This window comes from Salmo salar, chromosome 19, assembly GCF_965601325.2.
Source record: "Salmo salar chromosome 19, fSalSal1, whole genome shotgun sequence".
NCBI lineage: Eukaryota > Metazoa > Chordata > Actinopteri > Salmoniformes > Salmonidae > Salmo > Salmo salar.
Window position 1 is genome coordinate 43,741,017 of NC_138309.1, and position 144,179 is coordinate 43,885,195.

Below are 144,179 nucleotides of genomic sequence, written 5' to 3' on the forward strand. Positions count from 1 at the left end.
CCTCCATTCTGAGGAGGGCAATGTGGGGCAGTCTTATTTTTCTTCCACTGATGATGATATCCAATCTGTTTATTCTTACTTTTGTGAGTCAGTACCCAAGGACAACACAGTCATTTTTCAGAACACAATGAGAATTACTCAGAATGACAGTTTGTTTTACACCTCCGTGCTAGTACAGGATAAAGTTGAGCTGAGGGGGATGTTAGATAGTGGGTCCATGGCTACTACTCTGCGCGCAGATATTGTACCTCAGTTGAGGGAGGCAGGAGTGGTAGAGGGGAACTTTCTAGCTCCTTCAGATATCATCCTGGTGGGTTGTGGTGGGAAGCAAACCAGCCCAGTGGGCATGTGTGATTTAAAAATTCAACTTTATGGCTTCAGCTATGTAGTCCCAGTGCTTATTGTAGATGGGCAGGTTGATGAACTCATTGTGGGCACTAATGTGTTGAAGTCTTTGATTAGACAGTTCAAATCAAATGACAGCTACTGGCGGGTGGTGGGAACACCAGGTTCCTCTAGCCAGTGCGATGACAGCCACTTCCTGCGTCTCCTGTCAAATCTGGAGAGATGGAGAGGAGACTCCATCCCAGATAAAGTAGGCACCATTAAGTTGAAGAGAGCAGTAACGCTCCAACCCATGAGTGAGCATCTGGTGTGGGGCCGCCTACACCCAAAGACAAAACTCTCTGTGGGCAGTACTGTTGTTGTCGAGCCCAGCACGTCTCGTTGTGTGAATCGACACATACTAGTGGGGAGAGTAGTTACGCCTCTGTGGGGGGATGGATGGCTACCTGTGAAGATAGTGAATCCAACAACATCGCCAGTTACCCTGAGACGAAATGCTAAAGTGGTGGATGTGTATCCTTGCATTGCATTAGAGGATTTTGATGATGTCAAGCAGCAAGCAGCTTACCAGAACGTGACTAAAGTTCAATGTGACAGCTCACACGGCAGTCTGACAGCTAAGAGTTCAGTTGGTGGCAGTGTAGTTCATGGCAACAGTACACTGAGCAATCTTGGACTTCAAGGCCTGTCTGTTGAGGAGTGTCCAGTTTCACAGTTCTGGAAAGATAAACTTGTCAATTTAATTGGGAGGTATGACACAGTGTTCTCTAGACATAGCCTAGATTGTGGTGAGGCAAAGGGGTTCTGCCATCGCATACGGCTGACTGATGACGGCCCATTTCGATTACCTTATCGTAGGCTTTCTCCAGCTCATTACCAAAAACTCAGGGAAACACTGGATGATATGGCGGAAAAGGAAATCGTCAGAAAATCCAGCAGTGAGTATGCCTCACCATTGGTGCTGGTATGGAAAAAGAATGGGGACTTGCGCCTATGTACTGACTTTAGGTGGTTAAATGCCCGCACTGTAAAGGACGCTCATCCCCTGCCTCATCAGGCTGATGTACTGGCCGCGCTGGGAGGTAATGCCTTCTTCAGCACAATGGACTTGACGTCAGGGTATTATAACGTGCCACTGTATGAAGAGGATAAGAAATACACTGCCTTTTCCTCTCCTTTAGGTCTGCACGAGTACAATCGGTTGCCTCAGGGCCTCTGCAACAGCCCGGCTACGTTTATGAGAATGATGCTGACCATCTTTGGTGACCAAAACTTTCTAAGTCTCCTTTGTTATTTGGATGATCTGTTGGTTTTTGCTAAGACTGAGGAAGAGAGTCTGCAGAGACTTGAGATGGTTTTTCAGCGGTTGCACGAGCACAATCTTAAACTGTCTCCGTCTAAGTGCAAGTTTTTGAGGAGGTCTGTTAAGTTTTTGGGCCACATCATTTCTCAGGAGGGTGTAGCCACTGACCCTGCTAAAGTTCAAACTATTTTGAATGTGACTGAGAGCGAGATGATGGAAGCTGATGGTGTCACTCCGTCTCCTAGCAAAATCCGTTCTTTTCTTGGTATGGTAGTATACTATCAGCACTACATTGAGAATTGTTCCATGGTTGCTAGGCCATTGTTTCAGCTAACTACAGGTCAGAAGAAGCCTAGGAGAGGCAAGGGTCCCTCTCGCAGGCTCACTGATGCAGACTGGACTGCCGAATGTCAACTCGCTTTTGAAGCTTTGAAATCAGCACTAGTTGACCAGGCACTGCTGGCTCATCCAGATTTTTTGTCAGCCATTTTTACTTTCTGTGGATGCATCTACTAGTGGTTTGGGAGCTGTACTATCCCAGGTGCAAGATGGGACGGCAATAGCCAGGCCAATAGCTTTTGCTAGTAAATCTCTTAATCATGCACAATCCAAGTATCCTGCTCACGGGCTGGAATTTCTAGCCATGAAATGGGCCATTCATGATAAATTCAGCCATTGGCTGCTAGGGCATAAGTTTACTGTGTGGACCGACAACAATCCACTGAAATATATTCTTACAAAGCCGAGACTTGATGCATGCGAGCAGAGATGGGTTGCAAAGCTGGCACCCTTTGACTTTGATATCCAGTACATACCAGGTCCCAAGAATGTCGTTGCTGATGCCTTGAGCAGAGAGCCATTTGTCCGCTCCACAATTCTGCACCGACTGACAAGAATCCCATATGATGTCCTGCTGGAGGAAGCCAGAGGTCTTCGAGTGGGTGATGTTCAAGACATGTTCCGCCTCTCCTGTGAACAGCCCGAGGCTGGCTGTGGAACGTCTATGGCTCCTGGGAGTGAGTTGAGTAGAGCTGGAGACGATGTCAGTGGGTTGGTTTCCTGTGAAGAGGTGTCTGCTGTCCTCCATGCTCACCGCCGATGGGATGATGGTGCCACAGTGAGGGCCATTTCACATGCGCAGCACCTTGAGAAGTTGATGTCCATGGGTCAGAGCCCTTTACCTGTCTTTACACACAAGGAGCTGTATGATAACCAGTCACTGGATCCTGTCATCAGCAGAGTCATGTTCTTTGTAGATAGAGGCCGGCGCCCATCTAGGAGAGAGCGAGTCCTTGAAGCTAATGAAACAATTTATACTCTAAGACAGTGGGGAAAACTCACCACGCGGTTAGGGATTCTGTATCGTGTCTCAAAACACCCAGTGAGTAAGAAGAAAATATTCCAGTATGTTGTACCTGTGTCTTTGAGAGGCCTTGTGTTGAAGGGAGTTCATGATGATGCTGGTCATCAGGGTCAGCAGCGCACATTGTGGCTTACGAGACAGCGGTTTTACTGGGACTCTATGGAAAAGGATGTCAAGGAATACGTGGCCCACTGTAAGAGATGCATGTTGAGTAAAGCACCTGAGCCTGAAGCAAGAGCTCCACTTGTCTCCATTGTGACAACGGCACCTTTGGAACTTGTGTGTATTGATTTCTGGACTGCAGAAGATTCAAACAACAAGTCTATTGATGTGTTAGTAGTGACTGATCACTTTACTAAGCTGGCATGTGCGTATCCGTGTCCAAACCAGTCTGCTAAGACTGTGGCTCGTGTTCTCTGGAATAATTTATTCTGCATTAACCTCTATGGGCTAATGCAGAATAAATGGTGCACTCCATCAACAGCAGGTGCATTTCAAGAGCGGAAAATTTGAATCCAAATAAATGTCAAAATTCAAATTTTTCAAACATACAACTATTTTACACCCTTTGAAAGATAAACATCTCCTTAATCTAACCACGTTTTACGATTTCAAAAAGGTTTTACGGCGAAAGCATAAATTTAGAGTATGTTAGGACAGTACATTTACAAGAGTTGTGTGTAATGTTGTGCGAATTCAAAGACAGGCGTCACCAAAACCATAAAATCAGCTAAAATTATGCACTAACCTTTTAAATCTCCAACAGATGACACTCCTAGGACATTATGTTAGACAATGCATGCATTTTTAGTTCTATCAAGTTCATATTTATATCCAAAAACAGCGTTTTACTGTGGCGTTGATGTTCAGGAAATCGTTTCCCTCCAATAACCGGCATTCAAGTCAGCACCACAAATTAAATAATTAAAATTAGAAAACATTGGTAAAATATTATATTGTCATTTAAAGAATTATAGATTTACATCTCTTGAACGCAATCAACTTGCCAGATTTAAAAATAACCTTACTGGGAAATCACACTTTGCAATAATCTGAGCACTGCGCCCAGAAAAATACGCGTTGCGATACAGACTAGCCGCCATGTTGGGGAGATCTAAAATCGAAAATACTATGTAAATAATCCATTACCTTTGATTCTCTTCATCAGATGTCACTTCCAGGTATCACAGGTCCATAACGAATGTAGTTTTGTTCAAAAAAGCTCATCATTTATGTCCAAAAATCTCCGTCTTGTTAGCACATGATCTAAGCCCGCCGGACTTCACTTCATGAACGAGGGGAAAAAATATATTTACGTTCGTTCAAACATGTCAAACGTTGTATAGCATAAATCATTAGGGCCTTTTTTAACCAGAACATGAATAATATTCAAGGTGGACGAATGCATTCTCTTTTATAACGTATTGGAACGAGGGTACCCAACATGAACTCGCGCGCCAGGTGTCTAATGGGCCATCATCGTTCCATGGCTCTTGTTCGGTCAGATCTCCCTCCAGAAGACTCAAAACACTTTGTAAAGGCTGGTGACATCTAGTGGAAGCAATAGGAAGTGCCAAAATATTCCTCAGCCCCTGTGTTTTTCAATGGCATAGGTTTAAAGGTAATACAACACATCAGGTATCCACTTCCTGTCAGAATCTGTCTCAGGGTTTTGCCTGCCAAATGAGTTCTGTTATACTCACAGACACCATTCAAACAGTTTTAGAAACTTTAGGGTGTTTTCTATCCATATATAATAAGTATATGCATATTCTAGTTACTGGGTAGGATTAGTAACCAGATTAAATCGGGTACAAAAAAATTATCCAGCCGTGCAAATACTGCCCCCTAACCCTAACAGGTTAATGGGTTCGCTGATTGTATCCATTCTGACAGGGGTGCTAACTTTGAAAGTTCACTTATTGCAGAATTACTTCAGTTATCTGGTGTTGGAAAGTCCCACACCACACCTTATCATCCCATGGGGAACGGTCAAGCAGAACGTCTAATTCGCACGCTGGGTGGGATGATTAGAGCTCTGCCAGCTAGGTCCAAGGCTAAATTGCCTCAGATGTTGAACACATTGACATTCTCCTATAACTGCACTGTTCATGAGACTACTGGGTTTCCGCCCTTCTTCTTGATGTTTGGACGCACCCCTAGGTTGCCAGTAGATGTTATGTTTGAAAGTGTGCTTTTGGATGGGGACACAGTCGATGTGGATAAGTATGTCCAGTCTTTGGGTGAGGATCTGAGAGAAGCCATGACATTGGCTCAGCAGCATGCAAGTAAGCAACAAAAGAGACAAGCCGAGGTCTACAACAGACGGTCGAAGGGTCATTCGGTAGAGAAGGGAGACAGAGTTCTACTTGCTAACAAGGGAGAGAGGGGCAAGAAGAAACTGGCTGATCGCTGGGACAGTGCGGTGTACATAGTTGTTGCGAAGAACAGCTCACTGAACACATATCGTATACAGCACCCTACCACTGGACGCATCAAGACGGTGCATAGGAACCTGATTATGCCAGTCAACTTTCTGCCTTTGCCTTCTTGGGAGGAACCTGAGAGTCACGGATCTCTATCGAGTGGTGACGTGTTCTCTGAGATGTCTGCAGCGTACAGCAAAATGGATGGGAGTGACGCAAGGACTGTCCACTGGGTAGCAAGCCTTCCTGAGTCTTCTGGGAGGATATTCCAAGAGGATGGTGAAGTCCCAGTTGATGGAAGTGAAGTGGAACAGCCATATGACGTCCCCTTGAGTGAGGTGTGCTCAGTAGAAGTGGACCAGAGAGAGATCCCCAAAGTCTACAAGAGTTCTGATGGCGAAACTCCATTCAGTGGGGATGGTGCTGTGACAGATGTTGTTAACCTCTCTAGGGTCGGTGGGACGATCGTCCCACCTACGTAACAGCCAGTGGAATCCTGTGGCGCGTTATTCAAATACCTTAGAAATGCTATTACTTCAATTTCTCAAACATATGACTATTTTACACCAATTTAAAGCCAAGACTCTCGTTAATCTAACCACACTGTCCGATTTCAAAAAGGCCTCAAAAGGCCTCAGATCCTCACCAACGAAAGCAAAACATTAGATTATGTTAGCAGAGTACCCAGCCAGAAATAATCAGACACCCATTTTTCAAGCTAGCATATAATGTCACATAAACCCAGAAGACAGCTAAATGCAGCACTAACCTTTGATGATCTCCATCAGATGACAATCCTAGGACATTATGTTATACAATACATGCATGTTTTGTTCAATCAAGTTCACAGGGCTAGCTATTTAGACACCCAGCAAGTTTAGCACTCACCAAAGTCCGATTTACTTTAAGAAAAATGTTATTACCTTTGGTGTTCTTCGTCAGAATGCACTCCCAGGACTTCTACTTCAATAACAAATGTTGGTTTGGTTCAAAATAATCCATAGTTATATCCAAATAGCGGCGTTTTGTTCGTGTGTTCAAGACACTATCCGAATGGTAAAGAAGGGTGACGAGCACGACGCATTTCGTGACAAAAAAATTCTAAATATTCCATTACCGTACTTCGAAGCATGCCAACCGCTGTTTAAAATCAATTTTTATGCCATTTTTCTCGTAAAAAAGCGATAATATTCCGACCGGGAATCTGCGTTTAGGTAAAAAGACGAAAGAAAATAAAGCATGGGGTAGACTCGTGCATGTGCCTAAGCCCATTGTCCTCTGATCGGCCACTTGCCAAAAGCGCTAATGTGTTTCAGCCTGGGGCTGGAATTACATCATTCAGCTTTTTCCCGGGCTCTGAGAGCCTATGGGAGCCGTAGGAAGTGTCACGTTACAGCAAAGATCCTCAGTCTTCAATAAACAGAGACAAGAAGCTCAAGGAATGGGCAGAGAGGGCACTTCCTGTAAGGAATCTTCTCAGGTTTTTGCCTGCCATATGAGTTCTGTTATACTCACAGACACCATTCAAACAGTTTTAGAAACTTCAGGGTGTTTTCTATCCAAAGCCAATAATTATATGCATATTCTAGTTTCTGGGCAGTGGTAATAACCAGATTAAATCGGGTACGTTTTTTATCCGGCCGTGTAAATACTGCCCCCTACCCCCAACAGGTTAACTTGGTTGAAGATGCTTTGTCAGTGTGTTCTGTGGCAATCTACCAGGATTCTGATCAGTCGTCTGACACTACTAGTGTTGAGTCTGTAACTGAAAGTGTGCTGGCTCCGGATAGGCCGAGTTGTAGTATTCCCCAACCTGAGGTTAGACCTCTGAGCACGGTTAGTGCTGTCCGTGACATTCCTGCTAGGTTTTTGGGTGAGGGTGTTCGGACTAGACTAGGTAGATTTATTAAGCCAGTGAATAGGCTAATCCAAACTATGTCTACACAGGAAATGAAACCGTTCTTGGTGTCTCAGTGACGGTAGGATATTGCCTACCTTTTCTTTTTTTGTGTGTATGTGGTAATCTAAGTGGGTCTTAGAGTGATTTGTGGGTTGGTCTAATATTTTTGACAATTCATGTAACTTTGTGTGTAGTTCATCAGCATAAAATGTGTTTGGCATTTTTTTGTATACAGTTCAATAAGGGATTAGCTACCTCTTATTTTTCCTAATCCTTCGCGGGATAGCTTTCCAGCTGATCGACCATTTGTGGGTCTAGAATTAAGGGACTACACTGGGTTACTCCGTCGCTCTGTGGGTGTAAAAAAAATGTTTTCTTTCTTTGCTTTGTTACCTTCGAGGTAAGGTGTTTTGTTTTGTGCCTATAATCTAGTGTAAAACAGTGGGGGTGAATGTAGTAGAGGGATGTTGTTCCCCTAGATTATGCACCAAGTTGCCCACAAGGACAGTTCAAGTAGGCCAGGTCAAGAGGGGATGTTAATAAGTTAATAACAATTATAATAATTCAATGTATTTTCTTTATTTAATTACAGCAGCATAGTTAATGTTATTTTTCGGTGTACAAACATTTTTTGATATCTATATTGTAAATACACCTAATTGTAAAAGTTTGTATATTTTGGTTTGGTTATCGTACTTACGTACCCTCTTATTGTTCTCTTTTGCCTGACCTTCAACTAGCAAGGTATGTTGTCCTTGGCGCGTAATTTGTCAATATAAAACTGTGGTAAAGTTACATAAAGTGCTGTTACGCAACTATAGGTTTTGTTTCAATGTGGACAATTATAAAGATTTATGTTAACAACTTTCACCGAGCTCGCTAATTAGGGTACCTTTTGTAACTCGGGAGTATTTGGGACCGTGTTTGAGTGAGTTGCTATGTGCTCACGCAGGTTCCCGAAAGCTGTGACTGCACCGACGTCTAACATAATGTGTGTTGTCTCTTCGTGTGCAGGTATGTCTTTTATTTTGTCCGAATATGTTGTATATAATTTTACTTGTATTGTATAGTGTGCTGTTGGGCACTGAATGTATGTATGCAGTTCCCGCTCTTTTACCTGACCTTCAACTAGCAAGGTGCCCGAGAGCTGTGACTGCACCGAGGGCTAACATATTGTGTGTTGTCTCTTCGTGTGCAGGTCGAATAAAAATGATTCAACCATCAGAATTCCAGTTGTGGCAGTGTCCTAAATAAAAGTACACAACGCAGAATGAACCACGCTACACAGGCGTTGGTATGACGACGTGTTAGTTACACACAACCGTCACGCAGGCGTTGGTATGACGACGTGTTAGTTACACACAGCCGTCACGCAGGCGTTGGTATGACGACGTGTTAGTCACACACAACCGTCACGCAGGCGTTAGTAAGGCGTTCAATGGTAGGCAACAGCCACACAGTGGTATGGTTGCCTTGGCTTAATTCTGTCACTTATCACCCCCCATACTCCCATCTTTCGGGTAGATTTCTATGGAACTCTGTTTGGGTCTTTGCATGTCAAAAAAGAAACACGTCAAATAACATTATATGATGCATCAAATCAGCTTTTAAATTTACACACGTCAAATGACAAAATTCTATTTTAGAATGTTGTGTGTGCTGAATTTGTGTTTACAATACTGTGTTGGTAATAAGACATTATTTGATCAACCAAATGGGAAAACGTCTGTGCTGAGCATTTGAAATAAGAGCAGGATCAAAAATGTTTGCAAATATTTTTGATACAGATGTTGTTAGAAACTTTAGCTTGGTACCTAGCTAGCACCAATACAACCAGCCTGAACACAATGACCAGTAGAAATTGCAGTCATTTTCAATATTCTTAGCAATGATTTAGGAATACATGTGAGTAAGTGTTAGCTAGTTAGCCACTTGTTGTTCTCCTTATTGAAATCGAACTTCATTTCATGAAAATAACTACATTAGCTAGCCATCTACTCTGTTGCCCAAAGCTAACATCATAAGCAGCCAGCTATCTCCAGTTGGCTAGTGAGTCTTGACTGGGCCGGGTAATGTGTTATGAAGCTAGCCACAATAGTGGAATTTGCAGTTTGCCTTTAAAATCAAACTCAAGTCTGCTCAATAAAAGAGAAGGGGATTCAGCCCATTCTCTGTGGACACACCACACATTAAATGTACACACTTGCATATGACATCACTAACAGGCAAGTCATGACACACAGTGGTACTCCACTTGATTCAGTTCTCACTTTTTATTATGTGAAATATTTTTTATATATAATCATATAAAACAAATCTTTAAAGATCCATTAAATACAGCATATCTGTACATAATATTATTTTTATTTATTTTTCTGCAGTGATTAGAGTGTTTAGATTAAATCCACAAGCGCTACTATCTTGGCTTTGGAAGAGGATGGTGGAGGGCATCACCCAGACTAGCTTGGCTCAGTCTGCTCAGTATCCAAAGTCCTCCTCAGAGTTATCAGACTCCAAAACATCCACGTTACATTGTTTTTCCTATGGAAGTGTTCAATACACCATAGTAGGTTGATTGTAACAATAAATGAGGACTGTACAGTATTCATTCACAATACACGGGTATAACTATTTCGAAACCATCTCTAACAAAATATGCGGTCCCACATCGCCGTCTGCTGCTCAATATGAGTACTGCACGATTAATCCATGCACTCGTGGATCTGTTGTGAATACTTGCGACGACTTCTCTGAATTCTGCTGTCCAGGCTGCATCACATCCGGCAGTGATTGGGAGTCGCATAGGGCGGCGCACAGTTGGCCCAGCTTCGTCCGGGTTAGGAGAGGGTTTGTCCGGGGTAGGCCGTCATTGTAAATAACAATTTGTTCTTAACTGACTTGCCTAGTTAAATAAAGATTAAATAAAAGAAAAACAAAACATTTAGAACAGTACTCTGGTCTCTGTAGTCAGGAACTTGATAGAAACACACCGGGAGTGGTTTGGTGTCCACTAGTTACCACAACCACAAAGTGTAAAAAAAGAAAAATCGTCAAAATGTATATTAAACAAAAAATTGCTTTTTGGTCTTAATTTAAGGTTAGGGTTGAGCATAAGGTTAACATTGTGCATAAGGTTAGGTTTAAACACTAATTGGAAGAAGATACATTTAAGAAAAGGGCGGAGTTTCTAACTGTGGTAACAGGACGACGGAGCAGTTCGAGCCGAGACTGAGACAATAAATAACACAAAGTCACTTTCATCTCACTTTTACATCGGATCCAACATATTCTGACACGCCAAAGCCAACAACATCAGCGAATGTGTGCTTTCTTTCTCGTCATGCTGATGGGTGACACGCGTCGAATAGTAGGTGAGTATCTGATGGCACATGAATATCGATAAGGGATATTTGTTTTCTTGAGTACACACACACACACACACACACCGCCCATTGGTTGGTGACTGACGGTGTATTCTGAACGTTCATAGAAATCTGTTCCATACGGTGTTATCAGTTTGATACGTTGTACCATGGATTCAATCAAACGAATAATGCAGGGAGTGTATAAAGGTTACTAGATTGTTGCTGCAGTGTGGAAAGGCAGGTGAACGAACCGGTTAAATAATTACTAGTGTGTTTGAGGATAGACGCGGTATTAACAAATCTAGCCACTAAACTCGTGATCACAGTTTCAGACTAGTCAGTCAGGCTGGTGTGGTCGTGAATTAGCCTGGTCGATGCATCATCTTTCCGCAGCAGTTGTGCAAAACACAGAACTAGAATTAAAGTCGTGATTCTATTTCCATGCCTGCCAACACGTGATACTTATATGGACGCAAGATCAGCACTTTACAATTCTATAGTCCTCTCTGGTTGACTGGCTCACCGAAAAGAGGTTGCAAAACTCTTGTTTTGCAAGTAAATAGCAGAACGGACGACCGCATCATTTAATCACATCACACCTATAAGCTATATGAGTGACATTGGTTCACTGGAACAAGTATTGTGCCTTCATGTGATCTGTCTGGTCATGTTTTCATTCAAATCGGTTAACCCAGAACTAAAAGCTTGCATAATTTCGTCAGATGCTTAGTTATGTTTACGTCGTCTGTCAACGAGAGAGAACGTTTTCATAAACTCCCCCCACTGTAGGCTGGCTACATTCATTTAAATGGACTGGTGTCGTCCTAGCTGGTCTGTCACAGTCAAGGAGACATGGGGACAGACTCACAGTCAAGGAGACACGGGGACAGACTCACAGTCAAGGAGACACGGGGACAGACTCACAGTCAAGGAGACACGGGGACGGACTCACAGTCAAGGAGACACGGGGACAGACTCACAGTCAAGGAGACACGGGGACAGACTCACAGTCAAGGAGACACGGGGACAGACTCACAGTCAAGGAGACACGGGGACAGACTCACAGTCAAGGAGACACGGGGACAGACTCACAGTCAAGGAGACACGGGGACAGACTCACAGTCAAGGAGACACGGGGACAGACTCACAGTCAAAGACACGGGGACAGACTCACAGTCAAAGACACGGGGACAGACTCACAGTCAAGGACACGGGGACAGACTCACAGTCAAGGACACGGGGACAGACTCACAGTCAAAGACACGGGGACAGACTCACAGTCAAAGACACGGGGACACACTCACAGTCAAGGAGACACGGGGACAGACTCACAGTCAAAGACACGGGGACAGACTCACAGTCAAGGAGACACGGGGACAGACTCACAGTCAAGGAGACACGGGGACAGACTCACAGTCAAGGAGACACGGGGACAGACTCACAGTCAAGGAGACACGGGGACAGACTCACAGTCAAGGAGACACGGGGACAGACTCACAGTCAAGGAGACACGGGGACAGACTCACAGTCAAGGAGACACGGGGACAGACTCACAGTCAAGGAGACACGGGGACAGACTCACAGTCAAGGAGACACGGGGACAGACTCACAGTCAAGGAGACACGGGGACAGACTCACAGTCAAGGAGACACGGGGACAGACTCACAGTCAAGGAGACACGGGGACAGACTCACAGTCAAGGAGACACGGGGACAGACTCACAGTCAAGGAGACACGGGGACAGACTCACAGTCAAGGAGACACGGGGACAGACTCACAGTCAAGGAGACACGGGGACAGACTCACAGTCAAGGAGACACGGGGACAGACTCACAGTCAAGGAGACACGGGGACAGACTCACAGTCAAGGAGACACGGGGACAGACTCACAGTCAAGGAGACACGGGGACAGACTCACAGTCAAGGAGACACGGGGACAGACTCACAGTCAAGGAGACACGGGGACAGACTCACAGTCAAGGAGACACGGGGACAGACTCACGGTCAAGGAGACACGGGGACAGACTCACGGTCAAGGAGACACGGGGACAGACTCACGGTCAAGGAGACACGGGGACAGACTCACGGTCAAGGAGACACGGGGACATACTCACGGTCAAGGAGACACGGGGACAGACTCACGGTCAAGGAGACACGGGGACAGACTCACGGTCAAGGAGACACGGGGACAGACTCACAGTCAAGGACACGGGGACAGACTCACAGTCAAGGAGACACGGGGACAGACTCACGGTCAAGGAGACACGGGGACAGACTCACAGTCAAGGACACGGGGACAGACTCACAGTCAAGGCATAGCCACGGGAAGTAGGGGTGCTGCAGCAACCCCCTGCATGCCAAACCATTGGTTAGGTTTACCCCATAAAATTGTTGGTTGCATTTATGGAGTCGCCACTGAGAACAGGGTCTCTTTCACAAGGCAGTCATATATATATTACTTGTATATTATATTTGAAAATTGTGTGTATATATATATGAAAATACAATATACAAGTAAAATACAGTACAACACAAATATTCAAGACAAACAGTTACATTCCTCAATATGAAGGTCCCCAATGAATATTTTAAATTGTAGAGCGGCACCAGAACATCCAACTGTAATGTATTTTGTAGTTGGTTCCAGCAATGAGGTGCTTTCAAGCTTAAAGTGGATTTACCTTATCTTTGTCCAGTGTGGCTCAGTTGGTAGAGCATGGCACTTGTGGGTTCAATTCCCACGGGGGACCAGTATGGAAATGTACGCACTCACTACTGTAAGTCACTCTGGATAAGAGCGTCTGCTAAACTAACATGTAAATCCAAATGCTCAGATATTTATAGGCGGGAACCCGTTTGATGGGACAACCATTCAATTAATAAATATGTAGTCCATCTGAAACATTTTCGTGAGAATTTGAGAACATATTTTTAGTCTTCGCCCACATTAAGTACAAGTTCTAAACCAACCAGGGCTTCTGTAAGGCAACAAAGTCAGATTGCAGCTATAGCAATGCCTGGTCTACAGTTGGGGCAATGGCATACATAACGGTGTCATCTGCATACAGATGAATATTACAGGTTATAACAGACCATTTATTATTTATAGAAATAGTAAAGAGAACAGGTCCCAATACAGCGGTACACCCTTTTAAGTCCGATATGACAGATAATTCTCAAACCACTTGCAGAAGCCTGATCCAGGCCCTAATTCCTTCAGCCTGAATGAGAATGTAATGGTCGAAAGTACTGAAGGCCCTGGAATGGTCTAGAAATACTGTAGGATAATGTTTTTATCTTCTAAGCAATTTAACACATCATTTAAAACATAAGTGGTTCCCAAACTTGTTATAGTCCCTTACCCCTTCAAGCATTCAACCTCCAGCCGTACCCCCTCTAGCACCAGGGTCAGCGCACTCGCTATTTTTTTTTTTTTTTGCCATCATTGTAAGCCTGCCACACACACACTATACAATACATTTATTAAACATAAGAATAAGTGTGAGTTTTTGTCACAACCCGGCTCGTGGGAAGTGACAAAGAGCTCTTATAGGACCGGGGCACAAATAATAATAATAATCAATCATTTTGCTCTTTATTTAACCATCTTACATATAAAACCTTTATTTGTTCATTGAAAATGGTGAATAACTCACCACAAGTTAATGAGAAGGGTGTGCTTGAAAGGATGCACATAACTCTGCAATGTTGGGTTGTATTGGAGAGTCTCAGTCTTAAATCATTTCCCACACATAGTCTGTGCCTGTATTTAGTTTTCATGCTAGTGAGGGCCGAGAATCCACTCTCACATAGGTACGAGGTTGCAAAGAGCATCAGTGACTTAACAGCGCGATTTGTCAAGGCAGGATACTCTGAGCGCAGCCCAATCCAGAAATCTGGCAGTGGCTTCTGATTAAATTACATTTTCACAGAACCGCTTGTTGCAATTTCGATGAGGCTCTCTTGTTCAGATATCGGTAAGTGGACTGGAAGCAGGGCATGAAAGGGACAACGAATCCAGTTGTTTGTGTCATCCGTTTCGGGAAAGTACCTGGGAAATTGCTCACCCAACTCACTCAGGAGCTTCGCTATATCACATTGTCCGTGAGCTTGAGTTCATTTGCACACAAATCATACAATGATGGAAAGACCTGTGTGTTGTGCTTGTAAATGCAGACAGAGAAGAGCTCCAACTTCTTAATCATAGCCTCAATTTTGTCCCGCACATTGAATATACACTGCTCAAAAAAATAAAGGGAACACTAAACAACACAATGTAACTCCAAGTCAATCACACTTCTGTGAAATCAAACTGTCCACTTAGGAAGAAACACTGATTGACAATACATTTCACATGCTGTTGTGCAAATGGAATAGACAACAGGTGGAAATTATAGGCAATAGCAAGACACCCCCAATAAAGGAGTGGTTCTGCAGGTGGGGACCACAGACCACTTCTCAGTTCCTATGCTTCCTGGCTGATGTTTTGGTCACTTTTGAATGCTGGCGGTGCTTTCACTCTAGTGGTAGCATGAGACGGAGTCTACAACCCACACAAGTGGCTCAGGTAGTGCAGCTCATCCAGGATGGCACATCAATGCGAGCTGTGGCAAGAAGGTTTGCTGTGTCTCAGCGTAGTGTCCAGAGCATGGAGGCGCTACCAGGAGACAGGCCAGTACATCAGGAGACGTGGAGGAGGCCGTAGGAGGGCAACAACCCAGCAGCAGGACCGCTACCTTCGCCTTTGTGCAAGGAGGAGCAGGAGAAGCACTGCCAGAGCCCTGCAAAATGACCTCCAGCAGGCCACAAATGTGCATGTGTCTGCTCAAACGGTCAGAAACAGACTCCATGAGGATGGTATGAGGGCCCGACATCCACAGGTGGGGGTTGTGCTTACAGCCCAACACCGTGCAGGACGTTTGGCATTTGCCAGAGAACACCAAGATTGGCAAATTCGCCACTGGCGCCCTGTGCTCTTCACAGATGAAAGCAGGTTCACACTGAGCACATGTGACAGAGTCTGGAGACGCCGTGGAGAACGTTCTGCTGCCTTTAACATCCTCCAGCATGACCGGTTTGGCGGTGGGTCAGTCATGGTGTGGGGTGGCATTTCTTTGGGGGGCCGCACAGCCCTCCATGTGCTCGCCAGAGGTAGCCTGACTGCCATTAGGTACCGAGATGAGATCCTCAGACCCCTTGTGAGACCATATGCTGGTGCGGTTGGCCCTGGGTTCCTCCTAATGCAAGACAATGCTATACCTCATGTGGCTGGAGTGTGTCAGCAGTTCCTGCAAGAGGAAGGCATTGATGCTATGGACTGGCCCGCCCGTTCCCCAGACCTGAATCCAATTGAGCACATCTGGGACATCATGTCTCGCTCCATCCACCAACGCCACGTTGCACCACAGACTGTCCAGGAGTTGGCGGATGCTTTAGCCCAGGTCTGGGAGGAGATCCCTCAGGAGACCATCCGCCACCTCATCAGGAGCATGCCCAGGCGTTGTAGGGAGGTCATACAGGCACATGGAGGCCACACACACTACTGAGCCTCATTTTGACTTGTTTTAAGGACATTACATTTACATTTAAGTCATTTAGCAGACGCTCTTATCCAGAGCGACTTACAAATTGGTGCATTCACCTTATAATATCCAGTGGAACAACCACTTTACAATAGTGCATCTAAATCTTTTAAGGGGGGGTTAGAAGGATTACTTTATCCTATCCTAGGTATTCCTTATAGAGGTGGGGTTTCAGGTGTGTCCGGAAGGTGGTGATTGACTCCGCTGTCCTGGCGGCGTGAGGGAGCTTGTTCCACCATTGGGGTGCCAGAGCAGCGAACAGTTTTGACTGGGCTGAGCGGGAACTGTGCTTCCTCAGAGGTAGGGAGGCGAGCAGGCCAGAGGTGGATGAACGCAGTGCCCTTGTTTGGGTGTAGGGCCTGATCAGAGCCTGAAGGTACGGAGGTGCCGTTCCCCTCACAGCTCCATAGGCAAGCACCATGGTCTTGTAGCGGATGCGAGTTTCGACTGGAAGCCAGTGGAGAGAGCGGAGGAGCGGGGTGACGTGAGAGAACTTGGGAAGGTTGAACACCAGACGGGCTGCGGCGTTCTGGATGAGTTGTAGGGGTTTAATGGCACAAGCAGGGAGCCCAGCCAACAACGAGTTGCAGTAATCCAGACGGGAGATGACAAGTGCCTGGATTAGGACCTGCGCCGCTTCCTGTGTGAGGAAGTTGGATCAGCCTGTAGTGTGGTTTTCCACTTTAATTTTGAGTGTGACTCCAAATCCAGACCTCCATGGGTTGATAAATTGGATTTCCATTGATTATTTTTGTGTGATTTTGTTGTCAGCACGTTCAGCTATGTAAAGAAAAAAGTATTTAATAAGATTATTTATTTCATTCAGATCTAGGTTGTGTTGTTTAAGTGTTCCCTTTATTTTTTTGAGCAGTATAGTTGCGGAGAGTCCCTGTAATCCTAGATTCAGATCATTCAGGCGAGAAAAAACATCACCCAGATAGGCCAGTTGTGTGAGAAACTCATCATCATGCAAGCGGTCAGACAAGTGAAAATTATGGTCAGTAAAGAAAACTTTAAGCTCGTCTCACAATAAAAAAAAGAAACGTGTAAATACTTTCCCGTTGATAACCAGCGGACTTCTGTATGTTGTAAAAGCGTTACATGGTCATTGCCCATATTGCATAGTGCAGAAAATACATGAGAGTTCAGGGGCCTTGCTCTAACAAAGTTAACCATTTTCACTGTGGTGTCCAAAACGTCTTTCAAGCTGTCAGGCATTCCCTTGGCAGCAAGAGTCTCTCAGTGGATGCTGCAGTGTACCCAAGTGGCGTCGGGAGCAACTGCTTGCACGCGCGTTACCACTCCACTATGTCTCCCTGTCATGGCTTTTGTGCCATCAGTACAGATACCAACACATCTTGACCACCAAAGTCCATTTGATGTCATAAAGTTGTCACAAAAATATCCTCTCCTGTTGTGCTATTGTTCCAGTCGTTTGCAGAAGAGGATGTCTTCCTTAATTGACCCCCCATAAATGTAACAGACATTTACCAGGAGCTGTGCCAGGCCTGCCACGTCTGTTGACTCATCCAGCTGTAACACATAGAATTCACTGGCTTGTATGCAAAGCAGTAATTGTTTCAGAACATCTCCTGCCATGTCACTGATGCGTTGTGAAACAGTGTTGTTTAATGAAGGCATTGTCTGTATAGTTTTTTGGGCCTTTCCCCCAGCATTGTCCCATCCACCGCAGCAGGAAGAATTAAGTCCTCCACAATAGCTTGGAGCTTGCCTGTCCTAGCCACTCAGTAGCTCACCATATAAGACGCTTCTAGCCCCTTCTTATTAATGGTATATGTTGCTTTTATACATGTCTTACTACTCAAAAGTCATCTTTATTCTCGCTAAAAAAAACTCCCGTGGCTTATTTTTCAAATGGTCATTTTTCGTTTCTAAATATCTGAGTAAGAGTGAAGGTTTCCCGCGAGAGAGTAACGGTTAATGTGATTGGATGTTATTATTTGACTAGCCTACCTGTATTTGACATTGTGTTGTTATTTCGCTGAACACTAAACGGTTTAATTTTATTTTTGGCAGTGAAACGAGGCTCCTCCATTCATTATTAATCATTTAAAAAAATGAATCACATTTTTATTTTGGCGTACCCCCCGACAGCATTGCGCGTACCTCTGGGGGTCCAGGTCAAAACCCTTTGGGGAGGGGGGGGGTTTCAGAGATTGAACTACTTTCCAGATCTTAGGGGGGGTTTCAGAGATTGAACTACTTTCCAGATCTTAGGGGGGGATTCAGAGATTGAACTACTTTCCAGATCTTAGGGGGGGTTTCAGAGATTGAACTACTTTCCAGATCTTAGGGGGGGATTCAGAGATTGAACTACTTTCCAGATCTTAGGGGGGGATTCAGAGATTGAACTACTTTCCAGATCTTAGGGGGGGGGGGGGGGGTGTTTCAGAGATTGAACTACTTTCCAGAAGTTAGCTGGATTCCCACCATTCTCCTACATAGTTTGATACTTTCTTTCTTGTTTTATCCAGTCAAGGACAGATGAAACATTCCAACTATGGTAGAAGTTAGGACTGTCTTTAACAGTTAACTGTGGTGTTAGTCTACCTCTGTGTCTATATAGACCTGTCTTTAACAGTTAACTGTGGTGTTAGTCTACCTCTGTGTCTATATAGACCTGTCTTTAACAGTTAACTGTGGTGTTAGTCTACCTCTGTGTCTATATAGACCTGTCTTTAACAGTTAACTGTGGTGTTAGTCTACCTCTGTGTCTATATAGACCTGTCTTTAACAGTTAACTGTGGTGTTAGTCTACCTCTGTGTCTATATAGACCTGTCTTTAACAGTTAACTGTGGTGTTAGTCTACCTCTGTGTCTATATAGACCTGTCTTTAACAGTTAACTGTGGTGTTAGTCTACCTCTGTGTCTATATAGACCTGTCTTTAACAGTTAACTGTGGTGTTAGTCTACCTCTGTGTCTATATAGACCTGTCTTTAACAGTTAACTGTGGTGTTAGTCTACCTCTGTGTCTATATAGACCTGTCTTTAACAGTTAACTGTGGTGTTAGTCTACCTCTGTGTCTATATAGACCTGTCTTTAACAGTTAACTGTGGTGTTAGTCTACCTCTGTGTCTATATAGACCTGTCTTTAACAGTTAACTGTGGTGTTAGGTCTATATAGACACAGAGGTAGACTGTCTCAACTAGGGAGGAGAGGAAGTTTTCACATTCCACTTTTAAGTGGAACACAAGCAGCTATGTCTAATGCTCTCTCACCTCTAACCTAACTGTCCGTGACATCCTTTTACCATGGTGTTACACACACACACACACACACACACACGTATGTCTATAAGTATCTGAGTGGTAGTGTTGTGGGTCATGTGCTGATGTCATGGGTCACGGTCATCCTGAACTTCCTGTTTTATAAGCGTGGAGGATGTGTGTGCTCCTGTTACATGGTACAGATAACTGCATTCAGTTATCTATATTCAGTACTATAACTGTCATGGTCGTTGGTCAAATGCATTCATGTGAGCTCTCCTTCCTCTCTCTTCCCCCTCCCCTGTCTCTGTCCTTCTCTCTCTTCCCCCTCCCCTGTCTCTGTCCTTCTCTCTCCTTCCTCTCTCTTCCCCCTCCCTTGTCTCTGTCCTTCTCTATACTTCCTCTCTCTTCCCCCTCCCTTGTCTCTGTCCTTCTCTCTCCTTCCTCTCTCTTCCCCCTCCCTTGTCTCTGTCCTTCTCTCTCTTCCCCCTCCCTTGTCTCTGTCCTTCTCTCTCCTTCCTCTCTCTTCCCCCTCCCTTGTCTCTGTCCTTCTCTATACTTCCTCTCTCTTCCCCCTCCCTTGTCTCTGTCCTTCTCTCTCCTTCCTCTCTCTTCCCCCTCCCTTGTCTCTGTCCTTCTCTCTCCTTCCTCTCTCTTCCCCCTCCCTTGTCTCTGTCCTTCTCTCTCCTTCCTCTCTCTTCCCCCTCCCTTGTCTCTGTCCTTCTCTATACTTCCTCTCTCTTCCCCCTCCCTTGTCTCTGTCCTTCTCTATACTTCCTCTCTCTTCCCCCTCCCTTGTCTCTGTCCTTCTCTATACTTCCTCTCTCTTCCCCCTCCCTTGTCTCTGTCCTTCTCTATACTTCCTCTCTCTTCCCCCTCCCTTGTCTCTGTCCTTCTCTCTCCTTCCTCTCTCTTCCCCCTCCCTTGTCTCTGTCCTTCTCTCTCCTTCCTCTCTCTTCCCCCTCCCTCTGTCTCTGTCCTTCTCTCTCCTTCCTCTCTCTTCCCCCTCCCTTGTCTCTGTCCTTCTCTCTCCTTCCTCTCTCTTCCCCCTCCCTTGTCTCTGTCCTTCTCTCTCCTTCCTCTCTCTTCCCCCTCCCTTGTCTCTGTCCTTCTCTCTCCTTCCTCTCTCTTCCCCCCCCCTGTCTCTGTCCTTCTCTATACTTCCTCTCTCTTCCCCCTCCCTTGTCTCTGTCCTTCTCTGTCCTTCCTCTCTCCTTCCTCCCTCTGTCTGTAGGTGCTGCAGCCTGACTGCCCGTACTGCCCTGGTCCCCAGTGTCAGCCTGACTGCCCGTACTGCCCTGGTCCCCAGTGTCAGCCTGACTGCCCGTACTGCCCTGGTCCCCAGTGTCAGCCTGACTGCCCGTACTGCCCTGGTCCCCAGTGTCAGCCTGACTGCCCGTACTGCCCTGGTCCCCAGTGTCAGCCTGGCTGCCCATACTGCCCTGGCCCCCAGTGTCAGCCTGACTGCCCGTACTGCCCTGGTCCCCAGTGTCAGCCTGACTGCCCGTACTGCCCTGGTCCCCAGTGTCAGCCTGGCTGCCCGTACTGCCCTGGTCCCCAGTGTCAGCCTGGCTGCCCGTACTGCCCTGGTCCCCAGTGTCAGCCTGACTGCCCGTACTGCCCTGGCCCCCAGTGTCAGCCTGACTGCCCGTACTGCCCTGGCCCCCAGTGTCAGCCTGACTGCCCGTACTGCCCTGGTCCCCAGTGTCAGCCTGACTGCCCGTACTGCCCTGGTCCCCAGTGTCAGCCTGGCTGCCCGTACTGCCCTGGTCCCCAGTGTCAGCCTGGCTGCCCGTACTGCCCTGGTCCCCAGTGTCAGCCTGGCTGCCCGTACTGCCCTGGTCCCCAGTGTCAGCCTGGCTGCCCGTACTGCCCTGGTCCCCAGTGTCAGCCTGACTGCCCGTACTGCCCTGGCCCCCAGTGTCAGCCTGACTGCCCGTACTGCCCTGGCCCCCAGTGTCAGCCTGACTGCCCGTACTGCCCTGGTCCCCAGTGTCAGCCTGACTGCCCGTACTGCCCTGGTCCCCAGTGTCGCCTGAGTCTTTCCCCCACACTATGGACCTCAACCTTGGGTAGAGCAGTCTTACACACCCCTGGAGAAACTCTCCACCCTCTCTCCTTTCCTCCCTCTTCCCCCTCCCCTGTCTCTGTCCTTCTCTCTCCTTGTCTCCTCCTGTCCCTCTCCATCCCTCTCTCCTCCATCCATCCCTCTCTCCTCTCTGTCTCCCTCTTATTGTCCATTCCCCATCCCCCTGTGTGTGATGATGGCTGATGGTACAGAGTCTCTACAGGCCAGTGTAAACTCCTACTGGCCAGCTTCTCCCATCCACGCTTCCTCTATGTCTGACGAGGAGATGGAGGGACAGGTTCCTGATGAGGTAAACGACATCAACAAGTTTGAAGATGTATTAGCTGTGTGTGTGTGTGTGTGTGTGTGTGTGTGTGTGTGTGTGGTGTGTGTGTGTGTGTGTGTGTGTGTGTGTGTGTGTGTGTGTGTGTGTGTGTGTGTGTGTGTGTGTGTGTGTGTGTGTGTGTGTGTGTGTGTGTGTGTGTGTGTATATACACACAGCTAATACATCTTCAAACTTGTTGATGTTTTATATATATATATATATATATATATATATATATATATATATATATATATATATATATATATATATACACACACACACACACACAGGATATTCATGGTATTACACCACACAACTAAATGCTGACTGCAGGTTCCTTCAGGACCGTGCAACAAGACATGATACAAGAGAAGAATACCGACATCAAGTAAATGTCTCAGTAGAATAGAATAAAAATTTTAGCATCAGTATAAAACAGGAAAGAACAATTTATAGTCCAATATTTACAGGTGTTTTGGGGAAAGTGGGAATAAATTGTGCAGTATTTAGCAATCATAAAAGAGTCTGCTAGCGGTGTGTGTGTGTGTGTGTGTGTACACATCACACCATGTCATTTAGAAAGGCAGAAATCTAAAGGCGCTGGACATTATAGTGTTTATAGTCTATATCAAACTGCTTTATTTTCAACGGTACTCTAACCCAATGCTAACTTTTATAACCTTTCCCCACATTTACCCGTAACATATCCACTTCCTTACATTGTAGATAGACAGGGCCCCTCTCCTGCCCAAGCAGCACCATGCAGGACCCCCGGGGGCCACCGGGAGGCCCCTAGCCTCCCGCCACTGTCCAGAAGACTCGTACTGTATGGTGTACATGATCTTCTTCCTGTTGGGTATCGGCTCCCTGCTGCCCTGGAACTTCTTCATTACAGCTAAACACTACTGGACCTACAAGCTGAGCAATAATACTGACGATCACGGAGAGGAGCCTCGCTCAGACCTTAGTGTGAGTCAGTGAAGTTGTGTGTGTCTACTGCATTAAATCACTTTGACAGCTGTAGGAATTGAAGTGCTCTTTCACTTGCAACACAATTATAAATCGCAATCGGGGCAGCAGGTAGCCTAGTGGGTAGAGCGTTGGACTTGTAACCGAAAGGTTGCAAGATCAAATCCCCGAGCTGACAAGGTACAAATCTGTCGTTCTGCCCCTGAACAAGGCAGTTAACCCACTGTTCCTAGGCCGTCATTGTAAATAAGAATTTGTTCTTAACTGACTTGCCTAGTTAAATAAAGATTACATAGATAATAATCTGTAACAGGTGGGTGTAATTTTAAAGATGATTCTATTGCCAACATGGCTAGCTAAGGTATAAAATATGATACTACAGTGTTAGCCGTTCCAAAAGCCACTTCAGACAAACAGATTGTAATTTTGGTGCCTGTAGAAAGGAGTCATGACGGCAGGTTGTGTTCACAGGGTATAACGTCATGTCATCCTTGGTACTGTGGATCAAATGGAGAACCTGAGCTCTGACCTCATCTATAGCATGTTACTGTACAGCCACTGAGCTCTGACCTCATCTATAGCATGTTACTGTACAGCCACTGAGCTCTGACCTCATCTATAGCATGTTACTGTACAGCCACTGAGCTCTGACCTCATCTATAGCATGTTACTGTACAGCCACTGAGCTCTGACCTCATCTATAGCATGTTACTGTACAGCCACTGAGCTCTGACCTCATCTATAGCATGTTACTGTACAGCCACTGAGCTCTGACCTCATCTATAGCATGTTACTGTACAGCCACTGAGCTCTGACCTCATCTATAGCATGTTACTGTACAGCCACTGAGCTCTGACCTCATCTATAGCATGTTACTGTACAGCCACTGAGCTCTGACCTCATCTATAGCATGTTACTGTACAGCCACTGAGCTCTGACCTCATCTATAGCATGTTACTGTACAGCCACTGAGCTCTGACCTCATCTATAGCATGTTACTGTACAGCCACTGAGCTCTGATGTCATCTATAGCATGTTACTATACAGCCACTGAGCTCTGATGTCATCTATAGCATGTTACTGTACAGCCACTGAGCTCTGACCTCATCTATAGCATGTTACTGTACAGCCACTGAGCTCTGATGTCATCTATAGCATGTTACTGTACAGCCACTGAGCTCTGATGTCATCTATAGCATGTTACTGTACAGCCACTGAGCTCTGATGTCATCTATAGCATGTTACTGTACAGCCACTGAGCTCTGATGTCATCTATAGCATGTTACTGTACAGCCACTGTGTTTCAATTCAGACTAAATCTGCCATTTTCAACCTGCATAAGGGATGACGGGCTGTGAGTGGGAAGGACTATGATGAGTGCCCTGACTGTAAGACTCTCTGGATAAGAGTGTCTGCTAAATGACTAAAATGTAAATGTTTTCCTCTGGCCTTGACAGGAGTACTTTGAGAGCTATCTGGCCATAGCCTCCACTGTGCCTTCAGTCCTCTGTCTAGTCCTCAACTACCTACTAGTTAACAGGTAACCTCCTCTGTTTAGTCCTCAACTACCTACTAGTTAACAGGTAACCTCCTCTGTCTAGTCCTCAACTACCTACTAGTTAACAGGTATTCTCCTCTGTCTAGTCCTCAACTACCTACTAGTTAACAGGTATTCTCCTCTGTCTAGTCCTCAACTACCTACTAGTTAACAGGTAACCTCCTCTGTTTAGTCCTCAACTACCTACTAGTTAACAGGTAACCTCCTCTGTCTAGTCCTCAACTACCTACTAGTTAACAGGTAACACACACATACAAAATACACACAGAGGCCAAATCCCCCTTTCAGAGAACATCATTAGAGGGACCAGATTCAGTCAGCCTATCAGTAGGCCAGGCTATAAACACTGGAGCCAGTGAGGTCACATGTTCTCTCAGCCAAACAGATGGTCTGTTCTGGATATAAAGGACTCAGTATCCTTCCACACTGTGACCTTCATTTTACAGTCCTGCAGTGTGTTTGGACCTTTTAAATGTACGTGTTAAGGGAAGGCATCACTGCTACTTCCTGAAACGAACACGTTTTGGCCTTCTTTAGAGGTTTTCCTTGTATTAGCATCCATTGTCCTCCAAGAGTTGCTGAATCACCTCTACTAAAGGCATTGGGTAAGCCTGATCCCAGATCTGTGTGTGCTGTCTTGCCAACTCCTAGTTACAACTCACGACTGCACAAACAGATCTGGGATCAGTCTGAGACAATGTAGATGTCTACAATTATGAACATAGTCTCCATCCCTCTGGCTGAACAGAATGTTACGTATTAAAGATGTTTTACCCTTGAGCAAGACACTTGACCCCTGATAATTGCTCTAGTGGTTCTACGCTGCGGATGGCCCATTGCCTCCATCCCCTCTGGGTGTGTCTCTGTGGTGAGCATAAAGACACATTTCACTTCTCTGTAAGTTAAGGAAGTACATATTATCTTATGTGTAATTAGTTTAAAGTGGCAGGTAGGTATGAATAACACAATCCCAGTCTCTCATGTGTTGACCAGACCTGGGTTCAAATAGTATTTTAAATCATTTCAAATAGTTTTATATGTGTTTGATTTGAGCTTGCCTGGCACAATGGGACCAACAGAATGGTCTCTAAACTTCAAACCCAGCCCACCTAGCTCTCCAGGTAGGCTAAAGCAAACGCTCAAAAGTATTTGAAAGATTTCAAATAGTACTTGAACCCAGGTCATGTGTTGAGCAGTCTTGCAGTCTAATTTAATCCACTCGAGCTACTTCCTGGTTGATCAGCAACACCATTCCATTAATGCATCCTCATACGTAGGTTTGGTTCGCTCCTAGCAGAACACGGATAGGCGAAGCGAACGTCTTACATAATATTACTGTTGTTTTGTCCCTCGAGCCGCTGTAGCAACAACATAGGCAGAAACACGATCTCAAAAATAAATCAAGAAATGTGTCATAAATGTTGACAGTGACGGCGTTTTAGGGCCTAGCTTGTGCCCTCTCCTCTTTCTCATTGAATGACAGCAAACACATTGAAGAATCACGTCCCACCGTTACTGTGGGTTACTGTTGACCAGTCAGCGACGGTGGGGCATAGACTTCGGCTACCGAACTTCGACTTGCCTCCCTGATGTAAGGGAACGCAGTGCTAGAACAGAGTGATGCCAATCCCTCAGTCAGGCAGTCTCTCTCAGTCAGTCTCTCTCTCTCTGTCTCTCTCAGGTTGTCCCCAGCGGTGCGTATCTTGTCCTCTCTGCTCATCATCTTGGCTGTGTTCATAGTGACCACGGTCATGGTCAAGGTATGTAATATATATATATATATCTACTACTGTTCAAAAGCTTGGGGTCACTTAGAAATGTCCTTGTTTTCATGCAAAGTGAATAGGAAATATAGTCAAGACATTGACAAGGTTATAAATAGTGATTTTTAATTGAAATAATAATTGTGTACTTCCAACTTTGCTTTCGTCATGGAATCCTCCATTTGCAGCAATTACAGCCTTGCAGACCTTTGGCATTCTAGTTGTCAATTTGAGGTAATCTGAAGAGATTTCACCCCATGCTTCCTGAAGCACCTCCCACAAGTTGGATTGGCTTGATGGGCACTTCTTACGTACCATATCATCAAGCTGCTCCCACAACAGCTCAATAGGGCTGAGATCTGGTGACTGTACTGGCCACTCCATTATAGACAGGATACCAGCTGACTGCTTCTTCCCTAAATAGTTATTTCATAGTTTGGAGCTGTGCTTTGGTCATTGTCCTGTTGTAGGAGGAAATTGGCTCCAATTAAGCGCCGTCCACAGGGTATGGCATGGCGTTGCAAAATGGAGTGATAGTCATCCTTCTTCAAGATCCCTTTTACCCTGTACAAATCTCCCACTTTACCACCACCAAAGCACCCCCAGACCATCACATTGCCTCCACCATGATGACAGATGGCATCAAGCACTCATCCAGCATCTTTTATTTTTTTCTGCATCTCACGAATGTTCTTCTTTGTGATCCGAACACCTCAAACTTAGATTAGTCTGTTAAGGACTTTTTTCCAATCTTCCTCTGTCCAGTGTCTGTGTTCTTTTGCCTGTCTTAATATTTTATTTTTATTGGCCAGTCTGAGATATGGCTTTCTCTTTGCAACTCTGCCTAGAAGGCCAGCATCCCAGAGTCGCCTCTTCACTGTTGATGTTGAGACTGGTTTTTGTGGGTACTATTTAAGGAAGCTGCCAGTTGAGGACTTGTGTGGCATCTGTTTCTCACACTAGACACTCTAATGTAATTGTCCTCTTGCTCAGTTGTGCACCGGGGCCTCCCACTCCTCTTTCTATTCTGGTTAGAGCCAGTTTGTGCTGTTTTGTGAAGGGAGTAGTACACAGCGTTGTACGAGATCTTCAGTTTCTTGGCAATTTCTCGCATGGAATAGCCTTCATTTCTCAGAACAAGAATAGACTGACGAGTTTCAGAAGAAAGGTCTTTGTTTCTGGCCATTTTGAGCCTGTAATCGAACCCACAAATGCTGATGCTCCAGATACTCAACTAGTCTAAAGAAGGCCAGTTTTATTGCTTCTTTAATAAGGACAACAGTTTTCAGCTGTGCTAACATAATTACAAAAGGGTTTTCTAATGATCAATTAGCCTTTTAAAATGATCAACTTGGATTAGCTAACACAATGTGTTATTGGAACACAGGAGTGATGGTTGCTGATAATGGGCCTCTGTACGCCTATGTAGATATTCCATAAAAAAATCTGCCGTTTCCAGCTACAATAGTCATTTACAACATTAACAATGTCTACACTGTATTTCTGATCAATTTGATGTTATTTTAATGGACAAAAAATGTGCTTTTTTGTTTCAAAAACAAGGACATTTCTAAGTGAAGCTAAACTTTTGAACGGTAGTGTGTATATATGGCTTTACAAAATGACATGGTAACATGGTTTATTGTGTAAATGTCAAGTCTGTAATGTACAGTTCATTTTGTATACAGCCGTAATGTACAGTACCAGTCAAAAGTTTGGACACACCTACTCATTCCAGGGTTTTTCTTTATTTTTACTTTTTTCTACATTGTAGAATAATAGTGAAGACATCAAAACTATGAAATAACATACATGGGAATCATGTAGTAACCAAAAAAATATATTTTATATTTGAGCAGTCACCCTTTGCATTGGCATTCTCTCAACCAGCTTCATGAGGTAGTCACCTGGAATGCATTTCAATTAACAGGTGTGCCTTGTTAAAAGTTAATTTGTGGAATTTCTTTCCTTCTACAATGTAGAAAATAGTAAAAGTAAAGAACCCTGGAATGAGTAGGTGTGTCTAAACTTGTGACTGGTACTGTATGCGTGTCTAAGACAGTTTTCACCTCAGGACATTAAAGTTGATACTGCTGTACAGGTGGATTCGTCTGGCTGTAGAGAACAGTTCTTCTTTGGGACTTTAGCCAGTGTTGCTATGGTCAGTGGGGCATCCAACCTCTTCTCTGGCTCTGTGTTCGGGATCAGTGGGCATTTCCCCATGAGGATATCACAGGCACTCATATCAGGTATTACACACACACACACACACACACACACACACACACACACACACACACACACACACACACACACACACACACACACACACACTTAGTCTCTCATATTGGGAAGATGAATCTGTCTACATACCATACTTAGCCAATATTATATACCCAACAGTCTAATCTACATGATAACAAACCATAGCATACCTGAACTGTTCCCTTTGAGACTCTCTGTATCTGCTTACATTGATGCCTCATAACCTGGGCTTTCATACCAACAACTGAAACTCTCATCAGCTGATTTGACTTCCTTCTCCTGCTTAATCCAGACATCATTTTATAACAGCATAACACAGTCAGTCCTTTTGCTCTCTCCCCCCATCCCTCTCTCATCCCTTTCCCCATCCCTCTCTCCCCATCGCTCACTCCCTCTTTCCCCATCCCTCTTTCCCCATCCCTCTCTCATCCCTTTCCCCATCCCTCTCTCCCCATCGCTCACTCCCTCTTTCCCCATCCCTCTTTCCCCCATCCCTCTCTCCCCCATCCCTCTCTCCCCCATCCCTCTCTCCCCCATCCCTCTCTCCCCCATCCCTCTCTCCCCCTCTCCCCCATCCCTCTCTCCCCCATCCCTCTCTCCCCCATCCCTCTCTCCCCCATCCCTCTCTCCCCCATCCCTCTCTCCCCCATCCCTCTCTCCCCATCCCTCTCTCCCCATCCCTCTCTCCCCATCCTTCTCTCCTCATCCCTCTCTCTCCTCATCCCTCTCTCTCCCCATCCCTCTCTCCCTCCCCCATCCCTCTCTCCCTCCCCCATCCCTCTCTCCCTCCCCCATCCCTCTCTCCCTCCCCCATCCCTCTCTCCCTCCCCCATCCCTCTCTCCCTCCCCCATCCCTCATCCCTCTCTCCCCCCCCCATCCCTCATCCCTCTCTCCCCCATCCCTCTATCCCTCTCTCCCCCATCCCTCTCTCCCCATCCTTCTCTCCCCATCCCTCTCTCCCCCTCCCCCATCCCTCTCTCCCTCCCCCATCCCTCTCTCCCTCCCCCATCCCGCTCTCCCCCATCCCGCTCTCCCTCTCTCCCCCTCCCCCATCCCTCTCTCCCTCCCCCATCCCGCTCTCCCCCATCCCGCTCTCCCTCTCTCCCCCTCCCCCATCCCTCTCTCCCTCCCCCATCCCTCTCTCCCTCCCCCATCCCTCTCTCCCTCCCCCATCCCGCTCTCCCCCATCCCGCTCTCCCTCTCCCCCATCCCGCTCTCCCCCATCCCGCTCTCCCCCATCCCGCTCTCCCTCTCCCCCATCCCTCTCTCTCCCCCATCCCTCTCTCTCCCCCATCCCGCTCTCTCTCCCCCATCCCGCTCTCTCTCCCCCATCTCTCTCTCTCTCCCCATCCCTCTCTCCCTCCCCCATCCCGCTCTCCCCCATCCCGCTCTCCCCCATCCCGCTCTCCCCCATCCCCGCTCTCCCCTCTCCCCCATCCCGCTCTCCCCCATCCCTCTCTCTCCCCCATCCCTCTCTCTCCCCCATCCCGCTCTCTCTCCCCCATCCCGCTCTCTCTCCCCCATCTCTCTCTCTCTCCCCATCCCTCTCTCCCCAACCCCCTCTTCCACTCCCTCATCCCTCTCTCTCTCCCCATCCCTTTCTCCTCCTCCCTCATCCCTCTGTCTCTCCCCCATCCCTCTCTCTCCCCCATCCCGCTCTCTCTCCCCCATCCCGCTCTCTCTCCCCCATCTCTCTGTCTCTCCCCCATCCTTCTCTCCCCATCCCTATCTCCCTCCCCCATCCCGCTCTCCCCCTTTCCGCTCTCCCCCTCCCCATCCCTCTCTCCCCCTCCCGGTCTCCCCATCACTCTCTCTCCCCCATCTCTCTCTCTCCCCCATCTCTCTCTCTCCCCATCCCTCTCTCTCCCCCATTCCTTCCCTCTCCCATCCCGCTCTCCCCCATCCCTCTCTCCCTCCCCCATCCCGCTCTCTCCCCCATCCCTCTCTCTCTCCCCCATCCCCCTCTCTCTCTCCCCCTCCCGGTCTCCCCCATCCCGCTCTTACCCCTCCCCATCCCTCTCTCCCCCATCTCTCTCTCTCTCTCCCCCATCTCTCTCTCTCTCCCCATCCCTCTCTCCCCAACCCTCTCTCCCCCTCCCTCATCCCTCTCTCTCTCCCCATCCTTCTCTCCCCATCCCTATCTCCTCCTCCCTCATCCCTCTCTCTCTCCCCCATCCTTCTCTCCCCATCCCTATCTCCCTCCCCCATCCCGCTCTCCCCCTTTCCGCTCTCCCCCTCCCCTTTCCGCTCTCTCCCTCCCCTTTCCGCTCTCTCCCCCATCCCCGTCTCCCCCATCCCCCTCTCTCTCTCCCCCTCCCGGTCTCCCCCATCCCGCTCTTACCCCTCCCCATCCCTCTCTCCCCATCACTCTCTCTCCCCCATCTCTCTCTCTCTCTCCCCCATCTCTCTCTCTCTCCCCATCTCTCTCTCTCTCCCCATCCCTCTCTCTCCCCCATTCCTTCCCTCTCCCCATCCCGCTCTCCCCCCTCCCTCTCTCCCTCCATCCCCCTCCCTCTCTCCCAGGCCAGGCTATGGGTGGTACAATCAGTGCAATAGCCTCCATAGTGGACTTGGCAGCAGCTAAAGATGTGACTGACAGCGCTCTAGCTTACTTCCTGACGGCTGATGTCTTCATCCTTCTCTGTATCATCATGTACCTGCTGCTGCCCAAACTGGCTTACTCACGGTAGACACACACACACACACACACACACACGCACAGCAATCTCACTCTCACCATATCAATCAAATGTATTTATAAAGCCCTTCTTACATCAGCTGATATCTCAAAGTGCTGTACAGAAACCCAGCCTCAAACCCCAAACAGCAAGCAATGCAGGTGTAGGAGCACGGTGGCTAGGAAAAACTCCCTAGAAAGGCCAAAACCTAGGAAGAAACCTAGAGAGGAACCAGGCTATGAGGGGTGGCCAGTCCTCTTCTGGCTGTGCCGGGTGAAGATTATAACAGAACATGGCCAAATGTTCATAGATGACCAGCAGGGTCAATAATAATCACAGTGGTTGTAGAGGGTGCAACAGGTCAGCACCTCAGGAGTAAATGTCAGTTGGCTTTTCATAGCCGAGCATTCAGAGGTCGAGACAGCAGGTGCGGTAAAGAGGGAGAGAGTTGAAAACAGCAGGTCTGGGACAAGGTAGCACATCCGGTGAACAGGTCAGGGTTCCATAGCCACAGGCAGAACAGTTGAAACTGGAGCAGCAGCAGGTGGACTGGGGACAGCGGGTGGACTGGGGACAGCGGGTGGACTGGCTACTGAAGGCCAAACGTCATTACAGGGTACACCTAATATAGACTGTACAATGATGTGCATGCACACGTGTCAGAGAGGCTGAGGGAGATGTGGAGAGAGATAATGAGGAACTGTAGTGACTCTGAGTTTTGTCTTGTTGTGGTCAGGCAAACCACAGTTAAATGAAACTAGTCTCCTCTCCCGAAACCAAGGAAAAAGGCTTTATTGATACTGAGAATAAAATAAACACTTCCCAGTTTCTGTTTGTTAAAACCTTTTGATATGAGCCTTTGTCAAAAAACTTCTCACAGATGTCTCCTTTGACCCAGAAGTAAACCAGGAAGTGTTTTGAACAAAAGCTTGTTGGACGTATTTTATACTATTCAGCATTAACTTCTGTTTGTTCTAATACATTACAAGTGCTAAAGGTCAATGACTTCTTACTAAATGACTTAATTACATAGAGAGACAACATATTATAGACCTTTTAATATTACATTATAAAGGCTTATACATAGTTCTAACAAGTAATAAAGCATATACTGACAGGTGTTACCAATGTTATTGCATAGATGATACATGATTTAAATGTTGCATACCGTGATGTCGATTAAGGCAGCACTTCTCTGATTCAGAGGGGTTGAATGCGGAAGACACATTTCAATTGAATGAATTCAGTTGTACAACTGACTTAGGTATCTCCCCTTTTTCCCTTTCCCTACTGAAACCGTTTCCCTTCCTCAGGCACTACATGCTGGCAGCAGAGTTTAACAGTGCAGGGTCTCAACCAGAGCCCCGTGATGAGGTGGACGGCCAGGAGGGGGCACCAACGAGCACGGTCTCCTCCGTGTCCATCCCTCCTCTAAAACCCATCCTTCAGAAGACATGGCTCCTGGGTTTCTGTGTCTTCTACGTGTTCTTCATCTCCATAACGGTGTTCCCTGCCGTCTCCTCTGGGATCCAGGTAGAAGGACTAAGATGTCGCCTTATTAACAATGACAGTTCTGAGGAGGGTAAACAGAGCTGCTAGTCTAGAACGCAAACTGTATTCTAAAACAATAGTCAACTTGGGGACAATTAAGTTATTATCTTGTCTTTTATGTTATATTATGTAGTCTTCTCTTCTCTGTCTGTTAACCAGGACAGCGTGTTGTCTTCTCTTCTCTGTCTGTTAACCAGGACAGCGTGTAGTCTTCTCTTCTCTGTCTGTTAACCAGGACAGCGTGTAGTCTTCTCTTCTCTGTCTGTTAACCAGGACAGCGTGTAGTCTTCTCTTCTCTGTCTGTTAACCAGGACAGCGTGTAGTCTTCTCTTCTCTGTCTGTTAACCAGGACAGCGTGTAGTCTTCTCTTCTCTGTCTGTTAACCAGGACAGCGTGTAGTCTTCTCTTCTCTGTCTGTTAACCAGGACAGCGTGTAGTCTTCTCTTCTCTGTCTGTTAACCAGGACAGCGTGTAGTCTTCTCTTCTCTGTCTGTTAACCAGGACAGCGTGTAGTCTTCTCTTCTCTGTCTGTTAACCAGGACAGCGTGTAGTCTTCTCTTCTCTGTCTGTTAACCAGGACAGCGTGTAGTCTTCTCTTCTCTGTCTGTTAACCAGGACAGCGTGTAGTCTTCTCTTCTCTGTCTGTTAACCAGGACAGCGTGTAGTCTTCTCTTCTCTGTCTGTTAACCAGGACAGCGTGTAGTCTTCTCTTCTCTGTCTGTTAACCAGGACAGCGTGTAGTCTTCTCTTCTCTGTCTGTTAACCAGGACAGCGTGTAGTCTTCTCTTCTCTGTCTGTTAACCAGGACAGCGTGTTGTCTTCTCTTCTTAGTCTGTTAACCAGAAGAGTGGCAGCCCCTGGACAACAACATACTTCACCCCCATCACCAGGTGAGAATCAGACTGATTTGGCTCTTTATCTTGTCAGTAGGTGTCTAAATTAAATCAAATTGTATTTGTCACATGCGCTGAATACAACAAGTGTAGACCTTACCGTAAAATGCTTACTTACAAGCCGTTAACCAACAATGCAGTTTTATGAAAAATAAGAGGTTAAGAAAATATTTACTAAATAAACAAAAGTAAAAAATACATTTAAAAAAAGAATAATAACAATAACGAGGCTATATACAAGGGGTACTGGTACTGAGTCAATGTGCGGGGGTACAGGTTAGTCAAAGTAATTGAGGTAATTTGTACATTTAGGTAGGGGTAAAGTGACTGCATAGATAATAAACAGTGAGTAGCAGCCACATTTAAAAAAAGGGGGGGGGGGGGGGGGTGTAGTCTGGGTGGCCATTTGATTCATTGTTCAGCAGTCTTATGGCTTGGGGGTAGAAGCTGTTTAGAAGCATCTTGGACCTAGACTTGGCGTTCCGGTACCGCTTTCCGTGAGGTAGCAGAGAGAACAGTCTATGACTAGGGTGGCTGGAGTTTTTGACAATTTTTAGGGCCTTCCTCTGACACCGCTTGGGACAGAGATCCTGGATGGCAGGAAGCTTGGCCCCAGTGATGTACTGGGCCGTACACACTACCCTCTGTATTGCCCTGTGGTCAAATGCCGAGCAGTTGCCGTACCAGGCAGTGATGCAACAGGTCAGGATGCTCCTGATGGTGCAGCTGTAGAACTTGTTGAGGATCTGAGGACCCATGCCAAATCTTTTCAGTCTCCTAAGGGGGGAAAAGGGGTTGTCGTGCCCTCTTCACAGCTGTCTTGGTGTGCTTGGACCATGATAGTTTGTTGGTGATGTGGACACCAAGGAACTTGAAGCTCTCGACCTGCTTCACTACAGCCCCGTCGATGAGAATGTGGGTGTCTTGGTCACGTTCATGGAGAGGTTGTTGTCCTTGCACCACACTGCCAGGTCTCTGGCCTCCTCCCTATAGGCTGTCTCATCGTTGTTGGCGATCAGGCCTACCACTGTGTCTTTGGAAAATGAACGATGGTGTTAGAGTCGTGCTTGATCACGCAGTCGTGGGTGAACAGGGCGTACAGGAGGGGACTAAGCACGCACCCCTGAGGGGCCCCGGTGTTGAGGATCACGTGGCGGATGTGTTGCTACCTACCCTTACGACCTGGGGGCGGCACGTCAGGAAGTCCAGGATCCAGTTGCAGAGGGAGGTGTTTAGTCCCAGGGTCCTTAGCTTAGCAATGAGCTTTGAGGGCACTATGGTGTTGAACGCTGAGCTGTAGTCAATGAATAGCATTCTCACATAGGTGTTCCTTTTGTCCCAGTGGGAAAGGGCAGTGTAGAGTGCAATAGAGGATTGCATCATCTATGGATCTGTTGGGGCGGTATGCACATTGGAGTGGGTCTAAGGTTTCTGGGATGATGGTGGTGTTGATGTGAGCCATGACCAGCCTTTCAAAGCACTTCATGGCTACAGACATGAATGTTACGGGTCTGTAGTCATTTAGGCAGGTTGCCTCGGCATTCTTGGGTACAGGGTGGTCTACTTGAAACATGTTGGTATTACAGACTCAGACAGGGAGAGGTTGAAAACACTTGCCAGTTGGTCAGCGCATGCTTTGAGTACAAGTCCTGGTAATCCGTCTGGCCCTGTGGCCTTGTGAATGTTGACCTGTTTAAAGGTCTTACTCACATATGGAGAGCGTGATCACACAGTCGTCATGCATGCTTCAGTGTTGCTTGCCTTGAAGCGCACATAAAGTAATTTAACTCGTCTCGTAGGCTCGTATCACTGGGAAGCTCATGACTGGGCTTCCCTTTGTAGTCTGTAATAGTTTGCAAGCCTTGCCACATCTGACGAGCATCAGAGACGGTGTAGTAGGATTCAATCTTAGTCCTGTATTGACGCTTTGCCTGTTTGATGGTTCGTCTGAGGGCATAGCGGGATTTCTTATAAGCGTCCAGGTTAGTGTCCCGTTCCTTGAAGTGGCAGCTCTACCCTTTAAGTCAGTGTGGATGTTGTTTGTAATCCATGGCTTCTGGTTGGGATATGTACGTACGGTCACTGTGGGGATGAGGTCATTGATGCACTTATTGATGAAGCCGGTGACTGATGTGGTGTACTCCTCAATGCCATTGGATGAATCCGGAACATATTCCAGTCTGTGCTGTAAAACAGTCCTGTAGTGTAACATCCACGTCATCTGACCACTTCCTTATTGAACGAGTCACTGGTGCTTCCTGCTTTACTTTTTGCTTGTAACCTGGAATCAGGAGGATATAATTATGGTCAGATTTGCCAAATGGAGGGTGAGGGAGAGTTTTGTATGCGTCTCTGTGTGTGGGGTAAAGGTGGTCTAGAGTTTTGTTCCACATGTGACATGCTGATAGAAATGAGGAAAAACAGATTTAAGTTTTCCAGCATTAAAGTCCCCTGTCACTAAGAGCTGGATGACAATTTTCTTGTTTGCTTATGGCCTTATACAGCTAGTTAATGCGGTCTTAGTGTATCTATGTATGTATGCTTGATATGACATCACATGTATGCACAGGGCTTGTATTCAGAAAGCGTTACAGAGGAGGAGGGCTGATCTAGGATCAGTTTTGGCTTTTTAGATCATAATGAAATTGATTACATGAACAGGGAGAACCTGATTCTAGATCACCCTCTGAGACGCTTTATGACCTGATCCTAGATCACCTACTCTGAGACTCTTTATGAATATGGACCATGGGGATAATGAAGTCATTATCTTCTCTCCAGCTTCTTCCTCTACAACGTGGCTGACTTCTGTGGTCGTCAGGCCACGGCCTGGCTGCAGGTTCCAGGCCCCACCAGTAGAGTCCTCCCTGCCCTGGTCCTCTCCCGGACAGTCCTGGTGCCTCTCCTCATGTTCTGCAACTACCAGGTATAGAAAAGGAGAGAACGTCCTCAACTCTTATCCTCTAGTGGAAATAAGGTAAAGGGTGCTTGGAGGAGCCAACGTGGATTAGCCAGTCTGTCTGTGCTATCATGCCAACTCCTTGTCACTTGGCTAGACAATGACCAGGCAGTCGATCACATCAAAGATTTTTTTTTAATTAAAAGACCAGCACTCAGTTGAATATAAGCTTTGTTAAAAATAAAAAAATTGTTTAAAATAAAAAAACTTTTTTTATTCTTATTGCAACACGTCTTAATAGTCTTTTTAGTAACACCTATGTAGTACATGTGTATAATGCTTTATAACGTCCTTTATAATGCCTTATAATACACTTATGTGTTATGAAATTGACTATTAGCTTTTTTTCTCCCCCCTGTAACTACCCAAGAGGGCCAGCGCTTTGATTGTGTCCCAAATGGCACCCTATTCCCTATATATAGTGCACTACTTTTGACCATGGTCTATATGGCACTAGTGCACTACTTTTGACCAGGACCCAACCTTCGCTTTCATTTAGTTTGTCTTATAGCAACTTGTCTTTAATAATCATTTTCTTTGTGTAACCTCTAGCCCAGAGACCACCTTCACACGGTCCTCTTCAGCCACGACCTCTTTCCTGTCTTCTTCATCTGTCTCCTGGGCATCACCAACGGGTACCTGGGCACCTTGCCCATGATCTACGGACCCAAGGTGGTGCCACGGGACCTGGCGGAGCCCACAGGCGTGGTGATGAGCTTCTTCCTGACTTTGGGACTGGCTGTGGGATCGGCCTTATCTGTGTTGATAGTGCACTTCATCTGAAGAGGAGGAGGAGACAGGAGGACAAAGATGGCAAATCCAGGCTGACTTCTCCAACAAGCTTGGTCTCAATGCAGAATCCGACATTTGTCCATAAACGTCAAATTGCAAAGGTTAAATTTAGGCATTAACTCTGAATGGTTAAGGTTTGGGATTAGGGTTAAAACAAAAAGTACTTGGATTGAACTCATGACCCTCGGTGCCGAAGCTCACGGCATACGCCCATCCAGCATCCCAGTCCACAACGGCCTACTTGATGGTTGTTCCACAACGCCCTACACTCACCGTTGTTCCTACTGGCCCGTTTTGAAGTCATCTCCCGACGTCCTGCTTACCTTGGACGGACGTCGAATTTCACAGTGGATCTTGAGCGACCTGGCTGGACTTCTCTGTTCTCATAGTCCACTGTATCCTGAGGAGGAGGAGGAGGAGGAGGAGGAAGACCCAGATTCAATCAGATAAAGCGACAGCAGACACCCACGTAAATGTATGGATTGTTTGTATGATTTGACCAAAGGCATTACAGAGTTGGTTCAGTTCTCTCCATGTAATATAACAAGTCATCTATATTTCCTGTTTTTGATAGTTTAATAATAAATGGTTAAGTCCTTTTGTCGGTTCTTCTCCCTTCCACCCATCACATTGGTTATCATCGCAGAGGTTTAATAAGAAGTGGAGAATACGTTCAAGATGTCCGACCATTGTTTAAGATAATCTACTCACGTTCACCTATGCTCTGGGGCCCTAAGCGACCACTTACGTCGCTTATGGTTGGAGCCGGCCCTGCATAACACCACATTGTGTTTATGTACATGCATCATGTTCGTGATGTTGCCAACCCTTTAAAGCCAGCTAATATGTAGGATGACTCGTTAGAGAGAACAGAAATAGAAGGCCTGCTGCATGAAAACAGCTAGATGACTGACTGGCTGCTACTGCATGAAAACAGCTAGAAGGCTGGCTGGCTGCTACTGCATGAAAACAGATTTCTACACACCCCTTTTAGCCATGCCCTAGGCCTAGCTGTATTTCTACACACCCCATTTAGCCATACCCTAGGGTTGGCTGTATTTCTACACACCCCATTTAGCCATACCCTAGGGTTAGCTGTATTTCTACACATCCCATTTAGCCTTACCCTAGGGTTAGCCCCAACACCCCCAAACTATTTCCAGCTATGCACACAAATAGGCTACATACCATTGTGATCGTACATTTGGCAAATTCTTAGTCTGGATTATTCTCTTGGGTCAAAGTGAACTGTTATTTTGGGACCTAGGCTACTTGTATCAATTGGTATAGATTAACTTCATGATGATGAGTTTCTACATGCTTGCCCTCCAGTGGTCACTACCACTCTCCAGACTGGTATTGGAAATCCTAGGTGGACAGGCAGACAGAAAGACGTACTGGCAGGCTGGGCAACAGAATCAAATGCAAATGTTGTAGTTAATCGTGTAATTACCTTGACATACTTTTCAGATAGTGGCTAGACCGAAGCCACAGAGTCGACTTTATTCTAAACGTTAAAGTAAAATAAGCAGAACCTAATCAAGCTAATGTATACAGTAAAACGGGTTGCTAGCCCGTTAGCAGAACACACGGTGGGTTGCTAGCCGGTTAGCAGAACACACTATGGGTTGCTAGCCCGTTAGCAGAACACACTATGGGTTGCTAGCCCGTTAGCATAGCAGAACACACGGTGGTTGCTAGCCCGTTAGCAGAACAGAACACACTGTGGGTTGCTAGCCCGTTAGCATAGCAGAACACACGGTGGGTTGCTAGCCCGTTAGCAGAACAGAACACACGGTGGGTTGCTAGCCCGTTAGCATAGCAGAACACACGGTGGTTGCTAGCCCGTTAGCAGAACAGAACAAACTGTGGGTTGCTAGCCCGTTAGCAGAACAGAACACACTGTGGGTTGCTAGCCCGTTAGCAGAACACACGGTGGGTTGCTAGCCCGTTAGCAGAACACACGGTGGGTTGCTAGCCCGTTAGCAGAACAGAACACACTGTGGGTTGCTAGCCAGTTAGCATAGCAGAACACACGGTGGGTTGCTAGCCCGTTAGCAGAACACACTGTTGCCTCTCACAATAGCAAGGCCAGCTACCTACATATTGCTAGCTTTTGTTTCAGCACTCTGCTTGCCCGATCTGTCTGCCCTTTGGGTCTTTGCTTGTCAAAAAAGATACACGTTAAATAACACTATTTTACGTGTGAAATAAGCTTATTGAACAATCAGGACCTGAATATGACTGCACGTCACATAATAATTGAAACACGTTCATAAATATTTTTTTTACTTAGTTATTACACAATCACTAGTATTTCATATGTCACAACGATTCATTGATATGTACGCTATGATGCTAGTAAAGTTGTTTCGCTGGCTAGCTCATGGACGCAAACAATGTTCTTCCCCAAAAACATATCAAAACTACATTTGTAGTTAGCTAGATAACTATATAGCTAGGTGTCATCTAAAATAACCCTAATTTATAAAATAGTTCTTATTTGATGAATGTCGGTCAGACCCATCTATGTGAAGCTAGCCACAATAAGGATTAGCCACAACAGTGGACTTTGCGGTTAGCCTTCAAAACAAAAGTATGTAATTGAGGGTGACGCAAATTAATACAAATAGTAGAATTGTGGCATAATTGAATAGATCATAATAAACTAGGTTGGAATGTTGTCATTATAAAATCAACAAAAGACATTAATTTGTTAATTTGACATCTGTTGAAATCACACCGGATGTATTAGAGTTTAGAATTGCATTGGGGGCATACTTATTTCACTGTACAGCCTTACCTCTGGATTGTGGATCAATGACATGGGGTATCAGTCTACACAGTGACACACAGAGAACATTAGCATCGTAGCTCTTATTGCAGGACTCTGAAACAACCTAATTGAGCCACATTTACTGTCAACCTACTGTGTGTATTTAACATTATTCCAGAGGAAAAACAATACTGCGTGGATGTTTTAGAGTGATAACTCTGAGGGCTATTGGAAAAATTATCTTGGGTATTGAGTAGACTGATATTTCATTGATCCCCAATCCTTAGGTAAAGCTGTACAGTGCAATATGAATGTCAATACACACAATAGGCTGACTGGGGAGGTGATTTCACACGGTCACAGTCCCGTGATAAGAGCTACAACGCTAAAATTTGCGTAAACTCTTCACAGTTGTGTTCTGTGGGTGTCACCCAGTAGACCGATACCCCATTTCATTGCTTCACATTCCAACCTTGTTTAACATTATCTAGTATAAATATGGCATGATTACACCAATTGTAACCTTCTGCATCACTGTCAATGAGGTACTGTTATTTTGAAGGCAAACTGCACTTTCCACTATTGTGCTTAATCCTTATTGTGGCTAGTTTCACACATAACCCGGTCCGGTCGAGCCTCACTAGTCAGATGAAGCCAGCCGCCTGCTTATAACGTTAGTTTTGGGCAACAGGGTTAAGTAGCTGGCTAGCTATTTATTTAAATGAACTGAAGTTAAATTTCAATAATGAAGTTGCGGTGGAACAATAATGCCTTATTACCAACGTGGTATATTATAAACACATCGTTCGTGGCCAGTATGTGCTTGTTTGCAGACTTTTTTGTACAGCTTTGACACGGTGGCGCATATATTGCAAGTGCAAATTCAGCACACAACATTCTATAATATAATTGTTATTTGACGTGTCAAATTAAAAGCTTATTGGACGTGTTTTTTTACACACAAAGACCCACACGGTTTCCATACGCATGTGCCTATTAAAGACAATTGATGCTTGTTCTGAAAATGTGCTTGAATGATTCGTATGGAGGGTGTGACGCAATCGCGGAGCCTCCATGGGCCAAATCAAGCTCTAACGCATCGCCATGTGCCTCTCAACTTGTGTAACAACGTGGAGGAATCCGTATCGCGTCGAGTCCCAGTTAACGCTGTACGGCCACTGCAGATAGACTGACCCTTTAAAACTATGGGGCGGTGTTGTGGTAGAGGAGCAGCAAAAATGAGCATCCAAAACGTTTATTTCTGACGCAGGTCGGCAGTCAGATCTGGCCTCAACACCGGTCCTTGAATCCGAAACTGTGTAGGCGAACATGAGTAGATTACCTTGGAAACAAAAGGTCCGGACAGCTTGGACGCAATCTCCAGTTCTTATACCTCAGTGGCGCCATCTATTGGCGTTCATCCCTAATCACTATAGGCTTTAGAAGGCCATATGATTAACAGATCTTCACACCCGAAGTACTGCATCATTGCGTTTTAGTGGCTAAAATTAAATACTACTTATTTGATGAATTATTAGTGTCTTGCATGCCCAGCCCACATGGGTTTATAATAATGTGGTGGGTGCTATATGTCTTATATAAAGCAACAGTATTCAAAGACTGCTTCTAGTGTGTCAGTTACTAGTATAAACATTCTGGCCAATCAGAATACAAAGTGGATTTGCGATCGTTTTTATTTCAACTGTAAAAAAAAAATAAAAAAATCTGACAGTAGACTGATTAAAGATGAAGAGCTTTTTGTGATCAATAAAGCAACAAAGCAGATTAAAACAATGGGGGTAACTTTTTTTTTTTTTTAATTAACTTGCCCCATCACTTTCAGTAAAAAGCTGGAGGGTCTGACCATCCATGATATTAAAATTGAGTTTTAACCACATTGAGGCTAGATACCGTTAGTTTACATTTCCTTCATAACACATTACTTCACATAAACAGGGTGAAAAGAGCATTAGCTGAGAAGGAAATTGCAAGCAGAGGTTATAAAAAAGGGGCACAAACATGCCATTAGAAAGCTGAGTCCCAAATGGCACCATTTTCCCTATGTAGCGCACTACTTTTCACCAGGGCCCGTGGGTGTTTAAGTCAAAAGTAATGCACTATGTAGGGAATATGGTCCCATATGGGATGCATTCGTTCTCTCACCCAGGGCATCAGGGCATGGCTCAACATTTAGAGTAGACCATTCTATTGGTCCTACAGTGGAAACTACTTTTGACCCCCAATGGGCTCCTGTTGAAAAGTAGCGCACTAGATTAGGGAATACGACACACCCAATCTTTATTCTCCTCACATCAGCTCATGAATAAAAAAATAAACTTACAAAAGAATTTAAAACACAATTCAACTGTTTCTACAAAATAGAGATGAACTTGCATTAGGAGAGACTCAATTAAAACAGAAAATATCCCAGGAAGGTATGCTAGATACACTGTCCAAGAAAGTTCTCCCAGTTGCAGTCACTGCAAGGGAGGACATTGAAAGGACCCCTTGAGATTCAATATTTCTCAGACCACTGTTCTTTCACAGACAGTAGTATCCAGTTACCCACCTGTCTGCGTCACATACTTAATGGGCCAGTTTCATGGGCAGAGATTAAAACTAGTCTTGGACTAAGAAGCATTATATTTTAGTTCAGGACTAGGTTTAACCTACCGTATGTCCGGGAAACCAGGCGTGTCAAGTAAGCGACCGTGTGTGACATGTAAAATCATTTATCTAAAGAGAGCTGTAGACAAACCACACCCATGTACATTCAATAAGCAGTACAACTATAGATCTGTTTTGAGGGTTGTCCCAGTAACTAAAAACAGTCTGATAGATTCACTCTACAACCCAAACACTGCTTCTCCTACCCCCAAATAAAGAAACTAACTTCTGGCAGAAAAAAAGGTTTCCAGTCCAAACTGCCTGGTAAATTTATATTGACAACTGCAAAAACCTATTCCACATGTTTAAGAAAAACAGGACACATTTATTGATTAAAAAAAACAGCAGTGCAACAGTATTTCTCCTGAAAGGTTTAGATTGTGTAGGTTGGTCTTTATCCGTTCTTCCATTACCACACGTGACGCCTGCAGTGTGCCACCGCCTGGGAGAGGACAGACAAAACCCACAGGTTAGACAGCAATAGGCATCCTAGGGGCTACTCTGTCCTGTCTGTGATATTCAGGAGTACTTTAGTCACAAGATTTCAAGAACAGACCTGGATGAGCCGTTCTTCTCGGCCAATCATAATGCATGGCCGGAAATAACAGTTGGATAAAAATCAGGAATTTGCATTGAATTCATCATTCATTTAAACCAGGGGAGTTGCATTGACAATCTATGTTTCAACCCTGGAATGAAACATTGCTCACTGCTGTAGTGCTACAATGACAGGAAACAGTGCAGACCAGTGCCTATGTGTTGAGTACTCACGTTGCAGCGTTTTGCAGAGTCCATGTTCTTGCACCAGAAGGCAGGTCCCCAGCTACACTGGTCCATACCCAGAAGACTTTGCACTGCCTCGGGACACAATCCCACCTTCTGTAACCCAGGACAACCACATAACCCACTGTCAGACATTTATTCATTTCAACCAGGGAAGTCACTTAAGTGAAATCCTCTTTATTGATCTCGACACTAGAGGTTTTTCCCCCTCTATCATCATCATACTTCTGACACTTTTTCCTCTATAGTGAAGTGTATTCCTCTTTGTATTCCAGTGCTCACCATGCAGACAAAGTCAGGGTCCAACACCTGCAGCAGGAGCTGAACCAGCATGGGCTCATACTGCTCAACCAGCTGGTCACACTGGAGAGCGAGACAGGAGAGAGCGAGAGAGCGAGACAGAGAGAGAGCGAGAGAGAGCGAGGAGAGCGCAGACAGCAGAGAGAGAGCGAGACGAGCGCAGAGAGAGAGCGAGACAGAGAGAGAGAGCGAGCGAGACAGAGAGAGAGAGCGAGCGAGACAGAGAGAGAGAGCGAGCCGACGACGAGCCCGAGAGAGAGAGAGAGCGAGCGAGCCACAGAGAGAGAGAGAGAGAGAGAGCGAGCGCGAGCGAGCGAGACAGAGAGAGAGGAGAGAGAGAGAGAGCGAGCGAGACAGCAGAGAGAGAGAGAGAGAGAGAGCGAGCGAGACAGCGAGAGAGAGAGAAGAGAGCGCGAGACAGAGCGAGCGAGACAGAGAGCGAGACAGAGAGAGCGAGACAGAGAGAGCGAGACAGAGAGAGCGAGACAGAGACAGACAGAGATAGAGAGAGAGACAGAGAGAGAGAGCGAGACAGAGAGAGAGAGCGAGACAGAGACAGAGACAGAGAGACAGAGAGGTTAACAGTCACACCAACAACAACGTCTAGTTGACCAGTTACTAGCCAATATTCATTCTTCTTCTGTTGCAGTAAGAGTTTAGGAAACACTGTTTTCCATTAGAAGATGGTCAGTGTAATCTACTAATGATAATAACATGTGGAACAAGTAGATGTCCTCCATCCTCACCTCGCCCCTGACGGCCTCCGGGACAAAGCTACAGACTTTCCTGACTGCGTCTTCAATCTGAGCCTGTGTGGCGTTCCCTTCCAGGATCCCGTCGATGTAACGCACAGCCATCTTGCACACGTCACAGAAGCCACCCGCCTCGACCTGGGACTGGTCCAACACCGCTGAGGGACAGGGGAAACAAGGAGACCACAGGGTTAACTTCATCTGGATTGGAGCACCATCAATAAATTGGCTTTTTCTAGTTGAATGATATTGAATAAAAACATTTAAAAAAAAATCAGCCATTGGCCTCCTTGACGACCCCCCAGAAATAATATGGTATCGGCCCGGTCGTTCTCTAATCTGTATGCATTACAACAACCAACAGGTCCTGCTCCACGTGTCTCAAACACACAGGAGAGATCACACACCCCTCAAGACTTTCCAAGCACACACACACTCCCTCTACTCACGGATGAAGGCACGGCTGGCGTCCTTGCAGAGCCCCAGCACGGTGCAGATAGTCTTGGGGTCGGCCTCCTGTAGCAGCAGCTCAATGATGGCCCGGCCGTAGGACTCAATCAGATCCTTACACTGGGCTGACAGGGAGGACGGCAGCACAGAGCACACCTTCTCCAACACACGCACCACATCTTGCTGAGAGAGGGAGGAAGGAGCAGAAGAGCACAGGGGTCAGTTAGGCATGACTTAATCTCCTTCCCAGACACTTCTGCCCAAATGCCACCGTGTCAAACTTGGCCTTCGTTAGCACACAAAAGAATCTCCCGGAGCATAGGCTTAATCTACCAACCAATATTCTCCCACAACACCTTCCCACTAACCCTCCTTGTACACGTCTTCCATACGGGGTCTTTCCTCCATTTGGAGCCACACCTCGCAGTCATGTGATTCGCTAAAATTAAATGATCACCTATACTTTACTTAGTAAGGTCACGCCCATTGACCTTACTATTTCATTTCACATTCCTTTTATCTCCTAGTTTAGTCATTGCCTATACACCATTTATCTTCCTAGGTTTTTGAGCGAAAATTCTCTTAAGAAAACAGCTTGCCTTAAAAGGTAGCTAGCTATAGAACCTTCAGCAGTGTGGATATAAAGATGGCGCGACAGTTTGACAGTGTGTGCAACTCTGCAGAAGTCTTATTTATTTTCAGCGTGCTTAGTTTGTAAAGTGTTTTAAGTTGGTCGCCGGGGTTACCTCTATGGCACCACGGCTGTATATTTTGGGACCGCTCCAGTCATGGATATTTGCGAAGCTTTGACAAACCAACCAACCAACCAGCTGTAACCGACGGACAGTCAGTGCAACTGCAAGCATGAAGTCAACAGCTAAGAAGCCTTTCCGTCTTCCCTCTATTGTTCCAGTGCTTTACACTGTAGCCGACCTTTCAATGCGCTCCGTTTCATGATCAGTGTCGCTGGATTATTATTGCCCTGCCAGACGCATTTGGGCTGATATTTTAGTTAAAGGGAGGTTGCTGCCAGTTTGAAATGTATTGATTTGGTGTGGTACTATTGACATTTGGCCGAGAAGATTTTACATTAAAGCCTTTGTTTTGTCAAATGAATTCCCCCCCCCCCCCTTGGGAGGTAATACAGATTATTCTAAATCCTCTAATGTTGATGACCGGGTTCTTTGTCAATTGTTTCTATGAAGTTGCCATTAAATTGCTCTGCCATTATTGTATGAGGTATTATTGGTTGGGTTACCCCTGTGCTGTGATGTGTGTTTATATGGTGCGTCTTATCCTCTCCACTGGCCATCAGGCTCCCCTCTAGTCTCCACTGGCCATCAGGCTCCCCTCTAGTCTCCACTGGCCATCAGGCTCCCCTCTAGTCTCCACTGGCCATCAGGCTCCCCTCTAGTCTCCACTGGCCATCAGGCTCCCCTCTAGTCTCCACTGGCCATCAGGCTCCCCTCTAGTCTCCACTGGCCATCAGGCTCCCCTCTAGTCTCCACTGGCCATCAGGCTCCCCTCTAGTCTCCACTGGCCATCAGGCTCCCCTCTAGTCTCCACTGGCCATCAGGCTCCCCTCTAGTCTCCACTGGCCATCAGGCTCCCCTCTAGTCAGTCTGTTATGCTGATGTGTGTCTGGTAGTGGTATTCCATCTATCCTACTCTTGTCCTTTCAGCAGGGTTAACACCTGACTGGTGGCCCAATCAAATCTTTATCTTCACCCCTCTGACAACACCGCTACAAAGTGAACTAGGGTAAAACAATATCCACTGCTGCTTGCACAGTAATAACCATCACAGGGTCAGAGTAAAGGGTGGCCTGAGGTCGCAGAGATGAAACGGATTGTACTAAATTCTTGTTCATCCTTGACACACAGGACAAACAAGCCCTACTTGGCCTCCGGGGGGGGGTTATGAAGAGATTCTGTAATGAATAATAACTCATACAATGTAGCATATTGCAGACAGAATCATTGTTTTTAAGAACCCTGAAGACACAGCCAACATGTTACTTTAATAACAATTTCAGTTGAACTATTTAAATGAACATAAAATGTTACGTGAAGCCGCAAATGGCTTCTTTTGTCTGGATTACTGTGGCTTTTTAGCATAAATATTCAAACTGAAAATGTGTTGATCGTCCAGCATATTCCAGAGGTAGAGAGCAAATCACATTCATTTATATAGTGCTCCCCCCCCATGATAAAAACATCCTTTACTGGAACTCCCTTACAAACAGCGTTACATTTCAGTCATACACCATAAGACAGAGAGAAGCACCTCCACTCCTGTTAGAACGTGAAACCCTTTACCACATCGTCACAGTGTTTTATAGCAGGTCATGACTCATGAGCAACCCGTCAGGTGACCTACCTCAGTCTTCTCATCCCCCAGCATGCTCTCCACCTCCTTCATAATGAACTCACATGCGATACATTGAGGGGAGCCACGGGCACGCACCATGTTCTGGAGAATAGACGAGAGTCGGCGTAACTAGAATAGTCTTGGAACAAAATAAGTTGTGGTCCCAAAACGCATCAGTATAACTACAATGGTAACCATGCCAACGTCTTAACTACATTACAAAACACAAGGTCATTGTGATTATATAACTTTAGGTTTATGGAAATGTCCATGTATTTCATATGGAAGATATGAAAGTGAAGGTACTGTTGTACATGGCCACTTGCCAGTGCCTCTGGTATCAGTAGGTTACCTTGGTGGGCTTGACAGCCTCCATCTTAGTGGCAGGGACCAGTTTGACAGCAGGGATGGCCTTGGCAGCCACCAGGTTCATCATGGGGACAGAGCTCTTCACCTCTGCAGAGCAGAAGTCGGCGCGGGAACAGATATCCTTAGGTTGCTGAGTGGGGAGAATGTCAATGTACAGTTAGACACATTCATACCATTCCGCAGAAAACATGTTTCATCACATGACTTTAAGATGATGTATGTGTACAATCCACTGTTCCATAGTCTCAGAGCCACGCTATACCTTCTACCAGTCCACTGTTCCATAGTCTCAGAGCCATGCTATACCTTCTACCATTCCACTGTTCCATAGTCTCAGAGCCATGCTATACCTTCTACCATTCCACTGTTCCATAGTCTCAGAGCCACGCTATACCTTCTACCATTCCACTGTTCCATAGTCTCAGAGCCATGCTATACCTTCTACCAATCCACTGTTCCATAGTCTGAGACAGGCTAAAATTTCCTCATGCAATCAATTTCAACCCCACACAATAGGTACAGTGTACAGTCTAACCCAGCAACCCACGTCACAGGTAGGTGATTCTCATGCTCGAGGCATGCATAGGGCAACATGCATGCAGAGCAGATGGTTCCAGACACTAATGAGGCATTAAGAAACTACAGCATTGGTAGTGAATCATTCATTTTAGTGGCATGGACAATCAGGTTGGGCAGTATCCAGCTTTTCATATCATCTTACCGTGCTTCTCTCACCCCGGGATTTACGGTATTACTGGCTTAGTACACAAAGGGTTGCCAAAAAAAAAAAAAAATTATTAGCAGAATGGTAACAAAATTTGTACAAGTAATAGTGAAAATAAACAAATTGCAAAGACAGGCAGTCCAGCTCATGAAGTTTTTATATATACATACAGGAGCTACCAAATGTCATTTTTGGTGAGTTTGGACTAGAGGTCGACCGATTAATCGGAATGGCCGATTTCAAGTTTTCATTAAAAAAAAAAATAATAATAATAATAATAATAATTCGGTATTTTTGGACAGATTGTGGCCGATTTCTTTTTTTTACACCTTTCCTTAACTAGGCAAGTCAGTTAAGAACACATTCTTATTTTGAATGACGGCCTAGGAAGTGGGTTAACTGCCTTGTTCAGGGGCAGAACGACACATTTTTACCTTGTCAACTCGGGGATTCGATCAAGCAAAATTTCAGTTGTTACAAGTTCAACGCTGTAACCACCTGCTTTACATTGCACTCCACAAGGAGCCTGCATGGCAGGCTGACTGTTACGCGAGGGCAGCAAGAAGCCAAGGTAAGTTGCTAGCTAGCATTAAACTTATTTTATAAAAAAAAACATCTTAACATAATCACTAGTTAACTACACATGGTTGATGATATTACTAGTTTATCTAGCGTGTCCTGCGTTGCATATAGTCGATGCGGTGCCTGTTCATTTCTCATTGAATCACAGCCTACGTCGACAAATGGGTGATGATTTATCAAGCGCATTCGCAAAAAAAAGCACTGTCGTTGCACCAATGTACCTAACCATAAACATCAATGCCTTTCTTTAAAATCAATACACAAGTATACATTTTTTAAACCTGCATATTTTAGGTAATATTGCCTGCTAACATGAATTTATTATAACTATGGAAATTGTGTCACTTCTCTTGCGTTCAGTGCAAGCAGAGTCAGGGTATACGCAGCAGCTTGGGCCGCCTGGCTCGTTGCAAACTGTGTGAAGTCCATTTCTTCCTAACAAAGACCGTAATTAATTTGCCAGATTTTTACATAATTATGACAACATTGAAGGTTGTACAACGTTACATCAATATTTAGACTTAGGCATGCCATCCGTAAGATAAAATATGGAACGGTTCCGTATTTCACTGAAAGAATAAACGTTTCGTTTTCTAAATTATAGTTTCCGGATTTGACAATATTAATGACCTAAGGCTCGTATTTCTGTGTGTTATGTTATAATTAAGTCTATGATTTGATAGAGCAGTCTGACTGAGCGGTGGTAGGCAGCAGCAGGCTCGTAAGCATTCATTCAAACAGCACTTTCATGCGTTTAGCCAGCAGCCCTTCGCAATGCATTGCGCTGTTTATGACTTCAAGCCTGTCAACTCCCAAGATTAGGCTGGTGTAACCGATGTGAAATGGCTAGCTAGTTAGCGGGGTGCGTGCTAATAGCGTTTTAAACGTCACTCGCGCTGACACTTGGAGTAGTTGTTCCCCTCCCCGCGGCTTTTGTGGAGCGATGGGTAACGATGCTTCGAGGGTGGCTGTTGTCGATGTGTTCCTGGTTCGAACCCAGGTAGGAGCGAGGAGAGGGACGGAAGCTATACTGTTACACTGGCAATACTAAAGTGCCTATAAGAATAGTCAAAGGTATATGAAATACAAATCGTATAGAGAGAGAAATAGTCCTATAATTCCTATAATAACTACATCCTAAAACTTATTACCTGGGAATATTGAAGACTCATGTTAAAAGGAACCGCCAGCTTTCATAAGTTCTCATGTTCTGAGCAAGGAACTTAAACGTTAGCTTTCTTACATGGCACATAATGCACTTTTACCTTCTTCTCCAAACACTTTGTTTTTGCATTATTTAAACCAAATTGAACATGTTTCATTATTTATTTGAGGCTAAATTGATTTTATTGATGTATTATATTATGTTCAAATAAGTGTTCATTCAGTAGTTGTAATTGTCATTATTACAAATAAACATATTTTTTTTTAAAGCCGATTAAATCGGTATCGGCTTTTTTTGGTCCTCCAATAATCGGTCGACCTCTAGTTTGGACATTTACAAGTGAATGTGAACGAGAGAAATTGTGCAAATGAAGAAAGTTTTAACGCATGCTTGTCTGAAGGAAGAACAGTACTGGCTCTGGAGCAGCATGTCTACCCGCTGTATCTGTGTGGAGTTGCTAAGGCAACGGGCCTGCCTGCTCAGAGAAGATGGGGGCAGAGCAGACGGCCCAGAACTGAGGAGATAAAAGCCATGGAAATCAAGATAGTAGTGGCAGCTGTACAGAACTCATCCAAAGGGCTTCGACTTCTCAAACACAGTAGAAAGCCAACACAATGAGATGCCCTGTGACCTTTATTCATTCAGCCACTTACTTAGATAACTACCAAGTTAAATAGAAGGGTCATGTTAAACGCAGAATTGTGTGTTTTTCCACGCAGGAAAAAAAATTACGTAAGAAATATCTTTCTGCGTTTTGTAAACACAGATCTAAAATGGTTCTTATTGTAATTTTTGCTCAGCATCAAACAAATTTTGTGCTTCAGTTGCACTTCACTCTGAGAACTCAAGAACAGACATTCTATCAGCAGACAGCGCTCTGACTGATGTGGAGCTACTGTTCTCTATCATTCTATCAGCAGACAGCTCTCTGACTGATGTGGAGCTACTGTTCTCCATCATTCTATCAGCAGACAGCACTCTGACGGATGTGGAGCTACTGTTCTCCATCATTCTATCAGCAGACAGCTCTCTGACTGATGTGGAGCTACTGTTCTCCATCATTCTATCAGCAGACAGCACTGACTGATGTGGAGCTACTGTTCTCCATCATTCTATCAGCAGACAGCACTGACTGATGTGGAGCTACTGTTCTCCATCATTCTATCAGCAGACAGCGCTCTGACTGATGTGGAGCTACTGTTCTCCATCATTCTATCAGCAGACAGCACTGATGTGGAGCTACTTTTCCTCAGTATAGCCAGCCTACTTTTTCCTCTGGTAAAATACAAGATTAACTTTAAGCAAAACATTAGAAAATGCAGCTGGCTGCATTCTTTCTATGATTGGCCTAAACATTACAAAAATGGCAGCCATGTATTGTTTTTGCCCAAAAATACCTTGCATTTTCACTGTCAGCTCATTTACTTGTGTGGCTGCAAGCCAAATAGTGTTGTACTTCTGCTGTCATCTGAAGAAAAAGCAATTTTCTACCAAATGTGTTACGCTAATGTCTTTGCGAAGGAAAACTATAGTTGGACGTCCCTGATCATCCTATTGAAGGAAAAAAAAACTAAACTTGACTTTCAATATAAAACGCAACCCCTGTCAACACACAGCTGGACTCAACTGCTACAGCTTTCACCCGTTGTGCTATTTACAAACACGACTGGCTCAACTGTTCTGGGGAACTACGGTAAGCTTCATAATGTCAAATAATGTGACAGGTGAAATAAGAAACGCTATCTGCTTTATCTCCTAACGTATTATACATGTTGACTGTAGGGACTGTATTTACTTAAAATAGAAACAAATATTTTTTACATTCAAAGAAATTGTTTCAACGGTATTGGTGGAATTCAAAAACCATCCCGTGGCTATTTCCAAATACATCGGTATACACCTCCCAAACCTAACGGACTAAACGGAAACGGTTTGCTTGGACAAGTCTGCAGTCTAGTAGCATGACATGCCCATCAAATGTCTTCCAAAAAAAGTTTGGTTTGCTTGGACTAAAAAGGTATTAGCATTCAGCACAGAGAAACATTGTGATGCAGTTCTAGAACAATAAAAATGTGAGTACTTGAAGTAAGTTGCACTAGTGGACAGACCATACAGAAACAGAGGCTAAGGCTGTGGGCAGACAAAATGACATAAAATGCCAGGTCTTTTTACAATGGTAGTTATCCATTGACAGATGGACAACGGAGATGACCGTCTGTCAAAACACTCGATACGTCAGCCTTTTTGCCGGACAAAAATTGGACGATGCTGAATGCATAATAGGATTTCATCCAAGTCTGTGTGGCCACAGCCTAAAGGGTGTGAGACTAGAGACTGAACACAGAGAGACCTACCTGTTCCTACAGACCCACAGCAACCCCAGGAGAAGAGAGCAGGAGGGGGAGAGCGTGAGAGAGCGCAGGAAGAGGCGCATGAATAGAGGAAGGAGGGGAAAATAAAAACGAGAGATTAAAGATGAATGAAATCAGCAGGCTAGGAGGAGCTGTAGTAAGAGTCTGGATATATACACACACTAAATGCATTTTGACATAAACACATTGGTTCATGTATAAACCTGTTAAGTATTTGTTAGGCGACACTGTGCAGAGTCATCGGCTACAATTACACGTCAGCAGAAGACAAACCCCTCCAGTTTGGGGGGCTGAAAGCCAAAAGTGGTGCACTAAATATATGAAACAGGATGCCATTTTGGACACACCCTAGAAGATAATGAGTGACTGACCATGGACATGAGCTGCAGGGCGATGAGAGGAGCGTACTGGTTGATATACTGCTTGCACTGAAACACAGGAGAAGACAAAACAGTCAGAAACAAAGTCGGTGGAAACCAATGATCTTCCAGCTTCATAGATTGGAAGTATTTGTTGGTCAATCAAATGTATTTATAAAGCCCTTTCTAAAATCAGCTGATATCTCAAAGTGCCCTACAGAAACCCAGCCTAAGACCCCAAACAGAAAGCAATGCAGAAGCACAGTGGCTAGGAAAAAAACTCCCTAGAAAGGCAGGAACCTAGGAAGAAACCTAGAGAGGAACCAGGCTCTCTGAGGGGTGGCCAGTCCTCTTCTGGCTGTGTGGGGTGGAGATTATAACAGAACATGGCCATTAAGGCCTGACTGAACATGTTAAAGAACAAACATTCATAAATAACCAGCTGGGTGAAATAAACCAACTATTGCATTAAACCAGATAGCATCTAGGGTACTAACTGTAAATTAGATTATGGCTAGTTCTATAACTCAAAATAGTCACTCCACCAAACTTGTTTTAAAAACCCAGTCCTCTCACTAACTCCAAGCTAGATAACTACGTAGTCCTCTCACTAACTCCTAGCTAGATAACTACGTAGTCCTCTCACCAACTCCTAGCTAGATAACTACGTAGTCCTCTCACCAACTCCTAGCTAGATAACTACGTAGTCCTCTCACCAACTCCTAGCTAGATAACTACGTAGTCCTCTCACCAACTCCTAGCTAGATAACTACGTAGTCCTCTCACCAGGTCAGAGATTCCAGGCCCCAGCAGGTCACACTGGCTCTGGATCCGTTCGATCAGAGAGTTGACGAAGGTAGTGTTGCTCTTCGCCTCGTCCTGGAAGTCTGTGATGAACTTCACACAGTCCTCACACAAGTCTCCAGTCTCCTACAGGGGACAGAAGACACTCACTAGTGAATAAAGGAGTAGCAGTTACATCTACACACATATGAAGTCAGTGACAGTTTAAAGTTGGTACTGGGTCACGTTCAGTAGTGAAATAACAGTTTGGAATGGTAAAGTACAGCCAGAATTTGATCAATAAGACAGATTTCAGTTGGAAAAGGATTTGGTACTTAGTGCCCTACTGAACACTACCTATGTGCAGCTATGCTGGGCACCATAGTAAATTCTAAATCTAAATGTATTTGTAAAGTCCTTTAACAATTATTACACAGAAACTCAAACCTAGACACCAAAGACCTGAATTACAACCCCCAAATTCGATGACGACTGGCGTACCTGTTTAGGAACCTCTTGCTTGGCGTTCTCCTGGGCCTGGGGGTAGAGGAGACCAGGGATGTTGAGGAGGAAGGGGTCGACCCTCTGGGCCAGGTCTTCCTGAGGAATCTCATTGGACGTGAGCTGTGGGATCTGAGACTGGAGACTGGCCAGAGCTGCCTGCTGGGAGTCACACAGACCTATGGCGCCACACACCACCTGGGGGTTCTCCTGGAATCCAGAAACAGACTCTGGTCACTACAATCTGTATATCTCACTAGACACGCCACCATTAAGTCACTACAATAAACTCAGGGTCAGTTTCCCACTTGACGGATCCAGATTAGGCCTTCTCCTGGACCAAAACAACATTTCCATTGAAAGTGTGTTTGAGTCCAGGAACAGGGTTGATCTATATGCAGCTGGCATCCTTCTAAATGCCATTAACTCCCTAGTCCCCAACAGGACATCTGTGTACTTTCCAATAAATGACCATTACTACAGAGAGCTCAACTCTAATGACTAAACATGGCCCTAGGCTAGTGTACACTATGGGCTAGTGTGTACTATGGGCTAGTGTGTACTATGGGCTAGTGTGTACTATGGGCTAGTGTGTACTATGGGCTAGTGTGTGTTTAAGATTAACCTCTATTGGACCAGTTAGGTTCGCTACTGGAGCAGCAGGGAGAAATGTAAACGGCACAACTGAAATCATTTAGGAAAAGAACGCCGGCTTGTATTTTGTAAATAAAAATACTTACAAAAAATGAATCACCTTGAGTAAAATATTGATGTGAAATTTGTACAATGAGCTCAATAAATATATCAATAGTAGAATAGACTTAGATATCGGCCATATATCCTTGTATAGTTTACTGGGGGTCACCCAACTCGCTTAATCTGAGGAGCTCTCAGATTAAAGTTCAATAGCAAGACAATAAACATGAATCCACAGAAAACAAACCAATTTACAAATACTGATATAAACCACTATGAGATGGAATCAAATGTGAGTGACTGCCCATCAATAAGCACTGCAAGGTGTTTAAGTGCAGCATGCGTTTATAACAATCCCACTGTAATGATGTTTTGCAAGAAATCCTACCACACCGGAGTATGACAGTGAAAACTGAATTTTTCTCCAACGAAAATAAATCTTTGCATTCAAATCTCCTGGGTTCAGACGGCTGGCCATCCTTGGTGGAACTGAATCTATACAAAAAAAAACCTGACCAAATCCTGGTGTCAATCTTTCCCTCAATCCCTTCACAGCACATTTGTATAGATAAGTCAGTGTTAATATCCAGTTCTCCTTCAGTTGTATACAACTTCTCAATGATTTGAAATGTTTTTCCGTGGAATGGCGTGGAAGACATGCTGTTCGAGCCTTTTTTCCCCCCCAACAAGTTGGAGCCAACTGGTGTATAACGTGAGGTTAGGAGGGACTAAGAGAATATTGAGTTTTGATTGGCTCAAAGTAAACTGCTCTTCATGCAGCTTCTGACAGCTGATTTGTTGTAGCTGTCAACTTAAACATAGCAATATAGTATAATATGATTGGTTACTGGAATCTCACTAGTAAGGATTATTATTCAACATTAGTTGACGTGCGTTACACTAGTCTCAGTATCATGCCCAGCACCTTTACTGTCAACATTTAATGTATAGTATTGTAAAGTGTCACAACTCATCAAGTGGTCTGTCAATGTTGCTTCAATTTGTTTGTCAAATGTTATATTGGAGGAGTGACAAACTTTTCCAACCTAATATCCATTCAGTCACAACATATTGCGGTCCTTGGACTAGACTGCATGACAGTCATTTTATATGATTAAGACTGCATGGTAAACATTAGGACCAACAGAAATCCAGTCCATCTTGGCTCATCAGTTCTGCTGTGATTTAAGAGTGTACAAAGTTGTCATCAAGGCAAAGGCTGGATACTTTGAAGAATCTCAATTTGTTTAACACTTTTTTTGGTTACTACATGATTCCACATGTGTTAAATCATAGTTTTAAAGTCATCACAATTATTCTACAATGTAGAAAATAGTAAAAAGAAAGAAAAACTGGAATGAGTAGGTGTCTAAACGTTTGACTGGTACTATATATATATATATATACTGAGACTTTTACCTGCCAAAAATAAGGGGTTAAATATAAAATAAATAAATACATGTGTAAATTTCTTTAAATAATAATACCTGATTTTCTTCTCTCAAAGATATAGTACAAACTTGGTTTTGATTTCTTTTTTTGGGGGGAGGGGGGGGGGGGGGGGGGCGCTCTATGTAGTGAAACTGTTATTCAATACATTTGTATGGGCTAATAACATTAAGGACAAACTTTTATCAAATTCAAATAGCCAAATTATTCTTGGAATGACCTTGAAACAATGCCATTTAGCTTAGCAGAATGAGGATGTTGGATTGATTCTGAATAACAAATCATTTCTCTCTGTGTGTGTGTGTAGGCTAGCATACTTTCCTATAAACCACTGTGTGTGTGTGTGTGTGTGTACCAGCTCTCCAGCGATGATACTAATGAGGGTAGGGTAGTAGGTGTCCACCGTCTCTTCACACTCTGCAGCCAGGCTCTTGACAGGGATCAGGTGACAGACCTTCTCCAGGACGCCTAGGATCTCACCCTAGAGGACATGAACATCAGCTTAGAGACCCCCAGACCCAGCCCCCACTATGTGGAGCGATGGTCCCCCAGCCCCCACTATGTGGAGCGATGGTCCCCCAGCATGTGGAGCGATGGTCCCCCAGCCCCCACTATGTGGAGCGATGGTCCCCCAGCCTCAGCCCCCACTATGTGGAGCGATGGTCCCCCAGCCCCCACTATGTGGAGCGATGGTCCCCCAGCCTCAGACCCCACTATGTGGAGCGATGGTCCCCCAGCCTCAGACCCCACTATGTGGAGCGATGGTCCCCCAGCCTCAGACCCCACTATGTGGAGCGATGGTCCCCCAGCCTCTCCTCTGGGCCCCCCAGCAGTTCCATGTATTGGAAGTATTCCAGAAATAGCACCCGATTCAACTAATCATCAAGCCCTTTACTATGTAAATCATGTGAACTGGTTCAGGACTACTACATTTTTAAATGAGGATCTCCTAGGAGAGGTTTGAGAAACACTACTCAGCCATAGTAGACCATCTTAATCACTCATTCATCTGGGAGCAGAAAACAGTCTTGGCATATTTGTGCCACTATTGAGTACACTGGATAGAAGATAGTTTGGCAGAGCATGAATTTGTTTTCAGCAACAAAACAAAACAAAAAACAGGGAACTTCCCCACATTCATCCTCCATGACTCACCTGAGTAGCATTGTTCAGTAGCAGCTGGTCCACCGCAATCAGCACCCCCTTACACAGGTCACACGGTATGGCTTTCTGAACCAGGAGGGAGTTGATTAGGGTAGCAAAGCCAAGGCCGGGTTAAACAATGCCCACTGTTCATCCATTTACACAGGGAAAATACCCCCACCCTTCAAAAGACAATAACTTGCTAGATAAAGTAGACTAGAGTCTCACCATCTGGGGTTGGTTCCATACGTTCTGCTGGCAGTGGACTACGGCACCACAGATGGAGGCAGTCTTCACATTATGACACCAGTAGGGAGGACCACGGGCACACTGTTCTGTACCCAACAGAGGGGTGGAGACGGCTAGGAGAGAGAAGACACTATCGTTACCCACACTGTTCTGTACCCAACAGAGGGGTGGAGACGGCTAGGAGAGAGAAGACACTATCGTTACCCACACTGTTCTGTACCCAACAGAGGGGTGGAGACGGCTAGGAGAGAGAAGACACTATCGTTACCCACACTGTTCTGTACCCAACAGAGGGGTGGAGACGGCTAGGAGAGAGAAGACACTATCGTTACCCACACTGTTCTGTACCCAACAGAGGGGTGGAGATGGCTAGGAGAGACACTGTTCTGTACCCAACAGAGGGGTGGAGATGGCTAGGAGAGACACTGTTCTGTACCCAACAGAGGGGTGGAGACGGCTAGGAGAGAGAAGACACTATCGTTACCCACACTGTTCTGTACCCAACAGAGGGGTGGAGATGGCTAGGAGAGACACTGTTCTGTACCCAACAGAGGGGTGGAGATGGCTAGGAGAGACACTGTTCTGTACCCAACAGAGGGGTGGAGACAGCTATGATTTGTCTGCCTACCCATCTATCCCAAACGGTCGGTGTAGCAGAAGTGACACTGTCCTACACATTCTTGGATAAACAGTGAATGTTAAACATTCATTGGTTTAGAAGTCAACCTATTTGTTTGAAGGATCTGTTCAGGCCTAGCCGTTATAGTGAAGACATTGGCCTACGGTATGTAACCTAGGTCCAGTTCCAGCCCTACAGTATGCATGTAACCTAGGTCCAGTTCCAGCCCTACAGTATGTATGTAACCTAGGTCCAGTTCCAGCCCTACAGTATGTATGTAACCTAGGTCCAGTTCCAGCCCTACAGTATGTATGTAACCAAGGTCCAGTTCCAGCCCTACAGTATGTATGTAACCTAGGTCCAGTTCCAGCCCTACAGTATGTATGTATGTATGTATGTATGTCCCCCCCCCCCCTTAAAAGATTTAGATGCACTATTGTAAAGTGGTTGTTCCACTGGATATTATAAGGTGAATGCACCAATTTGTAAGTCGCTCTGGATAAGAGCGTCTGCTAAATGTATGTATGCACAACCTAGGTCCAGTTCCTTTTCAAGTAAGCGAAAGTAGAGACGCATTACAATTTTCTAAAATAAATCCGAGAACAGGAAGTGAAAGAAGGATCATGTGACTCGTAAGGGGAATACCACAACCAACTAGGCCTACATCCTCATCTGATCTTAGAGAGGCAGAGAAAACTGAAATATAGTGAACTGTGTTTTATGGAAACAGATCCTACCAAGAATCCCTAGGAAACCACGGTGGAAAGCACCCAATTCTCACACACACACACACACACACACACACACACACGTTATTGCGAGGTCAACGAGGTCAGCATCCAATCCTCCATCAGCTGGAGAAAATAAAGGCAGTTGGCCTCAATATGAACACAACAGCTATCCACAGTGTACAAAACATTAAGAACACATTTACATTTTAGTCATTTAGCAGACGCTCTTATCCAGAGCGACTTACAGTAGTGAATACAGTTCATACATTTCATGCATTTTTTTTTTGTTGTACTGGCCCCCCGTGGGAATCGAACCCACAACCCTGGCGTTGCACACACCATGCTCTACCAACTGAGCCACAGGGAACGCATAGTATTGAGTTGCACCCCCCCACAAGGTGTTGAAAGCATTCTACAGGGAAGCACTGACTACACAGCTGTGTCAAGTTGGCTGGATGTCCGTTGGGTGGTGGACCATTCATGATACACACGGGAAACTATTGAGCATGAAAAAACCCAGCAGCATTGCAGTTCTTGAAAAACCACCCCAGACCATTATTCCTCCACCAAACGTTACAGTTAAAACATTTTAGTCATTCAGCAGACACTCTTATCCAGAGCGACTTACAGTAGTGAATGCATACATTCATGCATTTTTTTTTGTACTGGCCCCTCGTGGGAATCGAACCCACAACCCTGGCATTGCAAACACCATGCTCTACCAACTGAGCCACAGGGAAGCTAGTTGCATTGGGGCAGGTAGCGTTCTCCTGGCATCCGCCAAACCCAGATTTGTCCTGTTTCCACTATTCCAGAGTCCAATGGCATCAAGCTTTACACCACTCCAGCCAATGCTTAGCATTGCACATGGTGATCTTAGGCTTGTGTGCGGCTGCTCAGCCATGGAAACCCATGAAGCTCCCGACAAAGTTATTTTGCTGACGTTGCTTCCAGGGGCAGTTTGGAACTCAGTAGTGAGTGTTGCAACCGAGGACAGACTATTTTTTTACGCACTTCAGTGGTCCTGTTCTGTGAGCTTGTGGTCTACCACTTCGCGGCTGAGCCGTTGTTGCTCCGAGACGTTTCCACTTCATAATAAACAGCCCTTACAGTTGACTGGAGCAGCTCTAGCAGAGCAGAAATTTGACAAGCTGACTATGATGCCACGCTGAAAGTCACTGAGCTCTTCAGTACTGGTCATTCTATTGCCAATGTTTGTCTATGGAGATTGCATGGCGGTGTGCTCAATTTTATACACCTGTCAGCAACGGGTGTGGCTGAAATAGCCAAATCCACTAATTTGAAGGGGTGTCCACATGTACTGAAATGTCAGTACTCCACCCCCCCGAGGAGAGAAAAAATAAATAAAAAAAAGACAGCTTCTTTTAAAAACATACCTTTATGCCCACAGCGTGACAAAACTGTCTCCAGAAGAAAATAACAATATTATATATAAACTCAGCAAAAAAATATATATATTTTTAAAAAAGCCCTTTTTCAGGACCCTGTCTTTCAAAGATAATTCGTAAAAATCCAACTAAAGACAGGGTCGTTTCTTTTTTTTGCTGAGTATTGATATATTTTTTTTAATGTTACAGTTAAGTAATTTAGCAGAGACTTATCTAGAGCAACTTACAGGAAGGAGCCTTGATCAAGGGCACACAGACAGATGTCATCTAGTCGACTCAGGGATTCGAACCAGCGACCTTTCAGTTAAGGCACTTAACCGCTAAGCTACCTGCCGCCCCATGCACACTAGCACTCAGTGACCAGTGCGAGCAGCGACGACGTCATCCAAAAATATGGCAGCCTTTGGATGAATATAAAAATTGTAATATATTCGGCAGTAAGTGATGGAAAAATATGCCTCAATTATTTGAATAATTCAAACGGATATTTTGTGCACAAAAAGTGATCCTTTTTTTTTTTTTGTGATATCCAATTGCGATCTTGTCTCGTCGCTGCAACTCCCCAACAGGCTCGAGAGAAAGGCAAAGGTCAAGTCATGCATCCTCCGAAACATGACCTACTAAACCACGCTCCTTAACAACAACAAAAAAGTCCTTTGCACCTGGTTAAATATAAAACCGTTCAGTGTTGTCCCTATAATAGACACTCTTATCCAGAGACTTACTCACAGGAGGAACTAGGGTTAAGTACCTTGCTGAAGGGCACACCGACAGATTTTTCACCTAGTCGGCTCACGGATTCGAACCAGCGACCTTTCGGTTATTGGCACAATGCTCTTAACCACTAGGCTACCTGCCACCCATACCAAAACGATACAACAAAGCGTATTGTCTAAAGTCAGAGAATAACCATAGGGCTTTAATGTTTTTTAAACATTGAACAATGTTGATAACTGATAGAATAACTAAAACACATATCTTCTAGGCTATTCAATTTCTTTCAAAAATTCAAAACGCCATATTAAATAACAGAATCTGAAATTTATGCAAATCCTTTTTTGTTGACAATTACAGGAAACTTCCAAAATGTAATTTGATACATATCAGGGTTTGCTGATCTATAACATTCATTACAGCTAAATCATTTCTGTAATAAATGAAGAGTTTAGTGCCAAAGCGACAAACACTTAAGCTCATTTCTGAAGCTTGCTAGTTCGAATCCCAGACTAGGTGACAAATCTGTCTGCGCCATTGAGCAAAGGAATGTAACCCTAGTTCCTCCTGAAAGTTCTGGATAAGTGCGTCTGCTCAATGACTCAATGTAAATGTACACATTTATACTATAATTCAGTGTATTTCAACTCCCAGGGTGCAATGCTCCACCCAGGGCTCAAGGGGCCAGGGTTCTGGTCTAGAAGCATGGTTTTGACTGATCCTACTATTTTGCATCAGTTTAACTGACGCCCGGACCAGAAAGATAATTTCCATAACGGCCACATGGAGAAGTCAGATTTGAAAATTCCTTATAAAAAGGCACTTTAGTCGTCGGCCTCCCGAGTGGTGCAGAGGTCTAAGGTGTCACTACAGACCCAAGTTCGATCCCAGGCTGTGTCACAACTGGCCGTGACCGGGGAGCCTTGTAGACCGACGCACAATTGGCCAAGCGTCGTCCGGGTTAGGGGAGGGTTTAGGCGGGGGGGGCTTTACTTGGCTCGCCGCGCTCTAGCGACTCCTTATGGTGGGGCGGGCACCTACTGGCTGATTTCAGTCGTCAGTTAAACAGTGTTTCCTCTGACACATTGGTGCGGCTGGATTCCGGGTTAAGCAGGCGGGTGTTAAGGAGCGTGGTTTAGTAGGTCATGTTTCGGAGGATGCATGACTTGACCTTTGCCTCTCCCGAGCCTGTTGGGGAGTTGCAGCAACGAGACAAGATCGCAATTGGATATCACCCATTGTGCACAAAATATCTATTTGAATTATTCAAATAATTGAGGCATATTTTTCCATCACTTACTGCCGAAGATATTACAATTATATATTCATCCAAAGGCTGCCATGTGGGTTTTTTTTGCCAAATTTGCAGAGACACAAAAATTCTAATCTTCAGATTCAAGGACATAAGCACAAATGTTGCATTGACTGAGGGAAAGAAACTGATGATGCACAGCCCTTGACAAATAAACCATCAATGTTAGTTAGCTACTCATGTGACAAAAAAGACACAGAAAGCAACATTGCCTAGCTATCAAAGACCCACGCCAAGCTAACAGCCTGAAGAGACGCAGCAGATAGGACAGTGCCTGTGTTTTGTAAGCACGAAACATTCCGAAAGGGGACGGTACTATCTGCACTTGTCCAATTAGAAAACGCTCCTTTTGGTTCTGTTGCAAGACCTTGTACGGTGTGCCCCCAAAACTCACCCCCAGGCGTCTGAGGTCATAGTAGGCAACCCAATGTGAAACAAATCACTCATGTTCATATGCTGATAATACATTCACACTGCAGTGAGTCAGTCATTCACTCCCATGCCGCCTTGTACTGGGAAAGCTACAGTAGAGATAGAACCCCCCCCTCATTTTCTCCAAGGCAGACAACAACAAACAAGTTGTTGCTCTATGAGGTGCTGGGCCTTGCTATCACAAAGACATTTCAGCTTGTCTGACGCCAATGAGCAAAGCCTTCATGCTACATTGTCAGTGAGTCAGCTATTCCCATTTTTTACCACCTACTTTGAAAACATCACAAGGGGGATAAACATGACAAAAACAGGCTACATTTTAGGAGTCTACGCTGCCACGTTAGCCTATAGGAGTCTACGCTGCCACGTTAGCCTATAGGAGTCTACGCTGCCACGTTAGCCTATAGGAGTCTACGCTGCCACGTTAGCCTATAGGAGTCTACGCTGCCACGTTAGCCTATAGGAGTCTACGCTGCCACGTTAGCCTATAGGAGTCTACGCTGCCACGTTAGCCTATAGGAGTCTACGCTGCCACGTTAGCCTATAGCTCTACAGTAAACTTGGCCGGCTTTTCCTTTTTTTTTTTACATTTAAAAAAAAAGTTAAGGACCATTCACGACTCACACAGTTGAGTGATCAATCTCATGTTTGAGTTTGATGATGAAGCATAATGGAACAGTTTATTCGCGTACACAGTTTAAGAGATGTTATCGAGGGCGCAGCCAAATGCTTAAGCAGTACTCCTAATGAAGAAGTCTAAGAACTAGTCTCATACTGATTGCGTTGTCATCGTTGCAAACTAAGTGCTCTACAAATTACCCCAAAAACTAAAGGGGAACAAGAACAAATGTATTGCAGGAACTGATACCTAGCCTGTAGTTTCGCAAATATGAGAAATCATATGACTGACACTCACTATGAGTAATCAAACGAATTCATATCACACAGGGTGTTGCAAAAAACAAGTCAACAAGGAGACAGTTATAAATAGGCCTAGCCATTGTCTCTCTCACAGCAGCAATAAGCAACCCTCAACAGCCTGACCAAACTAGGACACTAAAGCAAAAGGTAACAAGCTTGTGCATGTTTATTACAACAAAGCTTTTTGTAATGATATTAGACAATTAGGCCTATAGGGAAGATAGTTTTGCTTGATTAAGCATACAGCATGTATGGGGGGGTGTGACAGACTACCTAACACGTTCCCTAAATCAATCATGCAGTCAGTTTGAAGCAAAATTACTCTGGATCTGAATCATGGAACAGCAACATTATACATGTTGAGGCTAACATCTATTACCTAATCAGAAATAAAATCGGCACGATCAAAAAGTGAAGCGAAACAGAACATAAGAGGAAATTGAAAACGTCTTCCTAATAAAGCTACACTAGCTTTCACTACCCACGCCAAGATTTACTTGTCCTACACACTTTGTCCCCATTTTGTCTCAACAATCATTTGTTAGGACTGCTGCATTAGGAATGTAGTTGGGCGAAAGAACTATGAGGATATGAATGCATTTGTTTAGATGAGAAAGATGGGTCCATCTATCATGCACCTGGATGGACTACATCAAGAATACATAGTCATTAAAATGACATTAATTTAATAAAAAAAAAAAAAGAGTGAACAGGAAAACAGGTTAGACTAGGGATAGATTGATTTGAGAGGACAACAGTTCCATACTTGTTTCCCTAAAAGATGCTCCACGTAAAGGAGAGGGTACAGACTCAATGTAAACAGCTGTAAGAAAAAACAGGTGTAAGAAATACATTGGCCTAGCTAGATACTATGTTTAACTAAATGCATCACACCAATGGCTGAGCTAAAATTAGCGAGCATGAGGACTGCCACAGCCCTGGAGGTGTGTTGGGTCATTGTCCTGTTGAAAAACAAATGATCGTCCCACTAAGCACAAACCACAAAGACACGGCGAGTTGGAACCAAAAATTCAGACTCATCAGACCAAAGGACAGATTTCCACTGGTCTAATGTCCATTGCTCATGTTTCTTGTCCCAAGCAAGTCTCTTCTTCTTATTGATGTCCTATAGTAGTGGTTTCCTTGTAGCAATTTGACCATGAAAGCTTGATTCACGCAGTCTCCCATGAACAGTTGATGTTGAGATGTGTCTGTTACTTGAACTCTGTGAAGCATTCATTTGTGCTGCAATTTCTGAGGCTGGTAACTCTAGGGAATTTATCGTCTGCAGCAGAGATAACTCTGGGTTTTCCTTTCCTGTGGCAGTCCTCATAAGAGACAGTTTCATCATAGTTCTTGAGGGTTTTTGCGACTGTACTTGAAAAAACTTTCAAAGTTCTTTACATTTTTCAGGCTTGACTGACTTTCATGTCTTAAAGTAATGGACTGTCATTTCTCTTTGCTTATTTGAGCTGTTCTTGCCATAATATGGACTTGGTCTTCTACCAAATAGGGCTACCTTCTGTATACTACACCTACCTTGTCACAACTAACTGGCTCAAATGCATTACGAAGGAAAGAAATTCCACAAATTAACAAGGCACACCTGTTAATTGAAATGCATTCCAGGTGACTACCTCATGAAGCTGGTTGAGAAAATGCCAAGCTGTCAAGGCAAAGGGTGGCTACTTTGAAGAATCTAAAACATAAAATATTTTGTTTAAAAAAAACGTTGGGTTACTACATGATTCCATGTGTTATTTCATAGTTGACGTCTCCGCTATTATTCTACAATGTAGAAAATAGTAAAAGATAAAGCTAAATCCTTAAATGAGTAGGTGTCCAAACTTTTGACTGATATATAATATAGCCATCGCTTGAGCTAGTTTGCTGCCTCCTAGGAAGCGTCATAACAACAATGATTAGCCAACGTTAGCCAGCTACTACAAAGTCAATGCTGCTACATCAGCTAGTTAACTAACTACACATCTTGAATGTGCATAAAGTGAAGGAATAGGTTTAAAAATGTATCAGTGACAAAGCTAAATTACTTGGTTAGTAAGCAATGTCTACTGTGTTGTTGTTTACGAAACGAAAGTAACCTCGATACTCACCTCTCATCAACTTTAACTAGCCATCTTTGAAACAAAGTGACAATGATGTAACTAATCATACAGTCTACATTGTATCATATTACCTGCGGAGACGAAAAACAGAACAAGGCACAGCATGGTGGAGCTGTCTGAAATCCCTCTGGTTGTGCGGGGTGGATTTGAATCTCGGGTGTAGGTCTGAGCGCTGCTGTGCAGGACTTGGTTTATATCACACAGCTTCTACTGTCTTTGTTCACAGTCAGCTGACTACTGAGCCCGGGCATGTGACGGTCTTGTCTTGGCGTCTGATTGATCAATGTTTCCACAAATCACCATTTACTGTCTTTTTTTTTAGCGTTTAAAATAGATAGTAAATCATTATGTAGTAACATAATTGCAATTATTTGTAGACAAACATACTCATTGTTCACCCCCACATTGATAAAAAAGGCTATTGGCACTTTATTTCTCATCACATTAATAAGCCTTAGCTAGTCTAGTGGCCTATGAGGTGAACAAGATGAGCACATTTGATTTTTTAATTTAACCTTTATTTCACTAGGCAAGTCGGTTAAGAACAAATTCTTATTTATAATGACGGCTTGCACATGATAAGATCACCGATCACTGTATTCAACTGATCTAATTAAACTTGGTTTGATTTCTACTGAGGGTTGGTACTAGAGGTCAACCGATTAATCGGAATGGCTGATTTCAAGTTTTCATAACAATCGGTAATCTGTATTTTTGGCCACCGATTTGCCGTTTTTTTTTTTTTTTTTTACACCTTTATTTAACTAGGCAAGTCAGATTAAGAACACATTCTTATTTCCAATGACGGCCTAGGAACGGGGGTTAACTGTTCAGGGGGGATTCGAGGATTCGTTTTTGCAACCTTCCGGTTACAAGTCCAACGCTCTAACCACCTGCCTCACATTGCACTCCACGAGGAGCCTGCATGGCAGGCTGACTACCTGTTACGTGAGGGCAGCAAGAAGCCAAGGTAAATTGCTAGCTAGCATTAAACTTATCTTATAAAAAATGATCCATCTTAACATAATCCCTAGTTAACTGCACATGGTTGATGATATTACTAGTTTATCTAACGTGTCCTGCGTTGCGTATAATCGATGCAGTGCCTGTTCATTTCTCATCGAATCACAGCCTACTTCGACAAACAGGTGATGATTTAACAAACGCATTTGCGAAAAAAGCACTGTCGTTGCACCAATGTACCTAACCATAAACATCAATGCCTTTCTTTAAAATCAAAACACAAGTATATATTTTTAAACCTGCATATTTAGTTAATATTGCCTGCTAACATGAATTTGTGTCACTTCTCTAGCGTTCCGTGTAAGCAGTCAGGGTATACGCAGCAGTTTGGGCCGCCTGGCTCATTGCGAACTGTGTGAAGTCCATTTATTCCTAACAAAGACCGTAATTAATTTGCCAGAATTGTACATAATTATGACATAACATTTAAGGTTGTGCAATGTAACAGGACTATTTAGACTTATGGATGCCACCCGTTAGATAAAATATGGAACGGTTCCGTATTTCACTGAAATAATAAACGCTTAGTTTTCGAAATGATAGTTTCCGGATTCGACCATATTAATGACCAAAGGCTCGTATTTCTGTGTGTTATTATGTTATAATTAAGTCTATGATTTGATATTTGATAGAGCAGTCTGACTGAGCGATGGTAGGCAGCAGCATGTTTGTAAGCATTCATTCAAACAGCACCTTCGTGCGTTTTGCCAGCAGCTCTTCGCAATTCTTCAAGCATTGCGCTGTTTATGACTTCAAGCCTATCAACTCCCAAGATTAGGCTGGTGTAACCGATGTGAAATGGTTAGCTAGTTAGCGGGTGCGCGCTAATAGCGTTTCAAACGTCACTCGCTCTGAGACTTGGAGTAGTTGTTCCCCTTGCTCTACATGGGTAACACTGCTTCGAGGGTGGCTGTTGTCGATGTGTTCCTGGTTCGAGCCCAGGTAGGAGCGAGGAGAGAGACGGAAGCTATACTGTTACACTGGCAATACTAAAGTGCCTATAAGAACATCCAATACGTATATGAAATACAAATCGTATGTTCTCATGTTCTGAGTAAGGAACTTAAACGTTAGCTTTTTTACATGGCACATATTGCACTTTTACTTTCTTCTCCAACACTTTGTTTTTGCATTATTTAAACCAAATTGAACATGTTTCATTATTTATTTGAGGCTAAATTGATAGTATTTATGTATTATATTAAGTTAAAATAAGTGTTCATTCAGTATTGTTGTAATTGTCATTATTACAAATAAATCAATTTTCAAAAAAATCGTCCGATTAATCGGTATTGGCTTTTTTGGTCCTCCAATAATCGTTATCGGTATCGGCGTCGAAAAATCATAATCGGTCGACCTCTAGTTGGTACTCAATTTATACCATTTACATGCAAATAAATATTCAAATTTAAACACACTGGGAGTTTAGGGCGCTGTGCGCAAGGTAAAAATGTGTAATTCTGCCCCTGAGCAAGGCAGTTAACCCATTGTTCCCCTAGCGCCGAATACGGGGATGTCGATTATGGCACCTCTCTGATTCAGAGGGGTTGGGTTAAATGCGGAAGACACATTTCAGTTGAATGCGTTCAGTTGTACAACTGACTGGGTATTTCCCTCTCCTCGGGGTATATGTAGACGTACTACTGTAATGTAACGTATTGCCCCAGATCACATTTATTTGATGTGATTTATTTTTACAGGATGGATTGTGACAGAGAACAGTTATATGTCCTCAAATAAAGGTTATATTGCGTTGGGAACGATATGGTGCAACAGCACAAAGCTCTAGTTAATGATACTACAACGGAACTGATACTTTTCATTTCTGTATTTTACTGTTGTGACTCAATCAGGGATTCAAAATGTTATTTTGTATAGAGGTTGAATTAAATTATGATGCCCTATGTTTATCTTGCATATCTTCCTTTACATACAATTTAACTTAAATGTGAATGGTACACGTTTATTATATATATATATGTAGAGGTCCCCTGGAAAAAGTAAAGTTAGTCAAAACGCACCAATTTGTCAAACTGTCTGCGTTACTGTAGACAGTGTAGGCTACCCGTTTATCGTGGGCCGTGAGTTTCATTTCTACCAGCTTCTATGTTTAAACAAAGGTAGGCTACAGACTCCTGCCAAATGTTTTTGCTTTTTAAAAGTGTTCATTAAGAATCGCTTTTGGGTGACAGATTATGATCGCATTTAGGCAAATAATTGCATAAGGCAGCTGCCAATTTGAAAAAATGCAGTTGTCATTGTTTTTTTTTGTTTGTTGCTGTAGCCGAAGTATTATTTGCTATATGGACATGTATTTGCTTGCATTTTTCTTAAACATAAAAACTAAGCTACCTTTAGCGTTGGCAATTGCCCAAAATAAAGGAAATTCAAATGAGCAACCCAACCCTTTTGAATCATGCAAGGTTTTACAGCAAACTCAGTTCAAAGCTTACATTTTTATTTATCTACGCAAGTCAGTTAAGAACAAATTCTTATTTTCAATGACGGCCTAGGAACAGTGGGTTAACTGCCTTGTTCAGGGGCAGAACGACAGATTTGTACCTTGTCAGCTCAGGGATTCAATCATGCAACCTTTCAGTTACTAGTCCAACGCTCTAACCACTAGGCTACCTGCCATCCCTACACTCTAACCACTAGGCAACCTACCGTCCCTACACTCTAACCACTAAGCTACCTGCCGCCCCTACACTCTAACCACTAGGCTACCTGCCGTCCCTACACTCTAATCACTAGGCTACCTGCCATCCCTACACTCTAACCACTAGGCTACCTGCCGTCCCTACACTCTAACCACTAGGCTACCTGCCGCCCCTACACTCTAACCACTAGGCTACCTGCCGCCCCTACACTCTAACCACTAGGCTACCTGCCGTCCCTACACTCTAACCACTAGTCTACCTGCCCCCCTACACTCTAACCACTAGGCTACCTGCCGTCCCTACACTCTAACCACTAGGCTACCTGTCGCCCCTACACTCTAACCACTAGTCTACCTGCCGTCCCTACACTCTAACCACTAGGCTACCTGCCGTCCCTACACTCTAACCACTAGGCTACCTGCCGCCCCCTACACTCTAACCACTAGGCTACCTGCCGTCCCTACACTCTAACCACTAGGCTACCTGCCATCCCTACACTCTAACCACTAGGCTACCTGCCGTCCCTACACTCTAACCACTAGGCTACCTGCCGTCCCTACACTCTAACCACTAGGCTACCTGCCGCCCCTACACTCTAACCACTAGGCTACCTGCCGTCCCTACACTCTAACCACTAGTCTACCTGCCCCCCTACACTCTAACCACTAGGCTACCTGCCGTCCCTACACTCTAACCACTAGGCTACCTGCCGCCCCTACACTCTAACCACTAGTCTACCTGCCGCCCCTACACTCTAACCACTAGTATACCTGCCGTCCCTACACTCTAACCACTAGGCTACCTGCCATCCCTACACTCTAACCACTAGTCTACCTGCCGCCCCTACACTCTAACCACTAGGCTACCTGCCATCCCTACACTCTAACCACTAGTCTACCTGCCGCCCCTTCACTCTAACCACTAGGCTACCTGCCGTCCCTACACTCTAACCACTTGTCTACCTGCCGCCCCTACACTCTAACCACTAGTATACCTGCCGTCCCTACACTCTAACCACTAGGCTACCTGCCATCCCTACACTCTAACCACTAGTCTACCTGCCATCCCTACACTCTAACCACTAGTCTACCTGCCCCCCTACACTCTAACCACTAGGCTACCTGCCGTCCCTACACTCTAACCACTAGGCTACCTGTCGCCCCTACACTCTAACCACTAGTCTACCTGCCGTCCCTACACTCTAACCACTAGGCTACCTGCCGTCCCTACACTCTAACCACTAGGCTACCTGCCGCCCCCTACACTCTAACCACTAGGCTACCTGCCGTCCCTACACTCTAACCACTAGGCTACCTGCCATCCCTACACTCTAACCACTAGGCTACCTGCCGTCCCTACACTCTAACCACTAGGCTACCTGCCGTCCCTACACTCTAACCACTAGGCTACCTGCCGTCCCTACACTCTAACCACTAGGCTACCTGCCGTCCCTACACTCTAACCACTAGGCTACCTGCCGTCCCTACACTCTAACCACTAGGCTACCTGCCGTCCCTACACTCTAACCACTAGGCTACCTGCCGTCCCTACACTCTAACCACAAGGCTACCTGCCGCCCCTACACTCTAACCACTAGGCTACCTGCCGTCCCTACACTCTAACCACTAGTCTACCTGCCCCCCTACACTCTAACCACTAGGCTACCTGCCGTCCCTACACTCTAACCACTAGGCTACCTGCCGCCCCTACACTCTAACCACTAGTCTACCTGCCGCCCCTACACTCTAACCACTAGTATACCTGCCGTCCCTACACTCTAACCACTAGGCTACCTGCCATCCCTACACTCTAACCACTAGTCTACCTGCCGCCCCTACACTCTAACCACTAGGCTACCTGCCATCCCTACACTCTAACCACTAGTCTACCTGCCGCCCCTTCACTCTAACCACTAGGCTACCTGCCGTCCCTACACTCTAACCACTAGTCTACCTGCCGCCCCTACACTCTAACCACTAGGCTACCTGCCGTCCCTACACTCTAACCACTAGTCTACCTGCCGACCCTACACTCTAACCACTAGTATACCTGCCGTCCCTACACTCTAACCACTAGGCTACCTGCCATCCCTACACTCTAACCACTAGTCTACCTGCCATCCCTACACTCTAACCACTAGTCTACCTGCCATCCCTCCACTCTAACCACTAGACTACCTGCCACCTCATACACCTGCTACTGCTATTGATATGAATCGTTCAGTACTAGCCTACATTTACGGTTGGTTTGCTCATTTAGGTTTTTATTTATTTTTGGTTTATTGCTGACACTAAATATATCACTTAGTTATGTAATAAGTGGGATTCTACAAAACATATTTTTGGGGTATTTAATTTCCGGGGGGGTTTTTCCACGAGAAGGATCTTTCTCCAAATGTTCCTTCATTTTATGAGTATTTATCTTCAGCTGGAGATCAAGCTAAGTGGTTCTCATTTGAACCCTCGGTCATATTTTGTGAAGAAGAGTAACAGTGTTTTTGTACAATATCTTCATCAAATTGGGTCTAAATACTGTAGGACATATCTGCTTTTCTCTTTGCTATTGCCTACATAGTAGCCTACCGACAATTGTACATTTACATGTGGATCATTTAGGAGACAATCTTGTCCTGACTTACAATCAGGAAAATCCTCAATCACAGATTCTTTCCAAGTTCACTTGTGAAATTCTGGGCATTGGATCAGGTCATATAGCCTACTGTAACATTACCACAGTTTGGGAAACACCTATGGCTGTGTTTACACAGGCAGCCCAATTCTGATATTTTTTTGTTTGTTTACTTATTGGTCTGTTTAGCAATCAGATAATTGAGGAAATGATCAGAATTGGGCTGCCTGTGTAAACTCAGCCATGGTGAAGGACACTTAGAAATGTACACTTAGAAATGTATCCTTAACAACCACAAGAGGGCAATAATATGAGATAACCAGAATGAATAGTAGCCTACAGATTGTAATGAAGGAATTGTAAATCCTCTATCCAGTGTTATTCCCTAAACCCATCTAGTCTAGGTCATTGGTTTTTTCTGAAGTGGTTGAATTCTGCAATAATTTGAGTTTGTTTTGTTGTAATTCCTTCGACATGACTGAAGGGGAAAAATACATGAGATGTGTTTCAATCCATCCCATTTGTTTTCAGGTTTGCCGCAGAGCTGTGGGAAAAAGGTGATAAGACAGTAATCACTGAAAACCAAACTATGGATGTCCACGAGCCTGAAGACAAGTGAGTTAGTAGCTTTGTTATGTGTTCACTTTTTATCCTGACATCTTAACTGTTTTAGATACAGTATCTAGTTTCTGTGAAACTCTGGCTAGTCCCTCTTTTTATGGTTACTGGCAAATTATATTGTAACATGCACCAAATGGTAATGTAACCGCTAGGTTAGCCTTTGGATTGGAAGTGTGTCATGAGCTCCTCTGAGAGATAACTCTTTAGGGACTGTGGTTAGAGTTCACCTTGAGGTCAGCCAGGCGTCCGGGATCTAATGCCCCCCAGTGGCCACACCTTGTCCTACAGAAAATGTTGGAATTTGCTCAGTTTAATTTAACGAGGCAAGTTAGTTAAAGAACAAATTCTTAATTGCAATGATGGCCTACCCCGGCCAATTGTGCACCACCCTATGGGACTCCCACTACAGTACCTGGAATGCAGTGCCTTAGACCGCTGCACCACTCGAGAGCCCACTTTTAACCCAAATTTAGTATCATATCTGTCAAGTAATTACCATTTCACCTTGTCATTTCTTAGTGGGCCTACATACTACGTAAATTAATATAGTATTAATTGTCATTAACTACACAAATAAACCGGGTAACAGTTGCTTCCTCTCCTCTGTCATCCAACAGAAACAATGGCATGTGGCTGATCTTTTTCATGTTGGGTTTAGGAACTCTCCTGCCATGGAACTTCTTCATGACAGCCACCATGGTAGAGCACAACATTAGTTCTCATCATCTACTTTCAGACTGAACAATAAATGAATACATTCCAGAAATACAATGCCAGAGCTTTTAGTGAGACGTCTGTATTCAGTCTGTATTCAGTCTGTTTTCTTTTCCAAATATTTTTCAAGTGTTACTTCCCAGATTGTCTGGATATTATCTTGTGATAATTCACAGAGATACTGATACCCCCTTATCTATTCATTAGAATAATTAATTTTAACAGCATTTTTTCAAGTACTCAAAGTGCTTTACATAATATTTGATACATTATTGTATTGCATCCACTTCCAATGGATAGCACCTACCTGGGTGATGCATGACAGCCATGTTGCTGCAGAACTTTCGCCACACATTAGCAATGAACTAAAATTGAAGGTCTGTCCTCTTGTCTCTCTACAGTATTTTACCAGCCGTCTCAGAGACCCCACCCAAATATCAACCAACAAACCCTACGACCGTAGCCCTGTGGAGGCCAGTTACAATAACGTATCGACACTTTGTGCCATGGTGCCTTTACTGATATTCACCTGTCTCAACTCAGTCCTGCATCACAGGTTAGTTAGCCCACCACGTCACCCCCACCCGCCCCACAATATCTTGAGTTTCCTAATGCATTAAAGCAATACTCCAAAAAGGTAAATCTTCATGTTTTTTGGGGACAAGATAATATCATAGTAATTGTATAGCTTGGCCCAGCTCGGCTCAGTAGTGTTAAAAGTGCACTAGCCAGGCAGAGGACCCACTTCTGATCAACATAAGATTGACCTCAGATTATTTGACTCCGACTCTCTAACTCCCAGGATTCCTCAAAAGTTCCGGATCATGGGCAGCCTGGTGGTGATTTTGGTGCTGTTTCTTATCACGGCCATCATGGTGAAAATAGACATGGCCGCGGTCCCTTTCTTCACATTAACCATGATCAAGATTGTTATCATAAACTGTGAGTTTCTTTAGCCTACGGCCTCTTTTTTTGTTTTGGCCCCTTCCTCCTTCTTTTTAACCAGTCAATTCTTTCCCTTTGAGTTGTCCTGAAAGCACAATTAGACCTCACTCACCCTTCAATGTGGTCTGTCTTTACTTGACATTTTGTTAATTTAACACAGTGGTTCCCAAACTGTGGGGCACACCCCCTGGTAGGGCACGGGTAAATACCTTATTTCCATAAGTATTCAGACCATTTGCTATGAGACTCGAAATTGAGCTCAGGTGAATCCTGTTTTCATGTTGATCATCCATGAGATGTTTCTACAACTTGATTGGAGTCCACCTGTGGTAGATTCAATTGATTGAACATGATTTGGAAAGGCACACAGCTGTCTATATAAGGTCCCACAGTTGACAGTGCATGTCAGAGCAAAAACCAAGCCATGAAGTCGAAGGAATTGTTTGTAGAGCTCTGAGACAGGATTGTGTTGAGGCACAGATCTGGGGAAGAGTACTGAAAAATATCTGCAGTGTTGAAGATCGCCAAGAACACAGTGGCCTCCATCATTCTTAAATGGAAGAAGTTTGGAACCAACAAGACTCTTTCTAGAGCTGGCTGCCGGGCCAAACTGAGCAATCGGGGGAGAAGGGCCTTGGTCAGGGAGGTGACCAAGAACTCGATGGTCACTCTGACAGAGCTCCAGAGTTCCTCTGTGGAGATGGTAGAACCTTCCAGAAGGACAACCATCTCTGCAGCACTCCACCAATCAGGCCTTTATGGTAGAGTGGCCAGACGGAAGCCACTGCTCAGTAAAAGGCACATAACATCCCACTTGGAGTTTGACAAAAGTCACCTAAAGACTCTCAGACCATGAGAAACAAGATTCTCTGGTCTGATGAAACCAAGATTGAACTCTTTGACCTGAATGCCAAGCGTCACATCTGGAGGAAACCTGCCACCATCCTTACAGTGAAGCATGGTAGTGGCAGCATCATGCTGTGGGAATGTTTTTCAGCGGCAGGGACTGGGAGACTAGTCAGGATCGAGGGAAAGATGAATGGAGCAAAGTACAGCGAGATCCTTGATGAAAACCGCAGGATGTTCCCCAGTGCTGGAAGGGAAGCCCCGTGAAAAAGTTTGGAAACCCCTGACTTAGCAGACGCTCTTATTCATTCAGCTGCCAAGAAGACAAATACAGTAATTATCTGTAACCCAAATGTATTTTTAGACTGAGAAGTAAGATTATTGAACACTCAAACTGCATATTAAATGTTAGCTTCATGTTTGTATGACTGGACTCGGTGTTATAGACTGTGTTTATTTATTTTTTGAAAACCTTTCTTCAGCCTTTGGAGCTATCCTGCAGGGCAGTCTGTTTGGCATGGCAGGCCTTCTGCCCGCCAAATACACCACACCCATAATGAGTGGGCAAGGCCTGGCGGGCACTTTCGCTGCCTTCTCCATGATCTGTGCTATCGCAAGTACGTCTGAGAGATGATACACCTTTTTATTTCAGAATTAACACATCTACAGATATATATATAATCATAAAAAATACCTGTTTTTACATTTTTACTACTAATGCTTTAATTCTCTCTCTCTCTCTCTCTCTCTCTCTCTCTCTCTCTCTCTCTCTCTCTCTCTCTCTCTCTCTCTCTCTCTCTCTCTCTCTATAGGTGGCTCAGCACTAAATGATGTTGCTTTTGGATACTTCCTCACCGCCTGTGTAGTGATCATATTGGCCATAATGTCCTATGCGGTCCTCCCTAAACTGGTAATAAACTCTGGATTTAAAATGTTATTATTACATATATTTGACTGAAAAATGGGGTTAGGAGATGCTACTCGATGATAATAAAACTAATACTTCATAATACAACTAAACTTCATAATACAGCTAATACAACTAATACTTCATAATGCAACTAATACTTCACAATACAACTAATACTTCATAATGCAACTAATACTTCCTAATAAAACTAATACTTCCTAATACAACTAATACTTCATAATGCAACTAATACTTCATAATTTACATTTAACATTTACATTTAAGTCATTTAGCAGACACTCTTATCCAGAGCGACTTACAAATTGGTACATTCACCTTATGATATCCAGTGGAACAACCACTTTACAATAGTGCATCTAAGTCCTTTAAGGGGGGTTAGAAGGATTACTTTATGCTATCCTAGGTATTCCTTGAAGAGGTGGGGTTTCAGGTGTCTCCGGAAGGTGGTGATTGACTCCGCTGTCCTGGCGTCATAATGCAACTAATACTTCACAATACAACTAATACTTCATAATGCAACTAATACTTCATAATACAACTAATACAACTAATAAAACAAATACTTCATAATACAACTAATACTTCATAATGCAACTAATACTTCATAATACAACTAATACAACTAATACTTCAAAATACAACTAATACTTCATAATGCAACTAATACTTCATAATACAACTAATATTTCATAATGCAACTAATACTTCATAATACAACTAATACTTCATAATACAACTAATAATTCATAATACTCGTCCCCTTTTCATTCATCACATATTAATTTACCAGTGTATAAATGTCAAATATATGTAATACCTCCATTCCAGCCATTCCTGTTAATCTCTTCTGTTTCGTTAACATCCCCAGACAGTGTCAGATAATTGATTGTAATTTCGTGTTGTTCTGAACCTTACCTTAGGAGTTCTACCAATATTACAACAAGAGACAAAGTGGAAACAGGCTTAGTAAGGAGGTGAACAGGCTGGAAGGTAAAATGACAGCCATTTATGTTTTGTCAGATATGTAGAAATAAGAGAAAGATAGTTGTCATGTTTTATGTATAGATAGGTAAATCCAAGCCATGCATAAACTTGGACACTTGTTGAATATATTTTTATTCAAACATTTGTATTAGGCTACCAATTTTAATGATCATGAAAGCAATGTATTGGATAGCCTCATTCCTTATCCCTTCAGAAAATGCTGCAGCGACTACAACAGTTCTCAAACAAGGAGAAGAGGAACAAACCATGTCCATGTTGACCATCTTCAAGAAGGTATGCCATAATTATTTTTAGATTGAGGCCGGAATTCAAACCATGGCTCGCTTTAGAGGACCCTAGACAGCCCACAATGAGGCTTTTAATTAAAGACATTTTCTCAGATGTTCACGGAGATCGCATTCATGGTAAACTCTGCACATGTTGTAACTCTGCACATCAACTGTAAATTAAAAAGTTTGTTACACCACGGATTAAATCCCGACCTAAAACAATTCAGGAGATTAATTGAAATTCTATTGATGAACTGAAAATCGTTACTGCGCTTTAAAAGCACATACAAAACACGACATTACATCATTTTTAGAGACACATTTGCAGATACTTATCGCTAATCGATAAAAATGACAAGTTAATTTAGCTGTCTCCAGCATGACGAATGACCAGTCACTTTCATAGCATATTATGAGTTTGGGTATTTAAAAAAAAAATAATCATGAATTTCAATTAACTTTCTGAATTGGAAAAACAATGAAAACCAATACACTTTTTATATACTGTAGGTGTTTAAAATTAATTAGAAACCCACTATAGTAATAAATATTTTTTAAATACTCGTTTTTCCATGACTTAGAAAGTAGATCCCTAAACTAAAGTCACCTTCAATCACACGTTTGATATTCTTCACTATACCTACCCGCATACTGCTCTCTATCCTTCTCTTTCTCCTGGGTTGAATGAATCTGTCGTGGACAAACGGACGTAACATAATGTATGTTATCGTTGCGTCTGTCAACAGACTAAGTGACAATTTAAAGCGTCTGTATGCGTCTGCGTGCAGATATTATGAAGACATTTTTTCATTGAGAAATACAAGGAACTTTGTTCCGGTGACCGGATTTTTCATTACTTCATCATTTGGACAAATCACGATTTCGCAGGTGGTCGCATCTTTATAATTTCAGAAGTGGAGGGGACATCTGGCTCAAAAACTGGTTAAGAGTTTCCATTTAGGGGGCTGGAGTCTTCGCTAGTCACGCTAGTGCTGCAGGAGGGACTGGTGCACTTAAAATAGATGGCATCATGAGGAGGGGAAATTATGTGGATATATTGAAGCAACATCTCAAGACATCAGTCAGGAAGTTAAAGCTTGGTCGCAAATGGGTCTTCCAAATGGACAATGACCCCAAGCATACTTTGAAAGTTGTGGCAAAATGGCTTAAGGACAACAAAGTCAAGGTATTGGAGTGGCCATCACAAAGCCCTCACCTCAATCCTATAGAAAATGTGTGGGCAGAACTGAAAAAGCATGTGGGAGCAAGGAGGCCTACAAACCTGACTCAGTTACACCAGCTCTGTCAGGAGGAATGGGCCAAAATTCACCCAACTTATTGTGGGAAGCTTGTGGAAAGCTACCCAAAACGTTTGACCCAAGTTAAACCATTTAAAGGCAATGCTACCAAATACTAATTGAGTGTATGTGAAGTTCTGACCCACTGGGAATGTGATGGAAGAAATAAAAGCTGAAATAAAGAATTCTCTCTACTATTATTCTGACATTTCACATTCTTAAAATCAAGTGTATGTAAACTTCCGACTTCAACTGTATATTTAGAATGTGTAATATCGTTCTAATTCAAAACATTAAATTACGTAGCATTGTTGAAATATTCCCCATTTATTTTGAATGTGGCACTAACATGGCTGCCATAGAATGTTGTAGTGTTATATATACATTTGTAAGTCGCTCTGGATAAGAGCGTCTGCTAAATGACGTAAATGTAAATGTAAATAAATGCTGATGCATCATAATGCAGAAACCTCAATGTCCCAACCATTCGATTTCTATCGTCCCAACTCTCCAAATAGGTGATCTAAAGTACTTTCTTCTTGACCCATTGACTGTAGATCTGGGTCCTGGCTCTCTCTGTATGTTTCGCCTTCACCGTCACCATCGGTGTCTACCCTGCTGTCACAGTGGATGTCAAGTCTACCGTCGCTAATGGAGGCGCCTGGGGTGTGTGTGTGTGTGTCTGTGTGTATGAATATCTATACCAAGAGCATGGTTTATGTGTTCATTTTACGGTATACTTATATACTTTTCATTTACAAGCCTTTACAAAAAAAATGACCATATTCACTGGTAATGTGTGTTATTGTACGTTACCCTCTCCTCTCAGAGATGTACTTCATCCCTGTGTGTTGTTTCCTGCTCTTTAACCTGAGCGACTGGGCTGGGAGAAGCCTTACAGCTGTGTGCATGTGGGTAAGTCAGCAACAATACACATGATACAGAATGGAAGAAATTGGCTCATTTCAATGAATATGCCTGAAACTAACTGATACTTACTTGAATTGTGGATATTGTGAACTAAGGATTCCAGCTCATACGAACAGAACAGTAGAGGTTAAACATAAGCCTTTACTGGCATTTTAAGAGACAAAAAAATACAAGTAAACTTTGAACTACACTGAATTTAAGATAAATACCTTTTGCATCTTAACTACTTATCTTGTGGTGACGTTGTGAATGTGATGCATGTATCAATCCAGTTTCTATTCATTTTACAACCGGTTTCATTAAAACAAACACGGCAGTAACATTTTATTAATCAATGTTTTTATCGAATGTGAATTTAAGTCATCATCTTCTATCGAATAAAGCACTTATCACTTAGCCTTGGCACTATCCCTTAGCCTTGGCACTACAACTTAGCCTTACCACTATCCCTTAGCCTTAGCACTATCCCTTAGCCTTAGTACTATCCCTTAGCCTTAGTACTATCCCTTAGCCTTACCACTATCCCTTAGCACTATCCCTTAGCCTTAGCACTATCCCTTAGCCTTGGCACTATCCCTTAGCCTTAGTACTATCCCTTAGCCTTAGTACTATCCCTTAGCCTTACCACTATCCCTTAGCCTTAGTACTATCCCTTAGCCTTAGCACTATCCCTTAGCCTTGGCACTTAGCCTTAGCACTACGACTTAGCACTATCCCTTAGCCTCAGCACTATCACTTAGCCTTAGTACTATCCCTTAGCCTTAGCACTATGGCATTTAATTGAATGTGCATGTGCTATGTCTCTTTCTCTGCCATCCACTTTCAGCCTGGGAAGGACAGCAAACTGGTGCCCATTTTTATGGTAGCCCGTGTGATCTTTGTGCCTCTCTTCATGCTGTGCAACGTTCAGCCCCGCTACAATCTGCCTGTCGTCTTTCAACACGATGCCTGGTTCGTCGTCTTCATGATCCTCTTCGCCTTCTCCAGTGGATACCTGGCCAGCCTCTGCATGTGCTTCGGGCCCAAGTAAGACCACTTGCCTCCTTCGCCTGGGCAAAAACCCAGATAGATTTGAAACTTTCAAGGTAGCCTACAGGGCGACATTTTCCTCTCACAATGACACACACGTAGTTGAACTAACCGTTTGCAATGCTAACTAACATTTGACATAGATGGGATGAGTAAAATTATATACTGCTCAAAAAATAAAGGGAACACTTAAACAACACAATGTAACTCCAAGTCAATCACACTTCTGTGAAATCAAACTGTCCACTTAGGAAGCAACACTGATTGACAATAAATGTCACATGCTGTTGTGCAAATGGAATAGACAACAGGTGGAAATTATAGGCAATTAGCAAGACACCCCCAATAAAGGAGTGGTTCTGCAGGTGGTGACCACAGACCACTTCTCAGTTCCTATGCTTCCTGGCTGATGTTTTGGTCACTTTTGAATGCTGGCGGTGCTTTCACTCTAGTGGTAGCATGAGACGGAGTCAACAACCCACACAAGTGGCTCAGGTAGTGCAGCTCATCCAGGATGGCACATCAATGCGAGCTGTGGCAAGAAGGTTTGCTGTGTCTGTCAGCGTAGTGTCCAGAGCATGGAGGCGCTACCAGGAGACAGGCCAGTACATCAGGAGACGTGGAGGAGGCCGTAGGAGGGCAACAACCCAGCACCAGGACCACTACCTCCGCCTTTGTGCAAGGAGGAGCACTGCCAGAGCCCTGCAAAATGACCTCCAGCAGGGCACAAATGTGCATGTGTCTGCTCAAACGGTCAGAAACAGACTCCATGAGGGTGGTATGAGGGCCCGACGTCCACAGGTGGGGGGGTTGTGCTTACAGCCCAACACCGTGCAGGACGTTTGGCATTTGCCAGAGAACACCAAGATTGGCAAATTCGCCACTGGCGCCCTGTGCTCTTCACAGATGAAAGCATGTTCACACTGAGCACATGTGACAGACGTGACAGTCTGGAGACGCCGTGGAGAACATTCTGCTGCCTGCAACATCCTCCAGCATGACCGGTTTGGCGGTGGGTCAGTCATGGTGTGGGGTGGCATTTCTTTGGGGGGCCGCAGAGGTAGCCAGAGGTAGCCTGACTGCCATTAGGTACCGAGATGAGATCCTCAGACCCCTTGTGAGACCATATGCTGGTGCGGTTGGCCCTGGGTTCCTCCTAATGCAAGACCATGCTAGACCTCATGTGGCTGGAGTGTGTCAGCAGTTCCTGCAAGAGGAAGGCATTGATGCTATGGACTGGCCCGCCCGCCCGTTCCCCAGACCTGAATCCAATTGAGCACATCTGGGACATCATGTCTCGCTCCATCCACCAACGCCACGTTGCACCACAGACTGTCCAGGAGTTGGCGGATGCTTTAGTCCAGGTCTGAGAGGAGATCCCTCAGGAGACCATCCGCCACCTCATCAGGAGCATGCCCAGGCGTTGTAGGGAGGTCATACAGGCACGTGAAGGCCACACACACTACTGAGCCTCATTGTGACTTGTTTTAAGGACATGACATCAAAGTTGGATCAGCCTGTAGTGTGGTTTTCCACTTTAATTTCGAGTGTGACTCCAAATCCAGACCTCCATGGGTTGATAAATTGGATTTCCATTGATTATTTTTGTGTGATTTTGTTGTCAGCACATTCAACTATGTAAAGAAAAAAGTATTTAATAAGATTATTTCATTCATTCAGATCTAGGATGTTATTTTAGTGTTCCCTTTATTTTTTTGAGCAGTGTAATATGCAGCGTGATTTAGGCCTACACTAACCTTTCTTCAACAATGTTAGGAGGCACAATACACACGGTACAAGCTAAGCATTTGCGTAAGGTGTAATTTATTGCAAGAGAAAAATATCTCCCTGTTTCACAGCCTGCACCTAAAGTATTACCACAGTAGGTTGGTCCCAGATCTGTTTGTAGCCTGGTCCCAGAATTGTTTGTAGCCTGGTCCCAGAATTGTTTGTAGCCTGGTCGCAGACTTGTTTGTAGCCTGGTCCCAGACCTGTCTGTAGCCTGGTCCCAGACCTGATTGTAGCCTGGTCCCAGACCTGTCTGTAGCCTGGTCCCAGATCTGTTTGTGCTTTTGCCTACTGCTCCATTGGCGTGGTCAAGCCATGTTCTGCATGACATTTCCATAAGGAGTTGGCCAGACAGCAGAAACACACAGCCACCCAGGCCATACCTGATCCCCCTCTCTCTCTCTCTCACTCTCTCCTTTCTCTTCTCTCTCCTTCTCTTTCTTTTTCTCCTCTCTCTCTCTCTCTCTCTCTCTCTCTCTCTTTCTTTCTTTCTTTCCAGATTAGTTGCTCCTCATGAGGCAGAGACGGCTGGTGCCATCATGGCCTTCTTCCTGTCCCTGGGTTTGGCTCTGGGAGCATCCTTCTCATTCCTCTTCAGAGCCATAGTCTAAAATAGCCCCCTGTGGGGAGCATGCATAACCCAAACATAACTGACATAACCCAAACATAACTGACATAACCCAAACATAACTGACATAACCCAAACATAACATAACCCAAACATAACTGACATAACCCAAACATAAGTAACATAACCCAAACATAACTGACATAACCCAAACATAAGTAACATAACCCAAACATAACTGACATAACCCAAACATAACTGACATAACCCAAACATAACTGACATAACCCAAACATAACATAACCCAAACATAACTGACATAACCCAAACATAACATAACCCAAACATAACTGACATAACCCAAACATAAGTAACATAACCCAAACATAACTGACATAACCCAAACATAAGTAACATAGCCCAAACATAAGTAACATAACCCAAACATAACTGACATAACCCAAACATAAGTAACATAACCCAAACATAACTGACATAACCCAAACATAAGTAACATAACCCAAACATAAGTAACATAGCCCAAACATAACTAACATAACCCAAACATAAGTAACATAGCCCAAACATAAGTAACATAACCCAAACATAAGTAACATAACCCAAACATAAGTAACATAACCCAAACATAAGTAACATAGCCCAAACATAAGTAACATAGCCCAAACATAAGTAACATAACCCAAACATAACTGACATAACCCAAACATAACTGACATAACCCAAACATGATTCTCAACTGTTTGTGTATATTTTTAAACAAGTGATACTGATTCACTTCAAATCTGGTCATCCAAAGAACAGAAAGTGTGGCAAGCAGCTTAAGGCCTGTATTCAATCCGATCCCGCTTTGTCGGCTAGGCTATGTGCTATTTAAAGGTCATTTCCGATTGAGAGGACATAATGTATGCAGCATTTACCGTTGAAGTGGTCTTACATGAATGCCTTTTAAAGGTGCATAGCCGACAAAGCGCAATCAGATTGAATCCTGGCCTTATTAGTAGTAGGATTATTTTATTTGACAGCAACCAAACTAAAATGGAACATAGCAGAAGGTTTGTGAAACATCTCCCATGTTCCTATCACATTCTATGCCTTTGGATTCTGTAGCAATCCGTATGAAGCGGAATCCTTACTAGGCTACAGTGGAGGCTGCTGAGGGGAGGACAGCTTATAGTAATGGATGGAATGGAGTCCGTGGAATGGTATCAACCACGTGTTTGACAGCCTGGATGTATGTATATGTATATATAAGCATGTATATGTATGTACAGTTGAAGTTGGAAGTTTACATACACCTTAGCCAAATACATTTAAACTCAGTTTTTCACAATTCCTGACATTTATTCCTAGTAAAACAAATCCCTGTCTTAGGTCAGATGAATGCACTAACTGTGACTGTGATATGTGGTTGTCTCACCTATCTATGCACTTAATGTAAAGGCATCCGCATACGTAGGTTCGGTTTGCTCCTCGCAGAACTCGGGTAGGCATGGCGACTATCTGTGCTCGCATACTCCCTAAAGACCTTCGCTTGAAAAACAAGAAAAAAAAACTGCAATATTACCGTTTGTCTCTCTTGATCCACCGTAGCAACAACATAGCTAGGAACACTTCCTCAAAATAGTCCAAATGAATCTAACTCAAGAAATCTGTCATTAATTATGACGTTTTTGGTCTTAGTCGCAGCTATTTTACATCTAGCTAAGATGTTTGGTGCAATATTTCTGAAATGAAAAAATGTGCATGAAAACTAGTAGTCTCTCGTTGAATGACTTCATGTTCCCACTCCTACTAGGTGTAGTACTGTTGACCAATCACCGAACCCTGCGGAAGACCAAACCATCACAAAATGTTCATAATATATACCCAAACTGTTTTGACTGGAAAGCATACGGTAACCATAAGTCGCTCTGGATAAGAGCATCTGCTAAATGACAAATGTTGCTTACAGTAGTGTAATTGTATATGGTCTCAATGTAGTGTCCCGAATACAGTACTTTCAATTTGAATTATGATGGGATAAACACTAAGCAGCCTTCAAAAAGCCTACTTTACAAAAGTCGATGAGGAAAACAATTCTATATCTAGTGTAGTATTGTTACGAAACCAATAACTAGCCCGCTAAAAATAAAACTACAAAAATCATGGCTAAACTCAAAACAAAAGGCCATTGAACAAACCTGACTGATCACCTTAATGACCTTAGACACAGCAGAGTAATTACCCAGGCTTAGCTCTGCACCTAGACTGCCACCTGGTGATCACGTGTGGAAGTGTCTCCTGAATAGTGTTTGTCTATGTCCTAACATTAATCTTCCCCCCAGTGCAGAATGTTATTAGTTGTCAAGGGAGTGAGTTTGTGTTCATGCAGGACCTCCCGCCCTCACTTACCGTCAACGCGGAGCTACACGGAGCCCACCGCACTGTTACAAAATGAGGCACACGGCGATGCTGTACACAGCTCAATTTGGCCTCTGTACTGGCCTCCGGAGGCCCGACACTGCGTCACACTCTCCATGACGCATCCGACCACATTTTCAGATCAACATTTGTTTTAAATACTTGCTTCTAGTCTTTTCTTACTGACACTGACTTTGCTGACAGCTGCTTGAGTCAAACCTGTACTTTAATTATATGACTGTATTATATGACCTTGCTACGTTAAGATTAATGCACTAAATTGTCTGGGCACCTGCTAAATGACTGAAAGGGAAGGTAATGAGGCATTACTTTACCGTCTCACTGAATGCATTTTAGAGTAGGTGGAAATGTCATGTAATTTAAACACGTACCAAAACTTGACTATGCACTTTATGAATAAAAATGAAACCATGTATTTTTACAAGTTCGTAATTTGTTTAGTCATTTAATCAACTCTTAAAGCAGATGGCACTGAAATAGTATTACAGTATATTGGTTGGTATGAATGACCATGGAAAGTGTTTACATGTTGTATACCAAAAACGTACTCAATGATACATTGTAATTTTGAGATGGTTCTGTGTCCAGGTGGTGCCTGTCAATTTTCTTCCGTTTGGTGTCTAATGAACATGACGATGATGTGAGTCTTCACTCAGGATGTGAAAAAGCCCTGTCTTCTATTTCTAAATTGTTGGCAAGCGGAGCAGAAATAAACTGGCACCCAGGCAAAAGCCTGGCTATCCACTTCCCAATGTGTCACAGAAGCTGTGCAACTAGAAAGAACTTATGGTGACCGTTCATTTATACACAGTGTCCTTGAGTTTAGATGCCACCGGGGATCCGCAGCAGGATCCATTGGAAGGTTCCGGATCATTCTTCAAGACCGTAGGCCTCACCACGTCAATGTCCCGCTCCAGATGATCCAGCAAGCCCGTGACAATACCGGGAGCGGCGTGGAAGTCAATCAGAAAGTATCCACCGCGCGAATGTCGCTCGTTATGTTTCGATATCTTGTACGGTAGAAGTTTCTCTCCGAGGTTTTCCAAGCCTCTCACCACAGCGCCTCGCTCCATCAAGGTTTCCACTGTGCGCCGTAAAAGTGCCGCGGTCTCCGGCCTCTGCATGGCTTTTACAATGAGGGCAAGTTCATACCGAGGCATGATTTAATGTTTGTTAAAGACAAGAACAGACAGTAATACAGTTTAAACGTCCAGACTCACACAAATGTCCTTCATTTACAACGAATGCCCGGACGTCAAGTGCCATGTCGTGAGGCGATTAGAGATGACGTAAAATATATACCCTGGACTGTACCAAAGGTGGAGGGGTGTAGGTATGGCGCATTAAAACATTTTACGTAAGAATATCTTCATACAATACATAATAAACGCAAGTAGGACATTGTTTAAAGCTATGTCCATTAATATGACTAGTTTTGAGTACTAAATGATTATCGGTCTCAAACTAAAGATCTTTGAGTTTTACAGATATGCTTTTCTGTTTTTTTTTTTGTGACGTTTTATCGCGCGACAGCGTTTCGCCGCGCATGCGATTTCGGCGATTTTCTTCCACACGAGCCTCTGGTGAAAATGGCGGAGCAAAGTTCCGTGCCGAGTGATCTTTACAAACATGTATATTCATTTCTACTGGAGAACAAGTTTACCAAGGCTGCCCAACACTTCATCAAACAAGCTAAAGTGGTAAGTGACATATTCCCTATTCCGTTTAGTAGCTGTTGACAATGTTGTGGTGTACTGCTCGGCTAGCTAGGTGAGTTAGCCTGGATACGCAGGAGGTACACGCCGTGCCGAGAGAACACGTGTGACTCCAACCCACCAATAATTATATTTTATTTTTATTAGAATACCCATTAAATATGTTAGGTTACATATTCAACTTGTAGGATGTTTTGCTTCTTCAACTGCCATCAACTAGATAGCTTAGCAAGTTAAACGTTGAACGATTTGAATAAAATGTCTGTCTGGCTAGCCAGCAGGCTAAGAAATACCGTGTGTGTACCCTATAACTAACTAGCTAACTAGATTAACATGTCAGGCATATTCTTGTTTATTGGGAAATGGTTATTGCTGTTGGAACATTGATACATAATCAAAAACTTTACTCGTTCAAATAATACTCTTCAATATGTGTTTCATGTACTTGTTTGTAGGTAAAACATTGTTCGGAGAAAAAAATTGTTACATGTAATATCTCATGATGGCTATAAACCTGCAAAGAGAATAAAATGGCTGATGTGAATGATTCTTCCTTTGCAACAGCCACCCCAGGATGAAAAAGAAACTGCTGGTCTTCTTGACATCTTTAACTTCTGGGTAAAGTAAGTACACGCTTGTCAGTAACTTGAATGTATTGTCACCCAACAACGTGGTTGGCGAGAATGACTTGACGTGTATATTTTCAATCCAACCTCATCTTCCCAGAGCCCTTGTCTATGACTGTGGGGATAAACCATTAAGTGCACATACCAACAGTTAACATTTTCTTAAAATTATTTTTGAATGCCTCTCACTGCTCTGTTTGCCATTCCTTTCTCAGGTCTCCCGAAGCTAAGAAACGCAAGGCGCTGCCCATCGGTCCAGAAAACAGTGACAGTCCGTCTGCTAAGAAGGCAAAGACTGCAGAGAGCTCCAGTGAGGAGTCAAGCAGTGATGATGAGGAAGCTGCGGTAGCTGCCAAGGCTGCACCCACAGGTACGCACTCATCTGTCCTTTTAATATATGCCATTTAGCAGAGACTTCAAAAGCAACAGTAGTGTGTGCATACATTTTTGTATGGGTAGCCCCAGCGGTAATCAAACCCTTGGCTTTGCAAGCACCATGCTCTACCAACTGAGCCACACTGCTGAATTGAGTTATACTGGCTTGGCCTGGAACAATGATGGAAAGGACAATGCAAGAGAGAATACCCGAGCCAGCACATTATGGTCCGGTTTAGCCCTATAGTGTAATATCTGAGCCAGCACATTATGGTCCGGTTTAGCCCTATAGTGTAATATCTGAGCCAGCACATTATGGTCCGGTTTAGCCCTATAGTGTAATATCTGAGCCAGCACATTATGGTCCGGTTTAGCCCTATAGTGTAATATCTGAGCCAGCACATTATGGTCCGGTTTAGCCCTATAGTGTAATATCTGAGCCAGCACATTATGGTCCGGTTTAGCCCTATAGTGTAATATCTGAGCCAGCACATTATGGTCCGGTTTAGCCCTATAGTGTAATATCTGAGCCAGCACATTATGGTCCGGTTTAGCCCTATAGTGTAATATCCGAGCCAGCACATTATGGTCCGGTTTAGCCCTATAGTGTAATATCTGAGCCAGCACATTATGGTCCGGTTTAGCCCTATAGTGTAATATCTGAGCCAGCACATTATGGTCCGGTTTGGTCCTATAGTGTAATATCTGAGCCAGCACATTATGGTCCGGTTTAGCCCTATAGTGTAATATCTGAGCCAGCACATTATGGTCCGGTTTGGTCCTATAGTGTAATATCTGAGCCAGCACATTATGGTCTGGTTTAGCCCTATAGTGTAATATCTGAGCCAGCACATTATGGTCCGGTTTGGTCCTATAGTGTAATATCTGAGCCAGCACATTATGGTCTGGTTTAGCCCTATAGTGTAATATCTGAGCCAGCACATTATGGTCCGGTTTGGTCCTATAGTGTAATATCTGAGCCAGCACATTATGGTCTGGTTTAGCCCTATAGTGTAATATCTGAGCCAGCACATTATGGTCCGGTTTGGTCCTATAGTGTAATATCTGAGCCAGCACATTATGGTCCGGTTTGGTCCTATAGTGTAATATCTGAGCCAGCACATTATGGTCTGGTTTAGCCCTATAGTGTAATATCTGAGCCAGCACATTATGGTCCGGTTTGGTCCTATAGTGTAATATCTGAGCCAGAACGTTATGGTCCAGGTTGGTCCTATAGTGTAATATCTGAGCCAGCACATTATGGTCCAGGTTGGTCCTATAGTGTAATATCTGAGCCAGAACGTTATGGTCCGGTTTGGTCCTATAGTGTAATATCTGAGCCAGAACGTTATGGTCCAGGTTGGTCCTATAGTGTAATATCTGAGCCAGAACGTTATGGTCCAGGTTGGTCCTATAGTGTAATATCTGAGCCAGAACGTTATGGTCCAGGTTGGTCCTATAGTGTAATATCTGAGCCAGAACGTTATGGTCCAGGTTGGTCCTATAGTGTAATATCTGAGCCAGCACGTTATGGTCCAGGTTGGTCCTATAGTGTAATATCTGAGCCAGAACGTTATGGTCCAGGTTGGTCCTATAGTGTAATATCTGAGCCAGAACGTTATGGTCCAGGTTGGTCCTATAGTGTAATATCTGAGCCAGAACGTTATGGTCCAGGTTGGCCCTATAGTGTAATATCTGAGCCAGAACGTTATGGTCCAGGTTGGTCCTATAGTGTAATATCTGAGCCAGAACGTTATGGTCCAGGTTGGCCCTATAGTGTAATATCTGAGCCAGAACGTTATGGTCCAGGTTGGTCCTATAGTGTAATATCTGAGCCAGAACGTTATGGTCCAGGTTGGTCCTATAGTGTAATATCTGAGCCAGAACGTTATGGTCCAGGTTGGCCCTATAGTGTAATACCTGAGCAAGAACATTTCAGTTGAGTACATTGTTGTACAACTGACTAGGTATCCCCCTCTCTCCCCTTTACTTCTTCTGAGCCGTGTCTTTGCAGCAGTTCGACCATGAAGTCCCGATTCACGCCTTCTCCTCTGAACAGTGGCTGTTGAGATGTCTGTGATTTGAACTCTGAAGCATTTATTTGGGCTGCAATTTCTGAGGCTGGTAACTCTAGTGAATTTATCGTCTGCAGCAGAGATAACTCTGTTTTTTCCTTTCCTGTGGCGGTCCTCATGAGAGCCAGTTTCATCATAGTACTTGATGGTTTTTGCATCTGCACTCGAAGAAACGTTCAAAGTTCTTGACATTTTCCGGATTGACTGGCCTTCATGTCTTAAATTAATGATGGACTGTCGTTTCTCTTTGCTTATTTGAGCTGTTTTTGGCATAATATGTACTTGGTATTTTAGCAAATAGGGCTATCTTCTGCTATCACGAAAAGGTGGATTCGGAGATATGTAAACAGCATATTGGGTAGATTTTCGCATCCACAAAGAGAGTTGAAGCGGGAAGCTCAACTTCTCTGCTGTTTTGGTACCCTGGCTACAACGTTGTGAAGTGAACTCGTGCACAGGTGCTGTTAGAGCAAAGTCTCAATATCTGCGGTGTTGCTCGTGGCAACGTCATTTTGCTGATTGTACCTTTAACGGTTTCTTGATGTGTTTTTGTTAGCAGCCAAGGCTCCACGCCCTGCTAAATCAGATTCCAGCAGCAGTGATGATTCCAGTGACGAGGAGGAGGCTGTAGCAAAGGTACATGAGCTATGTTTTACAATTCATCTTCTGTTTTATTATGTTAAAATCCCTAACCATATGATCTATGGTCAGGTCCAGAACAAATTCAAGGGAACGTACAGTGTTATACAGAGCCATGAGTGCATGGACCTCCCTTCCATCTTATGTAGTGAACAGCAAACCTGGTTTATAAAAGCAACACATCACGGCATAACGCCTCTTCCCCCCCATGTGACCTACTGGTTGTGTGTATGTACTGACATGTGACCTACTGGTTGTGTGTATGTACTGACATGTGACCTACTGGTTGTGTGTATGTACTGACATGTGACCTACTGGTTGTGTGTATGTACTGACATGTGACCTACTGGTTGTGTGTATGTACTGACATGTGACCTACTGGTTGTGTGTATGTACTGACATGTGACCTACTGGTTGTGTGTATGTACTGACGTATGTGGAACTGATAGATACACACATAATCTACATGTTAATGTTTTTAAATGTATGTAAACTGTAAACGTCTATTGTCTGTCTTTTTCGTTATGTGTAGAACCCCAGTAAGATTAGCTGTCGCCATTGTTGTCAGCTAATGGGGATCCTAATAAAATAAAATATCAATGTTGTTGATTTGCTATAATGGCTGACCATAGGCTCTAACAGAGCAATGTGGGGGACTTGGTGAAGATTCTGCATGTCCTGATGAAGGCATCTTGCTGTTGAGACGTTGGTTATGTTATAAAGAAGGTGTGGGGTAGGTCTGTTCTTTTAAATCTGTTCCTCTTCTCTGCTAACAGAAACCTGCAGCAGCCAAAGCCCCAGTGAAGACCCCTGTGGTGTCAGCAGTCAGGAAAAAGGACTCCAGCTCCAGCAGTGAGTCATCTGAAGATGAGGCCAAAGCTCCTGCAGCTAGTAAGTACATTTTAACCTTCTGGAATGAACAGGAAGGCCCGCACACTGAATATGTTCCCATTTGCCACCTTTACTGACAACGTTTTGATCCAGAAGGATCTCCGTCAGATTACTTTCTAGTGTCTTTAGCCCAGCACCCATGTTTTTTTAAGCATGTGCGTATGACCTCAAACGTTTCTACATTTAACCTGTGTTCAACCATGAAGTCCCTTGAGACATGGAATGTCTTTAGACGGAGACCTGACCAAGACAATCGCTTTACGACCATGCACACATGATCCCATATTTGAATACTACAGACGAAGAACCATATGTGACAATTTTTCCATTTTAAGATAATCAGTTATTTTTATATTATTAATTGTGTGTACCACATTAGGTGTTTTATGGTTGACAAATAATTCACCATACTCATATCTTCCAACAACAATTGATATTTTTTTGTTATTTCAAAAAATACTTTTTTTATTGCCGTTTTAATTTTTAGAATGTGGAAGAACAGTATATCTCCAGTGATGATTTCAGTTTGTGGAAGAACAGTATATGTGACATTTTGCATGACACTTGTAAGATGTCCTTTTTTAACACCTGATATGATGTTTTAAGTACTTTCAAGTGCAGATGCCCTTCATGTAAATAACTTAAATGCAATATGTAGTTAATTCATTTAATGGAGGTTCATTTAAAGGTGGTCTATCAACTTTAGCACTGATGACTTTTCTTAAAAGTTGAGTCATGAAATCTTAGTCTCATTTAAAATGAAGCCCTCAATGTGAACATACCATAGAATAACTACAAAAATAGAATTCAATCAAAAGAAGCACAACTTCTACATATCAAATATGGATCAATGTCATGTGCCAATATGCAGGTCCCTAAGGTCAATATTACAAAACGTTCAGAAACCCATTCTCTTTGCGTTTAACACTATGATCAGCAAGTTTTGAATTGCGTTAAACCCATGCTAAAGGCAAGAAATGTCCTGTACTGAGGTGACAGCAGTAAATAAGTATTAACTGCTTAGAGTTGATGCTAAATGTGGTGACAGAGAGACGTACTGTGTATTGTAATGAATAACAAAAGGGAATCAAGATCAAATGAATACTCACATACTGTATGTGATGACTTGTTTGTTTTTAATTAATTCAGATTTAAAAAAGGTTCAAATGATCACACACAAAATCATTCTCAACAGAACACATTGTACATAACATTTTCTACACTAGGAACAACATCTTAAAATTAAATTAATTCAATATATTGTGCTGGTTGAAATCATACACAAATTGATTCACATAGAAAATTCCTACAATAGGGGTGACATGTTTTCTGAAATGTATTCAGATTCAACATACTATACAGGTTCAGGGGATCATAAACTCACAGAAAAAACGGTTAATTATGTAGCTTGGTTTAACATCAAATTATTCACTCTGCAGTGATTTATAAAAAGAGCGTGCAGCAGCTGGCAAGTAGTTGAGCATGGTCATCAGATCTTGGTACTTGTTTTTTTTGATGGGCAGAGGACTCTCATATGCTCTAGGGTAGTGGCTTGCAAAATAGGGAGGTTGAGGTGTAGCTCCTTGTTTTGGTTTGGAGATCAGCCACGATTTCCATCCCTCAAATAGACTGTGGCTCTGTCTGGCGTACAGATTCCAAGGATCCTCAACTGAAATTACAACAGAAACATTTTAAGTTCCTGACATCAATAAACAACTTTCACAGTCAAGCACTAGGATATTTTATTGTTAGAACAACATGTTGCATGTTGATGATGAATGTTAGTAAACTATTCTCTGTGCAATACCTGTGATATACTGTCATCGGATCTTAGAATGAGCCAATGTTTGCGATCGATTCCTTTCCCAATACCTGTGACTTTTAACCACCTCACTGAGGTGATCTGTAGTCCAGCTGGTCGCTTGAGGACAGAATCTGGAAGGTGCCTGAAGTCTTCACATTGCATCCTCATCACCTTGAATGGTTTTGCTGGTTGTGCTTCAAGTATCATCTTTGAAACATCATCAGGTGTATGAAGGACTGACACCTTGCACCTCTTCTCAATGGTGGCAAAAGATCGATCACAAGGAGAAAAGAATGACCAGAGACCATGAACTTCTGTTCAACTTGGGTAAAGTAACCCATAGAGATGAGCATCGACATCAGATTGAGCATCCGCCAGTTGTTATTCTGCCCACAGCATCTGTCACTGAAGATGATCAACTTGCGCACCTCTGGTTTGGGGAGTGGCGTGAATTTTGTCTTCACCCACTTCAATATGCAGCTTGCTACCTCAATGGAACCTCGGTGTGCAATCCCCTCATGCCAAACACACATGTATGCAGGATCTTCTTTTCCAAGTTCCTGGATGCAAAGGTTAAAATTTGACAGCTGCCGCTGGTAGTAGACATTGGAGTGGGTCAGATTAGGGGTGTACATCACCCCCTGTAGATCCACAGAAATGACATGGCAGTCAGCATTGGCTTTAGCCCACTCAGTGTCACTTTGAAGCTGTGTGTAGGCCTTTTCGGCTTTTCGATGGTGCAACTCACTTTCAACTGCAATCTTCCTCTTCTCCTCTTCAGATGTTGCTGCTGACATCTTAGTGAAGAATGCGTCACATTTGCCACAGGTGTCACTCCTGGGTTGGCCGAAATTGAGACTGCTGTTTGAAAATGTCCCTATAAACCCAGAATTTTGCAGATGATGTGGTATTCTTCTCTTTGTAGAGTCGGTACATTCGCAACAAATTCAGATCAGGGCTGAGGTATTCTCTGTGTACATCCCCCTTCATCCGAGAGTAGTGGTTCTGGGTTCTTGGGAAAGATAAAATGTGCTCCTTGATGCCCTCTTTCACTGTAGCATGTATCCGATGTGGCCTGTAAGGAGACAACAAGATGTTGTTGAACTTGTATTCTCTCAATGGTCTAGGGACCTGCCTTAGAGTGCAACTGTGTCGCTATAACCGGGGTACAAATCCCGGTCACGCCATTGCCGTTTGTGGCCGGGGGGTCCTGTAGGGCGGCGAGAATTAGGCCAGTGCCGTCCGGTGGGAGGGGGAAGGTAATCGGCACTCAGTCCTCAATGCTCAGGTTGTAGTTGGACAGCTTAATTACCATCATTTTGTTTAAAAGTAATAAACATTTTTATATTTTTGTTTCAGAATTCGCTATTCATCCATTCGATACTCTATGTTAATGTTTAGAAGATTGTTTAGAGCACTGCTATAGTGAAATAATCCAGGCTGGAATCCATAGCGCATTACCTATTGCTATGCTTCACTCTTCCATCTTCTAAAGGAGACCTAGCCTCAGTAGCCTGATCTGGAGACCCTGCAACCTCACCTGCCTCAGCTTGAACTCCTAACTTTTCCTGAACAACCTGACCAAAACAATTACATTTCAATTAGCAGGTTCTAAAAAAACGAGTACAAAGAATACAATATGTTTGTAATTGATATTCATATAGACATTAATTCATATTTTCACTTGCCTGAAGACGGCTGTTGGTTAGCTGGAACACAGACATGAAAGTGACCTTGCACACATTCAATCTCTGGCCTGCTTGCTGTACATGGTATTTGAAGGTTTGTTTCCGTCGTTTGTTCTCCTTTGTATCCTCAGGTTTACGTCTCCGTTTCACCTCATGCTGCAATAAAAATTGACAATGATAAATTCAGAATTTAATATACTGTAGCACATTCAGGGTATTGCTTGATCAGGACCTCCATCTTTCACACACTCCCAACCTATACACAGAATGAGTTTGTGTTGCACCATTGTGTAACACTGCACTTTTAGAGTTAACGTTAATGTACGTATCATTACTGTCAAAGTTAAACTATGCAAGTGTTCAATATAGCTATTATAATAATAATAGGAGTTTTGTCCTATTTCTAACCTGTTCTAAGCCGGAGAGAATCAACGCTTGTTGTTTCTCGTATGGGACAGTGTAGAAAGTGTTGAACAGATGCAGCTTGCGCTCATCAGTCAACTTTCCACAATCCTTTCTGCACGTAGTGGAACACGCTCTTCCCTGCAGGATACAGTGTAACGTTACATATAACTAGCTAGCTACTGTAGCCATGTCGAATCATCCGGTGGATGGACAAAAAGTAGCTAGCTATGTTTCTTCTATAATCTAGCAATAACATTTGTAACGATAATGTATAAGTTAGTAGCCAACGAACTTTAGCTAATATGTTTTCTCTATAGTTACAAATTAGACAACCCAGAACATACATGTTAGTTACTGTACTCAATAGCTAGCTAGCTAGATTGTTTGATATACGGTTCTTCCACATACCTCTTTTGGACAGCTTTTCCCAGTTTTTTCTCGACCCTTACGATTTGTATAGGGTTTTCCCGCATCCCGTAAGATCTTCCTTTGCCTGTCTTTCCATTCTTTTAGTTTAGTTTTACGTTTCTTTCCCACATTTCGGCGATTTTCATCAGCAACAGAAAAGTTGTGCGCTTGTCCGTCCATTCTGAGTGGTGCACATAAACGGTTATTCCACGAGAGCCTATCTTTAAATTTAAAAATATTGTTAATTAGCGTGTGGAAAGCTTGTGAAACCGGTTCACTATAGAAAAAGGGTGTCCAATAACGATTTTTCATGTATATCTCTTTTTTTTTTTAAATGTCACATATATGGTTCTTCGTCTGTAGGATTCATTTGTATAAGCTTGGTTTCCCTCATTGTGTAGTTGCTTCTTGGATGTTACTTGTTTTGTGTGGCGTCTTGCTGACTGTCCTTCTTGTGTGGCGTCTTGCTGACTGTCCTCCTTGTGTGGCGTCTTGCTGACTGTTCTTCTTGTGTGGCGTCTTGCTGACTGTTCTTCTTGTGTGGCGTCTTGCTGACTGTCCTTCTTGTGTGGCGTCTTGCTGACTGTCCTTCTTGTGTGGCGTCTTGCTGACTGTCCTTCTTGTGTGGCGTCTTGCTGACTGTCCTTCTTGTGTGGCGTCTTGCTGACTGTTCTTCTTGTGTGGCGTCTTGCTGACTGTCCTTCTTGTGTGGCGTCTTGCTGACTGTCCTTCTTGTGTGGCGTCTTGCTGACTGTCCTTCTTGTGTGGCGTCTTGCTGACTGTTCTTGTGTGGCGTCTTGCTGACTGTCCTTCTTGTGTGGCGTCTTGCTGACTGTCCTTCTTGTGTGGCGTCTTGCTGACTGTCCTTCTTGTGTGGCGTCTTGCTGACTGTCCTTCTTGTGTGGCGTCTTGCTGACTGTCCTTCTTGTGTGGCGTCTTGCTGACTGTTCTTCTTGTGTGGCGTCTTGCTGACTGTCCTTCTTGTGTGGCGTCTTGCTGACTGTCCTTCTTGTGTGGCGTCTTGCTGACTGTCCTTCTTGTGTGGCGTCTTGCTGACTGTCCTTCTTGTGTGGCGTCTTGCTGACTGTCCTTCTTGTGTGGCGTCTTGCTGACTGTCCTTCTTGTGTGGCGTCTTGCTGACTGTCCTTCTTGTGTGGCGTCTTGCTGACTGTTCTTCTTGTGTGGCGTCTTGCTGACTGTCCTTCTTGCTCTGTAGAACGAAAGGCTCCTGCCGCGACCCCTAAGGTAGGAAAGGCTGCAGCCGTGACCCCTAAGGCAGCAGCTCAGAAGAAGACTGCGAGCAGCAGCAGTAGTGAGGACAGCTCCAGTGAAGACGAGGCGCCCACTAAGGTACTGAAACTGATCCACAACACACAACCTCTCACCGGGGGTGTATTCAAAAAGCCTCTCAGTGGAGGAGAGCTGATCTAGGATCAGTTTTGCCTTTTAGATCGTAACGACTAAAGGTCGGTTGACAGAAGGGGCCTGATCCTAAATCAGTAGTCCCATTCTGAGACTATTTGTAAATATGTGCCCAGGACTCACAGGACAGGCGTCCACGTTACCATGGGAGCTGTGTTGTCAGTGACAGTCTCCCTTCCTAGGCGTGGTACAGTATCTTCTTGATCTGACAAACCAGTCTTGTGTGCCACGGTCATACGATGCAGGAATGGAAGAAGGAACATTGGCTATATATTGTGGAGTAAATGTGTTTTTTTGGGGGGGGGGGGGGGGGGGAGAAATGAAAAGACTCAGTCAACGTAAAACTAAGCCATTACACATCTTCATGAAAAATCTACAATGTACACATTAGAACAACAATACCAAGGCACTCTTCATATTTGGTGGGATTTTTAAAATGTCTTGTCTTAGCACGTCCTCGAGGATAATTAAAACCACATGAACAGCAGCAATATCTTCAGACTGTGTCTACAATGTAGTTAGTGATGCCTTTACCTCCTAGACTGACTGTCTGTCCCAACAGACCCCGGTGAAACCCCATGGCCTCGTCAAGACCCCTCCAGCTAAGGCCGCCGAGTCCAGCAGTGACGACTCTTCGTCAGATGAAGAGGAGGCCTCTCCCAGCAACAAGACAAAATCAGGTGTGGTTGTCTAGTAGTACACCAGGCGTATGTTCATCATAATACCTTACCAGGTGTTTCTGGGTATATTAGCATCTTATCTATGCCTGTGTTAACTCTGAGGGGAGTGATCCCATAACCACCTACCGTAAATTCCGGACTATAAGCCGCAACTTTTTTCCCACGCTTTGAACCTCGCGGCTTAAACAATGACGCGGCTAATATATGGATTTTTCCCGCTTTCAATTTTTTTCTCCTCCAAAAAAACACATTCTCTGACGTGCTCAGTTTTTTGGCGGCATGAAGCTTTCATTAGGCCAATGAAATTGCCGAACGGGTTAAGGTCAAACAGTGACGAGAGCGACAATGAAAACGATCCAATATCGGATGAAGCAATTCTGAGGCTATTCAACTCCGACACCGAAGGAGATGACTTCAGTGGTTTCAGTGCACATGAGGAGGAAGATGGTGACCAATGACTTTCTTGGTAGGCTACTGTTTACTGCAAATAAAAATGTTTTTGTTACAAGCCGTGTTTCGTTAAAGCCTATTTATTTTTGTTACAAGCCGTGTTTCGTTAAAGCCTATTTATTTTTGTTACAAGCTGTGTTTCGTTAAAGCCTATTTATTTTTTGTTACAAGCCGTGTTTCGTTAAAGCCTATTTATTTTTTGTTACAAGCCGTGTTTCGTTAAAGCCTATTTATTTTTTGTTACAAGCCGTGTTTCGTTAAAGCCTATTTATTTTTGTTACAAGCCGTGTTTCGTTAAAGCCTATTTATTTTTGTTACAAGCCGTGTTTCGTTAAAGCCTATTTATTTTTTTTACAAGCTGTTTCGTTAAAGCCTATTTATTTTTGTTACAAGCCATGTTTCGTTAAAGCCTATTTATTTTTGTTACAAGCCGTGTTTCGTTAAAGCCTGTGTAAAGTTCATTTGTTTCAATGTACCGGTAGGCACCTGCGGCTTATAAACGTGCGGCTTATTTATGTTCAAAATAATACTTTTTTTTAAATTCAATGGGTGCGGCTTATATTCAGGTGCGCTCAATAGTCCGGAAATTACGGTATATAGATCTGATAGGTTTAGGTAATCTGATGTGCTGATTGGATTCTTGGCCATATTGCTTCCACCTATCCAGTCCTCATATCTACAGGAGTGTCTGAGGGTCAATTTAGAATTCAATGTGATTAGTAGAGGCTGATGCCCCTTTGTCTGTCTGTCTGTCTGTCTCTGTGTCTGTAGGTGCTTACAGGGCTGTCCCACCCTCTGCTGCAGCTAAGACCCCTGCTGCTAAGGACAGTAGTTCCTCAGACAGCAGTGATGATGAGGAGGAGGAGAAGAAGAAGAAAGTGCCAAGTAACAAACTACTGTTTATTTTCCCAAGTGATACCGCTACTTAGGTGCCGGTTTCCTGGACATAGGTTATTTTAAGACTAAACTCAAATGAAGTGTTTTGTAGTCCAAGACCAGCTACATCAGTCTGGGGAAACCGTCCCTGAGTGCTATCTCGGTATCTGACGCCTTGTTATTCTCCTCAGCTAAAGCAGTCCCAGTCAAAACCACCCCGGCCAAGACTGTGACACCCAAAGCTTCTGCAGCTGCTAAGAAGGCAGAGTCCAGCTCTGAGAGCACAGGTAGGTTCTGGACCTAGCTTTTAAAGGCAATAGATTATATCTGTTGTAGATCTTGGTTCTTAAGGTTCTAGACTAGAGCAATGGTAAACACGACACGTTGTATATCTTCAGACAGGTGAAAGGGAAAATTGAAGAATTAGGTTGCTGTTCAACGTTCTGATTTGTTTACATCCTTCAAACTAAAAGTCCCAATATGATAGATCACTATACCTTCGTATTTCGGTAGAAAGGTATATTTTATATGAATTTGATAGAAGTCGGGTTGGGAAAAGTGACGTAAAGAGAGGACCACTACACTAGCAGGAGGGAAGCCACTGTCCACACAAAACGGTGAAGACCCACATCCTGAGGTCTATTGTTTTAACAACAACATATTTTGGCACTCTGAATAAAACCAACTTATCGTTTGACCATATCCTGTGATTTCTTTATTCTCTATCAGCTAAAACATTATTTTATCACTTACGCAAACACGCAGCCTTTTAACATAGCATCTTTTCCACTGCTGCTGGATTACCTTTACTAGCTAACCACTAGCAGCCGTGAAACACTTCACTTACTAGCAGTTCAGCACATTTCTTTTACTGTGAAAACAAGATCTACCTTTACCAGCATAGTAGACATTGAACGTCTATAACCAAACTGGTTAAAACTCTGTTGTTGGCTGATGATAGCTATAGCTAGCCACATGCTAACATGAGTGATACTACTAGATTTGTGGAAATATATTGCGCAACCGGTCCTTTTTTTAAAATGACGAGCCACTATTCCAACTGTTTTTTACCTGAGTTGAGGTGTTTTGATTTTAAAGTGGAACTGAACAGTTTCATTGATTCTCTTGTTCCTCTTAGACTCCAGCTCTGAAGAAGAAGAAGCAGCAAAGAAGCCAGCAGCAAAGGCTACCCCGGCTAAGGCTACCCCGGCTAAGGCTACCCCGGCTAAGGCTACCCCGGCTAAGGCTACCCCGGCTAAGGCTACCCCGGCTAAGGCTACCCCGGCTAAGGCTACCCCGGCTAAGGCTACCCCGGCTAAGGCTACGCCGGCTAAGGCTACCCCGGCAGAAGACTCCGACTCCAGCTCTGAGGATGAAGAAGAGGCTAAGAAGCCAGTAGTAATAAGGGTTAAGTCCACAGCTGTCAAAATAACGGTTACCCCTGCCAAGGAAGACTCTTCCTCAGACTCCAGCTCGGAGGAGGAGGAGGGTTCGAAGACTGTGAAAGTAGCGCCAGCCACAGCAGCAGTAACGGTGGCAGAGGTAAAGGAGCAGGGGGCCAAGACTGTGACTGTAGCGGGGGCCAAGGCTACTGTGAAGGTGGTGGAAGACGGCTCCTCTTCCTCGAGCTCCGAGGATGACGAAGAGGGGACAGTGAAAGTAGCACCAGCTAAGGCGACTCCTACCGTGACCCGAGGCAAGGCTGCTGAATCCTCCTCGGACTCTGACTCAAGCTCAGAAGATGAGGAAGAGGCTAAAAAGCCAGCAGCCAAGGTGACCCCAGCCAAGGTGACCCCAGCCAAGGTGACCCCAGCCAAGGTGACCCCAGCCAAGAAATCAGACCCTTCCAGCTCTGGTAAGACAGATTTAATACAATAGGCTGTAAGATGGACTGAGTCATTTTACAATGCGTCCCAGATCTGTTTGTGCAGTCTTGCCAATTCATCTGTCACAGTGAATGAGTTGGCAAGAGGCCACAAACAGATCAAACAGATCTGTGACTCGGGTTAGAGACAAATTTACTTTTTTACTATTATACACGGGTTATGTTACCAAAAACGTTAAACAATCCAGTAAATTGCGACTTTCTCGCCGGTTGGACCCCTCTGTGGCCATAAGCAAACCGGCAAACACTCATCCTGAGGTGGCGCACCTAGTGGCCGTGGACTTTAAGGCAGGGAAACTGAAATCTGTTTTACCTCATTTCTATTAGCATGTTATATGTGCAACCAGAGGGAAAAAAAACTGAAGACCACCTTTACAGAGACATATACAAAGCTCTCCCTCGCCCTCCATGTGGCAAATTTGACCATAGTTCTATCCTCCTGATTCCGGCTTACAAGCAACAATTAAAGCAGGAAGCACAAGTGAATGGTTCAATAAGGAAGTGGTCAGATGACGCAGATGCTAAGCTACAGGACTGTTTTGCTAGCACAGACTGGAATATGTTCTGGGATTCCTCCAATGGCATTGAGGAGTACACCACATCAGTCATTGGCTTCATCAATAAGTGCATCGAGGACCTCGTCCCCACAGTGACCGTACGTACATTTTTAAGAATGACGAACCATCACACAGGGAAGCTTCATTACAGGACTAGGATCGGTTCGTACTATACCGGCTCCGATGGTCGTCGGACGTGGCAGGGCTTGCAAACTATTACAGACTAGAGGGAAGCACAGCCAAGAGCTGCCCAGTGACACAAGCCTACCAGACGAGCTAAATAACTTCTATGCTCGCTTTGAGGCAAGTAACACTGAAACATGCATGAGAGTACCAGCTGTTTCGGATGACTGTGATCACGCTCTCCGTAGCCGATGTAAGACCTTTAAACAAGTCAACATTCACAAGTCCGCCGGGTCAGACAGATTACCAGGACGTGGACTCTGAGCATGCGTTGACCAACTGGCAAGAGGTCGATCGATTCATCGGAATGGCCGATTTGAATTAGGGCCGATTTCAAGTTTTCATAATGGTTAATCGGCATTTTTGGACACCGATTATGGCCGATTACATTGCACTCCACGAGGAGACTTCGTGGCAGGCTGACTACCTGTTATGCGAGTGCAGCAAGGAGCCAAGGTAAGTTGCTAGCTAGCATTGAACTTATCTTATAATAAACAATCTTAACATAATCACTAGCTAACAACACATGGTTGATATTACTAGTTTATCTAGCTTGTCCTGCGTTGCATATAATCGATGCAGTGCCTGTTAATTTCTCATTGAATCACAGCGTACTTCGCCAAACAGGTGATTTAACAAGTGCATTCGAAAAAAGCATTGTCGTTGCACCAATGTGTACCTAACCATAAACATTAATGCCTTTCTTAAAATCAATACACAAGTATATATTTTTAAACCTGCATATTTAGTTAATATTGCCTGCTACCATGAATTTCTTTTAACTCGGGAAATTGAGTCACTTCTCTTGCGTTCTGTGCAAGCAGAGTCAGGGTATATGCAGCAGTTTGGCTCGTTGCGAACACCATTTCTTCCTAACAAAGACCGTAATTAATTTGCCAGATTTTTACATAATTATGACGTGACATTGAAGGTTGTGCAATGTAACAGCAATATTTAGACTTATGGATGCCACCCGTTAGATAAAATACGGAACGGTTCCGTATTTCACAGAAAGAATAAACGTTTTGTTTTCGAAATGATAGTTTCCGGATTTGGCCATATTAATGACCTAAGGCTCGTATTTCTGTGTGTTATGTTATAATTAAGTCTATGATTTGATAGAGCAGTCTGACTGAGCGGTGGTAGGCAGCAGCAGGCCCGTAAGCATTCATTCAAACAGCACTTTCGTGAATTTGCCAGCAGCTCTTTGCTGTGCTTCAAGCATTGCACTGTTTATGACTTCAAGCCCATGAACTCCCGAGATTAGGCTGGCAATACTAAAGTACCTATTAGAACATCCAATAGTCACAGGTGTATGAAATACCAATGGTATAGAGAGAAATAGTCCTATAATAACTAAAATCTAAAACTTCTTACCTGGGAATATTGAAGACTCGTGTTAAAAGGAACCACCAGCTTTCATATGTTCTCATGTTCTGAGCAAGGGACTTAAACGTTAGCTTTTTTACATGGCACATACTGCACTTTTACTTTCTTCTCCAACACTTTGTTTTTGCATTATTTAAACCAAATTGAACATGTTTCATTATTAATTTGAGACTAAATTGATTTTATTGATGTGTTAAGTTAAAAGTGTTTATTGTTCATTCAATATTGTTGTAATTGTCATTATTACAAATATATATATATATATATATATATATATATATTAAAATCGGCCAATTAATCGGCATAGGTTTTGTTTTCGTCCTCCAATAATCGGTATCGGCGTTGAAAAATCGTAATCAGTCGACCTCTAGTCTGTAATACCAACATGTTTCAAGCAGACCACCATAGTCCCTGTGCCCAAGAACACGAAGTTAACCTGCCTAAATGACTACCGACCCGTAGCGCTCACATCTGTAGCCATGAAGTGCTTTGAAGGGCTGGTAATGGCTCACATCAACACCATTATCCCAGAAACCCTAGACCCACTCCAATTTGCATACCGCCCCAACAGATCCACAGGTTTCATCTCTATTGCACTCCACACTGCCCTTTCACACGTGGACAAAAGGAACACCTATGTGAGAGTGCTATTCATTGACTACAGCTCAGTGTTAAACACCATAGTGCCCTCAAAGCTCATTACTAAGCTTAGGACCCTGGGACTAAACACCTGCCCCTGCAACTGGGTCCTGGACTTCCTGACGGGCCGCCCCCAGGAGGCAAGGGTAGGGAACAACACATCTGCCACGCTGATCCTCAACACGGGGGCCCCTCAGGGGTACGTGCTCAGTCCCCTCCTGTACTCCCTGTTCACTCATGACTGCATGGCCAGGCACGACTCCAACACCAAGTTTGCCGATGACACAACAGTAGTAGGCCTGATCAACGATGAGACAGCCTATAGGGAGGTCTGAGACCTGGTCATGTGGTGCCAGGACAACATCTTCCTCAACGTGATCAAGACAAAGGAGATTGTGGACTACAGGAAAAGGAGGGCCGAGAACGCCCCCATTCTCATCGACGGGGCTGTAGTGGAGCAGGTTGAGAACTTCAAGTTCCTTGGCGTCCACATCACCAACAAACTAAGATGGTCCAAGCACACCAAGATAGTAGTGAATAGGGCACAACAAAGCCTATTCCCCCTCAGGAAACTGAAAAGATTTGGCATGGGTCCTCAGATCCTCAACAAGTTCTACAGCTGCACCATCAAGAGCATCCTGACTTGTTGCATCACTGCCTGATATGGAAACTGCTCGGCATCCGACCGCAAGGCATTACTGAGCGTAGTGCGTACGGCCCAGTACATCACTTGGGCCAAGCTTCCTGCCATCCAGGACCTCTATACCAGGTGGTGTCAGAGGAAGGCCCTAAATTGTCAGACTCCAGCCACCCTAGTCATAGACTGTTCTCTCTGTTACCGCATTGCAAGCGGTACCGGAGCACCAAGTCGAGGGCGAAAAGGCTTCTAAACAGCTTCTACTCCAAAGCCATAAGACTCCACAACAGCTAATCAAAGGGCTTTCCAATGCCCTCTTTTACACTGCTGCTACTCTGTTTTATAATCTATGCATAGTCACTAACTTTACCTACATGTACATATTACCTCAACTAACCGGTGTTAGCAGTTGATGTTATTATTCAATAACAGAGACACCAAAGCAAATCAGGGGGAGAAAAAATGTATTTATTTGAAAGGACAAATCATAGATATGCTGGGAGGTTATAGATGTCCCTGTCCTCAGTTTTGCTTCTGTTCTCAGTCTGCACCAGTTGAATACATTTCAGTCTGACACCAGATAAAGCTGTCTTGTTAAGAAATATTTTTCTGCTCTTTGTTGGGCGCTGAATAATTTTTTCGGATTAAATATTTTCCCCCCTTGTCCACAGAAAAAACACAGTTAAGTGTTACATAGCACTAGGGAGTGGGGGATTAGAATTTATGTCTTGGCTTAGACTGTCAAACAAACTCACATTATTTAACTGAATATACCATTTAAAATGCTGTATTGTTCGCACCTGTGTCCTGTAGACTCTGACAGCAGTTCTGAGGACGAGACACCAGCTAAACCTGCTGCAGCTGCCCCCAAGGCCCCAGCCAAGGCTGCTACAGAAAACAGCTCGGATTCAGAATCTTCTTCTGAAGATGACGAACCCTCAGCTAAGAAGGCTACCCCAGCCTCTGTTGCTAAACCAGCCTCCAAACCAGCCACTCCGGTTACTAAAGCAGCTGCAGCGGAGAGCAGCTCGGACTCCGACTCTTCTTCTGAAGATGACGAACCCCCAGCTAAGAAGGCTACCACATCCTCTGTTCCTAAATCAGCTTCCAAACCAGCCATCCTGGTTACTAAAGCAGCCGAGAGCAGTTCAGACTCCGACTCTAGCTCAGATGAGGATGAGGCCATAGCTAACAAGGCTACCTCTAAACCAGCCACCCCAGTGGTGACTAAATCAGCCTCTAAACCAGCCACCCCAGTGGTGACTAAATCAGCCCCAGCCAAGGCAGCAGCCGAGAGCAGCTCCGATTCAGACAGCTCGGACTCGGAGGACCAGGCTGCTGCTGCCAAGAAGACCACCACAAAACCTGCAGCCAAGCGTCCTGCCGTCAAGACGCCGGCTAAAGCTGCAGAGTCGTCATCGTCCGAGGAGAGTAGCTCTGAGGAAGAAGAGGCCAGTAAAAAGGCTGTGAAACCCGCTGCCACCCCCAAGACCAACGCAGCAGCCAGACCTAAAGCCAAGGAGGACAGCAGCTCTTCAGATGACTCCAGTGATGAAGAGGGTAAGAAGATTCACACATTCTCTCTCATACTTGTGTAGGCTTATTTTTTGTTGTCTCTTTTTCATATTTTGAGTTCGCTTGTGATTTAAGCATTCCATTGTGTTTTTATACATATGACAACTAAATTGAACTTTGAACCTTGCAGCAGCGCCCAAACCAGCAGCAGTGAAGGCTGAAACCCCAGCCTCAGCTAAAAAGGCAGCCGAAAGCAGCTCAGACTCTTCCGACAGTTCCGACTCGGAGGTGGAGACAGAGACCGCCAAGACGACGCCCGCTAAGCCTGCTCTGACCAATGGAAAGCCAGCTACACCCAAAGCAACCACCTCTGCAGTCAAGGCAACAAAACCAACCAAGGCTGCCGAGTCTTCCTCTTCCGAGGAGAGTAGCTCTGAGGAAGAGGCCAGTAAAAAGGCTGTGAAACCCACTGCCACCCCCAAGACCACCCCAGCAGCCAGACCTAAAACCACCCCTGCTGCCACCCCCAAGACCACCCCAGCAGCCAGACCTAAAACCACCCCTGCTGCCACCCCCAAGACCACCCCAGCAGCCAGACCTAAAACCAAGGAGGCCAGCAGCTCATCAGATGACTCTTCTTCTTCTGAAGAAGAAGAAGAGGCGGCGGTGAAAGCACCAGCAGCAGTCACCACTCCCATCGCTAACGGTGAGTGTTGAACGCCACTAAAAAGGTACAGTCTGGAACCTGGGGAACTGTTCAATGGTCATTTTAAATTCATGATCTTTACCCATTTGATTCTTGACAATTATAGCTTTTAAATGCCTCATAAGCCTTAGCACTCAACACAATACAGTTGTACTATCTTAATGGCCTACATATTGGAGCCATTCACCAAGAGAAGGAAAAATGGCCCATGTTTTGTAGCAAGGCTAATTATCACGCTACAATTCAATTACTTAAAGTCATCCTTATTTGAATTGTTTCCATTGTTTTATAGTTGTATTGCCCTTTTTTAAATTGGTTATTGGGTTAGTTTAAATTCTTATAACCAGATAGATTGACAAGAAGGATATTTTCTCATTATCCCTCTTCTCTCCCTCCACAGGCACTGTAAACGGTAAGAGAAAAAGGGATGGAGAAGCCTCAGAGGATGAGGAAGAATTAACGACACCTAAAAATAAGAAGGCAGCAACAACAACAACACCACAGACGTTCCCTAAAGTCTCTAAGAAGGTGAGAACAGAAGAGACTAGCAGGCGCTTGGCTTGTATAACTATTTAATACTTATCATTTGTTGGTTTGGTTCAGAGTATTTGTTGTATATGGTAAATCAACTTTAACACGGTGTCAGACTATTAGTATACAGAAATAGATGTTGCATTTCTGTACCACAGAGAAACTTTTCTGGCATATACAGTGCCTTCGGAAAGTATTCAGACCCCTTGACTACTTCCACATTTTGTTACATTACAGCCCTATTCTAAAATTGATTTAAACTGGGTTTTTCCCTCGTCAATCTACCTCATAACGATAAAGCAAAAACAGGTTTGGACATATTTGCTCATTTAGATAAAGAAATTAAAAACAAATTATACATAAGTATTTTTCTCTGCAGATCCTATCAAGCTCTGTCAGGTTGGATGGGAGCCTTGCTGCGCAGCTATTTTCAGGTTTATCCAGAGATATGCTTGACCACTCCTGCGTTGTCTTGGCTGTGTGCTGACAGATGGCGCTGAAGGAGATGGCTGCCATTTTACAGGCTCCTAACCAATTGTGCTATTGTGTTTAAGCGTTATTTGTAACTTATTTTGTACGTAATGTTTCTGTCTCTTATGACGGAAAAGAGCTTCTAGATATCAGGACATCGATTACTCACCTCGTACTGGATGAAGATTATTTTTCTTAAATGAGTCAGACGAAGAATTTGCTTCAGACACCCGACATGGGCCTAATCCCTGTCCTTCTCACGAAGAAGAGACTGAGATATCGGGAACGTAGGTCGGGGTGCCTTGAGTAATCCCCCTCTACCATCAGTCTTTTTAGCTAACGTGCAATCATTGGATAACAAAATGGATGAGCTCCGCTCAAGACTATTGTTAGCAGTTGATGTTATTATTCAGTAACACAGACCCCAAAGCAAATCAGAGGGAGGTAAATAGGTTTATTCAAAGAGAACAAATCATGCGGGGAGGTAGATGTTCATGCTCCCCTGTCCTCAGTGATTCTCTCCACAGAACAAAGGAACAGGATATAGTTTATAACCCAGCCCTAGCCTGAGTGACCCATTAGAATTCCTTGCAATAAAACTGGGCCAATGGCCAAATAACAAGTATCCTATTTCAGGCTTGATCCCTGGACAAATTCCTGCCATGTATCTGACCCAGTGATCAATAATTTCCTATTACAGAAAAAAAAAACGTTCCATTGATCATTAAATCTAGGCCTTAGGTCCTCTGCGTTGTGTTTATCTTCAAAATATTCTTACACTATCCTACCAACGGGACATTAAAAACTGTAATATCTTATATTTCACCGAGTCGTGGCTGATCGACGACATTAAGAACATACAGCTGGCGGGTTATAGACGCTATCGGCAGGACAGAACAGCAGCCTCTGGTAAGACACGGGGCAGGGGCCTATGCATTTATGTAAACAGCTGGTCCACGATATCTAAGGAAGTCTCAAAGTTTTGTATCACATGATAAGCTGTAGACCACACAGTCGGTACCCCCTGTATATAGTCTCCACATTGACTCTGTACCGTAACACCCTGTATATAGCCTCCACATTGACTCTGTACCGTAACACCCTGTATATAGTCTCCACATTGACTCTGTACCGTAACACCCTGTATATAGTCTCCACATTGACTCTGTACCGTAACACCCTGTATATAGTCTCCACATTGACTCTGTACCGTAACACCCTGTATATAGCCTCCACATTGACTCTGTACCGTAACACCCTGTATATAGTCTCCACATTGACTCTGTACCGGTACCCCCTGTATATAGCCTCCACATTGACTCTGTACCGTAACACCCTGTATATAGTCTCCACATTGACTCTGTACCGGTACACATTTTAATCCATTTTAGAATAAGGCTGTAACGTAACAAGTCAAGGGGTCTGAATACTTTCCAGAGGCACTGTATACGTGTCAGGTAGATGTGTTTATTGGGGTCTATACAGAACTGAGGTGCATTGTGGAACTAACTGGTCTGTGTCATTGTGGCGCATTGTGTCAAATATGGACTAAACTTGACTCCTAAATTCCCTGTTTGACCCATCTGTCCCTCCTAAAGATCAATGTACCTTTTCGTAGAATAAGAGAGGAGGAAATTGATGTGGATAACCGACTGGCTGACAACTCCTTCGACGCCAAGGTGAGAACTACCCTCCCCTCGCTGTGTACTATAGAAATTAAAGTGGGGCCAGCTCAAACGTGATTGTTGCAATTTGTATAATTATTTCCTTTAACACATCTTACTAGAACACACATTACGGCTCTGTGTACTAAGTCCTTCATTTAAACACCGTTACTGTTCTGTGTACTAAGGCCTTCATTTAAACACCGTTACTGTTCTGTGTACTAAGTCCTTCATTTAAACACCGTTACTGTTCTGTGTACTAAGTCCTTCATTTAAACACCGTTACTGTTCTGTGTACTAAGTCCTTCATTTAAACACCGTTACTGTTCTGTGTGTAGAAACATTGATATTTATTCACTCAAGTGCAGGGCCTTTTTTAAATGTTTTATCTCTAACAAGTCATTTCTGGGTATTGATTTAAATACCTTACTGTGATTGGTTAAAATTTTAAATGGTCAAAAAGAAACACAAACTGCTTCTTAGCAAAGAGCGATTTTCCCCCAATCACGAATTTAGCTGGGAGGGGAAAACGAGTTATTGTCAGAGCTTTGGAACGGTCTTTCTTATTGGTCTATTAACGGTACGCCTTGTGATGACAAACGCCATCCTACCAAAACAGGATGAAATTTCAGGACATCTTTTCAAACAACACTAAAAGGGCATTATCATTTCACTGTATTATTCCAACCTTAGGTAAAAAAAAATATTTTATCGTTCACCACCAATTTCCAGTGCTTGATCCTAAAACTGTAGGGTAGTTATGAATGGACAGTCGTCAACCCTTCAGCCAGGGATGTGATCATGTCATTATTGGCTAGACGGGTTCTGACTGTCTCTCTGTTTTCCTCAGCGCGGGTCGGATGGAGACTGGGGCCAGAGGGCCAATGACGTGCTCCGCTTCACCAAGGGAAAGTCCTTCCGCCACGAGAAGACCAAGAAGAAGAGGGGTAGCTACTGCGGAGGAGCCATCTCCCAGTCCGTCAACTCCATCAAGTTCGACAGCGATTGAGAACCTAGTCATTGTTTGTCACTACCCCTCTTTCTCCTCCTCTCGACCCAGGACTATCTGAGAACCAGGACGGTCTGACCTCCCCCTCAGCTGCAACCTGACTGAGCTGAAGATCGTGAACTAGAGCTGAGACTGCTGCACTCATAACTGCCTGGTGATTTTTAGTTTGTGCGTCTGTGTTAAACCAGTCCTTTAAAATGCACATTTCTTAATGGTGGAATGACGGTGTAGAAGTGGAGACTAGCTTTCCTTGAAATGGCACCCTATTGCTATGTAGTGCACTACGTAGGAAATAGGGTGCCATTTAGGACACCGGCAAGGCTGCAGGGGAGGTGTCTTGACTGTCTCCCTGTGCCTTCAGGATGGCTCAAAGGATTCATGTACAACACATAGCCACCAGGTGGCAGTAGTAAGCTACCAATTCAGTTAAATATCAATTTAGATTTCTTGCTTGCTTTTTCTCTCAGCCCCTTAATCTGTTGCTTGTTGTGATTATTGTTAGCCTGGATCTTACACCTTCTGTCCAGTGATTTCTTTTTTTTCAGTCGTAAATGTTAATTCTGTTGTTTCTTGTATATTGCAGTTTGCATTGTCAGACTCATTGCGGGGAAGGGGTTATTCGTTTTGATTTGTGTTGGGAAAATGACTGTTTTGTATGGAACATGCAGACCTGTGGTTTGTTTGATCGTTGAATGAAATGTTCTTTAGTTTCTCTTTGGTATGATTATTATGGTGTGAATCTTTCGTAGTGGGTGCGTTCCAGGCTGACTACATTGCAGTGGCCTACCAGATCTCACGCCTGAATAAGGATTCAACCACTGCAATGTAGTCTGTTTGGAACATACCCGTTTTCTTCTCCTGCAGTATCATGTAGGGCCGTCACGGTTTAGATTTTGTAGGTTTTATGTCAGTATTTAAGTTTTTAGCCTGGGAGTATCAGGGATCATCCAACTGTCATTACAAGCGGCAGTCTAAAAAAATTACTTCCTGGGTCATGTTCAGTAGGCTATACTGAAAGAAAACATTTTGAAACGGAAAACGGTAAACTCAGTTTCTAAATAAAGTAATTCTGTTGTGCCTACTGTTACATCTGAAATGGCATCCCTTTCACTACTGGTTGTAAGTAGTGTACTGTAGGGAATACGCTGCCCTTTCAGATGTGAAGTTGATTCCTGCTGAAGTGAAACTGCCAGCCTATTGGTTCATTGGCTGCTGAGGTTTAGCAGCCAACCCCAAGTTGTTTTAACTTTGTGAATTTTCAATTTCCTGTTTCTATTCCTATAAACCCCCTTAGTCTTATTTTCTTATTGAGTATTATTATTACTTGAATAAAATACTTAGTTGTTTCAATCTCTCCTTCCTCCCTCCACACTGAAAAGATGTATTTTCCTTTGACTTATTAATTTAGGAGTTTCAGCAACTCCTGGAGGACAAAGGAATTAAATAAAAAATACATTCAAAAAAACTTAATGTTAAATAGAACCAACATGTAAATAACCCAGAAGGCCAAACATATTTTTTTTAACATTTGATTTACTTAACGTTGTCCTCTAAGTTACTGAATCTCTTTTCTACTGCAGTTTCCTACTCAATTCATGCACTTTGGTTCAAGAGGAACAAGGTAGTGAGCCCTTTGCATACTTTTGACTAGGTCCCAGGGAGGCAAACATTACTTCCCTTTTTAGCATACATTTATTTAACTAGGCAAGTCAGTTAAGAACAAATTCTTATTTTCAACGACGGCCAAGGAACAGTGGGTTAACTGCCTTGTTCAGGGACAGAATGAAAGATTTTTACCTTGTCAGCTCGGGGATTCGATCTAGCAACCTTGGTCCAATGCTCTAACCACTAGGCTACCTGCCGCCCAAAGTGTATTGGTTGGATACACAGTTTAGCTGGATGTTCTAACCGGTGCGGCCAAATGCGTGTTCGTAGCTCCCGACTGCACTAGAATGTTAAACAGTCGAGAATACAAAATCAAATATTAGAACATTTACAATCATATAACCCTGAGTCAATATTCCAAATAGCAGTATGCGTATGAATATATTAGGAATGACGTGCAGCAAAATGCAGTATGTCGTGTGGGTAGTATATAGAAAGATATTTACAGTAGTAGATAGAGGAATGGCATAAAGTGCGTGCAGTATGTCTCTAATACAGTGCATTTGGAAAGTATTCAGACCCCTTGACCTTTTCCACATTTTGTTACATTACAGCCCTATTCTAAAATGGGATGATGTCGTTTCCCCCCCCCCCCCCCCCTTCAGTCTACACACACTACCCCAGAATGACAAAGCAAAAGCAGTTTTTTTTTTTTAGAAATGTTTGCAAATGTATAAATAAAAATAAAAACGAATATTCAGGCCCTTTACTCAGTACTTTGTTGATGGACTTTTGGCAGCGATTACAGCCTTGAATCTTCTTTGGTATGACACTACAAGTTTGGCACACCTGGGGTGTTTCTCCTATTCTTCTCTGCAGATCCTCTAAAGCTCTGTCAGGTTGGACGGGGAGCGTCGCTGCACAGCTATTTTCAGGTCTGTCTAGAGATATTCGATTGGGTTCAAGTCTGGGCCACTCAAGGACATTCAGAGACTTGTCTTGAAGCCACTCCTGTGTTGTCTTAGCTGTGTGCTTAGGGTTGTTGTCCTGTTGGAAGATAAACCTTCGCCCCAGTCAGGTCCTGAGTGCTCTGGAGCAGGTTTTCACCATGGAGCTCTGTACTTTGCGCCGTTCATCTTTCCCTCGATCCTGATGAGTCTCCCAGTCCCTGCCGCTGAAAAACATCCCCACAGCATGATGCTGCCACCACCATGCTTCACCGTAGGGATGATGCCAGGTTTCCTCCAGACGTGATGCTTGGCATTCAGGCCAAAGAGTTCAATCTTGGTTTCATCAGACCAGAGAATCTTGTTTCTCATGGTCAAGAGTCCTTTTAGGTGCCTTTTGGCTAACTCCAAGCGGGCTGTCGTGCCTTTTACAGAGGTCTGGCCACTCTACCATAAATGTCTGATTTTGTGGTGTGCTGTAGAGATGGTTGTCCTTTTTGGAAGCTTCTCCCAGAAAGGAACTCTAGAGCTCTGTCAGAGTGACCATCGGGTTCTTGGTCACCTCCCTGACCAAGGCATTTCTCCCCCGATTGCTGAGTTTGACGGGTGACCAGCTCTAGGAAGTCTTGGTGGTTCCAAACTTCTTCCATTTTAAGAATGATGGAGGCCACTGTGTTCTTGGGGACCTTCAATGCTGCAGACATTTTTTTGGTACCCTTCCCCAGATCTGTGCCTCGACACAATCGTCTCGGAGCTCTACGGACATTTCCTTCGACCTCATGGCTTGGTTTTTTTGTTCTGACATGCACGTTTTTCTTCTATGGCATATCGATCATACAATTTAATGTGCATCCCGCCACCGACTATGCGGGATTGAAACGACAGGATTTCTCAAAAAAAACTGAACTACAAAAAATAAATCAAAGCACTTACGTTAAAAATAAAACCGATCTGATCCCTACACAGGCTCAAGGGGAACCTGGGAGGGCTGGGGTCTTCCGGCGCCAGTACCTCTTGCAAGTCTAAAGATGTAAAATCCTTGAGTCCCAAAAACTTTTATGCTGCAGCCAAAATTAATGTCCAGTTCCTTACACTTCTTTTAGACTCTTGTGTTCAGTTTATAACTGTGGCAATGAACACAACAATCCATCCAGGATCATGATCCCCGCCACAATTGCAACACCGTCGTCCTTCTACACACCGTTCTTCAGTATACGCTGTTCATCTACACACACTTGAAAATAGACCAAATCCTTTACAGTTCTTAGACTGCAGTGGTTTGAGGACGAAAGCTCTTACATGCCATTTTAGGTATTTGCCCTTGTATCAAAAACCAGGACCAACAGATCTTTTCCTCCATTCACCCAGCGGGTCAGAGGCCGGGCACCAACCACACCAGGTATTCAACCTGAACGTCCGTCGTCATCCCTGAGATGACTCCTTTGACGGGTACTCTACTCTGAAGTTAAAAAAAACACTTCTGTTGTCTGGATTCTTTTGACGCCCACTGCAATCTTCCTCTGTTCAGAAATACAGGTAATCAAAATAAGGCTTAGGGACTTAATGTAGCAAACTTCACTTGTTTGGGATAAGGGGATTCCCCCAAGGGTCCCAGAGCGCCAAGTCTAGGTCCAAAACGCTACATTTAATTTCTTAATTTAGAGTTAAGAAAATATTGACTAAATAAACTATTTCTTGAACTGCCTTGTTGGTTAAGGGCTTGTAAGTGAGCATTTCGCGGTAAGGTCAACACCTTTTTGTATTCGGCAGATAACGATTTGAGGGTGTGCCTTACATGTGTTTGATACGTAGCCTTAATGTTTCATTTTATTTCTAAAATAAACACCGGTCCCTCATTTTCAACCCTGTTACATGAACTGAACTCTCGTTTTAATGAACTTATGGTATTTTTAGCATCTGGAAATCTGCAGATTTCCATCCGGAAGCACCTGTGTCTTAGTGTGCGTGTCTAATAAATTACAGTACCAGTCAAGTTTGGACACAACTACTTGTTCAAGGGTTTTTATTTTTATCTACATTGTAGAATAATAGTGAATACATCAAAACTATGAAATAACACACATGTAATAACCAAAAAAGTGTTAAACATATGACAGCTTAGCATTCTCTCAACCAGCTTCATGGGGTAGTCACCTGGAATGCATTTCAATTAATAGATGTGCCTTGTTAAAAGGTTATTTGTGGAATTTCTTTCCTTAATGCAGTTGTGTTGTGACAAGGTAGGGTTGGTACACAGAAGATAGCCCTGTTTGGTAAAAGACCAAGCCATATTATGGAAAGAACAGTTGAAATAAGCAAAGAGAAACGACAGTCCATCATTGCTTTTAAGACAAAGGTCAGTCAATCCTGAAAATGTAAAGAACTTTGAAAGTTTCTTCAAGTGCAGTCACAAAAACCATCAAGCTCTATGATGAAACTGGCTCTCATGAGGACCGCCACAGGAAAGGAAGACCCAGAGTTACCTCTGCTGCAGACGATAAATTCACTAGAGTTACCAGCCTCAGAAATTGCAGCCCAAATAAATGCTTCAGAGTTCAAGTAATAGACACATCTCAACATCAACTGTTCAGAGGAGACTGCGTGAATCAGGCCTTCATGGTCGGATTGCTGCACAGAAACCACACCAATAAGAAGAGACTTGCTTGGGCCAAAAAACAAACGTGAGCCATGGACATCAGACTGGTGGAAATCAGTCCTTTGGTCCAAATTTGAGATTTTTGGTTCCAGTCTTTGTGAGACACAGAGTTGGTGAACGGATGGTTTCCGGCGTGAAGCATAGAGGTGCTTTGGTGGTGACACTGATTTTATTTAGAATTCAAGGCACACTTAACCAGAATTTGCTACCACAGCATTCTGCAGCGATACACCATCCCATCTGGTTTGCGCTTAGTGGGACTATGATTTGTTTTTCAACAGGACAATAACCCAGTACACCTCCAGGCTGTGTAAGGGCTATTTGACCAAGAAGGAGAGTGATGACCTGGCTTCCACAATCACCCAACCTCAACCCAATTGAGCTGGTTTGGGATGAGTTGGAGGGGAGAGTGAAGGAAAAGCAGCCAATAAGTGCTTAGCATATGTGAACTCCTTCAAGACTGTTGGTAAAGCATTCCAGGTGAAGCTGGTTGAGAGAACGCCAAGAGTGTGCAAAGCTGTATTCAAGGCAAATGGTGGCTACTTTCAAGAATCTCAAGTTTAAAATATTTAGATTTAACACCTTTTTGGTTACTGCATGATTCCATATGTGTTCATAGTGTGGTCTTCACTATTCTACAAATGTAGAAAATAGTACAAATAGAGAAACCCTTGAATGTGTGTCCAAACTTTTGACTGCTACTGTATGTGTTATCTACTTATTACAATTGATTTACATTTAATTTATTCCTCCAATATGATGAGGCAGTGTCAATCAAACAATCTGGTATCTAATACACAAATCAGTTGATCAATGTCATGGCCTGTTGCTGGAGTGCATTCGGATCACCTGTGTGAAGCTAGCCACAACTATTAGCAACAATATTGGAATTTGCACATTACCTTCAAAATAAGTCCTGCATTGAAACAGATATAAATAGTAGATTCATACCATATTTCAAATGTTATTTGTCACATTCACCAAATACAACAGGTGTAGACATCACAGTGAAATGTTTACTTGCAAGCCCTTAACAATGCAGTTTTAAGAAAAATACGGGCGTGCTCGGTCCTCCTTTTTCTGTAGTCCACAATCATCTATGTCTAGATCACTTTGAGGGAGAGGTTGTTGTCCTGGCACCATCTGGCCAGGTCTCTGACCTCCTCCCTATAGGCTGTCTCATCGTTGTTGGTGATCAGGCCTACCACTGTTGTGTCATCGGCAAACTAGGTCATACTAAACAAGATTTGAATGTTGTTAAATAAATTCAACAAAAAGACCATTTGTTTTTTTGACAAACTTAAATGTTGAAATTGGACTGTGGATGAATTAGACTTCATAATTACATTGTATTCACTATGCAGCAGGGGCGAAAATCTGATATCAACTTTGGAGGGGACAATTACATGAAATTTTCTCAAGAGCAATTCCTGAGGGGGACACCAAAAGTAGTGCTGTAACACATAGCCTACATTGTAATATGGTAAATGTATATTGAGGAACCAAAGAAATAAGGTGTTTGCCGTACTCCTAACTACCGGTACCCAAAACTACACAACTAAATCACAACAGCAATACCATTGCCTTTAACAAATCTTAGTTCAGTCACCAGTTTAAGTTGAGAGTGGCGGTATCCATGGCATTTTCCAATTATGTTCCTATTTTACAAGAAAAAAATTGAGAACCTTTCATAATGTTGCCAAACAAAGACTCAACAAACTTACCTGAGATTCCCTGTCTCTGCCAGTCTGTCCCTGCATATCTGTCCCCAACTCTGCTGTCTGTGTGCCATCTGTTGCCTGCTCTGCCTAATGACATCATTGTGAAACATTTCCATTAGAATTTCATTTCTTTCTTATGAACATTTTATCAACTAGTCTGAGATATTAGGCTACTAGGGTTCTTACTTTGCGTTTTGGTGTACTGAAAAATACTCTGATGTCCGTCTTTTATTTTTCTGCCATTTTTCTACCTGGCTACACACACACACAGTGTGTAGGTTATTTACAGTAGGAGATGGGCTTCTATCATATCTTTTATCATTCTATTTGGGCTTCGATCTAAAAGGTAGCTAGCAAATGTCAAACGGATTAAAATGACAAGAGTTGACAGCTGTATGAGTTCACCATTTACACAACATATGCTGCAACCTTTTGTCATTTTAATAGTTTGTTTCATATTGGCTGGCTTCCAACAATAGCTGAATTTGCAAAGCTAGCGAGCACCAATTCCGTTTCAGTGGTGTTTGCTATAATCTTTGCTACTTGGGTTAAATAAAGGTGAAATAAAATAAATAAAAAGTTCCCTTGCGACAATTTAGCTTTTGCAATGAGACCATTAAATATATTTAAGACAATGGTAGAAGAGAGTGTAGTTCTGTTCAGTTTGGACTTCAGTTTATCGCTAACCTTATCACAGGGACTTTGAAGCACTAACTTACATCATCTGCATGCTGATCTTGGAATAAATTGACGATAGCAAAGATTCCATCTTTGACGAGGCCACATAAATGGAATAGGTACTAGCTAGCTTAATAGTTAATATTTGCGCGCTAGCTCTGCATATTCAGCTAGTGTGTGTGCGCGATTGACTGGATTAACCTCATGTCAGTTACGTTCATTGAGTGCCTTTCAGACAGTGGATACCACCCCTCTGTTACCTTGCCAACTAAGGAACTGGCAGTGGATCAAACCATTGTGAGGCAAAGGGTGGGGGGGGTCGCAATCTTTTGAAACTTAAAAACGCGCTATTAAGTGTCTACAATCAGCACAATTGCTTTCATTGCGTATTATTTAAATTACATAATGTTTCAGTGATATATTGGGGGGGACAAATCATATTTTTCCCAGGATGGTCGGGGTCGTGTCCCCCCCGGGATTTCCGCCCCTGCTATGCAGTCTTGGGTCCATTAAATGTTGACAACTGTGAAGAGTTTTACATAAATATTAGCTTTGTAGCTCTAATTGCAGGACTTTAACTCTGGGAAATCATCTCACTATTCAGCCTGTTGTGCGTATTGAATATTCATATTGTGGTGGACAGCCTTACCTATGGATCTCGGGTCCATGATATGGGGTCAAAAGTCCTGCAGTAAAGAGATACTTCGCTAATATTTATGGAAACTCTTCAAAGTTTGTTCTGTGGGTGTCGCTGATACAGCCTGAAATGGGGTATCACAACCGGCCGTGATTGGGAGTCCCAAAGGGCGGTGCACCATTGGCCCAGTGTTGTCCGGTGTAGGCCGTCATTGTAAATAATAATTTGTTCTTAACTCACTTGGTTTATTTATATATTTTTACCTTTAACTAAGCAAGGCCAAGATCCAAAGGTAAGTCGGTACACTGCAATATGACTGTTCATTATGCACAGTAGGCTGAATAGTGAGGGGATTTTCCACAGTGTAAGTGCTGCAGTAAGAGCTACGAAGCTGTGTGTGTGTATAAACTATTCACAGTTGTGTTCTTTGGGTGTCACTGAATTGGCTGATACCCAAGATCCATAGGCACGGCTGTACAGTATACCCCTATTGGAATTATAAAGTCTCATTTGTCCACAGTGCGATTTCAACTGTCTTTTTCTTTTGTTGAATTTATATAACATTCCAAACTTAAGCATTATCTAGTCGAAATATGTCATGGTTCCACAATTGTAGTAAATGTTATTGTGGCCCTGGCAGTGATGGCCGCTGCTGGAAACGATGCATCTCCACTTTACCTGCTTCTCCGTGTGGTGCCATACATCCAACTTGGGACAGCTAGCTGCTACAAAGGAAACTGAAGAGTCTATAACAAATATATTTGCTAGCTATTCATCTGATAAAGTTAATACAAATGCTATTAACTAGCCAGTTAAATTGAAACTGCTACTCCCACCATCAGAGTTAACCTCAGCTAGTTAGCTAACTACCGTTACGTGGACTGTAAGCTTTCTATAAAATAACAACTATATAATTGGTAGCTATATTTTTGAAGACTAGCTAGTTACTGACTTCTGTCAAAACTACGTTGCTCTCCTGCCTGTTCATTTATGTATTGGTGACGGAAAATAGGTAAGAAAAATGCCCCTCCTAATCTAACAGAATTTGGCTCATTAGGCCATTAGTTATTTAGCTAAATTGCTGACTGACTAAGCTAATTCTTATTCATGTTGTTGTTGCATTTCAGGTGGAGTGGCATTGCTGACAGGCCAGGTGCCACATTCACAAAGAGTACTGATTTTATGATCAGTTTTGCCTTCACACTGACTACAGTTACATTGACCAGGGCGAGGTTATATAATCTCCCATATCGCTACTCAGAGCTTTGTGAATATGAGCCCTGGATGAAAGCTGTTGCCCTGATACCTTGCACAGCAGTCGTTTCACCACAGGACCCTAGAGCAGTGGTAGTCCAACCCTGTTCCAGGAGCTCTGCCTTTACTGTAGGATTTTGTTCTGACTAGGCACTACACTAGGGGTGCGTTCAATTCCCTTTTAGTGATGGGACGATTGATACAACCCCAAATGCATACCTGCTGTCAGTATAAATCATAACAGTTTTATCCTTGACCAAAATAAATGCTCTAGAAAGAGAAAGCAATTCTAGATCCTGAGCTGACAGATTGGGGGTGGTAATTTAGCACTTTCTAAGGTCGTGGCAGCCATAGTTTACTGCATAAGCCACGAATGGTTCGTCTTGAGGTGATTTTGGAGCTGAACCATCAACAAATAGTTCCAAATCAGTATTCATTAAAAGGCACGTCAGATAAATCAGGGCATGGCTTACAGACCTGGTCAACTAGGACAGCGCCATCATAGGGCTCACCATCATCGTCAGTTAGTAAAGAGTGGCAGGGTTAAGGATGGTACTGCGCTTAAGTGTGACATGAGACATTGTTAACAGCACATTGTGGTATCATGGAGCAGCCTTGCTGGGGTGAGGTGAACAGTACGTGCCTGTGAAATGAGAGCATGGACAGTATGAGGAACTTTAAAGGTTAAAGGGCACATTGACACGACGTCAGTACAGCTGTCCAGTCTCAGTAGTATGCAACAGGCTGCTGCTTCCCACTGTGATCCTGTATAAGGACAGATGACATAAAAACATGTTTTTTGTGTGTGTTTTTTCAAACCGATAGATTAAATGATTCGGCAAACCTAAATAAGAAGAAGAGGTTAGCAACTGTTTCAATTTGTCAAGTGCCTGAAAACCCTCGAGTCCTTCATCTCCATCTTGTGGCCATCAGAGTATTAAACAGTTCATTATGCACTCATTTATTTACAATTATTGTATGCGTCCACACACTCATTCATGGGGTAGCCCTCCTTATTTGTTTAGTTCTTTAACGGTATCTACATTTCTTAACAGCAGTCAACCCTTAGATCAAGCAGTTAACTAATTTCAGGCCAATTTTAAATTAAATTCCAAAGATCAGTCAAAGAAGCCACTTCTCTCCAGGAAAAACATCAGGGACAGACTGATATTCTGCAAAAGGTACAGGGATTGGACTGCTGAGGACTGGGGTAAAGTCCTTTTCTCTGATGAATCCCCTTTCCGATTGTTTGGGGCATCCGGAAAAAAGCTTGCCCGGAGAAGACAAGGTGAGCGCTACCATCAGTCCTGTGTCATGCCAACAGTAAAGCATCCTGAGACCATTCATGTGTGGGGTTGCTTCTCAGCCAAGGGAGTGGGCTCACTCACAATTTTGCCTAAGAACACAGCCATGAATAAAGAATGGTACCAACACATCCTCCGAGAGCAACTTCTCCCAACCATCCAGGAACAGTTTGGTGACAAACGATGCCTTTTCCAGCATGATGGAGCACCTTGCCATAAGGCAAAAGTGATAACTAAGTGGCTCGGGGAACAAAACATTGATATTTTGGGTCCATGGCCAGGAAACTCCCCAGACCTTAATCCCATTGAGAACTTGTGGTCAATCCTCAAGAGGCGGGTGGACAAACAAAAACCCACAAACTCCAAGCATTGATTATGCAAGAATGGGCTGCCATCAGTCAGGATGTGGCCCAGAAGTTAATTGACAGCATGCCAGGGCGGATTGCAGAGGTCTTGAAAAAGAAGGCTCAACACTGCAAATATTGACTCTGCATCAACTTCATGTAATTGTCAATAAATGCCTTTGACACTTATGAAATGCTTGTAATTATACTTCAGTATTCCATAGTAACATCTGACAAAAATATCTAAAGACACTGAAACAGCAAACATCGTGGAAATTAATATTTGTGTCATTCTCAAAACTTTTGGCCACGACTGTAGATGCATACTTCATTTTGCCCCTCGTCCAATTACCAAAGACACGCATGTTCCTCCAATCTTCCTGTAATGCCATATCAACGGCAGATCGTCCTTTATAGAATCTGCCTAGCAACGATACAATGGACAGAAGCCTAGTAGTTTACCCATAACATTCGTGACTGTACAAAGACATTTAGGCCTAAATGTGCACAGAAAGCCATGGAATGATATCCTGCTTCTGATCCGATCCCATTTAGAAATATTGCTGCGGATTTAGAAGGCAGATTGTTTGTTTATTTAATTTGATTAAAACCCAATCAATCTTATTAAAAATTGTAATGGGTTTACTAAAGGTACAAATATTTCAACAATAACAAGCAATGTTGCAACGTTGCTACACAGTCTATGAAATTCTTAAAATGACATATGGCCAATCATGACAAATTGTAGTTAAAATACAAAATGTTTAATTTCAGTTATAATGTGAAGTCATGAAAAATAAACAAAAACTTTAGAAGCACAAATGTGAAAATAACAGCAGCCCTACCAATTAAAGCTGAAGAAAACCCTTTATCCTGTACTCCCCCAACCCCTACCAATTTAAATAGGAAATTATGTAAAACTACAACAATGAGGATTTTGCCGTGAAGGAATCCCATTGATTTCAGCTTTCAGGGAAAAGTGACCCCTGGTGGTGAAGGACTGGCAGTATTTAAAAAATATATACACACACAATACCATTCAAAAGTTTGGGGTCACTTAAATGACCTTGTTTTTGAAAGAAAAGCACATTTTTTTGTCCATTTAAAATAACATCAAATTGATCAGAAATACAGTGTAGATATTGTTAATGTTGTAAATGACTATTGTAGCTGGAAACAGCTGATTTTGAATGGAATACCTACATATGTGTACAGAGGCCCATTATCAGCAACCATCACTCTTGTGTTCCAATGGCACATTGTGTTAGCTAATCCAAGTTTATCATTTTAAAAGGCTAATTGATCATTAGAAACCCTTTTGCAATTATGTTAGCACAGCTGAAAACTGTTGTCCTAACTAAAGAAGCAAAAAAACTGTCCTTAGACTAGTTGAGTATCTGGAGAATCAGCATTTTTTTGGGTTCGATTACAGGCTCAAAATGGCCAGAAACAAAGACTTTCTTCTGAAACTCGTCAGTCTAATCTTGTTCTGAGAAATGAAGACTTTTCCATGCGAGAAAATGCCAAGAAACTGAAGATCTCGTACAACGCTGTGTACTACTCCCTTCACAGAACAGCGCACACTGGCCCTAACCAGAATAGAAAGAGTGGGAGGCCCCTGTGCACAACTGAGCAAGAGGACAAATACATTAGAGTGTCTAGTTTGAGAAACCGATGCCTCACAAGTCCTCAACTGGCAGCTTCATTAAATAGTACCCGCAAAACACCAGTCTCAACGTCAACAGTGAAGAGGCGACTCCGGGATGCTGTCCTTCTAGGCAGAGTTGCAAAGAAAACGCCATATCACAGACTGGCCAATAAAAAGAAAAGATAAAGCAAAAAGAACACAGACACTGGACATAGGAACTCCCAAGTGGACTCTGCGATGCAGCAGAATACCACCCTTAAGTACCATCTGGAGGAATTCCAGAACAGTCACGCGCTACAGCATGACTACTCGCAACCAAGCAACCAGAGCTCAGAGAACGAAGGAACGAAGATGACAAGAGGTTTCATATTTCACCTGTCTTTGGGGTCCCTCAGTCTTTTCCTCTTGGCTGAATGGCGCCTCCTCGGCAACAAAGCCAAAAGCTTGGCTTTTCCTTTCGGTACAAAAAAAAAAAATGCATTTGGTGCCGAACGCCTTGACAAAATCGTTAAACTTCCCCACCTTTGACCCCGTTCCAGGTAAGCCAAACGACACAGATGTTCTTAACAAACATAGGATAGCCATCCAAGGTGTCCTCTAACGCTACGAATACTGACAGGCTTTATCTGTTGAAGCGAATGTCCAACAGACACGTGACAAGATTAATCCGTCTACAACAGCAACACGTGCAAAACTATGCTAAACTTGCCCCAGCTTTGAAAATAGAATTCAGTGTTTCTGCGACTCGCAAACATGACAGCTCACTGGCTAACAATGTCAAACAAGCTCGAAATGAACACCCACAAGCCTACTATCATAGGCTTCGTTCAGCTTACTTTGGCATGCTCACTGAAACAGGAATGGAAGCGCTATTACCATTCAAACATGTATCCCAACTTCATTAACTACTTGGGCCCTATTGCCCATGTTGGTTTGCTAATCTCGGCACTCCGAGAGCTTGCGAGCACAGCTTTTGAAGCATCGAAAGCGAGCCGGGCTAAGAGCCCTGACAATTCGGTTTTCAAGCTTGGGGGGGGGGGGGGGGGGGGGGAGGGGGGAGCAATCACTCCAGTTGGAGGGTGCGGCATCAGGTACAGGAGCGGCAAAAGATGACGCACAAGGTGGGTGGCTACCACGTAACCACCACAGGACCGATAGTTATAAAGAATGTCCCCAAACAAACAGGTCCCGCAGAGATAGATCTGGCCGCTACGCTCCTGCACCTAACCCTCACAAATGGTCAGGTGATACCCGGTGATACTGGCAAGAACTACAGAGGTTTCTGTAAGATTGAACCAGGCTCCCAGATGGAAGGCACCACTGCGTTCTTCCAACCCTCTCCGAGACTATTCGACTTGGGGCTAACTATCAATGGTAACCCGCTGTTGGAGCTATACGCTAGATCCACTTAACTCTTGGTGCCGAATCTGACTCAAGCGGATATTTCCATTCCTCGGCACACTCAGCTAGGAACATTGATTCAGTCCATGATTTTGAACTTGTTGTTCCTGTGATTGGGCCTCTTCCTTCCTGCCTAGACCTGTGGTGAGGGAGGAACGCTCTTTACTTGTCCGTCAAAAGCAAATCGCAATAACTCCCGTATTGCCACTTGACGACACATCGACGCTCAGGCTGGATGTCGATTCTGACAACGAGCTGTTGATATACTCCATCGTCACGGAGGACGATGCCGCATCTCCTTCTGCATGTGAGGTACACACTAATGAGGTAACAGCCGATGATTTGACCTTTGACATGCCGTCACCACCTGATGAAGACCTGTACGATGTCGCCGAACCATAACCTGATTTCCATGCACAGGTACTACAGCTACTGTCGGAGGCAGACGCACTTGTCAATGACACTGAACGACATCAGTTGCGGGAATTGTTTAACAAGCACAGAGAGATCTGGTCGACAGACTCGCTGGATTGCGGTGTTATGGGTCTTCATGTGGTGCTTATTCTTACACCACTCAGAGCAGCTCCTATGTTTGTGAGACAATACAAAATTCAGCTTGCAGCGTACTCGGTGGTACAAGAGATTATCGACTCCCTATTAGCTAAACAGATAATTAGGGAATGTAACAGTACGTACAGCATCCCCATGTGGCCTGTTTTGAAACCAATGGGTAAATGACGTCTTACAATTGACTATAGACAACTCAACAAGCTGGTTTTGTTGTCTCGTTGGCCAATAACATAGCTCGACCAAGAGTTGCCAAAGGTGGCAAACGGCCGAGTACTTCTCCACCATCAACGTGGCGAATAGTTTCTGGACCATGACAGTCAACCCTCGTGACAAACATAAGTTGGCTTTCTCTTTCTCGAACAAGCTCGTTCAATCGTTGCCCGCTCTGGTATGCAGAGTATAACATCTTCCTACACAAGGCAATGCCAGATGCAGCCACCAGGGGGACGATAATCTATGTGGACGATGTTCTCATGAGAAGCGAGACAGTCACATCTCAACGAGATGGACCACGTTCTTACCCAACTCGGGGTGGCAGGGGCTAAACTGGCTATCATGAAAGGACAATGTTGCAGGACCATTGGTAAACTACGATGGACTTCTAGTGGGTGCTGAGGGCATCCTGCCAGTCTAGCAGAATCCAAGCAGTCCGCAACATGAAAACACCTACAAACCTTTGAGGCACACAGCTTCTTGGGAGTATGTAATTACTTCTGTCAATTTATCCAAAACTACAGCGACTTGTCAAAGCCTTTGATCCATCTTCTTCAGAAAAAGACAGCTTCATCGTGAGTGGCATCCCAAACGAACGGCGTGACTTCCTTGAAAAACCTGCTTTGTGAGGCACCATGCCTGGTTTACCCCAACAAAGACAATATGTTTGGGCACAGTCGAAGCGTGCTGGACTTCAGGCTAGAATGTTGAGGGCCTGAAACCTGCTCCCTGCTTGCTATAATGAATGAGTTTGATACACCTGGTATTGGATATGGCTGGGGGAAAAAAACTTGCTAAATAGTGATTTTCATAAATGAACTTTATGACAAAAATATGCACAATCGTTTGGCTCTACATTAACATATTCCTCTCAATTGTACATTTTTTGTTTGACTCGTTATGACATAACTACATACATTTGCTTCCCCGTAATGTTTTGTCAGCCATCTTTGCGGAAGTCACCAGGGACGGGTGGCCCTCGTCAAATTCGTCATTGGAACGACGCGATATGATTGGTCATATAAAAACCTTGGGACTCAAATGCATAACGAGTGCTCTAGCTCCCCCTTGTGGTCTGGAGCAATGAAGCCGTGACGCTAGGTACCTCTAAGTCCCACGGTGCAAGCTCGCAACTTTTAAAGGAGGAACAACTGTCGCTGGTTATACTTGCACCTAGCCTAGCTGGTTAGACTATACTTGCACCTAGCCTAGCTGGTTAGACTATACTTGCACCTAGCCTAGCTGGTTAGACTATACTTGCACCTAGCCTAGCTGGTTAGACTATACTTGCACCTAGCCTAGCTGGTTAGACTATACTTGCACCTAGCCTAGCTGGTTAGACTATACTTGCACCTAGCCTAGCTGGTTAGACTATACTTGCACCTAGCCTAGCTGGTTAGACTATACTTGCACCTAGCCTAGCTGGTTAGACTATACTTGACCCTAGCCTAGCTGGTTACACTATTGTATTTTCATGTTAATTAGTGGCTTAGTGACTAACTAGGTAGCAACAATTTAGTTAAGTTTTAGCCAGTATTTACTGGCACCTGTTGTATTTAACTGGTGTAGTCATTTTCTAAATTCCTCAAATACTCTACACTTCGTCACTCTCAATCCAGAGTGCTCTGTTTGTGTAGTGTAAATTTGTCCCCCAGTCTATTGCAATCAGCATTTATAACCCTGGGACATCAATCATTCAACGTTGGCCATAGTGGGAGTGACCATATTCTATGGGTGTGACCTTCCTGAGTACAGTATTTGTCATCATTTAATTTTAGCGAATCACACGACTGCGAGGCTTGGCTCCAAATAGAGACACGAATGGAATGGAATACACATACAGGGGAAGTTTAGGAGGAAGATGCTGTGGGAGATGATTGGTTGGTAGTTTCAGCCAATGCCTACGCGCTGGGAGATTATCCTGTCCTTTCTATTTGCTATCGAAGGCCAAGTTTGATGCATTGGTCCACCAGACTCTTGTATCTGGGAACGAGATTATGGCAGAGTGTAAAATGTGATTTATGCCCCCTTTGGGTTCAAATACAGGTTCTATGGAATGCCCGGTGAAGTAAACAATGCATGTGATGCCAATATGAAAACTTGGGACGGTCTGTTCCAGAATGTTTCTTATTTTGCGAAACATCACTTCAGAAGATCTGTGTTTGATTTAGAATTAAGATTTATTAGCAGAGTGCTTTCCAACAAAATTTTTTGTCTCGAGGTAAGAAAACAATTAAGATTATGGTAAAATTTTGGAAAACTTCCAGCAATCTATAATTGATTTAATTCATGTCATAACTTTTGTCCTTGTGATGTTAAACAAATTCCACTAATATCAATGAATGTTATGGATTATATTTTTATGTTAAAATGACTGATAATGAATAAAAATACTGTTGTCAATGAAGTTTCACCTTACAATGAAACATGTTGAGTATGTTATTAAAGGGGAACAGGATCGGAGGGGTAACATATTGGTACACCAGCCCTGGCATGTTGTTTTTCTTCATTTAAATAAACACTTAGGGTTATATTAGTTTCCCTTGGAATGCTTAAGGACGGATCACATTCTAGTAATTAAACCTTTTTCCAGGTGCCGTGTGTTGAATTCCTTGTGTCGCTGGGGACTGCGGTTCTCACCATCGTCACCATGCCATTCTTTGGCACTGTGACGAACGTGATGACGCTGAACGCAAATCAGCATCCTGTCCTCTATTTTCCAGGTGGGCGCTCAGTGCGTTGCGATGGAGAGGAAGCGATTCATGCAGCTAAATTAGCATAACCTAGTTGACAATAAAGATGAACGTTGTAAGGTAAGATGTAAGATGAACGTTGTAAGGGCACAAAAGCAACTAACACTTAGTCATTGATATGATAAAAAATGCCAACTAACTCCAGATTCCTGACATTTAAAAAATATATATATATATTTTACCTTAAGAAAAAAATCCTATTTTCAATGACGGCCTAGGAACAGTGGGTTAACTGCCTTGTTCAGGGGCAGAACGACAGATTTGTACCTTGTCAGTTCAGGGATTCGATCTTGCAACCTTCCGGTTACCAGTCAAACACTAACCACTAGGCTACCTGCCGCCCCTACACGCTAACCACTAGTCTACCTGCCGCCCCTACACGCTAACCACTAGTCTACCTGCCGCCCGTACACGCTAACCACTAGTCTACCTGCCGCCCCTACACGCTAACCACTAGTCTACCTGCCGCCCCTACACGCTAACCACTAGACTACCTGCCGTCCCTACACTCTAACCACTAGACTACCTGCCGTCCCTACACTCTAACCACTAGACTACCTGCCGTCCCTACACTCTAACCACTAGGCTACCTGCCGTCCCTACACTCTAACCACTAGGCTACCTGCCGTCCCTACACTCTAACCACTAGGCTACCTGCCGTCCCTACACTCTAACCACTAGGCTACCTGCCGTCCCTACACTCTAACCACTAGGCTACCTGCCGTCCCTACACTCTAACCACTAGGCTACCTGCCGTCCCTACACTCTAACCACTAGTCTACCTGCCGCCCCTACACGCTAACCACTAGTCTACCTGCCGCCCCTACACTCTAACCACTAGTCTACCTGCCGCCCCTACACTCTAACCACTAGGCTACCTGCCGCCCCTACACTCTAACCACTAGGCTACCTGCCGCCCCTACACTCTAACCACTAGGCTACCTGCCGCCCCTACACTCTAACCACTAGGTTACCTGCCGTCCCTACACTCTAACCACTAGGTTACCTGCCGTCCCTACACTCTAACCACTAGTCTACCTGCCGCCCCTACACTCTAACCACTAGGCTACCTGCCGCCCCTACACTCTAACCACTAGGTTACCTGCCGTCCCTACACTCTAACCACTAGGCTACCTGCCGTCCCTACACTCTAACCACTAGGCTACCTGCCGTCCCTACACTCTAACCACTAGACTACCTGCCACCCCAACGTGGAGCCTGAGCTCAAAGACGACTCCTTTGAAACATTTCTGTCTATAGAGAATCCAGCAACAAACCAGCATTGACGAGAAACTCTAGTGTGAAGTCCTATTACTGATTGGTTCTTAAGGCTAAAATGAATCCATATCGTGGAATCAGTTGGTTTTTTCCCATGCCATTTTTTAAAGCTAGAATCCTTAACATTGATTCCTGAAGAGTAGAACTTAGAAACACCTCAGCAGCTGAGTTCAACTGTCACACTCCATCAGAACCCAAAATATAACCTTGTTTTACTCCAATGTCTGTAGACAACGTGAATGTAAACAAACACTGTATAGCCTCATAATATGGTTAAAACGATACTTTTGATATCATGGATGTTCAGTCCTTGCTCTATGAATTTAAGAATGTGGTAACTGAATAGATTGTATAAGCCCTTTAATACTGATAGCAAATTGAGCCTAATTTCATTCTGGCATCTGTATTCTAATCAATATTTCATAATAAAACTATTTTCATATTGCATTTATCTAATATGTTTTTGTGTACATCTGATTCAACTAATCAAAGTTTTGATTGAAGACAGTCTGATGTTTAAAATGTTATTTTTCTACAACAAAAACCAGAAAACAAGACCAACATTCAACAGTTACTGGTAGACAGCACAACATATAATAACAATTTAGTGTGTTTAGAATTAGTATACTAGTGCAGCCATACAGGCCCTTGAAGGGTAGGATTGCTATGAAGTGCTTTGAGAGGTTAGTTAAGGATCATATCACCTCCACCTTACTAGACCCACTGCCCTATCCCATATGGACAAGAGGAATACCTATGTAAGAAAGCTGTTTATTGACTACAGCTCAACATTCAACACCGTAGTACCATCCAAGCTCATCATCAAGCTAGAGGCCCTGGGTCTGAATCCCGCCCTGTGCAACTGGGTCCTGGACTTCCTGACGAGTCGCCCCCAGGTGGTGAAGGTAGGAAACAACACCCTTATTAAAATTGCCCTGATTTAACTTCTTAGTCATATCTCAGTTTACTCACGTACTTATGGCGCTGCCTACTCCTGATGATTCATTTTTCTAATCATATGAGCAAAAAATATTTTGCTTTATCTGGGACGCTAAACCAGACAAAATAAAACGAGCCTATCTATATAACGAATAGGGGGGGGTTGAGATGATTAAATATAAACGCACTAAACCTCTAAAAGCTTCACTCATTCAAAAGTTTTATTTGAACCCTAAATGGTTCTCACGTAGATTAATAAGAAAAGCTCATCCATTGTTTAAAAATGGCCTTTTTGCCTTTGTGCAGATTGCATGTCTCATTTTCGATGAATTGAAAATTATACTTTTTTCAAAGTATCTCTCTTTTTCAAACAAGCATTGCAGAGCTGGCTACAATTTCAATTTCATCCCCCTGAAAAGATAATATTTGTTCTATGGCTGAACTCAAATGTGCTGGTTGATAAAATACCTGTATTTATGGGAAAGATGTTTGAAAAGGGTATTTTGTTCTAAAATGATATTGTAAATTGGAATGGTAGAGTTATGTCCTTCATGGAGTTATCAGAATTGTACGGGAAGGTCTACTCAATCCAAGAGTATAACCAATTGATTACAGAATTACCACAAAAATGGCGGAGGCAGGTGGCAGCGGGAGGAGGTAGGGAACTGGTCTGTCTGTGCGCCCAATATAGAATGATCAAAACTGGCAGAGGAATAAAAATAGCATAAATAGGAAAGTATACCAGTTTCATTTGAGGACAGGATGTTGACAACTGTGCCATACAGATTGCAAAATAGTTGGGAAGAGATTTTTTTGTACCGATTCCATGGTACAGGTTGTATGAGTTGCTATATAAAACAACGCAAGATTCAAGACTTCGTGCTTTTCAGCTAAAATTATTATACTGTGGGAGGGGTCTCAAATGGTTGAGGGACAGCTATTGGGGAACTCTGGGGGGATCTTGGAGGGTTCGGGTTTCACTAGATTGTGATCATGAAAAAGGAAACTATGACATATATTTTATATCACTATCATGCACACGCACCCTCACACATAAGGATGGCTCTGTTGCGGAAAGACTGATACATGTTTGATAGTGTCTTGATGCTGTATTGTTTGTCCTTCATGTTCTAATACTTTAATGTTACTCCTTCCTTGTGTTTTTTGTAATAAATAATAAAATAAAAAAGGAAACACCCTTACTACGCTGATCCTCAACACTGGGGCCCCACAATGGTGCTCAGCCCCCTCCTGTACTCCCTGGACACGCACACCTCCAACTCAATCACAACAGTGGTAGGCCTGATTACCAACAACGACGAGACAGCCTTCAGGGAGGAGGTGAGGGCCCTGGCTGAATGGTGCCAGGAAAATAACCTCTCCCTCAACAAAACAAAAAGGAGCTTATTGTGGACCTCAGGAAACAGCAGAGGGAGCACGCCCCCATCCACTGGGCCGCAGTGGAGACGGTAAAAAGCTTAAAGTTCCTCGGGATACACATCACAAACAATCTGAATGAAAAGGTTGAGAAGGCCATGGCAGGGTTGATGAAGTAAGAAGCATTCATAAACCTAAAGGATATGGCCTGAATCATCAGCAAATCCCATCAATAAGGTAGCAGGGTTGTCACATGATTTACCAACATTGTGAGATATGAGTTTTAGGGTCAGGGCCGTATCCACAAAGCATCTCTAGAAAATTGGCCCTGAGAATAGAGACATTTTACTCCTACTCTTAAGGGTAAATATAAAAATGACAAAATTGCAGGACAAAATTGAGGCTATGATTAAGAAGTTGGAGCTCTTCTCTGTCTGCATTAACAAGGACAACACACAGGTCTTTCCATCATTGTATGATTTGTGTGCAAATAAACTCAAGCTCACGGACAATCTGATATAGCGAAGCACCTGAGTGAGTTGGGTGAGCAATTTCCCAGGTACTTTCCCGAAACGGATGACACAAACAACTGGATTCGTTATCCCTTTCATGCCCTGCTTCCAGTCCACTTACCGATATCTGAACAAGAGAGCCTCATCAAATTGCAACAAGCGGTTCTGTGAAAATGTAATTTAATCAGAAGCCACTGCCAGATTTGTGGATTGGGCTGCGCTCAGAGTATCCTGCCTTGACAAATGGCGCTGTTAAGACACTGACGCCCTTTGCAACCTCGTACCTATGTGAGAGTGGATTCTCAGCCCTCACTAGCATGAAAACTAAATACAGGCACAGACTATGTGTGGGAAATGATTGAAGACTGAGACTCTCTCCAATACAACCCAACATTACAGAGTTATGTGCATCCTTTCAAGCACACCCTTCTCATTAACTTGTTGTGAGTTATTCACCATTTTAGATGAACAAATAAACACTACTGTTCAATAGTTTGGGGTCACTTAGAAATATCCTTGTTTTTGAAAAGAAAAGCACATTTTTCTCCATTAAAATAACATCAAATTGATCAGAAATACAGTGTAGACATTGTTAATGTTGTAAATGACTATTGTAGCTGGAAACGGCAGATTTTTTTTATGGAATGTGTACAGAGGCCCATTATCAGCAACCATCACTCCTGTGTTCCAATAACACATTGTGTTAGCTAATCCAAGTTGATCATTTTAAAAGGCTAATTGATCATTAGAAAACCCTTTTGCAATTATGTTAGCACAGCTGAAAACTGTTGTCCTGATTAAAGAAGCAATAAAACATTTCTAAGTGACCCCAAACTTTTGAACGGTAGTGTAGTTTTATATGTAAGATGGTTAAATAAAGAGCAAAATGATTGATTATTATTATATTATTATTTGTGCCCTGGTCCTATAAGAGCTCTTTGTCACCTCCCACAAGCCACGTTGTGCCAAAAACTCAGACGAATTCTTATGTTTAATAAATGTATTGTATGGCAGGCTTACAATGTATGGTAGGCTTACAATGATGGCAAAAAACAACATTTGAGAATGCGCTGACCCTGGTGCTAGAGGGGGTACGGCAGCTGGAGGTTGAATGTTTGAAGGGGTACCGGACTAGAAAACCTTTGGGAACCACTACAATAGAGGGTGATTTGGTCATTAGACTGCAGGAAAGGAGTACATTGGGCAATTGACAGCAGTGGTGGAAAAAGTACCCAATTTTCATACTTGAGTAAAAGATACCTTAATAGCAAATGACTCAAGTAAAAGTCACCCAGTAAAATACTACTTGAGTGGAAGTCTACAAGTATTTGGTTTCCTAAGGACTTCGAAGTGAGGCGACCATCTGGCGCCGACAAAGATGGTCACCTCGCTTCCTTAGGAAACTATACAGTATTTTGTTTTTATATGTATTATTTCTTACATTGTTAGACCAGAAAATCTCAAGTGTTATTACATACAGCCGGGAAGAACTATTGGATATAAGAGCAACGTCAACTCACCAACATTACGACCAGGAATACAACTTTCCCGAAGCGGATCCTCTGTTTGGACCACCACCCAGGAGAAACGGACAAAACAACGGCGCCGTAGAAGGGGCAGACGGAGCGGCCTCCTGGTCAGGCTCCGTAGACGTGAGGGGCAGACGGAGCGGCCTCCTGGTCAGGCTCCGTAGACGTGAGGGGCAGACGGAGCGGCCTCCTGGTCAGGCTCCGTAGACGTGAGGGGCAGACGGAGCGGCCTCCTGGTCAGGCTCCGTAGACGTGAGGGGCAGACGGAGCGGCCTCCTGGTCAGGCTCCGTAGACGTGAGGGGCAGACGGAGCGGCCTCCTGGTCAGGCTCCGTAGACGTGAGGGGCAGACGGAGCGGCCTCCTGGTCAGGCTCCGTAGACGTGAGGGGCAGACGGAGCGGCCTCCTGGTCAGGCTCCGTAGACGTGAGGGGCAGACGGAGCGGCCTCCTGGTCAGGCTCCGTAGACGTGCACATCACCCACCGCTACTACTCGCTAATGTCCAGTCTCTTGACAAGGTAGACAAAATTCAAGCAAGGGTTGCCTTCCAGAGAGAGATCAGAGATGATAACATTCTCTGTTTCACGGAAACATGGCTCTCTCGAGATATGTTGTCGGAATCGGTTCAGCCACCGGGCTTCTCCATGCATCGCACCGACAGAGATAAACACCTCTGGGAAGGGCGGGGGTGTATGCTTCATGATTAACGACTCATGGTGTAATCATAACAACATACAGGAACTCAAATCCTTCTGCTCTCACCAGACCTAGAATTCCTTACCAATGCCGGCCATATTACCTCCCAAGAGAATTCTCGTCAGTTATCGTCACAGCTGTGTACATTCTGGAAACCATATATCCTGAGGCTGCATTTATTTATAATCCAAGAAGGCAAAGATAACTGAACTAAATGACTACCGCCCCGTAGCACTCACTTCTGTCATCATGAAGTGCTTTGAGAGACTAGTCAAGGATTATATCACCTACACCGCAACAGCGCCTCTTCACCCTCAGGAGGCTGAAGAAATTTGGCTTGTCACCCTGACAAACTTTTACAGATGCACAAATCGAGAGCATCCTGCTGGACTGTATTACAGCATCAAAGCGGGGACCGAGAGACTGAAAAACAGCTTCTATCTCAAGGCCATCAGACTGCTAAACAGTAATCACTAACTCAGAGAGGCTGCTGCCTACATTGAGACCCAATCACTGGCCACTTTAATAAATGGATCACTAGTCACTTTAAACACCACTTTAAATAATGTTTACATATCTTACATTAATCATATCACATGTATATACTGTATTTTATACCATCTACTGCATCTTGCCTATGCCACTTGGCCATCGCTCATCCATATACTTATATGTACATATTCTCATTCACCCCTTTAGATGTGTATTCGGTAGTTGTTGGGGAATTGTTAGATTACTTGTTAGATATTACTGAACTGTCGGAACCAGAAGCATTGCTACACTCGCAATAACATGTCATTTGATTTGAATGTACTTAAGGATCAAAAGTAAAAGGATAAATAATTTTTTATTCCTTTTATTAAGCAAACCAGACGACATAATATTCTTGTTTTTAAAAAAATGTATGGATAGCCAGGGGCACAGTTGCACTCAGACATAATTTACAACAACAAAACGCGTGTGTATTTAGTGAGTCAGCCAGATCAGAGGCAGTAGGGATGAGTACTTTTGAGTGTCAGGGAAAATGTAAGGAGTAAAAAGTACATTATTTTCTATAGGAATATTCGTGGAGTAAAAGTAAAAATTGTCAAAAATATAAATAAAGATACTTTAAAGTACTACTTAAGTAGTTTTTTTTTGTATTTTCACTTAAGTACTTTACACCAATGATTGACAGCATCTTGGGCCAATGCGTTTGGTGATGACAGACCTTTCAAACGATCGGCGTGTGACTTGATGCCTACTGTGCCAAAAGCGATTTAGAGTTGTTGAACTGAACTAAAGAGACAAATGTTTTTAATATAAACAGTTAGCAAAATTCTACATTCAACAACCATTTTCATGATTCAGGACAACATGCTTATCAACGTTCTTCAAGATTATGCACGACAACATATTCGGCAAGAATTAAGAGAAAGCAAAGTGATGTGTCAGGTGAAAATAGAAAAGGTTTCAGCAACATTTTAAAAGACCCATAAACTGGGGTTGTCTGAAGAGCTCATTCTCCCTGAACCAGTTTGGAGTTGACCCTGTGGCAGTAAGACTGGACGAGGAAAACTGATCTCATCCCCAGGTCAGTAGCATGTGTGTGTGTGTGTTTGTGTGTGTGTGTTTTAGGGTACTGCGATGTGTGTGTGATTTAGAACAATCTTTTAATGGGCACCAGTAGAGGCAGAGGACTTAACCATCCTGTCCATTTCAATGAGAAAGAAATGCTGACTACTACTGCTTCTCACACACACAGCCTTTTGTCTTCTCACATGCTTGATCACCCATTATTTTGCTCCCACACACAGAACAAAATCATCTCCTCACTGAATGAATATTACATTAACAAAACACCTCGTAGATTAGCCTAATGCAATCCTTCTAGAAATGACTCTGTCAATTAAAACATTGTCACCATTAGTCAAGTAAGACAACAAGGGGGGGAGGAGAGAGCGAGACGGGGGGGTAAAGAGAGAGAAGGAGAGAGCGAGACGGGGGGGGGGGGGGGGTAAAGAGAGAGAAGGAGAGAGCGAGATGGGGGGTAAAGAGAGAGAAGGAGAGAGACGGGGGGGTAAAGAGCGAGACGGGGCGGTAAAGAGAGAAGGAGAGAGAGAGAGAGACGGGGGGGTAAAGAGAAGGAGAGAGAGAGACGGGGGGGTAAAGAGAGAAGGAGAGAGAGAGAGAGAGAGACGGGGGGGGTAAAGAGAGAAGGAGAGAGAGAGAGAGAGAGAGACGGGGGGGGTAAAGAGAGAAGGAGAGAGCGAGAGAGAGAGACGGGGGGGTAAAGAGAGAAGGAGAGAGCGAGAGAGACGGGGGGGTAAAGAGAGAAGGAGAGAGAGAGAGAGACGGGGGGGTAAAGAGAGAAGGAGAGAGAGAGACGGGGGGGTAAAGAGAGAAGGAGAGAGAGAGAGAGAGACGGGGGGGTAAAGAGAGAAGGAGAGAGAGAGACGGGCGGTAAAGAGAGAAGGAGAGAGAGAGAGAGAGAGAGAGACGGGGGGGTAAAGAGAGAAGGAGAGAGAGAGAGACGGGCGGTAAAGAGAGAAGGAGAGAGAGAGAGACGGGGGGGGGGTAAAGAGAGAAGGAGAGAGAGAGACGGGGGGGGGGTAAAGAGAGAAGGAGAGAGAGAGAGACGGGGGGGGGTAAAGAGAGAAGGAGAGAGAGAGAGACGGGGGGGGGGTAAAGAGAGAAGGAGAGAGAGAGAGACGGGGGGGTAAAGAGAGAAGGAGAGAGAGAGAGATGGGGGGGTAAAGAGAGAAGGAGAGAGAGAGAGACGGGGGGGTAAAGAGAGAAGGAGAGAGAGAGAGAGAGAGAGAGACGGGGGGGTAAAGAGAGAAGGAGAGAGAAAAAGGCCATGTCAGTCTTGCCTGACGACTCACACTAAATTCTTCAGCTGTGCGGGTGTCGGCTATTGCCTGTTAACAGTTGATCTGATTGTTCGTGGGCCTCCCAAGTGGCACAGTGGTCTAAGGCTGAGAGATCCTGGTTCGAGTCCAGGCTCTGTCGCAGCCGGCCACAGCGCACAATTGGCCCAGCGTCGTCCGGGTTCGGGGAGGGTTTGGCCGGCAGGTATGTTCTTGTCCCATCGCGTACTAGCGATTCCTGCGGCGGGCCGGGTGCATGCACACTGGCACGGTCACTAGGTGTACGGTGTTTCCTCCGACACATTGGTGCGGCTGGCTTCCGGGTTAAGCGGGCAAGAAGCAGTGCGGCTTGGTTGTGTTTCAGAGGACGCATGGCTCTCGACCTTCACCTCTCCCGAGTCCGTACGGGAGTTGCAGCGATGAGACAAGACTGTAACTACCAATTGGAAACCACGAAATTGGGGAGAAAAAGGGGTAAAAAACATATATTTTTTTAAATTACTTGTTCGCTACAGACTTTAGTCTGAATCAGATTGTCATTTGTGGTGAAAACAAAGTCATCAGCGATTGGATCACCTCTAACCAATAGTACCAAGTGCGGAGAAGAAGAAAAAAAAAAAACATCCGTGGGCGTAGCGAATCGTTTGGCCAGAGCAAGGAGTCCGTCTAGCCAGGTCAAAGGTCAAAGAGGACAATGAGTCTATTCAGAAAAACAAAACATCTTTAATAATGGAGACTCTCGTTGAACATCAGTAATAATAACCCGCTCTCTGAAATAAAACCTGTCGGGATGGTAGCAGCTAATATAACAGCCTCGGGACATGCTCCAACTGTCCCTTAAAAAGTCAAGGTAACGCAAACGTCTACAGTCTGTACAGTTGTAGAATATCTAAAGAGACATTATAGAGATGGAACAGCATTATAGAGAGACACCTATTTTAGAGACATTCCACATGATTTAAATGAATCCTTTACCTTTGAATTGAGGGAGTAAACAGAGGATTTCTAATCTTGTGTTTTGCAGTCAAACATAAATCCTCTAAACTATAACTAGGGTTTATAAAGTGCTGTTTAATCTGTACTCGGGAAAAGGTTGTGTTTGTTTACATGACATTCGCCAAGACATAATTACTACAAATCGCAAAACAATAAATATACAAGATTATAACTCCCATCGCCTAATAATACCCATGATGCATTGCGGAGAGCCGTCCATGGAAAGCGTCTTAGGACAAACTGTGCCGCGTCAGCACCTCAAATGGCACCCTATTCCCTATGTAGTGCACTACACTTGACCAGGGCCCATAAGAAGACCCATAGGGCCCTGGTCTAAAGTAGTGCACTACATAGGGAATAGGGTGCCATTCACCATAGGGCCCTGGTCTAAAGTAGTGCACTACATAGGGAATAGGGTGCCATTCCCCATAGGGCCCTGGTCTAAAGTAGTGCACTACATAGGGAATAGGGTGCCATTCCCCATAGAGCCCTGGTCTAAAGTAGTGCACTACATAGGGAATAGTGAAAGAACCATATTGTAGTAACATGATTGATTATGTTTACGCCAGAGCTGATGTCATAATGAGTTTGTTGTCTTTAATTGGTGTGAACAGATATGAGTTATAACGCCTATTGTTGCCAATGAACTCTCTTTTTAATCCAGGAGAGCGAGGGCGAGCCAGACAGAGAGAGAGAGAGAGAGAGAGAGCCAGAGAGAGAGAGAGCCAGAGAGAGCCAGAGAGAGAGAGAGCCAGAGAGAGCCAGAGAGAGCCAGAGAGAGAGAGAGCCAGCCAGAGAGAGAGAGCCAGAGAGAGAGAGAGAGCCAGAGAGCCAGAGAGAGAGAGAGAGAGCCAGAGAGAGAGAGAGAGAGCCAGAGAGAGAGAGAGAGAGAGAGCCAGAGAGAGCGAGAGAGAGAGAGCCAGAGAGAGCCAGAGAGAGAGAGCCAGAGCCAGAGAGAGCCAGAGAGAGAGAGCCAGAGAGAGAGAGAGCCAGAGAGAGAGAGAGAGAGAGAGAGAGAGCCAGAGAGAGAGAGAGAGAGAGAGAGAGAGCCAGAGAGAGAGAGAGAGAGAGAGCCAGAGAGAGAGAGAGAGAGAGAGAGAGAGCCAGAGAGAGAGCCAGAGAGAGAGAGAGAGCCAGAGAGAGAGAGAGAGAGAGAGCCAGAGAGAGAGAGAGAGAGAGCCAGAGAGAGAGAGAGAGAGAGAGAGAGAGAGCCAGAGAGAGAGCCAGAGAGAGAGAGAGAGAGAGCCAGAGAGCCAGAGAGAGAGAGAGAGAGAGAGAGCCAGAGAGAGAGAGAGAGCCAGAGAGAGAGAGAGAGAGAGAGCCAGAGAGAGAGAGAGAGAGAGAGCCAGAGAGAGAGAGAGAGAGAGAGCCAGAGAGAGAGAGAGAGAGAGCCAGAGAGAGAGAGAGAGAGAGAGAGCCAGAGAGAGAGAGAGAGAGCCAGAGAGAGAGAGAGCCAGAGAGAGAGAGAGAGAGAGAGCCAGAGAGAGAGCCAGAGAGAGAGAGAGAGAGAGCCAGAGAGAGAGAGAGAGAGAGCCAGAGAGAGAGAGAGAGAGAGCCAGAGAGAGAGAGAGAGAGCGCCAGAGAGAGAGAGAGAGAGAGCCAGAGAGAGCCAGAGAGAGAGAGAGAGAGAGCCAGAGAGAGCCAGAGAGAGCCAGAGAGAGAGAGAGAGAGAGAGCCAGAGAGAGCCAGAGAGAGCCAGAGAGAGCCAGAGAGAGCCAGAGAGAGCCAGAGAGAGACAGAGAGAGACAGAGAGAGACAGAGAGAGCCAGAGAGAGCCAGAGAGAGCCAGAGAGAGCCAGAGAGAGCCAGAGAGAGCGAGAGAGAGAGAGAGAGAGAGAGAGAGAGAGAGTGAGAGACAGCCAGAGACAGCCAGAGACAGCCAGAGACAGCCAGAGAGAGAGAACCAGAGAGACAGCCAGAGAGACAGCCAGAGAGAGAGAACCAGAGAGAGAGAACCAGAGAGAGAGAGACAGAGAGAGAGAGACAGAGAGAGAGAGACAGACAGAGAGAGCCAGAGAGAGCCAGAGAGAGCCAGAGAGAGCCAGAGAGAGCCAGAGAGAGCCAGAGAGAGCCAGAGAGAGCCAGAGAGAGCCAGAGAGAGCCAGAGAGAGCCAGAGAGAGCCAGAGAGAGAGAGAGAGAGAGAGAGCCAGAGAGCCAGAGAGCCAGAGAGCCAGAGAGCCAGAGAGCCAGAGAGCCAGAGAGCCAGAGAGCCAGAGAGCCAGAGAGCGAGAGAACCAGAGAGCGAGAGAACCAGAGAGCGAGAGAACCAGAGAGCGAGAGAACCAGAGAGCGAGAGAACCAGAGAGAGAACCAGAGAGAGAACCAGAGAGAGAACCAGAGAGAGAACCAGAGAGAGAACCAGAGAGAGAACCAGAGAGAGAACCAGAGAGAGAGAGAGAGAGCCAGAGAGAAAGAGAGAGAGAGCCAGAAGACATAATCGACGGTTAGAGTTGTGTGGAGGAGCAGAGTAAGCACCCTTTCGTCACATGAATACACACACTTCCATTCTCACGCCTGCCCAAGCACACACACCCCTCCCATCCTTAATGCTGCTTGGGCATGGCGAAGTCCCATGCGGTGTCTTGGGCACACTTCACCATGGCTCGTACCAACCGCGTGAAACCCATGTCTTTAGGCTTCTCTAGACCTCGCATCAGACGCTGCTTCATTATGGCAATAAACTCCTTATTACTCAGTTCTCCATTACCTAGGGGGAGGGAGAGAAGGAGGGAGGTAGGGGGGGATGGGGAGGAGGAATGGGGAGAGAGGTAGGGTGAGGGGGGAGAGAGAGAGAGGGAAGGAGGAATGGGGAGAGAGGTAGGGGGGATGGGGGAGGAGGAATGGAGAGAGAGGTCGGGGGATGGGGAATGGGGAGAGAGGTAGGGGGAATGGGGAGAGAGGTAGGGGGAATGGGGAGAGAGGTAGGGGGAATGGGGAGAGAGGTAGGGGGAATGGGGAGAGAGGTAGGGGGATGGGGAATGGGGAGAGAGGTAGGGGGATGGGGAATGGGGAGAGAGGTAGGGGGATGGGGAATGGGGAGAGAGGTATGGGGAGAGAGGTAGGGAGAGAAGGGGGAAGAGAGAGGGAGGTAAAGAGGAGGGAGCAGAGAGAGGAGTGTGTGAGAGTTGTATTAGTTAACAAAATATATTGAGAGAAAGTCTCGCATTAATATACACATGGAACAATGAAGAATACCACACAAACACCTACTCACCATCGCAGTCGAACAGAGCGAACACGACGTCACACACATGATCAGACAGCTCCACTTTAGCCACCGTACGAGCTACCTGCTTCATCGTGGCTGAGAGAGAGATGAAGAGGAGAGAGAGGGATAGAAGGACAGAGAGAGAATCTTAAATACAATGTCTCAGTGTTATATACCCCTCCCCTCAAAAAAAAGGGATATGTGGTTGTCTCTCCTAGCTATCTGAAGATGAATACACTAACTATGATATGTGGTAGTCTCTCCTAGCTATCTGAAGATGAATACACTAACTGTGACTGTGGTTGTCTCTCCTAGCTATCTGAAGATGAATACACTAACTGTGACTGTGGTTGTCTCTCCTAGCTATCTGAAGATGAATACACTAACTGTGACTGTGGTATGTGGTTGTCTCTCCTAGCTATCTGAAGATGAATACACTAACTGTGGTATGTGGTTGTCTCTCCTAGCTATCTGAAGATGAATACACTAACTGTGATATGTGGTTGTCTCTCCTAGCTATCTGAAGATGAATACACTAACTGTGATATGTGGTTGTCTCTCCTAGCTATCTGAAGATGAATACACTAACTGTGACTGTGGTTCTCTCTCCTAGCTATCTGAAGATGAATACACTAACTGTGATATGTGGTATGTGGTTGTCTCTCCTAGCTATCTGAAGATGAATACACTAACTGTGGTATGTGGTTGTCTCTCCTAGCTATCTGAAGATGAATACACTAACTGTGATATGTGGTTGTCTCTCCTAGCTATCTGAAGATGAATACACTAACTGTGATATGTGGTTGTCTCTCCTAGCTATCTGAAGATGAATACACTAACTGTGACTGTGGTTCTCTCTCCTAGCTATCTGAAGATGAATACACTAACTGTGATATGTGGTAGTCTCTCCTAGCTATCTGAAGATGAATACACTAACTGTGATATGTGGTTGTCTCTCCTAGCTATCTGAAGATGAATACACTAACTGTGATATGTGGTTGTCTCTCCTAGCTATCTGAAGATGAATACACTAACTGTGACTGTGGTTGTCTCTCCTAGCTATCTGAAGATGAATACACTAACTGTGACTGTGATTGTCTCTCCTAGCTATCTGAAGATGAATACACTAACTGTAATATGTGGTTGTCTCTCCTAGCTATCTGAAGATGAATACACTAACTGTGACTGTGGTTGTCTCTCCTAGCTATCTGAAGATGAATACACTAACTGTGACTGTGATATGTGGTTGTCTCTCCTAGCTATCTGAAGATGAATACACTAGCTGTACGTCGCTCTGGATAAGAGCATCTCCTCGCTTTGTGCACGGGGGGCATTGTCATGCTGAAACAGGTTAAGGGCCTTCCCCAAACTGTTGCCACAAAGTGTGAAGCACAGATTTGTCTAGAACAGACAGGTCCGGTCCGGCCAAGTCCGGTCCAGTTTCTGACTAGAGCAGCCAAGTCCGGTCCAGTTTCTGACTAGAGCAGCCAAGTCCGGTCCAGTTTCTGACTAGAGCAGCCAAGTCCGGTCCAGTTTCTGACTAGAGCAGCCAAGTCCGGTCCAGTTTCTGATGTCGCTATGTGCAGGATTGCTGAGAGTCCGTAAGAGATGTTCTGTGCCTTGTTATATTTTTGTCACTGAAAATGTCTGTTCACAGTAAACACATCTTCTGAGCATGACTCCTAATCTTTGGAAAGTTTTGTTCATGGAGAGATGCGTAGAACCTCAGTGACATTGTTTTGAATAGTTCTCCAATCACTGCATCAGACTGAAGATCGATAAGCTCAAGTTGCAGGTCAGTGGGAGTGTTATCCACACTGAAGGTGAAAGGAGAGGAAACCAAATGCATGTCATTGTCCAACACTTTGAAATCCTCAAAATGACGAGAAAACTCACCGTTCAAAGCATGCAGCAGCGATGGATACTCCCGCTGGTCATCTGATAGGGAACAGACTAGTAGTGTCGGAAGGTGGGTGAGATTGTTGGCTTCTACTTGACGGGTCAGGAGGAGTAATTTTCCCTTGAAGGCTTTGACA

General features: G+C 44.1%; 6 protein-coding genes and 1 long non-coding RNA gene across 13 annotated transcripts in view; 3 read left to right on the forward strand and 4 right to left on the reverse strand.

The window, feature by feature from the left end:
• The first annotated feature begins 21,627 nt into the window (after positions 1–21,627).
• Positions 21,628–37,935, forward strand: slc29a3 (solute carrier family 29 member 3). 2 transcript variants are annotated; one of them, XM_045702317.2, is made up of 10 exons: positions 21,628–21,893; positions 22,635–22,877; positions 24,335–24,417; positions 26,117–26,195; positions 28,300–28,447; positions 30,988–31,150; positions 32,456–32,675; positions 33,499–33,583; positions 36,368–36,512; positions 37,098–37,935. In XM_045702317.2, exons 1-10 carry the CDS (start codon positions 21,777–21,779, stop codon positions 37,201–37,203), a joined length of 1,389 nt encoding a protein of 462 aa, XP_045558273.1. In that variant the 5' UTR covers positions 21,628–21,776; the 3' UTR covers positions 37,204–37,935. The 2 variants fall into 2 exon arrangements, with proteins under 2 accessions (XP_045558273.1, XP_014013460.1); XM_014157985.3 differs by having other exon boundaries at positions 33,525–33,583.
• A 3,854-nt stretch (positions 37,936–41,789) lies between these two features.
• On the reverse strand, positions 41,790–66,360 carry psap (prosaposin). Its single transcript, XM_014157984.3, has 14 exons — positions 66,163–66,360; positions 57,807–57,940; positions 57,591–57,665; positions 56,791–56,916; positions 54,291–54,500; positions 53,793–53,936; positions 53,019–53,075; positions 47,788–47,934; positions 47,445–47,537; positions 45,065–45,248; positions 44,610–44,773; positions 43,846–43,926; positions 43,552–43,659; positions 41,790–43,222 (listed from the first exon to the last, which is right to left on the reverse strand). The coding sequence occupies exons 1-14, from the start codon at positions 66,194–66,196 to the stop codon at positions 43,190–43,192; spliced, it is 1,590 nt and encodes a 529-aa protein (XP_014013459.1). The 5' UTR covers positions 66,197–66,360; the 3' UTR covers positions 41,790–43,189.
• On the forward strand, positions 64,028–86,193 carry LOC106578812 (equilibrative nucleoside transporter 1). Its single transcript, XM_014157986.3, has 13 exons — positions 64,028–64,112; positions 72,934–73,017; positions 73,641–73,722; positions 74,139–74,293; positions 74,540–74,679; positions 76,011–76,145; positions 76,341–76,438; positions 77,380–77,449; positions 77,658–77,737; positions 79,589–79,697; positions 79,861–79,946; positions 80,788–80,987; positions 83,278–86,193. Exons 2-13 carry the CDS (start codon positions 72,992–72,994, stop codon positions 83,387–83,389), a joined length of 1,293 nt encoding a protein of 430 aa, XP_014013461.1. The 5' UTR covers positions 64,028–64,112; positions 72,934–72,991; the 3' UTR covers positions 83,390–86,193.
• A 24-nt stretch (positions 86,194–86,217) lies between these two features.
• On the reverse strand, positions 86,218–87,072 carry mrps6 (mitochondrial ribosomal protein S6). Its single transcript, XM_014157989.3, has one exon. The coding sequence runs from the start codon at positions 86,946–86,948 to the stop codon at positions 86,586–86,588; it is 363 nt and encodes a 120-aa protein (XP_014013464.1). The 5' UTR covers positions 86,949–87,072; the 3' UTR covers positions 86,218–86,585.
• A 257-nt stretch (positions 87,073–87,329) lies between these two features.
• nolc1 (nucleolar and coiled-body phosphoprotein 1) lies at positions 87,330–112,378 on the forward strand. 4 transcript variants are annotated; one of them, XM_014157980.3, is made up of 15 exons: positions 87,330–87,488; positions 88,068–88,126; positions 88,345–88,499; positions 91,136–91,215; positions 91,995–92,109; positions 97,631–97,764; positions 98,399–98,516; positions 99,738–99,851; positions 100,034–100,129; positions 100,981–101,697; positions 105,946–106,692; positions 106,838–107,353; positions 107,754–107,881; positions 109,954–110,034; positions 110,870–112,378. In XM_014157980.3, exons 1-15 carry the CDS (start codon positions 87,378–87,380, stop codon positions 111,026–111,028), a joined length of 3,330 nt encoding a protein of 1,109 aa, XP_014013455.3. In that variant the 5' UTR covers positions 87,330–87,377; the 3' UTR covers positions 111,029–112,378. The 4 variants fall into 4 exon arrangements, with proteins under 4 accessions (XP_014013455.3, XP_014013458.3, XP_014013457.3 ...); XM_014157983.3 differs by having other exon boundaries at positions 109,974–110,034; XM_014157982.3 differs by having other exon boundaries at positions 106,841–107,353.
• On the reverse strand, positions 93,229–96,823 carry LOC106578813 (uncharacterized). The gene is made up of 2 exons (XR_006760711.2): positions 93,917–96,823; positions 93,229–93,778 (listed from the first exon to the last, which is right to left on the reverse strand). It is a non-coding gene; the product is annotated as an uncharacterized LOC106578813 (long non-coding RNA).
• A 26,263-nt stretch (positions 112,379–138,641) lies between the features above and the next one.
• The window catches only part of micu1 (mitochondrial calcium uptake 1), a 102,284-nt gene continuing 96,746 nt past the window's right edge, over positions 138,642–144,179 (reverse strand). For 2 of the 3 annotated variants that reach the window (XM_082965741.1, XM_014157977.3), the window contains 2 exons: positions 142,150–142,239; positions 141,198–141,642 (listed from right to left, as the gene is read on the reverse strand). In XM_082965741.1, coding sequence (XP_082821867.1) covers positions 141,479–141,642; positions 142,150–142,239 — 254 coding nt within the window. In that variant the 3' untranslated portion in view covers positions 141,198–141,478. Of the gene's footprint in view, positions 141,643–142,149; positions 142,240–144,179 lie in introns of those variants that run through there. The other variant, XM_082965740.1, reaches the window with a different exon arrangement.

What these genes read in the sequence shown, in the direction of transcription:
- slc29a3 (XM_014157985.3), top strand. Translation starts at nt 21,777, where the DNA reads ATGATGGCTGATGGTACAGAGTCTCTACAGGCCAGTGTAAACTCCTAC. An exon ending in TACTTCACCCCCATCACCAG is followed by an intron (nt 33,584 to 36,367) that starts GTGAGAATCAGA and finishes TCTTCTCTCCAG; the next exon opens with CTTCTTCCTCTACAACGTGG. An exon ending in TCATGTTCTGCAACTACCAG is followed by an intron (nt 36,513 to 37,097) that starts GTATAGAAAAGG and finishes TGTAACCTCTAG; the next exon opens with CCCAGAGACCACCTTCACAC.
- mrps6 (XM_014157989.3), bottom strand. Translation starts at nt 86,948, where the DNA reads ATGCCTCGGTATGAACTTGCCCTCATTGTAAAAGCCATGCAGAGGCCG.
- psap (XM_014157984.3), bottom strand. Translation starts at nt 66,196, where the DNA reads ATGCTGTGCCTTGTTCTGTTTTTCGTCTCCGCAG. An exon ending in GTATCATCGCTGGAGAGCTG is followed by an intron (nt 54,501 to 56,790) that starts GTACACACACAC and finishes TCTGGATTCCAG; the next exon opens with GAGAACCCCCAGGTGGTGTG. An exon ending in CCCTGCAGCTCATGTCCATG is followed by an intron (nt 47,935 to 53,018) that starts GTCAGTCACTCA and finishes CTCCCCACTCAG; the next exon opens with CAACCTAAGGATATCTGTTC.
- LOC106578812 (XM_014157986.3), top strand. Translation starts at nt 72,992, where the DNA reads ATGGATGTCCACGAGCCTGAAGACAA. An exon ending in ATGCGGTCCTCCCTAAACTG is followed by an intron (nt 76,439 to 77,379) that starts GTAATAAACTCT and finishes ACCTTACCTTAG; the next exon opens with GAGTTCTACCAATATTACAA. An exon ending in TGTTGACCATCTTCAAGAAG is followed by an intron (nt 77,738 to 79,588) that starts GTATGCCATAAT and finishes CATTGACTGTAG; the next exon opens with ATCTGGGTCCTGGCTCTCTC.
- nolc1 (XM_014157980.3), top strand. Translation starts at nt 87,378, where the DNA reads ATGGCGGAGCAAAGTTCCGTGCCGAGTGATCTTTACAAACATGTATAT. An exon ending in ATCAGACCCTTCCAGCTCTG is followed by an intron (nt 101,698 to 105,945) that starts GTAAGACAGATT and finishes TGTGTCCTGTAG; the next exon opens with ACTCTGACAGCAGTTCTGAG. An exon ending in TGACTCCAGTGATGAAGAGG is followed by an intron (nt 106,693 to 106,837) that starts GTAAGAAGATTC and finishes TGAACCTTGCAG; the next exon opens with CAGCGCCCAAACCAGCAGCA.